The 144,179-nt window shown below is 43.3% G+C and overlaps 1 protein-coding gene across 7 annotated transcripts; it reads right to left on the bottom strand.

Annotated features, from left to right (window-relative positions):
* Nucleotides 1–24,563: 24,563 nt before the first annotated feature.
* TLE1 (TLE family member 1, transcriptional corepressor) lies at nucleotides 24,564–110,256 on the bottom strand. 7 transcript variants are annotated; one of them, XM_087444431.1, is made up of 20 exons: nucleotides 108,864–110,256; nucleotides 107,975–108,075; nucleotides 106,456–106,519; nucleotides 106,300–106,344; nucleotides 82,955–83,017; nucleotides 81,286–81,390; nucleotides 68,233–68,437; nucleotides 67,487–67,503; nucleotides 55,732–55,848; nucleotides 52,403–52,456; nucleotides 51,800–51,958; nucleotides 50,287–50,431; nucleotides 49,069–49,259; nucleotides 47,585–47,661; nucleotides 33,076–33,325; nucleotides 31,125–31,372; nucleotides 27,800–27,947; nucleotides 26,275–26,425; nucleotides 25,311–25,387; nucleotides 24,564–25,170 (listed from the first exon to the last, which is right to left on the bottom strand). In XM_087444431.1, exons 1-20 carry the CDS (start codon nucleotides 108,885–108,887, stop codon nucleotides 25,063–25,065), a joined length of 2,349 nt encoding a protein of 782 aa, XP_087300557.1. In that variant the 5' UTR covers nucleotides 108,888–110,256; the 3' UTR covers nucleotides 24,564–25,062. The 7 variants fall into 7 exon arrangements, with proteins under 7 accessions (XP_087300557.1, XP_087300558.1, XP_087300560.1 ...); XM_087444432.1 differs by having other exon boundaries at nucleotides 68,233–68,434; XM_087444434.1 differs by having other exon boundaries at nucleotides 68,233–68,434; nucleotides 81,316–81,390.
* Between the last annotated feature and the right edge of the window lie 33,923 nt (nucleotides 110,257–144,179).

The raw sequence follows: 144,179 nt of genomic DNA, 5'->3' as shown, positions 1-144,179 counted from the left end.
AACTTCCCTTCGTGACCTTCCTAGCCTGCTAGCTCAATTTCCCCTACCAGGAACTCAGGCCTTTCTGGGAGAAGAGCTTTTGTGCTTTGCAGTTGTAAACTACTGTCTCTTCCTTCTACTAAACGGATGAAACAGGCACCATAGGGGTGGCCTCAACAGAACACTTGATTATTCCATCTCCAAACTATTTGTTCTCTTAATCTCGGACTCATTCCTGGACACAGTGATAAAACAAGAACAAATGTTCAGGAGATGACACACCTTTTTAACTCTCGATTCTGAGAGTCAACAATCCCATATTGGCATACCCATCGATGTGGCTGATGGGTCATCAGCTCATGACCTGGGTCATCTTTGGCCCTTCCACTCTTTCTTTAAACCCACTCCTGCTCCCTTGCCCCAACTTCATGTGCTCAGTGGCTGAAAGCTGCCAGAGGTGGCCCCCTCTGCAGTGAGGCACACCCCTCCTCTAAACCTGAACCTGAACCCTAGCAGTATCCACTGCCTCAAATGTCTGCCTCAAAATGTCCTGCTATCTTCTCACCACCTCAGTAAAACTCCCATATTCTTACTGCTAATGTCAATTAGAGTTTTAGAGGCAAATAACGGGTGTAAAAATTCATACTAATAAGTGAATGACTGGCCCCTTTGACCTAAACTACAAGTCTCCTAATTGACCCTTCCCTCTAGTCCACCTTCATAGAGCTACTAGGGTGATCTGTCTAAAATGAAAACCTGACCAAGTTCTGATGGTTCCCTGTGATCCAAAGAAAATGTTGAAGCCCCCACCCTCACTCCATATGCATCCCCACTCTACCCAAATACTCACTATTTCTGTCCAGGACTGAAATTCTGCTCCTCCCTCTTCCTGCCACAGAACCATACTGAAATATTTATCTTTCCTCTGAACTTTCTTAACTCAACTTATAACACACTTCCTCAATCATAACCATTTAACAAAATCTGAGTCCAAAATCTTAGTTCAAGCATCACCTCCTCTGGAAATTTCCCTGATTCACATCCACCCAGCAAATGTTGTGGCTCACTCCTTGGTGTCTGAATCTTACCTAGTTCATGACAGCAACTCTCAGCAGGATTCACTTGAGTTGTGCAAATTCAACCCTGCCAAAATTGTTCCATTAATCAGCTATAAAATGTGCCTGACATGACACTTGTGTATTAAGTACAGAAAAACAAAATAATCCAGTGTGTGAACCAACATCAAAACATAAGTGTGGTAGAGAAGAGCTAACTCAAGGAGGAGGCTTGTAGCTTGTTCCCATTCCCATAACGAGGGACACCGAGGCAGTGCCCTTTGGTCTCATCCTATAGTTAGATGCAAGGCGAAGGCCTACTGGGGCTGAGGGATGGGGAAGCCACGAAGGTTCCAGAGATGATGTCAGCACTCAAAGCCATTGTGTGAACTGGTGAGGACCGCCTGTCTTCCATTTCTCCCAAATACACTCTCCAAACCCCTCTTACCTACAGAGAAGTCTGTCATAGTCAGCCTAGTTCTCCGTTTTGTGGTGATGCAGAATCCAGAAAATGCACAGCAGGAACAGCATGAGAGAGGCCACAGGAACAGGGATGCTCTCTGCTTGCCATCAGCTCTCAGGGCCTTGTTTCCAGGCGGAGGGAACATGTGGGGCAGGAAGAGAGCTGAACAAGGAGCTGACAGGCGAGCGTGAGAAGGGGGAGAGGAACTGAAAAGGTACATGGGTTGGGTCTAGGAGATTCTTCAGGTTGAGCAAGAGAGAGGCTTTGAGACCATTGAGAGGAGAGAAAAATTCGGCAACAGAGGAAGGCGCTGTTGAGAAGTGTTGCTGTGGATCTCGTGGGAATGTAAAGATGGACTTCACTCAAAATGGTGCTTGCCTTGGGGTGTGGGTATTGACTGAGAAGGGGCACAAAGGAGCTTTCTGTGGTTCTTCGGTGGTTCTGGAAAAATTCCATATCTTGATCTGGGTGGTATGGGCTTGCCAGAGAAAATACAAGACAAACTAATACAAAATATGTATTTGTTATTTATCTGAAATTCAGATTTCACTGGGTGTGTTGTATTTGGATTTGCTAAATATGGCAATCCTAAGGTGATAGTTACACAGGTGTAGACCAGTGTAACCAGCTTCTCAGTTGGGGGTGATTTTGCTCCAGACAACCTTTGGCAACGTTGGGGAACATTTTTAGTTGTCACGACTTGTATGGGCATGCGACTGGCACCTAGAGGGTAGGATGCTGCTAAACATCCTACATTGCACAGAACTGTCACCACAACAAAACATTATCCAGCCCAAATAGTGTCAATAGTGCACATCTATGTAACAATTCAGCAGCTGACACTTGCTAACATTCTTTTTATTGTATGTATATCACAATAAATTTATGAGAAAAAGAAATTCTGAATTAATAACATTATTTACTCTGCAATTTAAAGACCTTAAAATAGGTAAAACTTTAAGTGGGATAATGCATCTCAACAACATCAGGAAAAAAAATGATTTTTAAATTTTGTTGTGTGTGTGAGGAAGATTAGCCCTGAGCTAACATGTGATGCCAATCCTCCTCTTTTTGCAGAGGAAGACTGGCCCTGGGCTAACATCTGTGCCCATCTTCCTCCACTTTATGTGGGATGCCGCCACAGCATGGCTCCGAAAGCAGTGCGTCAGTCCTCACTGGGATCCAAACCTGTGAACTCCACCCAGGCCACCAAAGCGGAGGGCAAGAACTTAATCACTACGCCACCGGGCCAGCCTGATTTTTAAATCAAAATCTGTCAACTTCAACAACTGTCAGACATTGTACGAACTACCAGCTTGAGCTAGTTTCCAGTTTTAACATTAGATCACAAAAATCAACAGAGGACAGGAGATGAGGGGTGGTGGTGTTCAATCTGCTTCCAAAACTTGAGAAGTTGTGAAGTTCCCAACTGGTGCACACATCCATGAGTAAGTGTGGTCATCCAAAAAAACATTTTTTCTTTCAATTAATGTGTATTTGTTTCAATGGCTACTAAGTTTATAGGACACAAGTATTAGTGAGTTGTTTGAACCTAACTACATAATAAGTAGAACTGTTAGATATTTCTTTTGGCCTAGGTTGCCATGAAAACATTACAGGGTGCCATGAACAGAGAAAGTTTGGAAATGTGCGCCTAACAGAACTAAATGATTGTATAAGTTCAGCAGTGTTTATATAACGCACATCACACTATTTTGCAGTTTTTGAAAATAATTGCCTCTCTCCTCCTTAAGGAAAGAGATTTTACCTTTGTCTGTCTAAAGGCAAGGAATATTTGCTAAATGACTATTGTATGAATTGGGGAAGAATGCCTTTTCATTTATTCATTTTATAAAATACTTTTATTAAGGTATGGTTGACACACAAAGAGCTGTACATATTTAATATATACAAGTTAATGAGTTTGGAGATACGTATACATCCATGAAACCATCCTGACCAAAAAAAAAAAAAAAATGGCTTTTTAAAGAGGGAGCTTGTTATTCCCAGAAGAATGTAGCTAACATGTGATTTCAGTCAATGGGATAAAATGTGAAAACCCACAAAAAAAGAGAAGAAAGGCAGGAAGGAATATTTGGGATCAGAAGATTGGAGGAACAGGGTTTTCTTTCACTGTGTCTTGACATGACAACACAGACACAGTGGCTTCCTCTGTTCGTGGGAGTGGCTTGGCCTTAGCTCGAGTACAAAAGGCCCAGATAAAATTCCTTGGGCTGAACTTGAGAGCAGCTGATGTCACCACATCTCTCTCATAATCACCAGTGGAAAACAGCCCATTCCCCCGCAAGTTAGCATAGAATTTTTCAGTTGTGTTCAAAGCCTTGCCACAGACACGCTCATTTCGTCACCTGCTTCTCACTCAGCAAACAGCACGAACATCACTGGGCCCCCAAGCCTGGCCCAGGTTCAAATTCTCTGGCTTTCCAGAAGGCATCCAGGCCCCTCCCCTTGACCTTTTTCAGTTTTCCACCGTGTGTCATATCCAGTCACTCGCAGGCAAGCACAATTAGTTGCACCGCCTAGTGCCAAGGGAGAAAAGCCAAGCTGGTGAGGAAATGAATCAAAATGAATTGGAATTACCTGCAGAGAACTGATGAGGAAGAATCAAGCTGCAGCAAAAATCAATGAGTGAAAAAAAATCGTCTGCCTGAGAAAATCAATGAAACCAAAATGGGCTGCCCATAGAGAAGAGTTCTCTCATATACAGAGGCCAGGGCTGAGCTCGCATGTGCTCAGCAAATCGAGCATTTCCCCAGCTTGCTGAAGAGAACATGGTGTGTCTTTCCTCTGCAAAACTGTTTCTTCAACTTTAATGTGCACATGAGTTATCTGGGGAGCTTTTTAACACGCAGATTCTGATTCAGTGGGTATGAGGTGGGGCCTGAGAATCTACATTTCTAACAAGCTTCCTGAAGATACTGATCCTGCTGGTGTGTCAACCACACTTTGAGTAGCAGGCATCTAAAGGAGTATGGCTTCTCCAAGTGTGTGGTCCCCGGACCAGCATCATCAGCATTATCTGGGAACTTGTTAGAAATATGAATTCTTGGACCCCATTCCAGACCGACTGAATCAGAAACTCTGGGGATAAAGTCTAGAAATCTGAGTTTTAACAAGCTCTGCAGGTGATTCTGATGCACTCTCAAGTTTGAGAACCACAAATATTCTAGACCTAGGCCATGTTTTCATGTAGGTCCACGACCATCTCTACCACAAAACTTCTCTTGGTAAGTAGACTCCAAGATCACTTGCCTTCCTCTGAAATCATCATCCCTTATATTTCTATTTTATGTTGTCAACTATTCACATGCTCTTATCTATCTCCTAAATTATATCAAGAGCTATTGTCTTCCATACTATATCAAGAGCTACCTGAGAGCTTGACTATCCCTTGCTCAGCTCTGCATCTCCAGCTTAGCGGTATATTCCATATAGCATGTGATCAATAAACACTTGCTGATAGGCTAATGAGGTTATGTGGATTCACAATGAAGCCAAATATGGTTAAGTGAGGGGCAGAAATTCAGTTGCTAGTTTGAGCATTCTCTTCAAGTGAATAAAATATAGGTACTTACATTAATTATCTAATACTACATAAAAAAACACCAAAAAAACTAAATGGCTGATAAGGGCAATACTCATTTATTATCTCTAATGGTTTCTGTGGATCAGGAATTTGGGGCTGCCTTGGCAGGGCAGTTCTGGCTTGGCTTGGGGTCTCTGATGAAATTGCAGTCAAATATTGGCAGGCTGAAGTCAACCAAAGGCTTGACTGGGACTGAAGGCTCTGCTTCTAAGATGGCTCACTCATATGGCTGGCAAATTGGTGCCCATTATTAGTAGAGGCCCCAGTTCCTCTCCACAAACCCCCTTGAGTAACCTCACAACATGGCAGCTGGCTTCCCCCAAAGTAAGCAATCCCAGAGCAAGGCAGCAAGTCCCATGCTGTCACTTTCTTAGTATTCTATTGATCACACAGGTCAGCCCTGATTCAGTGTAGGAAGGGAGTACACAAGGTCCTGACTCCCAGGAGGCAAGGATAACTGGAGGCCATCTTGGAGGCTGGCTAACAGAGTGAGTATCTTCAAGTTGCCACAGATACTGAGTTTGCTCTCAAGGAGTTCACAGTCTTGAGAGGAAAAAAAATAATAAATAAGTTCACAAATAAGGATTTAAGATAGAAATATATGCATGAGAAAAAATAAAATAATAATAGAAAGGTGATTTTAGGTTGTGAGGTCAAGGCCTCTCTGAGGTAATGATATTTGAGCTGAATGATGAGAAGGAACCTCCATGTGGCATCCAGGCAGAGGGAATGGTTTGTGCAAAGGCACTCAACAAAACTGAACAACCTTGGCATGTTTCAGAAACAGAAAGAAGGCAAGTGTGGCTGGAGGGTGGTAAAGAAACAGGGAGGGCCAGTGAGGAGAGGCCAGCATCCAAAGGGGCAGGAGGCAACCCGGAAGAGTTTGGTGTCTCCAAAGCCAAGTAAAGAGAGTGTTTCTAGAAGGACACAGTAATCAACTGCTTTAAAAAGCTGCTGAAATGTTGAACAAGAAAAACATAAAGAATTGGCCGGTGGATTTGGCAAGGAGAGCATCCGAGACCTTATCAAATGCAGTTTCTGCGGCATGGTTGGGATTAAAAGCCAGATGAGTGTGTTGAACTGAGGCTGGAGGTGAAGACACGGAGGCAATTGGTATGGAATTATTCTGGAAAGAACTGATGTTATAAGGAGAAGACAAATAGGGCAGTACCTCAGGGGCAAGGAGTTAAGGAAGTTTTTTTAAATTTTGGACTTTGGGTTTGGGGTTTGGGGTTTTGGTTTTAAGATGGGAGATAGGACAGCCTACATGGGCTGAAGTATGCTGAAGGGAATGAGGTAAGATACAGAAGTCTCTGGAACATAGCAGTCACTCAATATATGCAGTTCCCATTCTTACCCTTGTGACTAGATTTTATTTAGACCCAATGAATTCGAGATGGCTAATTTGGCAACTCGGGACATTTTTATTCCTGACTTAATTGGGAATTGTGGTCTTCTGTTAGCTCTTATTTAACCCATGAGTAGCTATTTGGACTTCAGTGTCTAATTTGTAGAGTTTATGGAAGTAATAAAGCCATTTTTGTTTACAATATGCTATTTGAAATCCCCACTGATTTAGCTTGTCTCCTTTCTTGCACTCTCCTGCTTATTCCTACTGCATTTTTGTGACTAAACGTGGCTGGGTGTAGACTCAGTCCCAGCGTGCCCGGCCTACGGTGTCTCCAGTGGTCTCAAGGGGAAGTGAAAATTTTCCTACAGATTATTGAAATAGTCAACTTTTATTTACTTTAATTACATATCTATGCCATGAAGAAGGGCTCTTTTTTTCTTTTTGTTTTTAAACAAATAGCCAGAACCTCCCATTGCTGCCCTGCGGCACGCTGGGGAAACCTCCAGTCTCCTCAGTGGCTGGGATACTCAGCATTGTCTCTTATGAATATTTTCCTTTTCCATATGTGCCACGACCTGAATAAGGTTGGGTAATGCTAATTTAAAATTACTGAGTGGGAGTCAAAAGTCAGAGCAGGCCTTCTTGCTTTCTCCCTGATGCCTCTTAGATAGGTCCCTGGGCATCCTCCCCACCTCCACCGTCAGCCCTGCCCTTCTCCCTTGGAGAGTTCTAGTCTCTTTCAGCTCAGCAGCCTTGTCTAGGACAGTGATATACTTAGGTTTGAGGCTGTTGCCTGGAGAAAGCGGTGAGGGAAGAGACTTCAATAAAATCAGTGATCCACGAGTGCATGTAGGTTCATGTGAGTCTCCCTGGTTGCTGAGAGTTAGCATGAACCCTACTCCAGAATCCCTTCTCTGGGGCAGTTAATTAGAAAGCAAAGAACCCTAATCAGGAGTCCATACTCCAGATTCTGCAAATGCTTCAAATATTATCTAAATCAGCACCAAGCATTCCTTAATTACCACAGGGATGTTAGGTTTACATTTTTCACCGGGAAAATATGTGTTTTCCAGCTATCTGGTTGGCTAGAAAGATTATGCATGAACCACCATCCTGCAGGAACAAAGCAAGAAGGACCCAGGGAGGCCTGCAGCCCAACAACTTCAGAGCATCCCCCAGCTCCAGAATACCACGTGGTCCTCACTGGACCTGTTGCCTGATCCAACTAGAAGACTTGCTGATCCTTCCACACAGGGTGCTGTTCAGAACGCACAAGAACAGAGAACAGGGGCTACACCAAGCCTAGAGGAAAGGTTGTATGATGTTTTTGAACCTGTTTTTTTTTTTTTTTTACAAAAGTTGGTATATTCTGTCTGAGATCAGCTTCCATTTTTGAACAGACCACCTGTTTCAGTTACCTGTTGCTGTGTGGAACCACCCCAAACTTAGTGGCTTGAAGCAATGATTTGTTAATTTTCACAGTTCTGTTGGTTGGCAGTCTGAGTTATTGTTCTTCTGGTCTCATGCAGGTACGGTTGTCTGATGGCTCGACTGGGCTGTCTTCAGTCACATATTTGGCTGTCAGAGCACACACCTCCGTTATCCTCCATGTGAGCACTGACTCCCCGGGAGGCTTGACTTACTTCTTCACAGACGATGATCTCAGGCTTCTGAGAGTGTGAGAGCAGAAGCTAAAAGGCCTCTAGAGAAACTAGCTCCATGTCACTTCCACCGTGTGCTATTAGTGACAGGGAGCCACAAGGTCAGCTCAAGTTCAAGAGGGCAGAAAAATAGAGCCTGACTCTTGATGGGACTGGCAGCAACATCACATTGCAAAGGTGCGTGGCCACAGGGAGGAATAATCCACAGGGGCCATTATTATACTGACCTATCCCTGTATCTGGCAGTGAGGTGGGGGGGGGGGAGACAAAGACCTCCTCGATACCTCTAATCATTTAACAAAGAATCCGACACATTAGGCTGACATGCATCTTTAACCAGAGTGGATGTAAACCCCTTGTTTCAAACAGACTTCTTGATAATTTTGAATTTTTCTTCTGGACAAACTTCTTGTTAGAGCTAACGAAAACTCCATTTTTTTTTTTTTTTTTTACCTTATAATTTATCTGACGAAGAGTTCCAAATATTCCAAGTAGGAAAAGGGTCAGGACTGGCATTTTTGGTTGCTGATGTTTGCATCAACAGAATTATTTTCCATCTCCAACTCCACTGCTGGAAAGTTTTTGAGTCATCTGTTCAATTGGTAAGGGTTAGTCACTTAAAATTAGATACGTTAATACAGAAATCTACTTCACCTGCATCTGGGATCTGCAAGACATCACAGTTTGCTATTGGGACACCATTGTCAACCCCCTCTACTGTCCCTGCCATTCCTTGAGGTACCTGGTGAAGTGAATGAGACGTGTGGCCTGCTGACAAATAGACTCAGTAGGGGTTATATCGCTAAACCTGCTCTTAAATATTAATAAGCCTTATTTTATTATTATAGATTACAAATAAATAAATATATATATATAAATTTAAATATTAATATTTTCTTCCCATGCCTCCAGTGGAGCACCTCTCTTTCACACCTCTCTTTGGAGACACTAATAATTACCTTAGTGGAATGTGTCATTTGTTACCTTATTTTATAATTAGCTGTGTCTGTGACATCTGCCATACTCAGGGCTGGAACTAGGGAGGTGGGAGAGGCACTTACCATAAGCACCAAATTTAAGGGCGTGCCAGAAAACTCTGTAATCAATAGAAATAATAATTTTAAAAAAACAAAATTGATGCAAAAAATCCATGATGAACACAGCATCAAAATTTTAAGTAAAGACAGGATCCAACATGACCAAGATTAGGGTGAGGTGAAGGAGGCATCACTGTGCAAGTACAGGGTTGGATATGCCTTTATTTAAAATACTCATACTGTGTTCATCATAGATTTTTTTAATAGACTTTATTTTTTAGGACAGTTTTTGGTTCCATAAAAATTGAGCAGAAAGTACAGCGAGTTCCCATATGTTGCTCGCCTCCACACAAGCACAGCCTCCCCACTATCTACATCCTGCTCCCACGTGGTACATTTGGTACAACTGATGAACCTACATTGACACATCATTATCACCCAGAGCCCATAGTTTACACTAGGGTTCACTCTTAGTGATGTACATTCTATGGATTTTAACAAGTGTATGATGACACATATCCACCATTTTAGTTTCAGACAGAATAGTTTCTTTCACTGCCTTAAAAATCCTCTGTGCTATGTGTATTCACCCTCCCTCCCTTTTACCCCCTAGCAACCACTGATCTTTTTACTATCTCCATAGTTTCGCCTGTTCTAAATATCATATAGTTGGGATCCTACAGTATGTAGTCTTTTCAGATTGGCTTCTCTCACTTAGTAATATACAGTTAAGGTTCCTCTATGACTTTTCATGGCTTGACAGCTCATTTCTTTTTAGTGCTGAGTAATATTCTTTTGTCTGGATGCACCAGAGTTTATTTATCCACTCTGTTGGTCTGGGTTCTCCAGGGCAACAGACCAATATACATATACATATCACACAGTATTTATATAGCGAGAAAAAGAGAGAGAGAGAAAGAGAGAGATTATATGGAATTGGCTCATGTGGTTATGGAGACTGAGGAGTACCAAGATCTGCAGTCAGCAAGCTGGAGACCCAGGAGAGCCAATGATGTAGTTCCAGACCAAGTCAGAGTCTAGAGACAGGAGAAGACTGTCATAGCTTGAAGACAGGCAGGCAGAGAGAGCGAATTCTCCCTTACTCAGTCTTTCTGTTCTATTAAGGCCTTCAGCTACTGAATGAGGCCCACACACACTGGGAAGAGCAATCTGCTTTACTTGGTCTACCAATTTAAACACTAATCTCATCCAGAAACACCCTCACAGACAAACCAGAACAATGTTTAACCAAATATCTGGGTACCCTGGGGCCCAGTCAAGTTGACACATAAAATTAACCATCATATCCACTCACCTACTGAAGGACATTTGGTTGCTTCCAAGTTTTAACAACTATGAATAAAGCTTCTATAAACAACCATGTGCAGTTTTTGTGTGGATATAAGTTTTCAACTCCTTTGGGGAAATACCAAGGAGCGTGATTGCTGGATCGAATGGTGAAAGAGTATGTTTAGTTTTGTCAGAAGCTGCCAAAGTCTCCCAAAGTGGCTGTAGCATTTGCAATCCCACCAGCAGTGAATGAGAGTTCCTGTTGCTCCACAGCCTCACAGATTTTAGGACTAATTTTCACATTTTAAATATTGCAGTAAAACATTATTTATCTTGATCACTGAGTTTTTCAGCGTCACCTTAAACTTTAAGCCCAAAAACAGTGGCTTCCTCATCTCACCCTAGTCCTGGCTCTGGACTCAGCTCCTTCAGGGCAGAAACCACATCTAATTATTATTTTTAAATGAAATATGGCAAGTGGAGTACTTAGTAAAGTACCTAACATACAGTAAGTGCTCAATAAATGTTAACCATAGTATTATTATTATGTCCCTCAAATAGCACCTACCGGAATTACCTGCACATAGTGAATATTTGTGGAATGAAGTAATAGCTTTTTATACAATTGAAGTGTCCTCATACCTTTCACGTATTTTAAAAGCACATTACTCTCCATTTTGTTAGGCTGAGGAAACTTGGTGTTTGGGGCCTGTCCATATCTTTATATTCACCTCTGATATTCTGCTTTTAAAAAAGTCAAGTCTAGTGCTTTTAGGTAGCAAATGCTTCCACTGAGTCCTGGATGAAGAAAAGAAAAGACTTTCTATTCAGGCTGAAGAAAAAGCTGGTTTCCTGTGCCTTCCTCGTTATGGAGTGCGATGTGGATATGCGTTTGCTCTGGGATTCTACTGGTGATTAAAATAACATTATGATTCAATAAAAAGTTCACCAGGCAGTGTCACTTACTCATGACTACGTCCCTGTGGTTGTTTTCTATTTAAAGTTTAAAAAATAAAGGGTAATTCAGCACTGACTTTAGGGTTTGCTCCAATGTTTTTATCAACTCCAGTTTTATTTGACTGGCACTTACTTTTTCTATGATTTTCTTCACATTCTAGAATCATTGAAATGTTGATTTGAATGACTTAGAAGATTTCAATTACCAACAAATTACAGAATTGTAATTCCTAAAATTGAAATAGCCATAACCAGAGTAGCTCAGAAAACAGACAATGATGACAAGAGAATCTTGTGAAACAGCCTATGGAAACACCAGGAGAAAAATTTCCCATTTGAACAGGATAGTCACTGATATTTTTGTGACTGTGCCAAGAATCTACTCCAAAAGTTCTCACAATTACACAAGGCAAGCCATTTAATAACCTGCTTTTGCACAGCTGTCAATTGGCAACATAAAGAACCACACACTACATACAATTAAATTTCTGTTCAGATCGAATCAAAAGCTTATTTATACACATTTATGTATCTCCTGACCTACATCAAAGAAATCATACTGCATCAAGGACTTCAGTCAAGCCCAGGTGGGATGTCAGCCTCGCCCATTGCCCAATTTGAGGAAAGAGAAGAAGGAGCAGAGACAGTGGTAGGTTTAATGTTTTTCAGCTTGTGAAAATATTAGCTCACTAGTGATTTATCTTAATGTTTCTCTGCCTCCAGGAGGAGGGAGAAAGGCCAGCACCAAAATCCATTTCAGCACTTTTCTTGTGTGAGTCATTCAACCAACCAGCTCTTCATCACCTCACCCTCAGAAAACGTGCTGAGGGCCGGCCCTGTGGCTTGGTGGTTAAGTGCGCGCGCTGCGATGCTGGCGGCCCGGGTTCGGATCCCGGGTGCGCATCGAGGCACCACTTCTCCGTTCATCCTGAGGCCGAGTCCCACATACAGCAACTAGAAGGATGTGCAGCTACGACACACAACTATCCACTGGGGCTTTGGGGGGAAAAAATAAAATAAATAAAATCTTCAAATATCCGTGTAGCTGATGGCATCCACATCTGTGTGTCCCCCCTTGTTTAAAAAAAAAAAAAAAAAAAAAAAAGAAAACGTGCTGAGTTGTGGCTAACGGGAGAGCTTCCCTCGGCTGTGGATGCGAAGAGGAACGCGGCCGACAAGGGCAGCGAGGACTCAGGGCTGAGATTTTCATACATGGTTCTGCTCTATAAATGTGTCTTATCAGACAGGCAGCTTTGTGCTGAAAAATTTAAGAGTTTATATATTTTGTACTACCATTCACAGGTAGCAATTGATATTTACTAAGTGCAAATAATCCATTGAGGTTTAAAACTTAAACAGTGAACATCTATAGTCGATTTAATCTAAATAATGTAAGTCTAATGTTAGTAAAGGAGCCCAGAGTAGATGGCACACTGAGCTGTATTTTTTTTTATTTATTTGTTTTTTGCTGAGGAATATTCGCCCTGAGCTAACATTGTGAATCTCCCTCTATTTTTTTTCTTTTTTATGTGAGCCACTGCCATAGCACGGCCACTAACAGCGGAGTGGTATAGATCTGTGCCTGGGATCTGAACCTGGGCCGCCGAAGCGGAGTGCATGGAACTTAACCACTAGGCCACTGGGGCTGGCCCTGAATTGTACTTTTATTTTAACAAAAGCCAACTGGAAAGGCAAAAATTCATAATGTGAGTGATCCAGCATCTCTACGAGGCAACAGTGAGAGTTAAAATGTCTTTGAAGAACTCTGTTCCTTTTAAGGAGTTCCTTCTGCACTAATTTTTTCACGTTACTGAGAAATAACCATCCCATGTTGAAATTGAATCATGGCCGTGACGAAGTATTTTTAACAGCGTCTTGCTTACCTGTGAGGGATTCAGCTCTAAAGATACTAGGGACCATCTAGAGCATTTCAATTCTTCAGATGTGTATATTATGATTTCCAACTATTTCATCCTGAGAGTCCACATCTTCTGGAAGGCAAAACATCTAAAATGGATATAAATTAATAGATGATGTGGCCAAATGTTTAGGCACTACTGCAGAGATTAAAAACAATGCTAACATTTACATTCTATGTACTGAAGGTGCAGAAAGTCCACACATTCTGATTGTCAAAATATCTGATATAATAAATTACAGCCCCGAGGAGATGGTCATCATGCTGCTAAGTATTAGACTAGAAATTAGACAAACATGGTAGACAAGGAGGTTTGCACATTGACAAAGTGGCTATCATGAAAAGCAATAATAATCACCTGGACCATATTCCTGAAGCATTTGTTTGATAAAAGGTTAGAAGGACAGACACCTTGGCTGGGTGGATTCTATGTTATTCACTCTTCAAATAAAAGAGTCTTTCCAGCCAAATGACATGTCATGGGATCGTACAAATTGGCATTTGCGGATATCAAAAGGATGCCTGCCACCTAGAGAGACACTTGAGTTTACTGTCAGTTGCTGGCTGTCAGAGGCCTTTCTGATCCTGTTTCCATGGAAATTGACATTGGATATGTGGGGGGAGAGGCAGTCATGGGTTGTGTTCTTATTTCATTATTTCAAATAAGATGTTTGAATCTTTTACCTTCTTTGCACCCATCTGAAACTGGTTTCCCTGGTAACAGAATCAGGGATGCCACTCCCCAGGAGTGGAGAGCAGAAACTCTTACTTGGCTGATCTCAGAAGATGGCACTAGAAGGGGAGAGTCAGCAAGGCTATGATTCCTTGGATCCATTCAAGGGGCATAGGGAAGAAAATGAATTGGAAGTGACCTGAAACTTCATGAGGTTTTAAAAAAAATATTACAAGGTTTTCTTTTTTTTTTTTTGGTGAGGAGGATCGGCCCTGAGCTAACATCTGCCAATCCTCCTCTTTTTGTTGAAGAAGACTGGCCCTGGGCTAACATCTGTGCCCATCTTCCTCTACATTATATGGGACGCCGCCACAGCATGGCTTGACAAGCAGTGCGTCGGTGCGCGCCCGGGATCCGAACCTGCAAACTCCGGGCTGCTGCAGCGGAGCACTAGCACTCAACTGCTTGCGCCACTGGGCCGGCCCCTACAAGGTTTTCTTTAATCCAAAATCTAGTCATTCAAGTACAACAAACATACAGGTGGTGATGGTCTGCCAGGGATCTTAAAAACTGCCATCACGTGAGGCGAGCTAAGTACCTAATCCCACTGGTCTACACAGTTCCTCTCCCAGCGGCTCAGACCACCTGCTCATTCCTTTCCTTATACATCACGCTCACTTTTCTTAGAGGGGAAAACAAGAAAAAGGAAAATTCCAGATAAGGGCTCAGCGGGTCATTTTTTCCCATAGATCAATGTTTTCTCACACTGAGTGATTTGCTTTCCAAGGGACTATAGTTGTTTTTTAAAGGATTTTCACTGCAGAGTGTATGCTAAATGGAGAATGTGGTGGCACTAAAATGGCTGTCTGCTTAAAAAAATAATAGTAGACAAGAAACCATAGGGGAAAGAAAAGAGTGGCCATTAAACTAAACTATTAAGAATGGTTGCACTTTCCATTCCAAATGTGGAGTTATGTATCAGGCTATCACAATTGCAGAGTGCTGTGCGGTGGATTCAGTAGAATGGCCATGTAAATTGAAAAGCAAACTAATGTCTGCTCAAGCTCTGGAAACCACAGAAGGAATTTGCTCCCATGTGGAAAACTCTAGGCAATCAACCAATGAATCACTCACCCAAAGAACAAGAGCTTTGTCTTTCTCATCAACTGTCTTCTACGCAGAAGTAGGATATGGGTCACTTCATACAATATCAAAAAGAAAACCAGAAGGGCATAGGTTTCGGCACATAGACCTCACTTGAGCGCTGACGGTTTGTATTATGGAAAGGGAAACAGTGTGTTCTTTTCCTTGATTTTGCCATATAAAACATTCCCAGGAAACGTTACACCCGAAACGCTTGATAAAAATAGAACTCTTGATTGTGATGCTTGTATTAGGTGGAGGTAACAGATTTTACTTTTATGCAAACAAGAAAGCCAACTACAGAAATGAAAAATAGGGTTCTAATACATTCACACCCTATGATCTAACAAGCCCATTCGTGAGATTAGTCCAAGGAAATAGTTCAAAAGAAGAAACAAGTTCTCTATATGAAGATGCTTAATGCAGTAGTAGTTATTAGAGTTAAAATGTGATAAAAATAATCATGCAACATTGCAAAAGCAGTCTAATAAATGATGGCGTGTCATTTGATGGAGCCAATAAAAAGAACTGAAGATTACACAGAAATATGGGGACAAAAAGGACTTGTGATAGCTTAGTGAGAAGAGCAGAACGCAAAATGGAATGAGCACCGTGCTTACATGTGAATGCGTGGAGAAAGAGACTTAAGGGAAATACACCAAAAATAGAAATATTAGCGTCGAGATTTGGATATTTTTATGGCCTTTCCTTCAATATGTATAAAATAAGACAGTAATTTGATTTTTGGACCCTTCCTGCCTCACTTTCACAAGTGGCTTTGCATGTTAGCTGTTGCTTACCACATCTATTTCGTAGCATACAGTAAAGCTGGTCGTTACACCAGTTACTTCTCTAACTAGATGTAGAGTGAGGAAAATAAAGAAATAGTAGCAGGCTCTGCTCACAGCAAGGGCAAGGGATTTGTGCATCAAAAAATTGCTGGCACCTTGATAATTAACGGAACAGGTGGAAATTGTGCAAGCTTTACAGCTCACGCCTTTTGAGCGAAACACGTAGTATAGCCTTTAAAATTGCAAGAGATATATGCCACCCAAACTCTAAGGGATATTGAAACACACATTTTCCTCCTAGAGAGAATGGTCTGAATGATCAGTGTTCTAAGAAATGAAGGGTACCCTCCCAACCTAACCTATTAGGTTAAAATCCATCTACCAACACCACTTGCATCTTTTTCCAGAGCTGAGAGATGCTATGGGGAGTGGACAAACACCAGCTGTCACCTGACAGTGTCAGGACTGAAACATGTCTGCGGCACCCTTACGATCTGAGCATGCTGCAAGGCAGTTCCAAGTTTCTTTAGAAACTGCATTTTCAGAAGGTGACACTTGAGTTTGGTTATTTCCAGGGAAAGATGCCAGTTCAGAGGGTCCTGGAGGCAGAGGCCTGACTTCACAAGATCCACAGATGTGCTTGAACAGACTAAACCGGAGTCGCTGATAGCCCCAGTTACTGATGTGCAAGCTTTTGTGAAAGTCCACACTGGGACCATCTACTCATCGCCCAAGGCATTCACAAGGAAGGAGCAGCTGGGAAGTTCAGTGGTCAGCCAAACTGGGCCTAAAGTGGCAACCTGTCAAAGAAAAGTGTGACCAGCACCATATGGTGTTAAATTCTCAAAATTCTTAAAGTCTCAAGAAATTGCTTGATAGAAATTCTTAAAATTTGTTTAAAAATTCTCAAATGTGTTGAATTCTCAAAAAATAGTATCTCGTTTAATCCCTCAACAGCCCTGTGAGGTAGGTGTTTTTATTCCAATTTTGCAGTTGAGAAAAGATCCTGAGAGGGGCTAAGGAACTTGCCCAAGGCCATAGACAAATGATAAATACATGTCTCACCTGGGGTCTGTGCCTGATCTGGAGCTGATTCCACGCAGCATCCTTCTAACACGCCGCCGTGCCCTGTGGGCTCCTTCCAGTGTGCGTTCTCATTACAAGTAGGATATTACTCATGCAACTGCATAAGAACCTTTTATTTTAAACAACAAAAATAATACAGAGGTCCGTTCTAGTTCCCTACTTTTAACTCATTACTAAGGTTTACCATCATTGGGATTTCTAAATTACCTCTTTGAGGCAGGCAAAGGATTAGGATGGAAAATAATTAACACACAATTTCTAACTGTAGATTCTTAATACTGAAAATAAAGCCCACAAGTTTATACAACAGAAACCTATCTTGAAAAAATTAGACATCCACTTTAAGTATCTAAAAGAAGCTATCAAGGGTCCATGAAAGTTTTTCTAAGAATTTTTTTTTTTTTTGGTGAGGGAGATCAGCCCTGAGCTAACATCCGTGCTAATCCTCCTCTTTTTGCTGAGGAAGACAGGCTCTGAGCTAACACCTATTGCCAATCCTCCTCCTTTTTTTTTTTTTTTTTCTTCCCCATAGCCCCAGTAGATAGTTGTATGTCATAGTTGCACATCCTTCTAGTTGCTATATGTGGGACTCGGCCTCAGCATGGCTGGAGAAATGGTGCGTCGGTGCGCGCCCGGGATCCGAACTCAGGCCGCCAGTAGCGGAGAGCGTGCGCACTTAACCGCTAAGCCATGGGGCCGGCCCTAAGAATTGTTAATAGGACAGACATCTTAAGTATAGGGATAGGATGATTAACCAGCTGACCTCTTCAGGATCCTGTCCAAGAATGAATCTAAGCTAGAGCAAAACTAAATGGGAAAATGAGATATCACTTCTTGCCTATCATTAGCAAATATTTTTTAGAGAAAGAACAATGTGGTTGACCTGAGACAAGCTAGCATTGCCATGCTTTGCTGAGGGTAGTATAAATGAGCCTAACATTTCTAGAAAGCAATTTGGCAGTATATATCAAAGATCTGAAATATCATTCTATCTTTTGAAGCAGTAATTCCATTTCTCGGGATTAATTCTAAGGAAAGGAGCAGAAATAAGGTGAAAAAATTATGTATGACCATTTTGTTTACAAGGATTATAATATCTCAATGTTTGAAATAGCCTACATTCCTAACAAATGAGAAATGGGCAAATTATAGTAAATTCAACATTGTAAATTGTTTGTGAACAAATTTTAATAATGAAGAAAAATAAAGTCAACTCAATAGCAAAATAACCCAATTTTAAAATGGGCAAAGGACCTGAATAGACATTTTTCCAAAGAAAACATACAAACAGCCAACAGGTACATGAAAAGGTGCTCCACATCACTAACCATCAGGGAAATGCAAATCAAAACCACAAGGAGATATCACCTCACACCCGTTAGGATGTCTATTATCAAAGAAACAAGAGATAACAAATGCCAGCGAGGATGTGGAGAAAAGGAAACCCTTGTGCCTTGTTGGTGGGAATGTAAATTGGTGCAGCCACTATGGAAAACACTATGGAGGTCCCTCAAGAAATAAAAAATAGAATTACCATATGATCCAGCAGTGCCACTTCTGCATGTATATCCAAAGGAAACAAAATCATTGTCTCAAAATGTCTCCACTCCCACGTTCACTGCAGCATTATTCACAATAGCCAACGTATGCAAACAACCTAAGTGTCCATCAACAGATGAATGGGATAAAGGAAATGTGATTATACACACACACACACACACACACACACACACATATACAGTCATGCATCTCTTAATGATGTGGTTACGTTCTGAGAAATGTGTCATTGGGCAATTTCGTCATTGTACAAACATCACAGAGTATACTTACACAGACCTAAATGCCATAGCCTACTACGTACTCAGCCTACACGATACTAATATGGGACCATATGGTGCATGTTGTCCACTGTCGACCAAAATGTCATTATGTGGCACACAACTGTCTATGTTTAATGGAATATTATTCAGCCTTTAAAAAGAAGGAAATCCTGCCATTTGTGACAACATGGAATAACCTGGAGGGCATTATGCTAAATGAAATATGCCAGACAGAGAAAGAAAAATACTGCATGGTATCACTAATATGTGGTTTGAAAAAAGAAAGTTGACCTCATAGAAACAGTATAGAATGGTGATTGCCAGGGCCTGGGGGGCTGGGGGAAACAGGGGAAACAGGGAGGGGCTGATAAAAGGGTACAAACTTACAAGATGAATAAGGTCTATTATTCTATTATTATAAGAATAATAATACTGTATTGTATAACTGAAATTCACTGAGAGTAGAACCTGTGTACTCACCGATAAAAAGAAAAAAATGTAAATATGTGAGGTGATGCATGTGTTAATTAATTCCACGGGGGGCATCCTTTCACAATGCATACATATATCAAATCATCATGTTGTACACTTTAAATATCTTACAACTGTATTTGTCAATTATACATCAAGTGGAAAACAAAAAAGAGAGAAGCAGGTTCTCAAACTACGAGGACAAGGAGGTCGAACAGCAGAATTAAGACAACGGGTGCTGGAGTCTGACCACCTGAGTTAAAGCCGACTCCATCAACAATTACCTGTGTGACCTCAAGCTAGTAACGAACCTCTGTGTGCCTCAGTTTCCTCATCTGTTAAACGTGTGTGAAAACAGTAACCACCTCACTGGGCTTTTGTGGAGAGTCAGTGAGATCACACAAATGCTCAACTGTTCTAGCCACACAGTAAAAACACTGTGTAGAACACTAAACAAATGCTTGCTATTATTAATCATCTGTATTCTATTTGACATAATTGGCATAAAATGATAATATATTATTTCGAGGTGGTACAATTATTGTTTTCTTTCCTTCTTTGTACCTTGCCGTATTTTCCAAATTGAAAATCAGAGGTGTATGATGCTTTTATGAATTACAAAAATTATCATGAGAGAACATCTGGAAGCCCTTGGCCCAGCGCTGGCACACGGGAGCTCTTCCAAAGGCTTGCTGGGAGGGCACCACTGGTTGTCCTGGCCAGCTAATGTCAACTTAGTAATTCACATCCAAGATTGTTGAGAGCTGCCCGCCCATCCCTCACTGTTTATGGCAGTGCCTCACCCACATCCCCTCCATCGCTATCAGCAAGCTCTTCCTCAGTCCCACCCCACTGGAATAATTTCACCTTAGTCACCAGCCCACGGGCCACCTTGCCACGTGCTGAGGTCACATCCTCAATAAATGCTGGCTGATTGACTGAATCTGGTAATCTGAAGAATAAACATTCTATAAAGACACCAGCTTATTGTTCTACACACAGCAAGCACTCCAATTTTCGAAGAATGACTTCTACCTTTTAATTATGTGTCACCACTCCAATTAAACACTGTGTACATTCTTGAGGCTTCTATATTAGGTCGTTATGGTTAAGTTTTCCGAGCCTTAGAAGATTCACATAACTCACAGTTAGTTATGGCTACATAAAAAAGCAACTTCAAGAACTCAGTTTTGGGGCCGGCCCCGTGGCTTAGCGGTTAAGTGCGCGCGCTCCGCTACTGGCAACCCTGGTTCGGATCCCGGGTGCTCACTGACGCACTGCTTCTCAGGCCATGCTGAGGCCGCATCCCACATACAGCAACTAGAAGGATGTGCAGCTATGACATACAACTATCTACTGGGGCTTTGGGGAAAAAAAAGGAGGAGGATTGGCAATAGATATTAGCTCAGAGCCGGTCTTCCTCAGCAAAAAAAAAAAAAAAAAAGAGGAGGATTAGCATGGATGTTAGCTCAGGGCTGATCTTCCTCACAAAAAAAAAAAAAGAACTCAGTTTTGGTTTAGACCTACTATAATCTTCAACTTCAAAAGTTAGTTTTGCAGAGACTAACGCAAGAACAGCAACTTCAAAACAGTATGCCTTGCACTTTATCGTCATTTTACTTTTAATCCTCAGCCTCAAAGCCTAAAATATGGGAGTGTTCCAGTCTTAAGAGAAAATGAATATACCCTAATAGTTTTTGAATAAATTGATAGCCCTACTGTAAGGACTATTGCTCTAGATCAGCAGTTTTCAAGGTGTGGTCTTCAAATCAGCAGCCTCAGGATCGACTGGTGACTTGCTTGAGAAATGCAAATTCTTGGGTCCCGCCCTGACCTACTGAATCAAAACTTCTCAAACTGGGGCCCAGAAATCTGCCTTTTAACTGGTCCTCCTGGTGATTCTGACGCAGACTAAAGTTTGAGAACAACTTCTCTAGAAACATGAACCCAATTAAGACCAAATCGTCTAACTGTTGTAAGTGCTAGAACAAAATACATAGCCAAAGAACCTTTGAATGCCCGGAGAGTAAGCTCCCTGGGTCAGAAAACGACCCTCACACAAGCTTCTTCTTGCTCAGGGAAGCCTGCGCAAGCTGACGATTTCATTGCCTAGCGAAGAGTGAAGGGAAGATATCCTTGAAAAGCAGACAATCCAGGGATCTACAGCAGAGTGGAGGGTTTGAAATGCCATCACTGAAGCTCACGCTGACGACAGAGGCAGCCCTCTCTTGATGGAATTTCTCTTGATGGAATTAAACAGTATGCTGAGGTTAAGAATCTGATCCCTCTCTCTGATCTGTTGGAAAACTTTTGGGAAAGTACACTATTGGTGTGCCATTAACAAAGTGCCGTTTTTTAAATCCCTGTTTGAATGCAGCTTTGGAGCCAGCTGCTCCTTTACCCACCACGAAATCTTAAAAGAATTAACCGGTCAAAAATCCCATCTTTCAGCCACTGTGAGGATGATTATAATTTATATCAAACACTTCCCTCTCACCTGGCAAATAACAGAAACTTAAAAAATGTTAATTATCATCCTGATGAAATATTTTGCCCTTATTATTACACAAGTGTTGGACACATCTAGTTATGAAAAAGGCATTACAAAACCAGTCTCACCAGGACTTCAATTTTTACCCAGCGAACTTCAATTCCACGGAAAAGCTACATGGTAGAAACCTACATTCAACGTGTAAGTAAAGACTGTGAGTGATAAAAAACCAAGATTAAACATATATAAGATCGGGGCAAGCCCCGTGGCATAGCGGTTAAGTGAGCGCGCTCCGCTGCTGGCAGCCCGGGTTCGGTTCCGGGGCGTGCACTGAAGCATCGCTTGTCAGGCCATGCTGTGGTGGCGTCCCACATAAAGTGGAGGAAGATGGGCACGGATGTTAGCTCAGGACCAGTCTTCCTCAGCAAAAAAAGGAGGATTGGCATGGATGTTAGCTCAGGGCTGATCTTCCTCACACACACACACAAAAAAATATATATATAAGATAAAACCTATTAAAAAGAATGGGGAAAACAATTATTTGCATAAATTAAGTATAAGTTAGTGAACACAAATCGATTTATATACCTATAGTATTGGACCAGAGTACCTAAGGGAACTGTGCAAGTCATAAATGTTTCAAATGAAATGAAGAGGAAATTTGGATAGCCAGGAAAAATCACAGCCCACTTCATGAGATGTGAAAGAACACAGGCAGGACTCATATAAAACCTGAATTTGGTTCTACCTCCTGTGAGGCCAAAGGGACACAGCTTCCCTGAGACTTGGTGACTTAATTAGGGATAATGATGATCATCTCCTCACATTTTCTATGTGAAACTGTTTCGCACGGCTCTTGGCACATACTGGTGATCAATGTCTACTTGAATCTGAATTTATTGAACCCTAATTTGTAATCCATATTCAAGGCGAGAGGTACACACACATCTGGCTTACCCAAGACCCTGAGAAGGAGGCACAACAATCTTATCGCTCCCATCTTACAAGTGGAAGAAACACTCAATTGTCTAGGCAATTCCCCAAGATTCCAAACCCCTGAGCAGTGATACTTGTTCTAGAATGCCTCTTCCAGAACCAAACTGGTGTCTATCCAAAAGCAAATGAAAGTGGTTTCATCAGACTCAAGACAATTGATGAGTTGCTAAGGTCTAGACCCTCGGCAAATCCCATTAGAGGAAGAATATCACAAGCTTGGGAAACTATAGAGCATGAAGGGAGAAAATGCACTAACAGAAAACAGGGCAATTTCTTTAACCCAGAATCCTTTCAAATGTGCCCCCCTTCTCCATGGGCACAAGGCTTCACAGCAAGAGACCTCGTCTCCCAGTCTCCCATGGGACTAAGTCCCCGCCAGCGGACTGTGAATGGAAGTGATGAACAGATTCCTAGGCAGCTGCTTGAAAGCACATCCCTTTCCTGAACTTCCTCTCTTTCCCACTGCTGGCTGGAAGTGGGGACACTGGAGAAATTGTGGAAGTGCAGGGCTGCACTGCTGGCCTGGGTCTCTGGGGCTTAGGTGGGTGATAAACCAAGCCTGTGGTCTCTAAGTCACTGTATTGTTGGGTGCCGTTCTAGAAACTTCACCTCTATCCTACTATCACAGAAAACAGGGAAGTAAGGCAGGGAGGAGAGAGAACGGAAAAGGTACACACTATGTTAATAAGCCATCGGAGTCTGTAGTATGGAAACCTATTTCATTATACACAGAAGGGATGAGAGAGAAATCAGCTTCAGTAATTAGGGCTTTGCCATTTGCTTAATGAGAAGAGAAAATATTTAACAAACTCTGCACATAAACAAATATTATTCTGGCAAAAAGCAAACAAAATAATGTTGGTGAATATATAAAAACAAGAAGGTCTGGATAACAAATGAAAAATATTAAGACAAACTGCCAAAAACTCGCTAGATCATAAGAAAACAAGAACATTAAAAACTCCGTAGGTGCTATTTTTAAACAGTTAGGAAACTTGGCTTAAAATTATTAGCCATTATTTTCTAAAATATACCACTAAATAATAGGTATATAAAGAACGAGCCATGTAGACTTTTGGGGAGGAAATCTGCATGGTTAACTTATTAAAGGCCCAGGGTTATAGGTTTCATCTAACTAAATTAGTAAAAGCTTGTCCACCAAGATAAAGCTAAAGATAACGACGGAGCAACGGCTGTAGCTGCAGGCAGAAGAAGGGGGCGTGGTGTGGTTGGCTTACGTCAATTAATAGAATAGATCAAATAAGAGTTAACGAGACAAAACCAGCTGACATTCCACCTTTCTTTCACAGGTTAATGAACTCCAAAGCTTTGTGAATATCATCAGTCTTAACACTGACCCCAAGTCACCTACAATTCTTGAAATGCGAAGCTTGTGAGGGGAGAGAAGATATATTTGAAAATGCTGGGCTTTCCTGGAGAAAGGAATATTCTGTCTCCCAATTAATCACCAAGAAAAAGCAGAGCTTTAATTTGTGACCTCAAATCACAAAAGTATTTTAACAGAAGAATGAATCTTGAACTTATTTTAGCTTCCCAACATCAATAAACCTTCAATTACTCACTACCCCTAGTCTTCCCATAACTCAGGAGTGTCGATTAGGTTCCGGTGCAGCGGAAGGCCAGGACCAAATATATTTATAAAATAAGAAGTGCATTTTAAAACTTCCTCTAATGTTTGGAATTTGCTTATCAAGCCCACATCAAGGATCCCCAAGTGTTGACGAAAATAATAAAGGAGGAAAAGGAAAACCACTTATTGGTACTAAAGCCTTTACTGTAATAAACCAAATATATTTACAATTTATACAAATGTTTAACCTTCAACAAAAATACAAAAAAACATTTCACAAGATGCAAAACCAGGAAACAAGTTCATTGGAGACACCACTGCTCTACCAAGGACGGATGTTGAGGGGAACCTCGAGGAACAGAAAGGTAATCTCGGCAGATCACACGGAAAGAAAAGCACGGGCTCTGCCCGGGGCAGCAGGCTCCCTCTGTTCCTCAAACCTACCGCCCCTGGCCCCTCTGTCCACCTGGCCTCGGTGCTCCGCTTGGTCTAGGTAGATAGCTGACCTTCTGTTGATGGACTCATCGCCTCCTCTTTGTAGACTCAAAGTAGTTTTGTGTCAAGGTTTGGAAACAGGTTTTCATGTTTGATTTTTTTTTTCTTTCAAAGTTACAACTTTTCTATTTCTACAAATTCAAAATATTTTGGCCCAATTCAACTATAACTGTTAAACCACATGTTTTCAGTAGATGACTTCGTAGACTGTAGCCTTCTTGTCCCCTGAGCCAGTGACTATGTACTTATCATCCACAGAGATGTCACAGCTGAGCACAGACGAGGACTCTTTGGACTGGAAGAGAAAATAACGGGCACGTGTTCAACGTGGAACAGATACTCAGGGGCCCTGCTCCCTCCAAGGCACCCTCATTTCTGGTGTCATTGGGAACACCATGGACAAACCGTCATTCTAGGTAGGGAGCACTGACCTACCTGGAATATACTAGCTCCATAGGGGGTCCGCCAAGCGTTGAGGAGGTTATCTTTTCCAGTACTCACAAACCACTTACCTAGAATTAGCAAAGGAACATGTAGTTTAACAAGATTTAAATTCCTACCATACTATTAGCTACTTGGACTTAATCAAACTCAGGGCATTTTAAATCACAAACTACCATTCCTAAGGGGTTGTTCTATGATATGAGAGGAAAGAGTAGGTTTTAAATCTGGATTCCACTGTGAACCATCTGTGATCTGGGTTTCATCAAAGCGGTGGCAGGGCCCGTGTCAGCCCCATTAGCCACTAGCTACACCACAGGCCACAGGTAGCATCACACTCAGCACACAGTGGGTCCCCTCAAACAGTGAATCAATGAAGTTGCCGAATGGGACTAGGAAGGATTGAACAACGAACTTAAGTAAAACGCCAGACACAATCTATGGCACAGAGAACGCGCTCAATGACTGATGGCTCCTCATCCCTCCATCAGTCTCATGAACAAATATCCGACGCCACACGAACTTCTTCCCTCTACTTCTCGTTGCAGTGTGACAGTCTGGGCGCAGCTAAATATTCCCTTCTCTGACCGTGGGTTCCTCATCCTGGTCCGTCCATACCAACTTCCTCTGCTCCTGCCCCATTCTTCTATAAATTCCCCTCCACCTCTCTTCAGAGTGGACTAACTGTCCCCCACCCCAGACTCTCCCCACTAAAAACAAAGACGTGTCAAAACCTTGCATTAGGCAATTCACTGCCTCCTGACTTTTCTCAAATTAAGAAAACAGACTGAAACAGACATCACTATGCTCTGAGGGACATATTCAGACAATAGAATTATTGCATCCAGCTGCTCAGAGAACAACATTTTTTTCCAGATATGATCTCTACTCTATTTTTTCCAAAGTATTTTCCATTTGAACCCTTCATACCCTCCCGTGTCCCTTCAGCTGGACTCACCACAGTAAGCGAATTTGAGGGACAGCACGCAGCTCTCGTGGAGATGTAGCTGGTACTTGTCGGGCTTGTTCACGTGGAGAACTTCCACGTTGCTGCTCTCCATGCCCACGGCCAGCCACTCCCCAGTGGGGCAGTATCCCAGGGAGAAGATCTACGAGAGGGAGGACAGGCTCACTGATTATTCTGCCCCAGAAAGTTAGGAAGCGAAAAGACAGCAAGGAAGAGGGGAAAACAGCAAGAAAATGGGAATGTAATTAGCAAACTCCAGACAGTGGTAAAGTCTACAGGACAAGCGACACCGGCCAGATGAGCCAAGTGCCAAAATCCTTTATGAAGCAAATGGAAAAACTGCGACACACACATCACGTGATGAAATTAAGAAATTATTCTTAATAATAATGGTATTCAGGTGTGCCTGTGTTTTAAAGGGGTCTTTGTTTTTTGCAGATACTAACTGAACTACTTATGGATGATGTCTGGGATTTACTCTAAAGTAATCCAGTGTTTAGGGGCGGGGATGACAGATGAGACAAGACTGTTCATGTGCTCATAACTGTTAAAGCTGGCTGATGGGCATATGGGGTTTACTGTATAATTCTCTGTACTTTCATATACCCTGTAACACTCTCTGTACTGTGATCTGTATTTGAAAATTTCCATAAGAAGTTTAAAAAAAAAAGGCAGACCAAAAATAGTATGCTACTCATATTGGGAAAAGGGCTGGAAAAGGGAAGACTGTAAGAAACTCAACAAAATTTTAACAGGGATATGAAATTTAGTAGTATGTATAGTTGTTTTCCATTTTTGTCCTATTTTTCTGAGTGGAATTATTTTTATTATTAAGAAAAAAAGAAAGTAAACAAGTAATGATGAAAAGAACAATTCTACCATCAGAGAGCACTTAAAATGGCAGGCACGGTCTTTCCCACAACACATCTAGATTCAGACACTCAACATGTAAATAATCTTCACAATTCACAAAGTTGCCATTTTTATATCATTTCAAAACTCTGTAAATCTAATCAGCCATAAGTCCATTCTCTAAGGGATGAGTAATAAAATGGGTATCCACTGAGGTACTACTGCATCTTCTTAAGCTCTCTGACAGAGGGAAATGAATGAACTTTCAGAGCTCTTGTGACTTTTCTCTACTCCTTGTGATATCCCCGCATAGTTTTCCAGCTCTATTTATATGTGAATCATGTAATCATCTCTCACCCCCACATTAGACGGTAAGAATATATACAACAGATCAAACACTGTATATTCTTCACAGCACTAACTCCTTAAACGAACTCATGTATAAATAAAACAACAAGTCTGAACCTACAGCATTTTAGAAGCCGTTCTAAGCATTTCAGGGTGGTTTTTGTGTTTGTTTGTCTGTTTGTGTTTTTTTTAAACCGGTGCCTCAAATTTAAGCCTGGTCTGTTTGTCTAGCTCCGACTCTCCCAGGGTAGGAGGGGAGGGGGAGGACGCCACACACAGCCCAGCTCCCAGACGCCGCATCGGGAGAGCCCATCACCTGCGAGGTGAAGTCGTGCTGCTGCAGCTGTCGCCCTTCGCGCAGGTCCCAGGACCGGACCGTGTTGTCCAGGCCACCCGTCCAGAGCTTGGTGCCATCGTTAGAAATGTCAATACAGCTGGCCCCGTCTGTGTGGCCCTGGAATTGCCTGATAAAACAAACCAGATTGAATAATGATTTCCTGCCAGAGCTCAAGGTAAACACTGTTGTGTTGTTAGTTTTGGACTCAGTGTGTGTGTGTCATCTCTTCAGTGTCTGCTGATGTGAAAATCAAACTAACCTTCCCCTGAGGAGGAGAGGAAACAGCACCTGCAGATTTTCTTTTTCTTTTTTCACGATCCGAGTGCCAAAGAAATGGAATGCCATTTTAGGTCACTACACAGAAGAAGTTAAATACGCTCCTACAGCTATTCTTACAAATCCGTCTGGAAGGTAAAATTCCTCCCAGGTCTAGAAAAGTGTTTAAGCATTAAAACAGAAACAACGGACAAACATACAAAATCCCCAGTGTATTCCTTAAAGCAAGATGAAGGCCTGCCCTTTCATCACCGGGTCTGCATCACTACATTACACGCTCGGGGTCCAGGAGCACTCCCACGTTCATGAGTGAATCAACACAGTGACACCCTTCATGCCAACAACGAATGAGCTCACATATTTACTCAGCCTTGCTTTCTGTATTAGAAAGAGCCCTGTATTAGGAAATCTGGACTCCCAGAGACAAAGGGTCATGCAGGCCTCCTGACTCAGAGGCGCTGAGCAGAGCCAGAGCTAATTGCTGAAGCCGACCCACGGGTACCTCAGCAAAACCCTGCCTCAAAGCTGAGCACAAGGCTGTCTTCTTAAAGGGGAACCTCGAGCTTCAGTCAAACAATACCACCAAGAACAATCAACCAACAGCGATTTGCTGAGCACAGATGCTCTGCCAGGCACCAGGCGGGGCTTACTGAGGGGGTCAATGTAAGCCATGACAGGACTGGTGGGTGGTGGGTCCTGGACTTGGTTCTGCGGGTCAAGAGGGAGCTGGAAGGAGAGGGACCAGAACAGGTGAGAGATGTTCAGAGGTTGAGCCACTATAGTGAACCACACAGGATCCATCAGAGAACTGCTTGGGAATTTCAACACCAAGCGGAGAGTTTCCATGCCTGTCCTTCCTCTAGGCCCCCTCACCTGTTGTTCCCAAGACAGCCAAACTTTTAAGCTAAGCTTAGAATTAAAGAGCATGGAAGAGAAGAAAAAAGCACCACTGTTGCCCTGAATTCTGAGACAAGATATAAACCATCACTTCAAAAATCTTTGGGCCAGCCCCTGGCCTAGTGGTTAAGTTCAGCACACTCCGCTTCAGCGGCCCAAGTTCGGTGCCCGGGCACACACCTACACCACTCATCAGCGGCCATGCTTTGGCGGCAACCCACATACAAAATAGGGGAAGATTGGCACAGATGTTAGCTCAGGGTGAATGTTCCTCCGAAAAAAAAAAAAAAACTTTCCTGCACAAGCTGTTCTGTACTTCTGTCTTAGTCTTCTCCCCGCAAGCACCCCAAGACCACCCCGAGTGTCACCATGCAGGGTGCCTCAACCGTCCCTGCCTATCCCCAAGACATCCCCACGGTCACCAGGCCTAGAGCAGTCCCTGCTTCACCCTTTCAAAGTGCTGCTTTGCTCTCCTTCACTAAATTCTGAAAGCCAGTGACCTCCCTTCACTTCACCCTGACTTCTTTTTCCCTCTAGAACTCATGGAATACTTCTACTCCTTGACTACAAGTGTCTTTCTTGGCTGCCTCTCAGTGCTTGCTGGGTGCTCCTCCTCCCTCCAGCCCCTGAGTGCTACTCTCGGGCTCCTAGAGAGCACGTGCTAGGACCGTTCAGGACGGCTGGGTCACAGTGGATACAGAGAGAGTCCGTAGACTCTAGACAGCCCTGTCGCACAGAGTAGCCACGAGCCACATGTGGCAAGTCCAAACTGAGAAAGAGATTTGTAAAGCACAACCCCGTTACAGAAACATATATCCCACAGGTCCTGACTCCCCGGGGGCCAGCACAGAGCAGGGGTTCAGAGCACGGACAGAGAGCAGGATGCCTGGGCCCCATCACAGCTCCATCACACCCGACTATGTGACCAAGCAAAGTAAACTATACCTCTCTGTGCCTCAGGCTCCTCATCTATAAAATCAGGATAACAGCAGTGCAGACGTCATCAGGGTTAAATGGATTAATATTTGAAAAGAGCTCAAAACTATTTTGAAAGTGCTATTGATTAAGTTTTTTTAAAAAAAAGAAAAGAAAAAGCAATGACCGCTTGCTAGGCCTAGGCTCTGGCTCCATTTGTCCATGTGGCTCATTCTGAGCTGCCCACTGAGTGACAATGGGAAATAACTGCCACACTGTCGCCCACACGCAGGACAGAGCCTGGCGTGGTGACGCGTACTGGATTTCTACAGGGGAGGTCTGAGGGGAGAGTGGGCGGCTGCAAGGACTTCCACAGTCCGTCCCCTCTCTCGGATACCTGGGCCCGAAAGGCATCAGCCCGCTAACTAATCCATCAGCCTCAAACTGCACCATAAACAGAGCGTTCCAGAGCAAAGATGCACCGTGAAACAAAAGGGGGAGACGCACGCCAGTTTTATCCTAGATGTTTAATCAGCGCTTTCTTCTTTAAAGACGTTCCTGTCTCTGGTGTGAGCACCAACTGCAGCGAGGGAACGAGCTGGCCGGAGCCAAGGAAAGACAGAAAGAGGGCAGAACCACAGCCGTCGCTACGGTTCGGAGGGCAGATTCCAGGAAGCCGGGCTCATTCCGGATGGAAGGTCCCCTGGAAGCGGCTTATTTAGTTATTGAGAAACACAGATACTTTAAAACCATTTTGTGGGTGAAATTCGTGGACTCTCCTCTTCAAATGTCCTTTTGTTGATTTTCTGTTATCCGTTATCAGTTGGTTCCTGTTTGCACAAACAAGGTTCCAGCCAAAGCCAAAAACATCTAGTACCGAGGACCCTTCGTACCGCCACGTAGTCCATGGTATGCCGCCCCAGAAATATTTTTTAAACAAGTGTGGCATCTCTACGAGGGGACGGATGGGAACAGTAGGGAGGTAACTGAAAGTCTGGTGACATTCAAGCACGGCAGCATGACCACAAGCCCCTCAAAGGCAGCGACCCAGTTTTGTCTTTGCACTCCCAACACCAAGTCCCATGCCTGGCATACAGCAGGCTCTTAATGTGTGCGCTGAGAGCCTGGGGGCAACCAGAGAAGCAGGGGTGAGAGGAGGCCTTCTGGCTCAGGTACTCAAGGAGGGAACCCCCCTTAGAAAACCACCTGTGCTCACCTCACCAGCGTCTGGTTGTGCAGGTCCCACACAGCGATGTTGCCGTCGCTGCAGCACGAGAAGCAGACCTTGGAGTCGGGGCTGATGGCCAGGGCGTAGCAGGCGGGGGCCGAGGACGTCAGCTCTGCCTTGATGCGCGGGGTAGGGGCCGCCAGGTCCCAAATAGACAGAGTACTGGCTTCCCCTCCCACTATGAGAGTGCAGCCATCAGGGAGCAATTTGCAGGAACGGATGTAGTTATCTCTATTCTGTGAAATAAACATAATTCAATTGCTATAATGCATTATCAAGCAGTAACAATGCCATGTTCTCTAACTGCTATCTTGGATTTTGACTTAAAAAGTGGCATCTCATGGACACAAACAAAGCAAGAATTCTGTAGTAAAGATCGGGATCTGATTGTTCTGTAAACAAAACAAACTCATAGGGTTGCTCAGGCACGTGTGGACACTTTATATAAGTGTTCCTGATGTCCAATCTCCTGTTGAGTAGACGGAACCGAAATGATCAGTAGATGTGAGGTAGGTGTACACGTACTTCTCTATGAAGAAACCACTTTTCAAAGCTACTTTATGAATTTTTGATCTCATCACCCTCCATTATTTACAATTTGGAAACTCAGACCTGCTGCCTATGTTTTAGTTTTCATTACTCTTAACTCTTTTCGTAAAGCTTGTCTTCATTCACCCGATGAATCCCTGTCTAAGAATTTCACAGGGCTGCTTTCTCAAGTTGTAACAACACTGTTGTCATATTCAAGCCTCTCAATCCAAAGGCCAAAAAAATTCATAACAGAGGGCATCTCTCCATCAAAACCAACACATATTAAAAAGAGAGGTGGGACCTGAAACGGTAGGACCTAAAATGACCCTCCTCCCTCGAAAGAAATAACTGCTCTCCTTCAACCCAAACACATACAGCCCAAGTTTTTACAATGCTTTAACCGCGGTCTATCTTTCAAAGATTAGGAAAACTTTAAGCCTGTAATTTCAAAAAAGGTGATGAGTGTGACGAAATACTCCTATTACTACAGAACACGGGGCTATGTGTAAGTTTGTTTAACTACGTTTAAGTTTCATTCATGGAGATATTTTTAAATTATTTGATTAAAGAAATGAACCAATCAGTACCCCAAAAAAGCCTCTACGTCTCAAAAATACCGCCACTGTTTTTGGGAACACTCCCTCCGGAGTCCTCACCACCTGCCTGGCGCACCACTTGCGATAGCAAAGTGCAGGCGGACACCACACCAGGAGCCCAGCAGCCCGGAGTCTGCTTACAGCCAACAGTATGTGGTCTGCAAACCCTGGGGTTAGAGGTCAGAGATCGGAACATGTCCCGACGTGTTCTACGTCCTGAAAAATGCAAAATGGCACTCTCACATCGTGGGCGAGGGTGGATTAGGTGCCTTGGGAGAGCACTCTCGTCACCCCTGTGTTGTTGCCCTGTAATCTATTAACCCTTTCCTGTCGTTAAGGTAATAAAACCCAACCAGCTCTCCCACGTCTCCCTGAAAACACAGACCCTGTTCACAACGGTTTTAATGCCACATTATCAAATGTTTACTATTCAATATTTATCTGAAGGCTGTAGGGAAATTAAAAGTTGAGTGGATGGCAGGGCTCAGAGTCCAGGGCTGGCTGCACTTTCATCCATTAAATGGGAAACCCCCTGTTGAATACACACTCAAACAAGGACAGCTTCTGTAAACTACTGTAAAATAGTTTTTAAAAGAAATCCTTCAACTCTGGGATTTAACCACTGAAATAGCAATAAATGAAACCTTCACATTTCAGGGAGATGGGTGGGGGGAGCTGAATAGCTAACACACAGGAAACGGAATGGCCTTCCATTTCCTCATAATGGGCATAAAACCCAGGCCCGGACAGCTATTTCCTTATTGAGTCTCCAGGGAGAAATTACCCTTGTGCTCTGGTTCCTGTTCACTCACCAGACAGTCGAGCTGCGAGACGGGGCTCTTATTGCCGGGGTGGCTGATGTCCCAGACCTTGACGCAGCCCTTCCCGCCCGTGTACACGTGCCTCGTGGGGTTGCTGATGGTCACCGCGCACACCACCTCCCCGTGGTTCAGGGTGTTGATCTGGCGAGCGTGTCGGGGGATCCCGGGTCCAATGAGGGCGTCGGGGGGGAAAGGGACAGGCTGCATCTGACCGTCTGCAGTAACGTGGAAGGAGTATGCACTTTCGGAGACGGGATGATCCGAGAGAACAGAGAAGGATAGGAGAGAAGACAGAAAAACATTTGTCATAAAGCAATTAGTCAGTACTTCAGCACTCTGCTATGAGAAAGACGAAAAATAGGGAAGTGTCTCTTGTTAGGGTTTCCTTTTAAAATCAATATAATTTGAAGTATTTACTGATGGAACAAATTTAAAATAAATATAGGCACAAGTCTAGAGTATACCAAAAGACACTACATTGAACTATATTTTCTAAATTTTTAAAGATTTTTAAATTGTGCTTATCCATTCCATAAAGCATTCCTTCAAATCTCATTATAAAATACTAAACATGCTTATAAATTAACACAAAATACCTCCTTCCATGTACCTTGTATAATTGTATGATTTCTTAGTAGAATTTAAAATGATTATTATTATTTTTTTTGTGTGTGAGGAGATCAGCCCTGAGCTAACATCTGCCAATTCTTCTCTTTTTGCTGAGGAAGACTGGCCCTGGGCTAACATCCGTGCCCATCTTCCTCTACTTTATTTGGGACGCCGCCACAGCATGGCCTGCCAAGCAGTGCGTCGGTGCGCGCCCAGGATCTGAACTGGAGAACCGCGGGCCGCCACAGCGGAGCACGCGCACTTAACCGCTTGCGCCACCAGGCTGGCCCCCAAAATGATTATTTTTGATGCTTAAGATGAAGCCCTTAAGAACTTGTAATAATTACATACAGTAAACAGTATATTTCAACACTAACAAATAAATCAGCTTTCTAAATGGATCAGTTTAAGGCTTGGACTTAAACACTGTTTTGCATAACCAAGAAAAAATAATAGAAAAGATCCTCTTACATCAGACAGCTTTGTGACAGAGATTTCAAGTTCCTCTTCAACAATCTCCTGTCTGCCTTGCCCACAAAGCCCAGTTTTACGTAAAGCAGCAAAGCCCCCGCTAGAAGACAACTCTGCCCAGCTCCCTTTAGCCAGGTGTGTCCACGTTCTGACCAACGACATGCAGCAGAAGCTGATGGGCGGCACTTAGAGCAAGTTCTTAACTTAAAAGAAAGGGGATCCTAGGGGATACGGAAATTCTCTGTACTTTCTACTCCATTTTGCTGTGAACCTAAAACTGCTCTAAAAATAAGTTGATTAATTAAGGAAGAAAAAGAATTAAAAAGGGGGAGGGGAGACGTGTCTGCCCTCTTCTCTTCCTCCTTCCTGAACTATGAGCAAGATGACTGGAGCTCCAGCAGCACTCTGGGCCACAAAGTGACTGTAAAGATGGAAATCTATTGCTGAGGGGGGGGGACAGAAAGATAGGATGCAGAGGCCCTGGTGACACTATAGGAGAGAGAAACAGACTTACTGTGTTACTTAAGCTATTGTTTTCTTCCCATTACATACAAACAAACCTAATTCTAGTGTACACTTCTCTTTCTACACCAAAATCTTAAAGCATGTTTTTTCTCTAATGATTAATTATTTAAGCTCCAAGCATTAATGTGTTACAGATATTATAAAACACACACAAAGAAAAGACACTTGTGAGGATGGAAGGAACAGAAGTGCTAATATTTCTGCCCTACATCCAAACTGATGGAATTATGTACACGCCACCTGAAGACCACTACTTTCACCTTTTTCTTATCTGAAGCATCACTAGGTGATCTAGAAGCTCAACATTAAATCTTTTCTACACGTCCACATACATAAACAATAAGTGAATTATGCAGAGTTTCCTCGTTCCCATAACCCTCTGGGATAAGCCTGGGCCCTTTCTGGAACTTGTCATTGGCACCTGAACTCCCTTTACAGATCTAAAGACCATGGGTATTAATACAGAACTTAAATTTTCATTTTAATGGTAACCCAAATTTTGTAAAATAACTTAGGAAGCACAAAACTGAAAACTGATACAAGATATCAGGTTTCTTCTAGCCTGCACATAAAACCCACTTACTTCCTTAAGCTTGAAAACAGAATATATACTATTATTTTCCCTCTATAAAAGCAAAATATCAAATACATGAAGACTTTTAAAAGAACTTCCCCTTCCCCCAACCAAAGGACACAATCTTAGATATCTGTTATCTCCTGGCAAACTGGTTCCACGAACTAATATTAAATGGCTGTTTGGCCCAAATCCTTAATGTTACTCTTAATTCGAATAATTGAGCACACATAATGGGAGCCACACAGAATGTCCTGGGAAATAAATATGCATATAAAACAACCATAGCTCACAGCCCTTACATCATCCAACCACTAAATCTCCTATTTTTTTATCCAACAGTATCCTTTGGTGTCCTTAGTAATGTATCCAGTCCACATGATACTTCAATACATGCACATGACAGTTAACTGAACCTATGCTATTGATTATAGGAAATCTGGAGGTGGAATCAAATAGCATTTCATTGCCCTTGAAGATAAGACCACAGAACTGGTCTATTCAGATTCTAGGAGAATTCTTCATGGTCCAGTAGCAAGTTATATGGCCCAGGTATCAGACACCATGACTTGGGTCTGAAAATAAAGAACACATAACCAGGTGAAGCTGGAGAAATGACCAGTGAGTTTTCATAAAATAAAACAATCGAATTGAATATATTCTGTAAGAACAGTAGTTGACGTGGGGAGAGAACTGCCTCTCAAAGCTTTCTGTGCTCTGAGAATAATGGCACTTGTGAAGACTGGTTTCTCTCAGTTTGCCATAAATCAAGGTGGGCAAAGTTTCCACTGGGCCCCCTTTTAGCAATTCCAGATTTTTCCGGGGAAGGAAATTTTATCTTGCTGCAGTTGGAACCCTGCTTATTCTAGAGTTAAATGTTCCAGATTAAAATAGATGCACAAAATACAGGCAGAGAGCTGTAGGCACGTCTTTGGAAGACACCCACCTCTCTCCCAGGTGTCCTCTTCTCTAAACCACACAGGAGGTCTGTGATCATCGTACTGAGGCAATTTAAAATTGATTCACTGTGCAGCAAACTGCTGCCAGAAGCTGTGAACATTCGTCCGTCCCAGGGGAAACCCGTATGGATGTTAACACGTCAGTCACAGGGGGCCTGGAGGAAGCTGGTGCTGCCCGCTGTGCTGGAGAGCCTAATGAAATGAACAAAGCAGAGCGGCGCAAAGGGCTGACGCGTCCCAAAGAGGGCTCAACCGGAGGGAAAACCAGTGGAGCAAACGAGAGTCTGGATTTAGTCATTTACCTACATGAAGTAGAGGAACGTCGTTGAGAAAAGGCCACAGTGATGGCGCATCACGATGAAGTCACAGAGAACTCAGAAGGAAATGTGCCTCCTCTCCTGACTGAGGAACCAGGACAAGTAACATCAACCAGGAAGACGAGTTCACAAACAGAGAGTGAGCACTCACAACTCTCTCAAGTCTGAATTCAGAGACAGGCCACCCATGAAAGAACGCATATGGAATGAATGGATTTATAGAAGTTCAAACACAGGCAGAATTCATCTTTGGCATTAAAAGTGGGAGTGGCGGTTACCCTCGCAAACTGGAAGGGATACAACCGGGCTTCGTGGGCACTCTTGGTGAAAGCCATTGGGGTATACACGTGATTCGTGCACTTTTCCATATGTATGCATCAATTTTAAAAGCTTAAATTTATTTGTTTATTCAAGATAAGGTTGAGAGGAGGGGTCCTGACCAAAGAACACAGGAGTCTGGGGCCACAGCCAGGTTGAGAGCCCAGACTCTGGCGTTAAGGGACCTGAGACACAGAGGCCCCCTCACCGGCCTCACTGACTGGTCTTTCTCACTGGTCTAGCTCCCCATGGCCTAGGGTGTGTCTGTCTCCTGAGCCACAGGATAGAAATAATAATAAAATATTAGGGTCGCAGGGGGAGTTGTAAGGATTAAAAGAGATAAAGCTGCAAAACCCTTAACACCGAGCTCAACATGTGCAGGGGCCTTCAGGAAACAACAGCATCAACATTAAATAGCCACGACTTAAAAAGAGGAAAGTGAGGATCTGCTGAATCAAGGGCCCTTATCTCAAGCAGGGGACAAGCGTGAAGGCCAGGAAAGCGGAAAGGGAGGAAGGTGCAGGGTGGCAGTCAGGAAACCATGGTGTCAGGAGCAGGCAAGGAAAATCAGGAAATCCACAAATCCTAACAGGTGATGGTGGGGAGACAGCACTGGGCAAAGGCGAGAGGAGGACATCTGGATAGGACCATGGGCACACTGCAGGGCAGAAAGAACCAGTCCCTGGAGCCCTCAGGGGCCACACTGCTGGCCCCCACTCCAACCAAGGAAGCCTCCGAGAACTGAGCCCCAGCCCCCACCCAGCTTTCTCAATCAGGCACCTGCAGAGCAGGATCTAATTCTTAACTCGGGTTGTAGAATTGAAAAGAATAAAACCCACTGGACATCACAGACTTAAAAACTGAAGGAAATCAAACATTTGAGCAGGGGACTCCTCATTTCTTGGGCACACGGCAGAGTGAAGAACTCAAAGGAAAGAGTCCCCGCCGGGACCTCGGACTAGAAAACAAGACTGCGTCCCGGGGAAGCAGGTTGTTTTTCCCGAGCAGACTGGCTCCTGTTAATAAAACTATGCTGTGTCCTGCGGCCAAAGGAAAACAGGTGTTTACAGAGTTGTTGGTTTACTGGAAATAGACAGGAACGGCAGTGGCAGGATCCAGTAAACAGTAATGAAGAACCACGGACCCTGGAGACAATGGCTGCGGCCAAGACCCCGCTGCCTGCAGACTCGGCACTCTTGATGTAGAACTTCTTGCTGTATTAACAGGTATCCAAAAATATCTGATCTTGTCAAAACCTTCACTTGCTCTTCAAGCTCTTTAGGGCTCCCAAGCGCTTCACAATCTAGTGTCGATGAGCCTCACTTCATGTCACCTTCCCATATCCTAAACTCCCAGCCACAGGAACAACAGGCCAGTCCCCTAAAATATCACAGGCTGTCACATCTCCAAGTTGTGCACAAACTGCTCCCTCCCGCCTAGGACAGCACCGCCCCCTCCTAAGCTTGGTCACTTCCTCCCTCCCTGGGCCTGCCACAACCTCCCCAGGCAGGGTGATTCTTTTCCAGGATCCTGCTCATCCTGTACATCTCCACTCTGGCATGTATCACACTGTGGGCTACTGCACACATCTGCATTTCTGTCTGTCTCATTCCAGAGTTCAAGGCCAGGAGGGAAGACTTCTCCAGCTAGCATACACACTATTCAGCATACTGAATACTCTGGCCTTCAGTAAATGAGCTGAACACCCCAAGTCATTTATTGCTGCCTAATCACTTATAAATTGAGGCATGAAAGGTTGCCCCGGCGAGGAAAGTCAGCTACAAGAAGGTGGAGAGTCCGCTGACCCCAGGGTTATGCCAGCCAACTTTTCCCAAAGAATTTCCGGCAGTACCAAACATCGGTTAAGAGATGGAATCCACTTTCCCAAGGCGGGGAAGCAGGAGCTACAGAGCTGATGTGGACCAAAACAAAAGGCAAGGAAAGCAACTACAGTAAAGGATGGATACCCACAGTCCTTCCCTACGCCCGCAACCCCCGTGGATGCGGGGCCCTCCAGAGCGAGCTGTAGCAGAAGCAGCCACAGGTCACAGGCGACAAGCCCGATCCTGTGTCTGGCCAATGAAGAGCAGCAAGTCAAGTAAAAGAAGTGAGGAGACACAGGTCGGAGTTTCAGTTTAGTCACCAGTAAGATGTGGGGACCACATGTAACTCTTTTGGGCCTCGCTGCCCTACTTTTACAATGTGCCCTATACACGACTGCTGAGGTAAATGAAGTGACGTGGGAAAGTACTTCCAGAAAAGTAGGAAGCACAGTATAGATTCAACCTTGGGTTCCCATGTCACAGGGGGAAGCTCACACGCCCTCACTGTGTATTTAGGGAGGAGGGGAAGCTGTGCAGAAGAGATAACTGGCCCCACCCAGGATTCAAGGCCAGTTCAGGCCAACTACCAAAGTAGGGCTCTAACCTTTACCTTAGCTTCCACATCGACACTACCTTTGACATTCTCTCCCCAAGAGGGAGGATGTGGGCTCATCAGGATGGAGACGCCTGCCCTACACAAAAGAGAACACCAGGCATGTCGACATCCTCTGTGTGCTTCGTTATGGAGCCCTGGGCACAGGAGGCTTTGAGGGCTGGGGCATCTGGCTCATTCTAAGAGAGATGAGAGTACTGTTAGCTATGATTCTGGAAGATGCTCTTAGCCTCAAGAACTAGTATAGTGAAGGTGGTGGCTGGGGGCGGGGGGGTGGTGTGATGTGGGATCATAATAAAATCAGAGCCATTATTATTCTAAGATTTCAGGGAAAAAATAGGTCCTCAAGTATATAATACATCTACTTAGGGTAAAATCTCCTTCTTTGCCAATATAACAAGATTTACCTTTAATATTTTTCAAGGTCTGGCACATCTAACCCATAACATCTATAAAATCCTTTACTTCTTTCACAGGATTTTTAGTCTGCTATCCTGGCATCCTCCCAAATAGCAAATTTGCAGGTCAGGGTGCAATCTCCACCCTGCCTGAAGACAGAATTTCTACATGGACGGAGGGCTTTAGTAACAATTAAATCACAAGTTGGGGACTTCAAAGCATTAAGATGGGAAACTTTTTGTTTGTTTCCTTATTCAGTTGAATACACTGCTATCCTTATTTTTTTAAAAGGCAAATGCACAACTTCTTAAAATGGGTATGAAAAAGAACATGACTAGACAGAGAAAACAAGAAGAGATGGCCTAGTTGATAAACTAGGAGGTTCTCTCTGGCCCAAGTCAGCATTTATGATTTTGAGTTCTGGCCCTACTCCCTCATCAATTCAACATTTCCAAATTTGTAAATGCACTGGGGCAGCACCAAGGCTCCTCCTATTCAGGACAGATACAAACCAAGAGACTCCTGGACGAAAAGTAAGACAAAGAGAAGGTTAAAAAACAGCCATTTCACACCTCAATTAAAAAATCCCAGCAAAGGAACCAACCACTGTAGGCAAACAAGAATATTATCCGAGCAAGAAATATACAAACTACACCTGTACCTGACACGCCGAGAGCCACGTCTGAAGAGGTGAAGAGAGGGGGACAACTGTCCAGTGGCTGAACATAATTCACATCACAAGAAGGGGCCTCACACCTCAATATAATCGCAAGAAATCAGCTACAGATCATTAAAGGGTAGAAAAACAGAAGTTAAACGCACAGGGTGACGATAAGGCAGAAAACCAGCATGTTTCTTTTAGCATTTAATAGACAAAAAACACCCAAATATCATAGCAAGTAAAAAGAGGACTAAATTAATTTTCAAAATTAATTCCACTAAATAAGCTGGCTGCTGAATCTAGATATGGTCAACAGAAGGACCAGAAGCAAGACCAGAAACGGGAAAAGTGGGTGGTAGGAGGCGGCAGGGGGGTAGCTCTGTCCACTGACATGTCTTCTTGGCTAGAAGCCAGGATGGCCTCTATTCACTGCTGCAACACATGTTTTCCTAAGAGGCAATTTTACCCCAAATGTAGGTAAGATTTTCTTTTCCCTTTAGGCTCCAACTCCTAAAAGGTACTTTAAAGATTTATTTAAACACTAAACAAGTGGGTGGAAGATGTCTCAATTACATGTCTAGCATTAAAACACAGGGTGAAGAAATCTGGAACTAAGCTGGAACCTTATGCCAAACTATTATTAGTCTGAGTTATTACTGACCTGTAGGCACGACTGGACGAGGCAGGTAGAGCACAGCCCCCGAGTATTTATGGGGAGAGAAGCAGCGCTACAGGGCCAGAAACACATCTCGGGGGGAGGGGCGTGAAGCATGACAAAGAGATGCCAGCCTGACTAAAGTTCAGCAGTTCTCTTACCAGTGATCTCCACAGAGCTCAGGGGAATAAATTTCCTAAAACTAAACAGGAGTTCAAGTTAAGCTGACCAAACAATACCAATTAAATCTGGCCTTGAGGGTTTGGAAACACAGTCAAGGTGACCGTTTATAAACCAGCACTACTTAACTCTCAAATGCGAAATGCGACTCTCCTTTGGAAAGGATGAATCACAGGGTCTTACGAAATCCTGGGCGCTCGATCCCCTCCCAGTCAACGCAGCAAACATTTGTTTACTGGGTAGCTGTGCTCAAGGGGACAAGGGGACTTCAGAAGCTTCAGTTCTAGTGGGGAAGAAGCAGGTAGAAATATGACATGTACACACGACTGTAACTCAAGGCCAAAGTGTGAAAATTGTCACAAGACATTATAAGGTGCCACTGGAGAGAGATCACGATGGGAAGGCATCAGCAAAGGCTTCACGAAGAAGGGAGCAACTGAAGTGGTCTTTGAAGGACAGAAAAGACTTCCACAGGAAGAGATGAAAACTCATGAGAAGGAAGATTGGTCCAGGTAGGAGGAGGAGGGGGAATCTTCAGGGAACAGGGGGTGATCCCATTTGGCCAGAGCACAAGACACAAAGAACACAGGACCTGAGGCTGGAAAAGCAGGCTGGGGTGATGTTCCCAGCCCGCCCTGAATGCCACATTAGGAGCTTACATGCTACTTTTGAATATCTCCGAGTAAGAAACGGACCAGATCAGAGAAATACTTTAAAAAGGGGAAAACTCATCTAGCATCTTATTGACAAAAGAGAATATAAAATAAGTGAGGATTTTAACAAAGAAGAAGACTAGGTAAAAATGGGAGTTAAACAAGAAGAATCAAAGGCTAACGTTGGGGTTCAGATGTCAGAGAGAATGGGGACAACGCCTTTAACAAAGACAGACAGGTTAGAAGAGACTGGTGTGGGAGAGAGGGAAAATGACCTGGCTGGTTGGGAAACCCTACTGCAATCTTAGATCACTTTAACACCAAAAACAAGTACAGAATAGTGGCAATGTGAGTCATCCTGCTCTAGTCCACTTTGATAAAAACCACTTAAGGCCACAGGGCCTTTCCATATGCTGGTTCCTCCACCTAGAGGTTTATGCTCTGCCCCTAAGGGTTAATGCAGCTCAGAAAACACTTCTGAGAATCCTTCCTTGATCATCCCAGATGGGATCAGCCCATCACATGCTTTCACTGAAGTGTTCCTCTCTACCATAGCTCTTATCTCAATTATAATTATACATTTATTTTTGTGATTACTTGATTAATGTTGTCTCTCTATCACTAGGCTGTGAGCTCCCACAGGGTCCCCTATGGCTATGCAGCAGGTCTGGATGAAATCTGTGGAAGAGAGGACAGGAGGGAGGTGACTGTCTAGATTGTAGTGAGCAGATGGTGGGGGCACCTGAAATCACATCCCACAAGACAGGGCTGAAGCAATGGACCTAGTCAGCCAGAAGAGAGGCCTCGTGGCAAGATGGTGGTCTGCAGCATCTGCAGGGCTGTCATGAGGATGATAGATTAGCAGCACACTGTGTGGTCTCAGGGGGTAGGAAAGAAGCAGGATTGATGGGTGAAAGTCTCAGGGAGACAGATTTCAGCTCAAAGGCTGGAAGGGTTTTCACACAGCCAGGGAAATGGATTGCTCGGGGCAGCAGTGAGTCCCTGTCACTAACACGCTCAGTCAGAGGCGCACGGCCATGTGGCGAGGCTATCGCAGGAGACTTGAGCCACAGATGAGCATTTATATACTAGAGACACTTTTTTTTTCTTTTTTTTTTTTTTGTGAGGAAGATCAGCCCTGAGCTAACATCCATGCCAATCCTCCTCTTTTTGCTGAGGCAGACCAGCCCTGAGCTAACATCTATTGCCAATCCTCCTCCTTTTTTTTCCCTTTTTCTCCCCAAAGCCCCAGTAAATAGTTGTAGGTCATAGCTGCACATCCCTCTAGCTGCTGTATGTGGGACACGGCCTCAGCATGGCTGGACAAGCGGTGTGTCGGTGCGTGCCCGGGATCCGAACCCGGGCCGCCAGTAGCAGAGTGCGCGCTTAACCGCTAAGCCACGGGGCCGGTCCCTAGAGGCACTTTTAAGGTCCCTCCAGCCTCTACTGAACTCTTCTGGCTGCCCCACTCTTAGGAGGCACTCATCCATTTGCACATGAATCCCTCAAGTCCCCTCTCTATGCACGCTGTCCCCTCTGTCCCCTCTACCTGCAACGGCCCACCCTTTCTGCCCCCTCCGCCCTGTGGGCTTACTCCTTCCTGCACGTGCTCCGGCTGTCAGTGTATCTGCCTCACTCAAAGGAAGCCCTTTCCGTCCTGATTCTGGTCAGTCCACACGGTGGCCTATGACCCACTGCTCTGCCTTCACAGTAACAAGCACTTACATAAATTTAACTCCAGGATTACTGTTCCTTCAACGTTTCCACCACATCAGTAGGCCTCCCAAAGCAGGGAAGACGAGCACTCTCTTTCCTGGAGCATGCCCATCACCTACCACAAAGCCTGACACACTTCTCGCTCAGAAACATCCAGGAGTCCCATCCAATCACCCTACCCAAATATCATTTTGACTGGCATTTCTCAGAGAATGATACTTGCAAAACCTTTACCACCTTGTCCACCCTACCCTGGACATCCTGGTTTGTCACCATTCCTTTCCGTGCCTCAGACCGACGCTGTCCACGCGGGCTACAAAGGCTCGCAGCTGTCCGCAGCGAGAGGACCACGCCTCGACAGTGAGTGCAGAGAAACTCGCACACAGCAGCTTCAGAGTCAGTTCACGACTGCTGACTCTCGTAAAAAAAACACTGGGACTTGTATTTTGTATCTTTTTCCCCCCATTCATCTGTGTTGTATGTAACAAGAGGACTAATCTTTGTCACACTGGGGAAAAAACTAGTCTGTCGTCATAGATGGTTTGAGAAGCACTGCCTGAGGCAGTGTTACCTCACTAAACGATACGGACAGGAAGTCCTCTCATACTAATTAACAGAGTAGTACGGGGAGTAAGACTGTAGCCCAGACCCTGGCGACAACGGGGAAGTTCATTTTACCCTCTGACATTAATTAATTCCATCTTCCTCACACAATATGGCGCACCTCAAACTTGAAAGAGAATCCTAAAAAATATATTTTAACTGTTTTAGACAGCAGTGACCACTCCGACCCAGAAGCCAACAGCCCTTATGACCAAGGGGAGAAAAGCACCTCATATGTGAGTCTCTCCTTTGCCTCTGTGCCCAGTGTCCTTGTCCCCGGGCACAGCGTATCCTGGTTAACACAGCTGTAAACACAAATCCAAGGTGCTCGCAAGCCAAGGACATGAACATTTTAGCTCTAATGGGCATGACACCAGTACTTTGTGGCTAATCACATTATTAACATACACAACACATACAAACACACATGCAACGGCAATTGTAAGGAACTGGGTCTGCATTAACTGTCCCTCGAGACCAGCGCTGTAGCTCATCGCTCTGCCCACCTTCCCCCCATCTGCTTCACAGCCCATATTCAAGGTGGGGTCTTGGCAGCGGGGCACACCCCGGTACCTCTGACACTTGAAACTGGCTTTCCCTAATGGTCAGGTGAACTCAGCCTTCTTTGCCTATTATTTCCCCAAAGATTCACCAGTTACTATCAATTATTGCCTTTTATCACAACACTTCTCGTTTGCCCTTTATCCACTGATCGGTCAGGAGAACACACAACAGCTACACTGCCAGTAACCACATATAAGAAAAACCCTGAAGTGCCCTGGGGCATTCCAGACGGGAAGCAGGGGGCACGCCCAAGAAAACACACAAGATAAATGGATTAAAGACTTGCATGTAAGACCTGAAACTGTAAAACTTCTAGAAGAAAACATAGGCAGTACGCTCTTCGACATCAGTCTTAGCAACATCTTTTCAAACACCACGTCTGACCGACCGGGCAAGAGAAGCAATAGAAAAAATAAACAAATGGGACTACATCAAACTAAAAAGCTTCTGCACAGCAAAGGAAACCATCAAGAAAACGAAAAGACAACCTAACAATTGGGAGAAGATATTTGCAAACCATGCTTCTGATAAGGGCTTAATCTCCAAAATATATAAAGAACTCATGCATCTTACCAACAAAAAAACTACCAACCCAATTAAAAAATGGGCAAAAGACCTGAACAGACATTTCTCCAAAGATGATATACAGATGGCCAACAGACACATGAAAAGATGTTCAAAATCACTAACTATCAGGGAAATGCAAATCAAAACTACAATGAGATATCACCTGACGCCCGTCAGAATGGCTATAATTAACAAGACAGGAAACAACATGTGTTGGAGAGGATGTGGAGAGAAGGGAACTCTCATACACTGCTGGTGGGAGTGCAAACTGGTGCAGCCACTATGGAAAACAGTATGGAGATTCCTCAAAAAATCAAGGCTAGAACTACCATATGATCCAGCTATCCCACTGCTGGGTATTTATCCAAAGAACTTGAAAACACCAATTTGTAAAGGTACATGCACCCATGTGTTCATTGCAGCGTTATTCACAATAGCCAAGACTTGGAAGCAACCTAAGCGCCCATCAAGCGACGAATGGATAAAGAAGATGTGGTATATATACACAATGGAATACTACTCAGCCATAAGAAACGATGAAATCCAGCCATTTGTGACATCATGGATGGGCATTGAGGGTATAATGCAAAGTGAAATAAGTCAGAGGGAGAAGGTCAAATACCGTATGATTTCCTTCATTAAGTAGTAGATAATAACAACAATAAACAAACACATAGGGACAGAGATTGGATTGGTGGTTACCAGAGGGGAAGGGGGGAGGGAGGAGGGTGAAAGGGATAATTCGGTACATGTGTGTGGTGATGGGCTGTAATTAGTATTTTGGTGGTGAACATGATGTAATCTATGCAGAAATAGATGTACAATGATGTACACCTGAAATTTTTACAATGTTATAAACCAATGTTACTGCAATAAACAAAAAATTTAAATAAATAAATTAATTAATTAATTAAAAAAAAAAAAAAAAGAAAAACCCTGAAGTGCCCTGGGGCATTCCAGATGGGAAGCAGGGGGCAAGCCCAAGAAAACACACAAGATAACAATTCATGGGTATTTAACCAGCTAAGTAAGCTTTGCAACACTCCCAAATCCTGCTCTTCCCTGGGCCTATATGTCACCTTAAATCCTTAACATCTCTACTAGTTCCTAGTGTAGACAGAGGCTTCATTTCATCATGAATCAAATTATGGTACAACAGACATTATAGTGCATGAAAAGTGGAGCGATGGGAATCTGCTTTCCTAAAAGCAGATGATGGGGTAAAGAGTTCCATGTTTCCTCATGCTACTGGTTTATTTGAAACAAGGCTCCAATCAAAAACCACACAAGGATGACCGGGTACTTGAGTGGACACTCAAAATAATGCAACAACACAATACGCAACGGGCGTATAAATAAAAGTTGAAAGCAATCACATGAAGGTAGAGGGTAGAACAGAATAAATGGAAGGCCTATGACCCATACCTCCATTTAGAAAAGTCAAAATTGGAAAAGGCTTTCTGCCATCTTCTATCCCACAGGCAGAGTACTTGCTGAGAAGTTGACAGACCCTCATATTTCAATTTTGCTTTATACAAAAATTAAGAACTTTAGGAATTCTTTGAAAGCATGTTTCTGATTACTAACATTATGGAAAGTAAGTGATTTTAAGTGACCCTGGAAGATTTTAAGTGACCCTGGAAAACCAACAGGCTTTGTCAAATTCTGAAGGCTCTTTTGCCCTTTAAAGTATCTCTCTTGCTTCCCCACAAAGTCACTTTGTGTTTTGTAATTCTGGACCTCTCTGAGTAAGGCACTCATCTAAACTTCACTTGGGGATGGACCTCGGAAGCTGGTATCCAACAGAGCCTACCCCCACACAAGCCTCGTTTCCACCAAAATAAGGAACAGGTGGCACTGAGCTGGGTAAAGAGACAACACATTTCAAATTTCGGAGAATTCACGAGTCCAGGACAGCTTGCCGTCCACAGCACAGTCCTGGTGAAAAACTCCAGCAGCTACCCTCTACCCAAAAGGCAAAGCAGAGCAGCTTTCGGAAGAAGGGTCAAGTGAGAGGGCCAACCACCCCCGGTTCTGGCCTTCCTTCTCATCCCCGTCTCCAACAGCTTCTCTCCAGAAATAACTAAACGCATGAAATCATCCACAGCGAGAAGACAGAGGCATGACACCTACAAGGTGCCTATTTATAGAAAGTGTTAACACACCTCAGGAAAAGACACTAGAAATCTCCTTGGAAACCCCAAGCCTGTGCTCCCTTTGGAATTCTAGTCTGCTAACACCCATGACTAAGTAACCGCCTTTAAAACAAAACCAAAGAGTCACAGGTACTTACGGTTTCCCCCCAGGGATTCCTGCCAGGTTTGGAGGGATCGTAGGTACTCTCATGTGAGGAGGAGGATCAAACCCAACCTGGAAACAAAACAAGGCATCGCAGACTCCGTGTACGCAGGGCAGGCACTTTGAGAACATCTCTAAAGACTCGTCACTGGAAACTCACAGATCCCCAAAGCAACAGAAACAGTCATACGCGCTGGCATTATTCAAAAGAAAAATTATAATGCAAGAAGTAACAGAACCACCTCTAAATACCACAAAACATACTTCTTGTTAGGGGAGGTGAGGTGAAGTATGATCTATCTGTGCACTGAGAACCAGCTTTCCACAGTAAACACGGCCCGTGGACTCGGGATGTTCTGCCTTGCCCAAACACGGACAGAGGCGGTATGCTGACTGAGGCAGCATTTCTCACCCTCGGCACTGTCAAGGTTCCGGGCCAGACAGCTCTTTGTTGGGGGCTGTCCTGGGCATGGCAGACATTCAGCAGCATTTCTGGCCTCTACCCTCTAAGTGACAATAGCACCCTCCAGTTGTGACAATCAAAGTGTCTCCAGGTATTACCAAAGATCCCAGGGGCAAAATCGCCCCCAGTGACACACCACTGGTCTAAGTTAATGCTTAAGGATTCATACACAATTGTGTGTACCCTAATGATGGCATCTAGGCCCTCAGCTGCCCACTTTGCTGTCAACTATCTTGCCCTCCACTGCACAGCCTTTCCTACCAGTGCAACATAAGGCAAGAACAGTGAACTGTAGTATCACCCCAAGTTACTGGAGACAATGCTATTCGAAGAGGGGAGAGGAGAGAAATGCATGTGACACACTGCAAACAGCCAAGAAAAACGAGTAACAAATTTTTCTTTGCTATGGCTTATAATCTATCCCGTTTTCCTGATGCAATCACGGGTTCCAGTCAATTTTACCCTTCACATGCAGTTTTGCATCTTCCCGGTCAAAAATGAGGCCATTTACAGAGTGGGGGAAGGCATGGCAGGAAGTCGGAGAGCCTGCCCTGTGGTTCCAGTCCCTCTGTGTTCTGCCTCTGCCCTGGGACCACTTCCTACACCTAAGCCATGCTACTGGCTTTGAGGAATAATATAGGCGGGGAAAGAGAGAGTTATGGCTTCTCCAGTATTTTTTCCTAAGAATTAAAGAGAGGAAAAAAAAACCAACCACCTCAAGAAAACGAATGAAGAGGCTTCTCTGAGCTTTTTGAGTCATTTCACCGCCTTCCAAAAAACAAAATCTACTTTGGTGGGAGAAAACCAGATGTCCCCCGACCCGCTGAAGTGGCTCCTAACACTGCCTCTCTCCACCCACGGAAACAGTCAGACAAAAGGCGGCTGGCCCTGACCTAGTGCAGCGGCGCGTGGATGGAGACGGCGGGCGGGGACCCGGGGTCTCTGCTCCGAGGCGTGGGGGCCGCCCCCCGCCCCCGCGTCCCCAGCCCGCCCGCGTCCCCAGCGCGCGCCCCTACCATCGGGGAGCGCCCGTAGGCCACCACGGCGGCGGCGGCGGCGGCCGCGCTCATCTGCGGGGACATGTTGTGGAGGCTGGCGTAGGCGGCGCCGGGGCTGGTCAGCTCGCCGTTCATGCCGGCGTGGGGCACCATCCCGAAGGGCGCGGGGTACGGGCCTGGCACCGCCAGGGGCGTCCTCAGGCCTGCCGCTGCAAGGAAGCACAAGCCGCACGTGACTCGACTAGCCGCTCAGGTCCACTCTGACCGCCGTTCCAGGGTCATCTTTAGTACCATTCATTGGGGGAAGGAGAAAAAGGGGAGGCTTGGAGGAGGGGGGTGGGATCACCTCCAGTTCACACACAGGATCCCTTCTTCCCCAGAGGTGATTTCACCTCAGAAAGAACAGACCCCAGGGGGGCACTGCCCACACACTTCTTCCTTGTACACTTGGCAGCACTGGGAAACCAGGGGGAATCAAGGAGCATTACTGTACCAACTCAAAGAAGGCAAACCAAGGCACGGACACCACCTGTTTACTTGACTTAATGTCAAAAGGTTTTCTTGATAAAATCCCAGATTCCTCCTTCAGTCCGAACTTTCCATTCTCTGGGACCAAATCCAAATGAAAACCCGAGCCTGGGTTTACTAAACTAAAGCACCGGTTTAGGAGGAATAATCTGAGGCCTCTTTTCCTCTGGGCCCTGGGTGTTACTTTTTTCCTTTCCCAAGGAAGAGGATAAAGTTAAAAGTTCTGAGTTTCTTCTAGGGCTGGAGTCTCAGTGAAACTCTCCCAATTTCTACTGAAGGAGAGACACCGATTCCTGAGGGACGCACAGGCAGAAACCCAGCCAAATCAAGGAAGCAAGAGGCACACTCAGGCTGGCCAGACCAGCCGTGTCAGTCAATATTAGTGAACCCAGACACACAACGATAGCGCGGTAAGGAGCTTACATGCAGAATAATTATCAGAAACTTTATTGAAGTCCCTAGGATTTGGATTATTTGGAAATAAAAGAAAAGCCAAATGTAAATAGTTGGAGACCCGACAGGGTGCAGCTGTTCAAACCCAAGGACAAACATCTGTTTCTTATCATGGCTGCTCAGCGATGGGAAGGAGGGAGGCAGGCAATAGTGCATTTCACATTCACGGGAAAACTGCATCACGAGACGGACAGCTGACGAATCCAGCCGGGAAAGGGAAAAACAAACAAAGCACAACAAGAGGCAAGTCTCTACCCGCTTGGTTAACGAGGGGGTCCATGGCTGGAGGCTTGCCGAGGCCTGGACGCAGTCCTGGAGTGGCGCTGGTGCCCGGCGTTGGCATGTCGCTCCGAGGCGTCGGTGTGCTGGATTTCAGAACAGGCGTGCTGGCTTTTTCATGCTGGTATCATTAAACAAATTAAATGAGTATTATTTTTAATCCAAGTCATATTACACAATTTATCACAACAGCAGCTGGGACACTGGGCACCTTCTAGCTACTCCCTCAGCCAATTTTCATAAATCCACACAATGTTGACAGCATTAACTTGTGAGCGAGCAATGTTGACCTTTCCTCTTCCTGCCAGAATTAAAACTCGAGCTAGAGACACAGAACATGATCACACTTCTTCCTCCGCAGATTTTATTTTAAAAAGTGTTTTTCCATCAGGCTTGTGGACTTGGGATCTAGGCCAAGTTAGAATGATGACCACCCAGAGAAAAGTTCCCGGTCATCAGAAATGAATGTCCCAGTTACCAAGAATGTCAGAGGGAGGACCCCTTTTCTAATCTTGCCTTTTAGTGGCGGTGGGATTGAGACTCATGGTGAGACAGCTGGGCCATAGATTTGATGAGAAACAAACCTGCATCTCAGAGGCAAAAGCCCTCAACTAGTCCTCTCATTTTGAAAGATGTGCCTAAAAAAATAACCCTGTGGAGGTGTCACCACCCACCTGCCTACATAACCAGTGAGGACCCACCCGTGCAGGGGCCTTCAGGAGCCAAGACAATAACAGGGTTACAGGGCATCTTCTTCTGCCTCTTGACCTTGCCTGTTCTTGAATCAGTGTGAGAAGTGCTATGGTGTCACAAAGAGCATGCGCTGGAGAGAGACCCCAGCTCCCTCTCCCCTTGGGTCTGATGGGCTGTGTAAACGTGGCAAGAACCTCAAGTTTTCCTCCCCATCAGTGAAATGGAACAATGCCTGAGGACTGTGTAAGGACGAACTGTAGGTTGTCAGGGCTCTGTTACTGGGAGTTAAGAGATGACATATTCCACAATGTTTGTTGAATGACTGAAAGCATGAATAGGCTCTCACGTACCCCCCTCCCTCCACCAGTTCCAGGCTTCCCCGGTGCCACCATTCTGACGAGCAACCCAACCACAACCTGCCCCGATAGGAGGGGTTGGTCTACAACCAGGTGAACGGGCAGCTTAGAAAATGAGGACTTCTCAGGGCCTCAGAGGTTAACTGTTTGCCAACTGGGACATTTCAGAGAGACCGTGCCAGGAACACAGTCCCCAAATAAGAAGGCAACGGACACAGAGGCTTATTCTCTCCCTCCAATCACGGCCCCAAACAGACGACCGAGGGGAAAAGTAAACACTGTGTGGGGAACAAAGAGCAGAAGGATGAGTTTCACTTTTAAATACTTAAAAATACAACTTTCAATCAGTAAAACCCCCACATTTCAAATACGTTAGGGTCCTCTGGTCCACAAAGAAAAATAAACTGCTAAACAGGCAAGTGACTGTTCTTATCACCTACCAAGCTCATCTCTTTGGATTTCAAAGAAGTGGAACTTCCCGAGGAGGCCGTGGATGCTGGGCTGCTGGAAGCATCCTTCTTCAGCAGGCGGTTTTTGTCAATTCCGTTTTCCCGGGGTGAATGGGTGGGGCTTGCTCGTGGAGAAGAAGGGTCCTCAACATGCATAAGCAAAGTTTTCAGCGTTTCACTTATAATGTATATAAAGGGACCTCTCCCCATTACAAACTCTACTTCCACGCTAATTCTCTAAATTGAAGGAGAATGCTGAAAGCCTTTCAGATTTGGGGGACTTAGGGTGTACACCCTGACTAACAACACTGTTATAATTAACAGGATGGTGTTCACAGACACACGCACGAAGACACGATAAAGAGAAAAACCTACAAGCAATTGTATCCCTCCTGGTGCTCAAATACTTTGCTAAGAGGGCACTGTAAGGAAAGGATTAGGGGAACAGCATTTTTTGGGGGTCAGTTAGACCATTATTGCTGCGTCCATGAACAACCATTAAGTTCTTAACGTGTGAATTGCAAGAGACCACAACACCGTGGCTTCATTTCCTTTTTCTCACAAGTCACTGTGAAAATAAAGTTTGATAGTTACCTCATTAGACACATCCACAACTAAGTTGTCATCGCTTTTGTCACCATCACTGTCCTGGAAAAAAGAAATTTTAATGCCATTTTTTAAAGGGTTTGAGGCCCAGTTAAATTTCTTTCTCTAGTTCTTGGTAGCAGGCAGGCTAAAAAAATGACCTGGGACGGCCTGTGGGCTCTCTTCCAGATTGCCTGCCCTGGAATTAATTCCACCATCTCCCTTTCTCATCTGACCTGGGGCCACACAAAGCCTGGGGCAGGAATTCTGTTGCAGTAACATATCAGCTATATGATCACAACTTGCGTACAGGTGACGTCAAGTTGCAAAACACTTGGCACGTAGTAAGGACTCAATGAAAGTCTGCAACAGCTCTATCTCTCTTATGATCTGAAAGCTGCAGGTCCATCCAGCAGAGCTCCTTTCCCGTTGGATTTCAAATGAAGTACACAATTTCAAGTCATTGCTTTTATGTGTATCACCCTGAAGACCGCCAACCAATCTAGTGTTCATAGATAATCCGTAATTATAGGGACAAACTTAAACCATGTTCCCAGGGCGTTACTAATTACTGCAAAAAATAAAACAAAGCAAACAAAACACTAAACAAAAAAGCTAGCTACCGGCTGGAATAAGGTACCAAGATCTAACCTCATGTTAAGAATAAACCTCTTTGGGAATCAGCTTGGAACCTTTTTGGAGAGCCGGAAGGAAGACAGGATGGCGATATCTGGAGGGCTCTGGTATCCTACAGCAGGGCTTCTACTGTCTCTTCATAAAGCCATAAAATTTGTTAATCAGAGAAATCTCCAAGGTTGCACCAAATGTGAAAAGGTTCAGAAACGCGATTTACTTTAATGATGTGATCACTCCTGCATCGAGTTTCAGGGCAGGCTGAACAAGTGTAATTTCTTAGCCAAAAGGCTTAGTGTCCTTCAGGGCAGAGTAATACAACGGGCAGATGGAAAAAGCAGGACATCCCAATGGGCCCTAATTCTCCAAAAGGAGCAGGCCCCTAGTTTATGATCTAAACAATCCTTTTCCTGATGTCACTGTCAATTATGAATACACAAATAATGTTTGGGAAATATTAGTACAAGTGCAAATACTCCCTGTTGGCTTTCTGTGGCCCCCAAGTCCAGCTAGAAAGTTACCCTCAACTTTAAATTCATGTCTTAAATGTTTTTTCTAACTGTACCTAAAGCATCACATGTGGGAGACACAATTTACTTTCTTCAGTAATGTGTTACTAGATGGACTTTAGTCATTGTTATAAAGGCACCATGCAATTAACTAGTAACATAAAATGACAACCAATGAGGAAGCCTGGGTAATTTAAAATAACAATCTATTGAAAGAAATATTTTCATGCAATAAAAGAAAAAAATAATACTAAAGAAAATTTGTTTTCTCTTAGTAAAGCCCACAGAAAAGCAAAAATGTTTCCAAGTGTTAAGAACTCAAAGGTGGTGGTGGTGAAAAATATATAAGCTAAAAGGGTTTCCCTTTTAGGAAAAAAAAAGTTTTAATGGTTAACATAATGTGTTAACCAAACTGGCAAAATGTAGCAAACAATTTATTACAATGGAACTATGAAGTGAGTCCTTAAGTATTCTCTAATTTAAACCTTAGCTTTGTATTGGACCCTCCTGCAAATATAAACCTGCACAGAACAGTATATACCTGTCATCAAAGATCTAAGGTCTGAGGCCTTTGTTCCCGATTCTCCAACATCGTCTCAATACACCACCTTCAACCCCTTTACAACTAGACATACCTAGTACAAGCAGGTTACAAAACAGTCACGCAGAGCTACGGATTCTGTATCACTCACTACTACATAACTTATCTACACAAGCCTGAGGCTGAACAACTCAGAATTGTATTATCAGCAAATGTCCAAATTTCTGCATGTCATGACCTTCTGAGCAGCTTATTAACAGTGGATACCATCCATAGATAACAGCACCTGCATGGCAAGTTGGCTCTGGGCGAAAGATAAGGGGCAAACGTCATGTGCTAAAAAGGCTTGGACTGGGGTGGGGAGAACCAACAACCGGTTCTTAGGATGTTATTATAGTGCAAAGCGTGGACCAGTTTGAGGACTTCTGGCAAACTATCCAATCCTAGGCCCTCGGTTGGGGAATCCGAGCATAGTGATTACAAGCACGAGTCATCGTAGCCTGCCACCAGGCTCTGCCACGAACGCTGACGGTGGGCAAATCACTTAGAAGCTCTGTGCTTTGGCTTCTTTATCTACAAAGTGGAGGTGACGGTACCAAAACGCCCCGGGCTGTTCTAAGAGTTAAATGAAACAATCCACGCAAAAGCACAGGGCACCTGGCACTAATCTGAGGTGTTGCTCAACAGGTGTTACCATTGTCAGCTGTAGGTCTAAGCCAGCCAGCAGGAGGCAGAGAGGCCTATGTTGAAACTTCCACACAGCCCGTACACCAGCCAGCCAGAGGCAGACACTCCTTCCTTCAGGAGCGACAGGAAGTGGCCTAATTCAGCATTCTACTCGCATACTGTTCCTGAGAACGCATCCATCCTGAAACAGACTCCCCGGGACACACAAGGAAACTCCAAGTCATCTGTCAGCTGCAATGTTTATGGCCCTGAGACCACAGCCACTGGCCATTTGGCTGGGTTTGCTCTCCTCGTGAATGTGGTTTTCTCGAGATCTGAGTCAAGTCCTCACTCCATCAACCAGTCGTGCGATCTCATCTGCAGGGTTTGAAGTAGATGCCTCCAACTTTTCTTCCATTTTTACCACAGACTCACATCACTGAACTGCTCACTATGGAAGAGGATGAACTCTGCCTTAAGACCTAATACGAGTCTGAATGTATTATCAGAATAGCATCCAAAAAGATATTGTATGACACCAAAATTCTTACCCTGATTATTTTAGCAAGACAGGCTACCAAACTGGCAAGGCCCAGGACAAAATGAAAACGTAGGCCCTTGTTCAAAAACTGAGAATGTGAAGAATGGTTGAGAGCACAGCATTAAACCAAGGGTGACGCACGATCCTTTTAAGAGTAGGGCCTGTGCAACTGTACATACTGTGTGCCCACAAAGCCAGCCCTGCATTTTTGTACCCCTCTTATGAAGACCTAAGGCAGAAAGCCTAAAATTTAATACTGAGCTTGGCAGAAGCATAATTTACAGCTCTAGAGGGAAATAATACCCTACAATGTAAGAATCTATCCTCTTTATAGCATTCTTTTAAAGGATGTGGAATTATCACTAAGATCTCAGAGTACGCTTGTATACTCACTCAGAAGGTGAGAAGTAAGCAAGCAAATATTATTTCAAGTCCTTTATTTACTTACATAGTGGCTGGAGTCCTTATCATCCACCTTTCTTTTTTTGATGTCATTGGAAAATTCAGGCCCATTTCTGCGTTTATCTGTGCCTCTTAGATTGTCTGGGACCAAGAGGGAATTACTCTGCAAGACAAAAAAAAATTAATCAAAGATTTCTTCCCAAGTCTCTCTGTATACATGAAAACCCAACTTGGATGTGAAAGCTGTTTTAAAAAGGTGATACCCACACAGCCTTTCATTTCATTTAATTGTCTCATCTGAAGACTTTGATGGCAAACATTTAGAGAGGTTTAAGCACTTAAAAGGGAGACCCTCACTATGCAATCAAACTGTCCAAAGCTTGGTAGATCCTTCAGGCTCTACTTACTTGAAAATATTTGTCTGTTCTATTTACTGTTAGAGAAATGGGAGCTTGCTGTTTATATGTGGATGTGCTTTTATTCTTTCCCACTGCGACTTCCTGGTCAGGAATCTGAACGGCCTATGAGCAAAACCTGAGATCACTCTGTTAGACGTGTGCTGTGACTGTAAGAGTCAGTGTGTGCCACTCTAAAAATTTTAGACACAAAGAGAGTGAGTGGGATTAACTTTTCCTAAAAGGCAAATCACATTTTCCACCCCAACAATGAAGGAACTCTTGAATTCTTTTAATTTATTGTTGAAAATAAGATTTGGTGTTCCTCGCCAAAAGCACTGAAATTTAAGACCCAAAGCGGGAATTTCAGCCAGTGAATCTTCAACAGCCAGGACAGTTCCCACGCACAAGAGCAGGAACAAGGACGAGTTTTTTGCAAACCACACAGGATACTTTCATGCGCATGTGCTGAGTAGAACTGTTGACCCAAAGAAAACAGGCATTTTAGATATGTGGGGATCACATCGCCATGCGATCGGCCCTCCATTCCCATCTCCCTTGGGCTGAAGCATCAGAACATGTTACAATGAGTTCTTTTAGGTGCTGGATTAGCATGTGCAAGGGGCCAATTTGTTCATTGATGTGTTACTGCCTTGAACAATGCTGAACGAGCTGTGCACAAACCTTTCACAAAGCCCAGAAAAACCAATTTCTGAAAGATGTTGGGGAACTAAGAGGGAGTGTCCAGAGCCAGCAGACAATGATGTTACCTTTCCCTGCCACAATTTAAGGGGAAAGGAAGGGGCTGGGGGAAACCTTTCAGTCACACCACCTCTAATGCAATGGTATGTATCAGGAGCCAATGTTTTACAGCACATTTTTAAACGCCATGGGTCTTCGTTCCCAACCAGCCTGAGGTAATCAGCCAGGTGGCTGGCTCTCAAAGCTCCCCCCTGAAAACACGGTAGCGTTCCCAGCTCAACCACATGCAAGGGGACATCAAACCTGGGGACCCAAAGGTAATCTGAAGCCTCTTTGCCCACTTCAGGGACTGACTGAAGAGAGCTGAGCTTTCGTTCATGACCATTCAAGCTACACAAATGCCAGGAGGCTTCCATAAAAGCAGGGCAGAAGGACCAACGCGATTCAATACAGAGCAGCTCAGAGGAACGTCTTTAGCACAGTGTGTGGGGCTGAAAGGTGAGCTGGCTGGATCCCTGAACTAATTACCTCGGTAAATGTCTGCTAAAAACCAACCCTCTGACCCAGACCCACTGCGTGACAGGATGCAGGAGACTTAACAAAACTCCTGCAAAGTGCTAACAGACACTTGGAAAAGCTGAGCCAGGGAGGGGAGAGCAGCTTGCACTCAAGTGTAAAAAGCGTCCAAATACATCGGTCTGTGTGATAGATTCTATCAGCCCCACGTCTCCTCCCCCAGAGGCCTTAAGGGCAGGGTTAAGGTAAGGCAGGGCTGCATCGGACTCAACTGGACATCTGCCCAGGTGCCCAGCAGAAAGAACACGGCACAGAGTCAGGGTCCATGGGCAATTTTAAAGGGCAAGTCTCTCTCCACAGGGTCACCTTCGTAGCCCTCCTCTGTAACCAGCGCTGGGCAACCAGACCACTCAGCCATTCAAAGACTTATTTTGTTAATGATGTCAAGTGGTACTGTGAACATAGAAGTAAACTAAGCAACTTCTGCTAGGAACAGTAACATTTGCACGGCTGGACCTGGAAGCCTGTCAAGCTTTGAGACCTCTGCGTCAAGGTGTCAGGGGTTACTCCTGTAATTCCCACTTGAGCAGCTTAAATGAGGCCTATAATCTGAATGGGTTTTGAAAAGCTCTGAAAGTTCTTTTAAATTCGGACAGGGCTACTAATTAGCACCCCTGCTTATCTGAAAATTGGCCCCATTCAAATGGCAGACTTAGACAAGTTATGAAACAAAATGTCTCATCATACCTTTGATGCTGTGAAACAGACTCAAAACAAGGCAGCAAAGAGTACAGGGCTGGAAAAGCCTGGGAGAGCCACCCTCAGGAGCCAGGGGGTGGGGGGTGCTGCTGGCTCAGGCTGCAGCCCCACCTAAAATAGACCACTTCCTTTTATCCTGTTCCCATGGACCCAGTGTGCTGTGTGCAGTGGCCCCCGACATCTTCCAGCCCTAACACTGCCTTCATTGTTCTTGATCTAAGCTAAGAGTTCCAGCCCAATGAACTTCACCATCGGCAACAACCAGCATTTTGGTTAACTACTGCCTAGGTGACCCTCATTTTCATGGTTCCCTCATGTGCTCCTGATATCTCAGATACCAGAAGTCTTTTCCCTCGTGCTCTGTATTTTCCTCACGCACCCTCTTATGTTCCTCACGGCTCAGGGGTGGAATACATTCATCTTGATGGTCACTATGAGCCATTTTACACATATTTGAAAAATGAAGAGATTATATCTGGGTACTGACTGAATATCGTTGGGGTTCTTCAAAATTTAGGATTCTATCTTGATTTGTTAGATTTGGACTAGGATATGATAGAATCATACTTAACATTAACATTTAATCAACATTTAAGAAGAAGCCATTGCCAAAAAAATGAAACTGAGGTTGTTTCGCTTTTAAGTTATTGAAAAAGTTCTGCCTTCTAAACACAGAAGATAATTAGAACCAAACCTTTGAAGAGGTCAAAGCAACTTTAAAAGACAGATTTCCCCTTCATTTTATCTGGAGGATGTCCAGAGAGGGGAGGCGATGTACCCAAAGTCAAGAAGCTCTTCCCATTAAGTCAAAGTGCCTCCACTCCCAGAAGAGTGATTTGTAAACTCAGTTTATGTACATTGAAGATTTGTACCCAAACACTTGGCCCCCAAACGCTTATCACTTACAAGTCACACTGGCCCCTGTTGAGCTCAGCATTCTAATGTGACATAATAACGCCTAATGTGTGCTGCCTGTTTTCTCTGATCCCTCGCCAACCACAGTCACACACACACACACACACACACACACACCTACCTTGATTTACTTGGTTCTATGTCCACCGTTCCAAAATAGAGAACATTTAAAAAAAAAAAAATTTTACAGCCTACTCTAAAATGATCTGAAAGCAGTCCCAAATTCCTGCCTTTCCACTCATGAATCCTGCGATTTATAACCCAAGATTCACACTAAAAAAGAGCTCAACAGAGAGCAACCAAGTGGACCAGGTCCCTACAGCACCAGCTTCCCCCAATGTCCATCACTGCAGACCTATTTGCCACCACAGACTTTTCTTCCCAGAGTCCATATTTTGAAAGATTTTCAATCTACCAAACAGCATTCATCAAGTAAAATTCATTTTTCAAATGTTTATTTGCCAAATAAATATTTAATTGTGAATCCATTTTTTGATCAGCATGAGAACTGTGTTAGCACACTAATACACTCTAATTCTAGCCAAGAAAATGTTTTATTTCACCTTGCAGCTGGTAAAATTTAACTATCTGCCAGAATTTTTCAAACACTGTAATTATTGGGCAGACTCCTATTACGAATGTCCTGGGGACTAGGATTTCCAGACTGTATATAAGTTTTCCTTTGTTTTGAAATTTTGTTAAGAACTAAACAAAATCATCTTATTTACCTTGTGTCGTCTACAAGAACTCAAAATAGGAGCTTTATACAGCCCGTAGGGTATATTACAAATCTGAGCAAAGCAAGATCTGAAAACACATTATGTTTTCAAAACCTCCTAGAATTCTAAAACCACGATGATTTTCTGCACTTATGTGTTGCACACACTTGCAGGTGTAGAGCCAAGTAAAACAATCAAGGGAGAGGCATATCCAGCGAGTGTCTAAGGAAAAGAAGATCCCCCTGGAAGGTTCAGTACCAGAGACGGAGCATCTAAAGGACCTGTTAACCCAAGTGGCATGCCTTCCTCTCCATTTACATGTAGAAACTACACATGGAATGACTGGATGACGTCCAAGAACAGAGAAAACATGCTCCACACGAAGGGACCTCTTCCTCTTAAGAAATCCAAGAAAATCTGGATTTCTTTGAGAACATAAAATCTCAGTGGGCATCTTCACTGACAACAGGTGAATTGCTCGCTACGATTAATATACGCTTCCTGAGGGTCGCTTCTTGCACTAACAGTGACGTCATGGTTAAGAACACTCATGAGAGTGAGCAAGAGCTGGTCAAAAGAGAAAAGAAAAACTAGCAGATCTTCCAGTATTACAACCGGTGTGCACTCCGTGAGCGGTCAGATCCAGAGCACAATTTCCTAACTGGGTGAACCGTGTTTCATAAAAACACGTAACAGGACCGTTCCCTGCTGTAGTTCAACTGCAGGTGCAACTAGCGAGTTGGCAGTGTTTGAACTTAGCAGGTAGAAGTGGACAGTATATTCTCTTAAACCAAAAATAAACTTCCAAATGCCATTATTAAACCACACCTTCATATAAGAACTTACAATGTAAGGGGAAGAGTCTGTTGAACCTCAGCGAGTATTCAGTTGAATCAAAAGAAAATGTCAAGATTTGGACTGCGTATTACCTTTATTCTGCCCATTCAGGACAGTCATGTTTCTTTTCATGCTCTGAATACCCACTCAGGATTGATGTAGAGAGACCCAGTTGCTTCAATATGGATAAAAACCAGTCTTCATAGCCTTGTTCCAAGAATTTTACTTCTCTTTAGCAATCTAACAGTAATGGTTGTTCATGTATACTGAGATATTTTGGAAGGTAAACTCCAGAAAATATGAAAGAAAGCAAGTTTAATGAAATGTTACAGTGTCAGTGCTACCAGAATTCTTGTTACGGAGCCTTCACGTATCCTTCATCTATTCTGAGACCTCAAAGCAATTCTTCTGCCAACCACGTTTAAACTTTGAAGCCACCAGCAGCAAACCTGAAAGGAAAACCCACTCATGGAGACAGCAAAAGCTAGACAGGTTTCCCTAATGCGAAAATAATGCACATTATTCAAATGGATTTCTTTAGCCACCAGGCTGATTCCCCTCGGGAGCTTTCTCCTCCCCGCAGGAAAAGTGTTTGTGTCAGAGGTACAGATTGGAAACTCATGACACCTCATTTATCCTCAGTTACACTACGGCAGTGGGAACCTAATTTGCTAGCACACTCTACACTGACAATTAACTTCTCGGTGAACATTAAAACAATTAGGTAACGATGTACCCCGTCACATCTGTGTGCCGGCTCCGTCTGCACCTGGTTCCAATTAAGCCATCACCCTGCGTTGTACTTTTTGCTGCAGTCCAACTGGTCATTCACACATTCTGCCTGACATTTCGACAAATGCATTTTTAACCCATAAAACTAACAGGATCCCCACTTGTCAACGGCGAAAAGTGGAAGAAAGTGGAGATGTGCAGAAATGTGTCCACTTGGCAACAACATCACATCTCAGAGCCCTGGCTGTGAAGCGGGTCTGAAGGGAACACATCTATTTTTCATACAGTTTAAATAAGAAATCTAAGAACCAGCGTGTTCTTGCACCTCGACCTAGGAACTCAGCACTGTCGGATGCAGATGAGTGACTCAGTCAGAACTCCTGGAGAGGAACAGAACCATGTAGGAGACATACAGACAGTGAATATTTGGGCTGGAAGAAGCATTAAACCACAAGATGCCTTCGGCGTCACTCGCTGAATCCCCGGCTTGCCCTTCCACACACCTTCTCCAGGTAAAGCAAAAGAAAACACACACACACTTTGGAGCTGACAATAAATGTAATTATTTTAAAATAATTTTTAAATGACCTCATGACACCTTCATTCCTCTAATCAGGACCTTGGTCATAGCAAAAGTCAAATCTGTATTTCGAACCGTTTTAAAAGCATGTTTTCGAAGAGCTACTTAGCTGTTACTGTCTCTCTTCGTTCTCCAGCCCCTGAGATACTTCCTAATGCAGGAAACGGCCCTGAAACTAGAGAGGTCGGGTCAGGCCTTGACTGTGAGGTATTACATCCACCTCTCCTCACCAGAATGATGGAGACAGACTTTGTTGCGTACTAAGTTTCAAAGGGAATAATAAAAATAATTATGGGGCCAAAAGGAAAATAAAATTTTAAAAAACCTGTTCTAAATGATGGGCATTAAGCATTCTAATCACAGAACACAAACTGAAATCTGCAAAGGATTTTGGTGGGAGAAAATATTCTCTACCTGCTTTTTGTTTTTTTTAGAGTAAAAGTGCCCTATTTTCACTGTAATCACAGGGAGATAAAACCTGAACATTTCTCCAGTTACACACAAGCCCCGACAGCCGCCTGCTGAGTTACAGCAGCCACAAGAAACAGACGCCTCCACCTGGGACAGGTGCACACCACTCCCAACAATCTAGAAACACAAGGGTCCACCCATCTCACGGCAGTTGACGCCCATTTTCCCAGAGAATCTAGTTTTTTAAGCACACGGTTTTAAATTCTGCCAAGAGGGAAATTTGCTGAGGCAACTGCATAAGAAACTTAGTGTTTTCCACTGTGCCTAAATACGGAAATTTTAGGTGACTCATCTCAGTTTTATCCTTCATTTTCAGGCAATTCCTTGACATACATCAGGTCAAGATAAAGTTATAAACAGGTGAAAATACCTCCTCCTAGTTTTGGTTTACTTTTGCCAAATTTGATTACCATGAGACTGACAGAGTTCCTAACATGTGCCACCCTGTCACATGGACCCTCATCTCCACAACTGCCTCACATTTTAATCAGGAAAGGAAACCACTAGTAACCACCCTGAGCATGACTAATAATGCATTTATTGTTGTCTCTCTGCAGGTGGAGATGGGGAGCACATTCCTAAGGCTTGCTATGCTATGTCTGATGACTTCCTGGTTGTAGTCCCTGAACCCTCACCTGTGAGGCACCCACTATCCCCATTTTATAGATGAGACTAGGGGAAGGTTCCAAAGGATGAGAAACCTTGCCCATGTAGCCAGAATTCACTGAGGTCTGTCGTTGTCCAAAACCGGTATTCCTTCTATCAGCCCCATGTTGCCATGGTCCTAAAGCGCCACTGGGAGATAATGTGATATTCAAAAAAATAAAATTTCAGAAAAAGACCAACACTAAAGTATTCTCCAAGCCAAGACTCATGTCTTATATCCTCCTTGCGCTCTATAATACCGTGAAATTTTGAGACAAAATGATGGGTGGTCCTTAACTAGGATCTGGTCCTACCTCTGCCAATTAACTAGTTAAGCAGAACAGCTAGAGAAGAAAAACAAAAGACACACAGCACCTTATATCAAATAAAGTGATAGTTGTCATAACCACCTTTAAATAAGTTCTACAACTGAACCCCTGGTAATTTTAGAAGTTATGGGAGTGACAACATTGTCCCTCAGAAAGACATGATCTAAATCTTGACCACCATTAACCAAGTAACTATATGACCAGAGGCACCCAACCTCCCTGAGCTTGGGGTCTTGTTGATAAAATGATGGTGTTGCACCACTATGACTTCTAAAATGGATGAACAGTGCTTAGGCTTTTCTGGACCAGGAACCCCTTTTGAGAATTTGATGAAAGTTATGATCTCTCCCCAGAATTATGCAAAAGAACACTGACTCACAACACTCTCATACCTTCTGCTCTGGGGTCTCTCCCAGGCACCCCCGCCCCCAAGTCTCCTCCCTTTTCTGAATGTTCCAAATAGTAATTACATGGGTTAGGTGTTCCAGTGATTTTCATTCAAGAAATATCTGCTTGTGACAATAAAAGACATCACTGCAAAATGGCAGCCAGTCTATACAGTGCCTCAGACAGCAGGTGGCACACAGTAAGTGCCCAATAAATATTTGTTAAATAGATAATTTAAAGGCACATTCTACCATATTTTCTTAAAAGCCATACAACTCTGTCAATTCTCTAAATCCAGGTCCTTCAAGCAGACTTATTTAAATGGCATTCCCTTCACCCAAAATGTAATGCAATTCATCTTTAAATTAATCGCAATATCTAAAGTTTTTATTATCACAAAAGAAATAAAGGGCTTTGTTAGGTCATTTCATATATCTTTGCTTAACAGTGGCACTCAGATAAGGAGGCTTATGTTAAAAAAAAAAATGAATTTTGCAAATTAGAAAAACAGTAGTTAATTCTTAATTTAAAACCAACATCCAAACAGCAAAACAAACCTTTTACAAGTTACTAGTTTTATCATTCATCCCCTTCAGAATCAAGGAACTTGAAACTAGTGTCATATTTTCACTCTGTTCTTAGTACTCTCATTTCCTGGGTTTTACATTAAATGGGTCACATTAAGGCTCATGTGTTTTTCTACCATAAAACCTTAAACTAACAAATGGAATCATTTTGTCACTAAAAATAAATAAATACAAACTTCCCACCATCCACTTTTAGACTCACAGATAAAAATTCATACATACCCACATTCCCTCTGGATCTACATAAGTCCCTGATTTTTGCACATGATATAAACAATATGTTTGTTTAACATAGAGAGAAGAGCAGGGAAAAATAAAAGTATACCAGCCTGGAATTTTTCAGAACTCCTTAGTCTTATATATGGAAAAGGTTCTCAGAGTTTGGTCCAAGGACCTGGACCCCTGAGGTTCCCAGAGACCCTTACAGATCTCTATGTGGGCAGATTTTTCTTCCTACTCTTCAACCAAAACCATGCATTGCAACAGACAGAATGCAGGAGCTGATGAGAATCCAGCTATCCTCTTTTAAGCCACGTATTAAAAGTCATTTGCAAACATGCAAAACAAAGCCACTCTTCCCACTACTAGTTTTTGAAAAATAGTTATTTTTCATTAATAATGTTACAAGTTAACACAAATTAAGTAGCACTTTATCTGTTTTAAGTGATTTTAAAATTTTTTTTCTTGCTAATCCAGAAAAATTTGAAAATATATAACCCATATAACCAAAAGTTCTTTGGGGTCATCAACAATTTTAATTTAAGGTATAAAGATCCTGAGACCATTAGGTTTGAAAACCACTGCCCTGTGGCAACAGCCCTTAATAACCCTTCATCGGGTGAAAAAAACAGCAGCAGCAGAGCCATCAGTTGACTTTACCTGCCAAGTAAAATGTGACTTTGTAATTCAAACCACTTTACTAAATGGATACGTAATATAATATTTTAGGCACTGACAGTACACATCATCTCATTACCCACTGCTTCTCAGATTCAATTTTACACAAAGTTTGAAGAGCGACTTAATTCCGTATAACTGCAGTAAAATCCCATTTATATGGACAGTGAATAATTTAATTCTTCTCTACGGACTGAATTAAATGTTTAGGTTACAAACTGGTGTAGTTTTCTCATTTTATATCACCATCACCAAGACTTTTCTGTAATAATTAGGCAGGAAACACAGTATATATACTTACTCTGAAAATATCCACTGAAATGAGCACTAAGACTTGTCAAAAATTTGATGTGAAAAAGCAGGCATGCGAATTAACACATTCAGTAACCATTTAGTTTGTATGATTTTATAGACTGGTTTAGGCAATGTATCCACTGCGTTCTGACTGGAAAGTTCACTGACTGCGAACTCAACAGGTGGACTTAAAAACAATCCACAGTGGCCCAAGAACTACTTTGTACTTCTTTAAGGTACAGCTCATCATCCTTCCTCCACTCCACCCTCATTTTCCCAAGGAATTAAGTTCTTGCTTACATTTTTCACCAAAAATACAAATAGGAAGTTATTAGACACTCAGAAATACACACACAGAGGTATGAAAAAACGCTTTCAGTAGCTTAAGCATGCAAACCTCTACTCACACCTGTCACTGGCACTTCAGAGAGGGACACACCACGGCCTCCCTTCCACAACTGTCTAGAACTTTGGTCGTCTTTCCTTGGTTCTCTGAGGAAGGGCTTATGAGATGTGTGCCTACGTCTCCCTAACTGTAGGTGTATTTCCTACGCTGCCTTACATATAGTAAGTACTCAACAAATACATAGTCATTTAAGGTAGTACTGAGAAGAAAAAGTTCAAGTCCCAAACGCAGAATAAGTTCAGTAAACGAAAACATGCAGCTAAGTAACAGACACGGGCTTTCCCAACACCTTCTGCCATCTCTGTTCTCTGGTCAGGACTGGGGTTTTTAATTTGACACTCTACTAAATGAACATGGGAGAAAAGATGACAACCTACAGGGACACTGAAACAGCAAAACATAAAGGCCATCCGCATAAATCAAAGTCGGTTTACTTAGGTTTGTACTTTGGGAGTAGGATCTTTTATTCCCTAGCTATAATTTCTTCTCCCCTCTCTTCCCCTCCCAACATCTTCCAGAGAGAACTTATAGTACAAGAATTTTAAAACTAGCCACCCCATCCTTCACCATTACACATCCGATTCCCCGCAACACAGCCTGATACAAAGTACACCAAGATCTGTCTCAAAAAGAATTTTAAAACTATTCTACACAGAAGAGAGGGGAAAAAAACCCTAAACTTTCCAAGCAGAAAAGATTTACACACCTTCCCCCAAACTCATAACAAAAGAGTATCAGAATGATTTACAAGTTCAGTGTCCGATTTTTTTTACTATATTTAGATTTAAGATGGTCAAAAAAATGTCATGTTCCGAAAGAAAGGAAAACAAGAGAGGAGGGAAGGAGACATAAACTGTGGGTTATCCTAGCTGAAGAGGGGCCAATTTCTCATTCTATTAGCTCCACAACATCTGAGACATGCATTTTAGACACAGATCTTCCCACAGCCAACCGGCAGACACACGTACAGATCAAACATGCATTATGTAAAATGGGTAAGATTTAGGCTGGTGAAAAGATGAACTCTGTAAGCACAGAACCCCCGGCCACTAAATTTTCTTTTCTTAAGAGCTTACTTACATGCTCAGTTCTTTGGTCTACAATAAATTTAAGTTCAACTTCATGCTCCAAGGACAATTATGAAAAGAAAACTGGATATGGAAACCTAGCAACTAAGATGCATTTGCAGAGGATAATGAATGGTTTAGGTAGAAGTAACACATTACTAACCAATTTCACATACCGACTGTGACCTCTTGCCTATAAAACTGATTTAAGATAAAAATGAATCCTCTTTTAAACTACAGGCAATCTGGACTTGAAATGCGACGATAAACATATTTTCAAAGTGGGTCTGGGGCATATTCAGATCAAAGTGTATTTCTGGGTGAGTAATCATAGCAAACAGGTCTGCCCCAAATCATGTCCCTCTTATCTAACGGAAATTTTATAAAAAAAAACAAGAGGGGGTGAAATAGTCATATTTTAGAAAAAAGGAAAAGAAAAAACCAAGTGACTGAGAGAGACAGGAGAGGATCTGCATGTCTGAGCCTGTGTCTACAGAGGGCAGCATGGGGGGCAAGGCAGGAAGGGGGGTGTGTGTATGTACAGCAGGCGTTCCAGTACTTACTGTGCCCGGTTCTCTGTCTGCTCCGAGGTTACCAAGAAACGCACAGACATGCCCGTTCAGACACAGAGGCAAGAACAGAAATAAAAAAAAGGGGGGAATAATTAGAACACAAGCCCCAAACAGTTTTAAAAATGGCTTTTATTTATATAAGTCATTGCACATTCCTAATACAGTGATTTCCTGAAAATTACAGTATTTTGTAAACATAAGATTTACAGTTTAACCATACACAAAGCCTATTTTTTTATTTCTTGACAGAATAAATTACTTTTCTTCAAAAAATTAGTCAAGTGCAATTTTGCCCAATATTTAATGCATACTAGAATTAAAGCCTATGAAACTACGTAGTAACAGATGCAATTATCAAACTTTTCATTTGAACACATTCACTTTCAAATTTAACTTCTTATTTCGCCCCATTTAACAACATTACTTTCTTTGAAAATTACCCAATTAAGCAGTTAACAGTTTTCCATAACATGTACAGGCCACTGGCATTAACTAGGCAGTTGCCAAGATGTCAAGATACCTGCAATCTAAGGAGATTGAGAAATCGACAGATGCCCACGTTCAACCCTGAAAGCTTCCAGGGTGAACTGTTTCAGTGGCCCAGCTTTGCGACAGTTCCTCTTAGCTCAGTGTCTGCTCTCTGTATGGGTTGGGGCTTTCCTTAGCGGTGCACACAACTTTGCAGCACTGTATGAGTGTTAGGACAAAGTCCTAATCTGGCTTGCCCGGCCTCTCACCTCTGTGGTGCTCTGCATCGTGGTGCTTCTTGTCATCTTTTATTGCCAAGTGAGACTGCCCACTCAGAGCACTAGACAGCGCCAGAAGGCCAGCACTGCCGCCGAGGGGCGGGATTCCAGGAGGCTGCAGTCCCGAAGGGTGAGGCGTTAGGGGGACTGGAGGTCCATGGCCATGAGAAAGATGCTGAGCTTGCAACTGTTGCTGCTGTTGGCAGTGGTGGTGAGAGGAGAAGGAGGGGGGGGAGGAGGAGGGGGAGGTGGTGGCGGCAGCATCCGGGGAAAAGTAGACATGACATGAAAGGATGGAGGAAACACAACAGGAGGTTCGACATACACATGAAAAGAGCGGAGAGAGAGACAGAGGGAAGAAAGGGGGAAAAAACATGATTAGCACTTTCAGTTCATTAGAAGCTTTCACCTACTCAGTTACCTGATATAATCTTCCTAAAGTATAATCCTCAGATCTACAATGTCGCTTTCTGGCATAACTTGCCCCCTGAGAGTGTAGCTGTTTCTTGTTAGTAAGCCTGGCTAAGTTAGTAAGCAACTCACATGTTAGTCAGTTCCATCTCTAAGTGCCTCCAGGGATGAAACACAGTATGCCATCGACCCTAAGGTGCCATAGATTTAAGACTCATCCTGATTTCAGAAAGGTTACAACAGGGGGAGGCACAGACATGCATCCTACATACAGTAACTATATTCTCGACTAGTCACCAGTCACGAGGTGACTCCATTTCACCCAGATATTCTTGTGTTAACTTACCACAACGGTATGATGAGACAAAACCAAAATATTACCTTTCATTAACAGAACTCAGACAGCAGGAAGAACCAGCCTCGCTTAAGCACCCCGGCCCTCAGGCACTTGTGTCCTTATTTCGTCAAATCCTCACAGAACTGTGAGGAAGCACTGATTCTCCCATTTCACAGAAGGAACCAAGGCTTACAGCGCTGAGTAAATTGCCGAGGCTCTCCCAGCAGGCAGGAGGGGAGGGAGTCAATGCAGGAACGAGCCTTCTGGCTGTGCCCAGTACCACCACCCAGGGAGGCCGCGGGGAGCCGTGCGTGTACGATAGAGGAAGAGACCTTAGAGGCAAAGCTCTGTTTATCCCTCTCTTTCTCCTGAGCCACACGCCCCAAACCCACCTCTTCAGTGTCACAGAGGAAAACCCCGAGACCAGAGAGGCCAAGAACCTTGATGGGGAAAACAGCCACCAGTCCTGTGGGACTCCAACCATACTGACCCAAGTCCTCATTCCCAAACACCTTTCCTCTATCATTTAACCCATGCCAGAAGTTATAAGTCTGTTCCCACTATAAGGGTATCATTGCTCTCATATATTATATTTAAAAGCAAGTTGTAGGAAATGAAAAAGTATCCAAGAAATGGCCCCTACACCATAAATCGGGCCACATTCCAGCTGTCCAACATAAAACTCGTTTTTGATGAGACAGTAAAAACGATTAAAGCTCGATTTCTAAGGTGTAATATTAGAATATTCTTAAGATTCTGATTTGTGCTCACTTCCCTGGGACTCAATTACTCTTTTTATTTATTACACCCTTGCGCATACTAAATACATTAAATCTTCACACCAGATCTTCAGTAATTTCCACCCAGACCAATGATCTTTAATTGAATCCTTCCCACCCTCAAGAGCAAGAGAAAACAGCATCTTAAAAGCAGAAATTGGTGTCTATAGTCATTTTATAGTAAATTTTCAACTACTCCTAGCATCTTTTAAAAAATCTTTAGGAGCCAACCTTTTCTTTAAACTTCCATTCCTTCCAAAGAGAGCACAGTTCTCATTAGAGAGAAATTGGAAAAGGGGGCAAGGTCAGAGGAGGCAGCATTAATAGTATTCTTGGAAAGTATTTATCAACTACTCATTCGCCATTGGAGATCATAATAACAATTTCTTTATGCATAAAATCACCTTCCTGTCATCCCAAAGACACTAATTCTTGCTCTGTCACCTTTTAAGAGCTCGGCAATAGCAAGACATAAAACTGAAGAAGCTGGCAGCACCAGCACGGTCCACTAGGCATGCTCATTAGCACTTAATTAGGAACTAGACACCTGCCATAAGAAATGTGCAGGGAGAAGGACGAGGAACAGGTCTGCCCTACCAGCAATTACTATCATTACGTGGAGAGTAAGAGCTATGTCCGGCTTCTGGGGGGGAAATGCAATGATGCATACACAAGCAAGTGCAGTGGGTAATTACCCACAGCACTGATTAAAAGAAGATGAGAGAGGCTAAGCAGAGGGGAAGGAATTTAACTACAGGGTGGAGGACACCACCCTATCACTCCTGCCTGCACCCCCCCACTTCCCAAAAATTCGAGAATGGAGTCACCAAAAGATGACTTCAGAGGTGGGATTTTGTGTCAGAGCAAAGGCATACTCAGGTGATGTTTGAATACGAAAGGAGGAAATAGATTTTCTGCCAAACCAAAGCTGGTTTTTAGAAAGAGGAACTGGAAAGCATTCTCTGACATATTATTGAAAAGAAAGGCTAGTTTATATTAAAAAAAAAAAGGGGGAGGCTTTGCCACAGCTGTGAAGTGGACCTGCACGGTTAAACCCAACATTTACACTAATAACGATCAACAGGGTCTCCAACAGCCTAACTTTAGGTCAGGGGTAACTCCCACCCCTACCCTGCTCCAGCTTTCCAGGCCCCCTGAAGAAACAGCTCACTGTCCATTATTAGAGGCAATTAGGTTCCTCCATCCTTAGCTTGGCCATCTTGAAAGCTGCTTCTCTTTCTACAGCAAAATCCTATCAAAATGGAAGGAGTAGTAGGAAGCAACAGGATGGATCACAACCATTGAAGATGCTGTAGACCCAGGAAACGTGGAAAACACTGCCTCACATTCCACTTCTCTATCTTGTCACACAGCGCTCCTAGAAAATAGTTCCATATCCACTATCTGGCCTCACCTCAGAACACACCGAAGGCAGGGAAGGTGGGCATCACAGGTCCCATTTCACGGAGAGCGACTTGCCATGGGACTCATAGCTAGAACGATGACTGCAAACCTTTTGTTCCCTACAACAGCATCTCTCCTGTGACCCCAGCAGCCCAGTCATGTTCATAAGGAGTTACAGACCAAGGGTTCCCAAGCCTGGGGAAGGAGGAGGGCAATCTCCTTCTCCACCCAAGACCTCACGTTGCTCTCCCTTCTCAGGTAACGAGATGCTTTTGAGGGCATGCAATACCGCATACCCAGAGACAATCCACCTTCACCACGCGACTTTATTGGCAGTGACAGAGGGGAATCTGTTCTTAGATTTACAACTCATGGGTCCCATCTCTCCAGTCCCCACTTCCCAATACCCCATCCCTACATCTGAAAAAGGAGGATATCTTTAGCTTCATACTTCTTGATAAAGAAGAATCAAGCCTAAACAGAGATGGCTCTGGTTTCTCTCAGAAGAAGATGCTTAACAAATAAGTGTCATTTCTAAGATAAAACATTTATTGAAATGAATAGGGGGCCCACATCCAGAAGAGTAAAACAATTTACTCCAAAGGGCAGCCCACCTGCCCATGTGTCCTTGGAAGAATACTATTTCTCAAAAAGCTTATCTGAGACAGATAATCTCGTAGCTACCACCTTCACCAAAAGAAAAAAACGAGATTGCTAGTTTAAAATATATTTCAGGATAAAAGAGATACTGACATTACTATATAGCCAGCAAAACCTCCCAAAACCCAATGGCTCTGCCAATTAGGAGAATTTCCATGCATCTGTCCTCTGTAGACCCAAACCTGCACATATCATCAGGGAAACTATAAAATGTTTTGTAACATGACAGCAAGGGTGGGAAAATCCAACCATCCACCCATTCATGAGCTTACTCTAATTAGCAAACTTTTCCTTTTTTTTTTTTGCTGAGGAAGATTCGCCCTGAGCTAACATCTGTTGCCAATCTTCCTCTATTTTGCATGTGGGTCACCACCACAGCATGGACACCGACGAGTGGTGTAGGTCTGCACCCGGGGAACTGAACCTGGGTAGCTGAAGCAGAGTGTGCTGAACTTAACCACTAGGCCATGGAGCGGGACCCAGCAAACTTTTTTTAAAGTTAATGCTTGTAGATTGATACAGCATGGAACACACAAGCAAAACAGCTTACAAATCTATCAGAAAAAGGCAATTTTTGATGAGCAATGGTAGTTTTTAGCAATATAGTTGGTTTCTCAGGCTATCAATCTAGACCAGTGGTTCTCATACAGAGCAATTTTGACATTCTACTTTCCCTACCCCAGGAACATGTGGCAACGTCTAGAGACATTTATGGTTGTCACACCTAGCGGGTAGGGGGGTGCTGTTAAGCATCATACAACGCACAGGACAGCACCTTCACACAGAAAATTAATGAGCCCAAAATGTCAACAGTACCGAGGCTGAGAAATTTCAGTCTAGATCTAAGCTGGAATTCTGTCCCATTATATTAGAATTCATGTTCTTATATGCCAAATGACTTGCCAAATTGTTACTTAAAAAATAAAAACACTTTTCAACATTCTACTGTGCACCACCCCTTCATCACCACTGGGTACCTTGTTACAACTCAAAAAAAAATGAGCATGTGCTTCCTAGGGCTGACTCCACTGAAATTTCAAAATCAAACAAAAACTTCATATTTTACAAAACAATTTGGGAAAGAGCTACACTGGGAACTACGTATTGCCTCAAAGGTGATCCCAGAAGGGTTGAGGCTCCGGGAGAAGGAGATTAACATACTTGCTCTTACCCAGACAATGTGAACAGCAAGGGAGTGAGAGAAGTCAAACACACACCAAACCCTGAGTTAATGATACAGAAAACCCACAAGGAATAAAGCAACCTCATCCATGTCAAACAACAGCCATGCATTTAGAACGTTACTTCACATTTTACCTGGCGAAGCCTGGGTCAGTTACGTTACTATAATGAAATTGACTTTGCTGTTTACATTCAGAGCTTTAACTTGAGAGTATACCAGTTTCCACAGTTTTGTTTCTAAAACAGGAGAAGCACAAGGTTTATCACCCTGGAGCTGCCTAGGCAACTGCAAAGGACATCCAGAATAAAAATGAAGGTCGATGCCCACCTTATCCTAGGGTGCTGAGGTCTTTATCACAAACCACTGAATCAACCTAAATTTCTGAAATTTAACCCACTTTATAACCTATGTCACACAGATCACAAACTGAACTCAACCAGAACTAAAACATGCCACAAAATAGTATCTCTAAAACTAAAAGCGTGACAGTAAGTGGCATTCATAGCACTTGATATTTAAAGACTTTTAAAGGGAAAAAAAATAAGCAAAGTTTGTTGACAGTTCTCTCCAAATCACTCTTCCTTGACTTCTGCTATTTCTCTGTTCTTTAAAACACTCAGTTCTTATCATGGGAGAGTGCAGAAAAGAAAGTGGCATGCTACAATAAACAAGCAGGAAAAGCAGCAAAGTGCCGTGTGGCAGCAGAAACATCGAGGACGCCACTCTGGGAGTTATCTGAAGCCGCCCATTCTGTGAATGGCCTCTCCTGTGAAGAGGGACAAGGGGGATCAACAGGCAGAAGCTGCTTACCAGGGCCAAGAATTCTCAAGCCACTTGAAGACAATTAAAAACAAAAATCCATTCACAGGCCCCACCTCAATGCAGAAATGCACAGAAAAGGACACACAGGGGCAAAACCGATGGCCTGTATGTAGGCAGGCACCAGGATGAAGGCCAAAAATTCTGAAAAGGATCTGAACTCATCTTTACTCTTTCTGCATTTCAGATAATCCACACAGGCCAACTCACTCTGCGTCACCACTCTGACTTGCTCGTCCCACCTGCCCTGGATGACAGTTTTAGTTGTGACAACAATCAGAGCCCTGGAACTTAATGGCCTGAATTCAGAATAAGTTTTTTTGTGTGTGTGTTTGTGAGGAAGATCAGCGCTGAGCTAACATCGGTGCTAATCCTCCTCTTTTTTTTTTTGCTGAGGAAGACCGGCTCTGAGCTAACATCTATTGCCAATCCTCCTCCTTTTTTTTTTCCCTGAAGCCCCAGTAGATAGTTGTATGTCGTAGCTGCACATCCTTCTAGTTGCTGTATGTGGGACACGGCCTCAGCATGGCCGGAGACACGGTGCGTCGGTGCGCGCCCGAGATCCGAACCCGGGCCGCCAGCAGCGGAGCGCGCGCACTTACTTAACTGCTAAGCCACGGGGCCGGCCCCTAGAATAAGTTTTAAAGAGCCCTGTTTACTTACGTAGATCCACTTCTAAAACCACATAAGGTTTTGATGAAAAGATGCTCAACGTCATTAACCATAAGGGAAATGCAAATCAAAACCACAAATGAGACGCCACTTCACACTCACTAGGATGGCTAGAATCAAAAAAATGGACAGGAATGAGTGTTGGAGAAGAAGAAGAGAAATCGGAATTCTCATCCACTGCTAGGGGGAACACAAAATGGTACACCCACTTTGGAAAACAGTCTGGCAGCTGCTCAAAAAGTTAAACATGGTTACCATATGACCCAGCGACTGAATAAACAAGTGTGGTATACTAACGCAACAGAAGATTCTTCATCAATAAAAAGGACCAAAGTACATGCTACAACATGAATAAACCTTGAAAATGTTATGCTGAGTGAAATAAACTGGACACAAAAGGCCACATATTTTATGATGCCATTTAGGAGATGTTCCAAATCCATAGAGACAGGAAAACTGGTGATTGCCAGGGGCTGGGGGAACTGACTGCTAATGGATATGGGTTTCTTTCTGGGATGATAAAAATGTTCTAGAATTAGATAGTGGTGATGGTTGCACAAGTTTGTGAATATAAAATATCATTGAGTTGTGTGCTTTAACAGGGTGAATTTTATGGTATGTAAATTATATACCAATTTAAAAAAACATAGATGTTAACTCCTAAAACGAGGTGCTCTACTTTCTACTCTGAAGATTTTTCCTCCCTCTGAAAAGAGGGAACATACTATAATGCCCTTTTCCAAGGAATCAAGTACAAATCGTGGGAAAATTAAAAAGCATACAATGCTTCAGCAAGCTTTTTAATAACTAAAAAGCACACTGACTATTCAGAAGAACCGAGATATTGAAGCCCCACCGTGTGTCTGGCAGAGGATACCTAGTTGTATTCTCAGCAAAAAACTAACTCAAACGAAGGAGAAGTAAGATGCATAAAACACTTCTCTGCAGTGCTACTCCATCCCTTTGGAAAATTAATAAAAGGGTGGACTCCTGGAATTTAAGTGGAGGGTATATCACTAAATAGAAGGCAGTGGAGCTAGAAGATCCACGTTTGCTGTGGCCATTTCGTTTTCTCCTCTTGGTAGCAGGCTTTGCATTATTCTCCTAGGGTGAATTTGTTTTATAAAGAAACTTACAGCTGGGTTATTGATGGGCTTCCCAGGGATTAACTGCACACTCCTAAGAATAAGAGGCTAACCTCATCCTCTTAAACTTCAGACACACAATCCTATAGATAGCTGACAGCTACAGCCGGAGGAGAAAAATAATCCAACATTTTGCTAATCCTTAAATCAATCATCTCATGCAACAATGGGGACCCCTTTCGGGCTACAACTCAATCTCTTTAAGGACCGAAAGGCTCCTTCTATAGACACATCAGGAGTTTGTCTTCACAGCCATCCTCTACACAAACACACATAGGTAGACATCACAAAAGACCCCAGACTTCTTTCATTTCATACTAATTGTTTTAAAATATAGAGAATTATAAATTTGCCTTTGAAGCAGTAGTGTACAAATCTGACCGATAACTGGAACCCAATACTGAGCCCCACAAACCCTGACAGAAGTTACATTGACGAAAAATAAGCCAGACTATGTCCAAATAAATAAGAAAGGAAAAACAAGGTTGCCTACATTAACCCCGAATTTCTTGAGTTCCTGAAGTCCACAAGCATTGCTATGGGAAACTGCTCAAATTTTCTTACATCAAACAGTCAGCACTGAGGCAGCTGTCAGAAATCTGGCATTTTGTGATATGGGAAGGACAACCCCCACCGGTCATCTGGCCATCTCTCCCAACTCTGCTCTCTCCTCCAGTTCTATCACAATGATCCTGCCACCTCTCGGAGCCAGCAGAGGCCTGGTTCCCCTTCCTATTTACATTGAGGAAGGAAGCTAATGATGCCTTGTCCTCACATTGTTGCTTCTCAATTCTCTTTCCATCTCTCTCTCAATTCCCAAAACTTAACTTTATACCCTTGGTTTTTAACTCTAAGTTTGTTCATCAGAAGTTAAATGGCAGGGCCGGCCCCGTGGCTTGGCGGTTAAGTGCGCACGCTCTGCTGCTGGTGGCCCAGGTTCGGATCTCAGGCGCGCACTGAGGCACCGCTTCTCCGGCCATGCTGAGGCCGCGTCCCACATACAGCAACTAGAAGGATGTGCAACTATGACATACAACTATCTACTGGGGCTTTGGGAGGAAATAAATAAATAAATAAAATCTAAAAAAAAAGAAGTTAAATGGCAGTGCTTTTGCACTGCTGTGTCCCTGTTAAAAGTCATTCACGCACAACAACTTAACGGCGGGAGCCGAGCATGTGGCTGGGTCTAGTCTCAAACACCGACATGCACGTAACCACCAGAAAAGACAAAGGAGGAGATGACCCGCTGCTCGGAGCAATCGTCTCACAGGGACTTGGCCAACTGGACCCAGAGATCTGCTACAGACACAGAGAAAGCAGGCAGACAGAACTGCAGTTCACAGAGCCAGGACCAGGTGCTGGGGAAGGCTGCCAGAAAAGGTCTTATCCCCACAAAAGCGGCACAAGGTAGATGGTATAATCCGTCTACAGAGGGGGACACTGATTGTGTAAGGTCAAGAAGCTACAAAGTGGCGACACCAAGCGTTCTACTCAAGTCCATCTGACCCTAGGCCCACGCTCTGCCCAAGGTTACACAACACAACGCTCTTAGAAAGATGAACACAAAACACCGTGAAGTCGAGCAGCAAGTACTTGGTTAGAAACAGATATACAACTACGCAATTGTTTTCTTTTTTAAAAGAGAAAATTACAGGGGTCGGCCCGGTGGCGCAAGCGGTTAAGTGCGTGAGCTCCGCTGCGGCGGCCCAGGGTTTGCAGGTTCGGATCCCGGGCACGCACTGACGCACCGCTTGTCACGCCATGCTGTGGCGGCGTCCCATATAAAGTGGTGGAAGATGGGCATGGATGTTAGCCCAGGGCGTCTTCCTCAGCAAAAAGAGGAGGATTGGCAGATGTTAGCTCAGGGCCGATCCACCTCACAAAAAAAAAAAAGAAAATTACACTCAGCTATTTTTTACTTTTTAATCAAAAAACAACCATCTTTCTTCAGGGGCTGGGGAAAAAGGCTGAGAAGGACAAGGGAACTTCCCAGGGGTGATGGAAAGAATCTGCACCCTGAGAGGAGTGTGGGTGACAGGGTGTGTGCGTGTGCCCAGAATGATCCAACTGTACATTTACGATCTGTGCCTGTCACTATAGAGAAATCATACCTCAACTAAAAAAATCCATGTGTGTACAGATGTGTATGTATCTAAATCGATATCTATATGATATATATTAATTATATGTGATATAAACCTGATTAAAAGATTAACACTTGTTATTTGGAATCCCAATCTCAACTAAAATCAATTATTTAGTGTCAGTGCAGATAGAAGAGGGCCCTTAGTTCCAAACTCCCCAAATAACACAGTGGGGGTGATCCCGAAGAGTCCTTCAGTCAATTTTCCCTGCCTCCAGGTAACCATTAGCTATCCCACAAATGAAGTGTTATATCATTTAATAATCTATTTTGTTTTGAGCATTTTAACAGAATTCCAAATTTAAAAAAAAAATCTTTAAGAAATGCTGCTTAAATTGTGAAGACTATCTGATGTAAATGAAAAAACAAATCAAGGTCTCAAATGAGTAAGTCACCTTCACACAATGAACTTGTTTCCTAAAGCACGAGGGCTGTGTGGCAGCCCAAACATCTCTGTGCCTATTAAGATCTCTGCATTATTAAATACTCTTTCTATGGTTTCAAGAACATAGCATGTTTAACAGCAAAAGAGCTTATGAAACGCAAAACTCAAAAAGGAGGGTTGCAGCTATTATTCTGCCAATTATCAAAACTGCCATCAGTCAAAGCTATTAAAAAATAGTATAACAAAAATATTTCAACAATTTCTCCAAATATCAAATATTTAAGAAACTTGTTTTTCTAAATACCAGTAAGCTACGTAAGTTCAAGGCAGATGCTGCAGTGGAAAAGATTTAAAATTCAGTATTTTCTGTCACATATGAGAACTAAGCTTTCTATGCTGGTGGGAAATGGGCACCATGAATTCACTCTGCAAGGAAGGAAATAAATGTAACCTCTCTCTCCAACCTAAATAAGCACCCACAGCCCCAGGACACAAGCTGGGCTCACCCAAGAGCTCCGTGCCCTTGAGAAGATTCAACTTTTCCCCGGTTTGCTGAAGAGAAATATCTTCAGCCCTGCCAAGCAAGCAGTAAGCTCCCTGATGGTACCTTAAAGGGAATGAGAATGTTTCAGCTCATTTGCATTTTAAAGGGTACTCTTTCATGATCTTTCACACTTGTAATAGATGTCTAAACCGTTAAATTACTATTTCTTTTCTTAGCCTGAAAGTCGACGCAGACCAAGAGCGTGGCCTCGCCCATTGTTCTTTACCCTAAGTCGGTCCCTGAACAGTCCTGACAGCTGCTATCAAACCGGGCAGCATTTACTCTGTGCACAGCTGCTGCTTGTAGGAACAGACAGCCTCCCGGAGCCTCCTCCCCTCTGGCGAGACAGGTTGACACACTGCATGTTCAATGAAGGGGTGCAAAGGTCCACTGAATTGTCAACCCAATTTTATGCTACTTCGATTTTCCAGGACGAGCACAATCCCTTTCAGGCAAAAATCAAGCATATGCTAGAGCGTGAAACTTACACTGTGGGATAATTATCGATCACTACAAACTTTAAAAGAGCCTCCTGATGTAAATTAATACACTGATCCAAAAACTACTATTACACAAACCGCACATGCCAGTATGCTGAAGACATGCAATTGGCGGTAAGTCTTGCGCTGGGCCTGATTCACGGATGTGGGTTATTGTTGCTAGCTCTGAGAGCTAATCTGCCTTTATAATCTCAACAACATGTTTCCTGGACTAAAGCCATTCATAAAATTAGTGATTCATCTGCCCTTCTAAAACAACCTGCTATTTTTATTTTCTGATTCAACTCAAGATGAGTATTACCTATAAACATCTGCTTAACACAATTTCCTCCTTTCTGATGTGTAGGACTGGGCAGTGCCTTTGAAAATCTAAAAGTACAAGTTTCACCATCAAGAAATGATATGTAAAAATTTAGAGCCTAGCAGAAAACAAACATGTTCCACCAAGTTTAACTGGGTCCTTGAGAACTGCTTTGCATATGTTTCCTTTTAATCAAAACAGGTTTTTCCATCCTCATTCATTTGGGTTAAAAAATTCTGTGCTCGAGCTACAAGTACAATTTGCTATTAGTCCTTGCTAATCAAACATGGTACATGCAAAAGTACCAGTGAATATTTGATTTGATCTCTGAAATAAAGCAATTCATTACACAAGAAAAGGGTACAGAAGGCAGCAGACAAATGCAGATGTAATTGTGTTTTTTGTTGAATGTGATTAGAGAGCCTACTAAGTAACAGTCAAAAATCTGATCCTAAAGGGGGAGAGATGCAGAATCTGGATCTGGGGGAAGGGGGAGGAGGGGAGAATTGTTTATGCAGAGCTAAGCTGTCAAGTGTAATAAAGCAGCTTGAATAAAATTTAAGCTGAAAATCCACTGAAGCTCCCCATTTCAGGGAGGAAAAAGCTATTAAAAGGAAATGAAGGTCACCCTCCCAGTTTATTTCACCTAATTGACTGCCAATAGCTTACCACAGGCAACCCAACTGCGGATCTGCAATTGAGAAACTGATGAAAGGAGAGTTTTCAAGCTGAGGCTCATTCTTTAATCCTCCTTGGCTCTTACATTTTTTCTCCATCTCCAGTTGGGATGTAATTTTAAACCCTGATGGATTAACTGGTTCCATTGTCTGTGGCTGTCATTGGACTATTGCACTCTTACTCTGTACAGCAGCATGTCTAATTATCATTACAAAGTGTCTGAGGGAACTATAAAGACCAGCAGGGCATCTTCTCACAAGCAATTAACATAAATTGATAAATGAGTGATTTGAATCCGCTCAAGGCACTCACATACGCATAAAATCAGAAAGGATGGTCCCTTGTTTCAGCTACTTCTTTTGCTCAGTCTGGAAGGGCAGAAAACAAGAGAACCATCCCGGCCCCTGCAGTGGGGGGATGAACTCACGCAGGGGATGGACCGCACGGTTCAACAGGCTCATTAATGCAGAGCAAATGACTTGTGATTGACAACCAGTCGCCAGCAAGGAGCACTAACTGAACTCAACACAGGAGGGCGGAAACCTGGTGAAAGGCTGGAGGGGGCAGTAGGGCAGACAACCATCACTCCTTCAAAGGCAAGAGAGCGTGCTTTTCATTGGTGTGTTGCTTAAAAATTCATGCAAGAGGCATAAGAAAGAGAAAGAGCAGTCATATAGGTTCTAATACTCTAGAAAGCAAAAGGCAAAAGCAAAGAGAACTGAATGCAATGATCATTCTGAGACCTGCCTTGACCTTGCTGTGATCTAAAGTTATAAGACGCCAAGTAGGGAAGGTATTTAAAACTCTAACCTAAAGCTTTTACCTGACTAATGGAGCAAGAGTAGTTTAAGCATCAGATAAATGACATTTATTTTCCCATTAAAAAGTAAATTTTTCTTCCCCTCTTAAAAATGTTTCCTCCTATCATCTTCTTTATGCTAATCTCTCTTCCCCTAAACACCTCAGCATACCTGAAACCCCCTCCCCACCCTTATCAAATAGGTCAGTGTGAAACTACACAACATTATATAGAGAGAGATTAAGTCATCAAATTAATAAGAAATGAAAGCTGGTTATACACACTGTAGGAGGCAGACCCGGTAGGCCACGTACCCCGATGATGGCATTCAACTCTGCCATGGTCACCTGTTTGGCACGTTCGACAGCCTGGGCTACCTGCTGTTGATGCTTTGGAAACAAGGAAAAGAAACAAGTGTTAGCAAAGGGGCCAAGAACGTCGCTGTACCTTCCAACAACAGAAAGACAAATGCCACGCGCAATGCAGACTGAAGTATAACATGGATTTAAACGTGAAGCTTCCCAAGCACAGGTTATTTCACAGAACACATATGACAGGAAAAGGAAAACAGAGAGTGGTGCTTCCCTTATTTCTAATCAAGACCAGCCACCACTTAACTACTAATGGGAAATTTTGGCTCAGAATGGTAGCAAGCCAAAAGGACACGAAAAATGGTAACCTGGGGCCTTAGAAAATAAACAGTATTGGATTCGGAAGGTCACTCTGGTTCACAGAAGGGGTTTGCTGCGATGAGTTTGAGAGCAGGTAGTTTATAGCCACTGTAAAACCCCCATTTCGATACTTAAACATTAAATCTGCAATAACCTCTCTGGTCAAGAGATCTCAACCCACCAGCAGTTTTTGGAATCTCTGTGAATTCCTCTACTTCTTCAGCTGTTAGATTTTTTACCCTTCACAGGGGAAAGGAAGGAACCCCCACACACACACTCCTAGTTTGAAGACTGTAAACACCCTGCACCCCTCCCAATTCCAACCACAACAAAAACAAAACCACACCTTTGCTCTGGGAGTCATGAGACTATAGCAGAGACTAGGATTACTGAAGTCTAACAAACAACACAACTCAAAAGGCCAACAAATCTAAATTGTAAATCAAGTAAATGTTATGCTGGAAAAGGCTGCTGTAATAAAGGTCAAGATGGTGCTCCCCAGCACGGAGCAGTAGGTGCCAACCAGAACAGACACCCAGTATTTCAGCTCCCAGGCCAATATGAGCTTCTCACGCTGCCTCAAGACATATGCATCCTGTACATCCTTAAAACATAGCTGAGGACTGATTAGCTCAAATCCAAAAGTAAGGTAAACTTTAAGGCAAGGCTAAAATACACTGGATTTGAGCCAATTTCATAGATTACTCAAATAAAGAGCTTTTCCCTCTCAAAATATTAAGGTTAAACCTATATGATTTTGTAACCTAGTAAATCATATACGTATATGACTCCCTAAGTTAAGGCAACACGAACACTTATTTCATCTGTAAGAGTCATTAGTATCCACTCCCTCCAAGGACAGCATTAAGTCAACCTGACTTGATGGACAAGAACAAATGAATACCCACTGCCATGGTCAAGTCAACCCTGATGGAACCGTTTTTAAAACGTAGAGTAAGAAAAGCTCTCTGGAGAAAGGACGCTTGAATCGTCAGCAACTATCAGGCCTATACTACTCCTCAAAGAAAAGAAAAGCTTTATGCCTGATAGTCATTTTGCAGTTTTCCACAGAAAAAAAATAATTTGAGGTTGAGCTTTGTCACCACTTCTACAGCGTGCCATCGGATCTGTTAGAGGGAATCGCGGGGGGTTTACACACTTCAGCTGTAACAGATGTTCTTCACACTTGTTCCTTGTGATAAAATTAACATCTTAAAACTAGCTAATTTGCAAACAGAGAAGCAACATAATTGCACTTTAACAGCTGAACAGTTTTACTTACTTCCTGAGACAGAAATGGGATGACTTGTGCACAAATCGTATTCAATCTCTTGGCGATTTCAGTCTATAAAGACAAAGCCACATAAATGTTTAGTATACTTCATAATCAGTTCAGAAAGATAAAACTTCATACCCAACACTTTAGCCCTCCACTGCCTCACTCTTGAGGGCATAAAAGCACTTTCCCAAGCTATGTTACTAATATTTATCTTGAGATAAACAGTAGGTGTTAATCCCATTTGCAAAGTAACACATAATCACATGCTTTATTGGTCATTTAAATTAAGAGATAATGGGTAATTTAACTGAGTCGGAAAATCTACGTGGGGTAAGGCTATATGATCATTTAACCTGGTGACTGCAAACCCCTTCATATATTTATTCAATTATGGCGTTCCATGGCCCATGTATGCAGTTACAGCAAGTTCATTCACACTGGTGTCAGAAACCAGTGGAGCAGTCTAGCTTCAAGAGAAGATCTACAGTGAGAGCAGAAGAAAGGAGCCACAGACCTCCTTCCCATGTGTGTCAATGCTTACAAATTCAAACAGGACTCGAATGTTAGTAGCCCCCACTAAGTCTCAAAATCTCAAACAAGCCAAGAAAACACTGCTGAAAAAGAACCTAAGTCGAGGGAAGGTCAAGTGGAGATGTTCTGGGTATTGGCAAAGTTGCACCACAATTCAGCGTCAAATGGGAAGACCTTACTGAAGACTCAGCTGGACACAAGTGTCCTGAGTGTCTGTGTCACGGGCTGCTCTCAAGAAAGGAGGCCAAGTCCCTGCTCAGCTCCAGATCCACAGCAGTCCCTCCGCCACAAGGCGCAAACTGGTAACAGAGGGAATAAAGGGTGCTCTGCTTCCGGCCTCGGGTAGGAGCCACCTGTCCAGCCAACCTCCAACACCCTCCAGCAATGCAAAGCAGCTCTGCTTCCCACCAATGCTGAAGAACCAGTTCTGCTTTAAAAAAAAAAGTCATCTGAAACGAGTCCCAGCGTTGACCTTACTTATTTCATCATTTTCTGTCAATGCTTACTAATCCCGCCTCTATTACTGAATTAGTCAAAAGGATCATGAGAAGAAAATTATGAAGCACACAGCCCATGCCCTTGAGAAATAGGGAACAGGATAAGTAAGATGAAGTAGAAACTTCAGGAACTGTATAAACAAGTACATAAAAAAGAGCTGCCTTTTGTCCTCCGAGATGACTCCAGTTAACTGAGCAACCAGGCCCTTGGTTTTATGGGATTGGATTTAGGCCAACCCAACTCGATTCTCCCTGACCACCCATGAGATAGATAGGGTTACTGCAGTGCCTTGGAAGAAATGTGCTGGAGTAGAAGGGGAAATGACTGGTATAGAGAGCAAACCCATGACCTTGCTTTACCAGCAGGGCAAGCAGATATATGCAAAAAGGGTGCAGCTGTACCAGGTGCAAAACCAGAACTGGGTCAGTCCCACCCAGTGCATTTGCTCACAGCCACCCACTCAAGCTAACTCAAGGTCACGGCTCTCCTCGAAAGCATGGGCAGGCTTCCCTTTCCTTTGCAACAGGGATCCGCATTACATATTTGGGTACATGTAAAAGAGTAGGGATGCCCTTCATGGACTCGTCGGTCCTTGCTCCCCACTCTCTACCCCCCATACATTCCAACAGCATTCTGTCCTTTCCTCTTCTCCAAAATGCATACAAAGTTTTTCACTTTTAAAAATATATGCTCCCTTTCAGCACATACACAGAAGTATATATAGAAATATAAAAGCAAGTTAAAATAACCCTAAGTCCATCATTCAGGGATAACCATGAGTAACACCTTAGTGATTCTGGGAAGCATCATTCCAGGCTCTCGTTATGTACGTATGCAGAAGCCCAGAGCGGAGAGAGACACTTTAATACCAAGGGGTCCCATTATATATACTGCTTTTCCTATAATTTATTTCCACTCAAAAAAGTGTCATGGGCACCTTCCCACTCAATAAACAGGTATGAAAAAGCACATCATCAATATATTCCACTACACAGGCATATTGGTGATTAAGCACTCCTGATATCAGTGGATATTTATGTTTCACCCAATTTTCCACAATAACAAACTCTGTGTCGAATAACCCTCTACATAGATCTCTAAAACGAATCCCTAGAAGTGAAATTGCTAGGTCAAAATATATGCGTATTTTAAATTGTAATGCTTGCTGATAAACCGCCCAGCAGAGCAGCTCACCAATTTACATTATCACCAGTTTATGAGGGTGCCTGCTCTCCCACCCAGTGTCAGTATTGGGTTTTGTTGACCTTTTTTTTAATCTTTATCCATCTCATGGATTAAAAAATGACTGTATTTGCACTACTTAGATTCTTCCTGAAGGTAAACACCTTTTCATATATTTACTGGCCCACTGTATTTTTCCTTTCTCTATTTTTCTTTTGGCATTTATTCATCATTGTCTTTTTGTAGTAGTTCTTTCCATACGACAAATATTGATTCTTTTCCATAGTTCTTCCAGCTTGCCACCTGTCTTTCAATCTTGCTTACTATGGACTTTTTTGCTGTGTGTTAACCTTTACGGTTTTATGTGGTCAAACTAAAGAATATTCTTCCTATGTTTCTGTCCTTCGGGTCAGAATTAGAACACCCCAAAATTATAGAAGCCACTCTTAATTTTCTTCTAGTGCTGCTATGGCTGTACTTTCTATACTTAATTCCTTGACCTAGATGGAATTTATTTTGGTTTAAGAAGAAAAGACGATCTCCTCTTTAATTAATAATAATAACTGTATGTGTTATTACATAGAGTGGCTTCAAGGTAGAACTGAACTGAACTGTCAGGGGGCGGTTAAGACCCAGTCTGAATGGAATGAACTCGTAAACCTTTAATAATATTAAAGTTATTAAAAAAAATAAAATAGAAGTACAAACTAAAGCAGAGACAACATAGATCAGGTTAGAGCAGGTAAGAGTGAAACAGGAGAAGAAGGTTACAGCTCAGGCTGATGAAGCAGCATCAAGAGCCCCTCCTCTTGTCCTGGGAATTCTAAATCACTGGTCTGAAGCAATGGAAGTAAGGACAACAGAGGAGGATCTTGTCCCACGGTCGCCTACCTCTTCCAGGTCTCTAAACTCCAATCTTAAACTATCCTTTGACAAGTGAACTTGATTTTGGGCCAGGAAGCCTAAATTCAAGTCTCACCTCTGGTTTACCTTGAAATTCTCCAGGCTGCTCTGGCTTCTCCATAACACGAGTGCCTACCTCCTGGTAGCGTGAGGATGCAACTGGTTTCCCCGACAGAGCTGTATGAGTTCCAAAACATCACCACCACCCACCCCAAGAGGGTTTCAAAAACATCCCCAGACCTTAAAATAGCCTGGATGGCAGCATAAAAACCCACAATCATTCTTTAGTATTATCTCTTGCTTCAACGCAAGGGTACTCTGATAAGACCTTTCATTTTGAACAAATTAACAAGTAGTAGTGTTTTCTACTTCTGCTTCTATTCCTGACCACAGAGTTTACAAGCAGGTTAAACTGGATATTTGACCCTGCTTAAGCAGGTATTAAGAAAGTTCCATAAGCTTTTCAGACTGCCTTCTACCTCTTCTGAAGGCTAGACAACTCCAATAAAAAAAACTGTAGGCTCACTGTATTTCCTGCTTACAAATCATCATCCTGCCCAAAATGAAGACATATTTGGTACCTGCTAATAGCCATAATGTTTATAAATAAACTTTCCCCGTGCCTGTATTTTGACACCATAGAAGGCAACCACATTAAGTGAGCGTTCAAGAGCCGTCCCCAAACCAGATTAGCATGGAACCTTCATGCCAGAAACTTAACCAGCTGGGTAAAGGCCCCAGCATCAAGCCTTACTTCATGGATAGCCACCACCCACTGAGGGAGCAGGAAGTAGGAGTCCAAATTATCTGTCCAGAACCATCTTTTTATTCTCCTTGTCAATGCCAGCTCCCCTCACTGATTTGCTTATGACAACAGAGTTGGCGCTCATAATCCAAAACTTGGGTTTGCATCTCAGCAAACTAGTACGAGGGGTCCTTAGTTAAGTCACTTCAACTGCCGGGGCCCAGGTCTCTTACCACCAATCAACTTTGGTGTTTGATCACATTCAAGTAAGCTAATACATAAACTACAGCTACACTATTACAAAGTGCCATACTCTCATCCCAATCCTTCAAGGCCTACCTCAAATCCACTTAGAAGCTGCCTCTCCCCGTAACACCAATAAACAAACTCTTCCGCAGACCCTTCAAGATCCTCTCAGAAGCATTTCCCGTCATTTGGTAAACTAAGCCTATACATTTAAAATCACATCTTACATAAAGCTTCTGCACAGTTTCCTAACAGCTTCCAACATAAATGTCTTCTCAACACAACAAGCAGGAAGTGCGAGAACCAGACTCCCGCTAACCCTTGCATACAGCTCCTCGCCGACTAAACTGACCTCCCCTGCTAAAAGTGACCACAGGGCACACAGTCAACACATTTCTCCAAGGAACGCTTCCCTGAACTAAAACGGAAACTCGGCACACCCTCAACTCGAGGACCAAGATGCAACCCAATAAACTGTTACTAAACAGGGTTAGAATAAGGCTCTGTTTACAGTAAGAAATCATATCTCAGTAGGTATAAGACTCATGTACACATATATTTTAACCAAGTTAAATATGGTCTAATACCTCAAAGGCCAGCAATGAACCAAACCCTGGTGTATCTTGCAGGGCTCTTGAGCTGAAGACATGTTCTTCTGGGCATCAGAACTTAAGTTTCAGGATTTCATGATTCTTAAAAGCTCGGCTCCCCACCTTTTCACACTTCTTACACCTTGTCTAATTACTAGACTGAACAGCCCACTCCCCAGTGTCGGCCCACTTCTCCACTACATACACTGTAATATGTAATGAGTGCTGTTTGAAGCTCAAAACAGGGCGAGGATGGCTTAAGAGTAATTGCCCATGGTCTCAAAGCAATCCAATGGCACTTTGCCCAAAATCGGCTTAGGGAGGGGAATCTCCACCACCATTAAATTGCAAATTGATGGATCATAAAAAATGCTGCTTATGCTGAGGGCTGGCAAACTCATCTTTTGGTTTCCTTGAACCACGCCGGAAGCCAAGAGAAAAACACAGTGGAGTGCTGGTAAGAAGTATCTGGCAACAGATAAACGGGCAAGAACATGAAAACAAAGCACACAAAAGGAAATAAATAGATAATCGCTAAATCCCTTCTGACTTGGTTTCTGAGTCTATGAAATGACAGCCTTAAATACAGAAAAAATGTTCAACCTCACCAGCAACCAAATAAAACGCAAATTTTGCTGTAAGTAAGGTGGATCATTCTGCACCAGTTAAGTTAGTTTATAAAAAAAAAAATTAATAAAATCTAACGACCAGTCTTCTGGGAAACTGGAACAACCATATGTTACTGATGGCAGAGTAAATTGGTACAGTCGTCTTGGAAAGCAACCGGGCAACGTGTTTCAAGAGCATGAAATTATTCAAACCCTTTGGTAAGGCTTCCCACAGCTAAGAATTTATCCTAAGGAAATAGTTCAAATGAAAAGCATGCCATGCATGAAGCTGTTCACTGCAGCACTAGTTTCAAAGCAAAAAAGAAACAGCCAGGTAAAGACAGAAAAGCAGTTCAACCCATCACAACCATCCGCAGTGTTTGAAAAACTTAACATTTGCCCTCCTGATAAATCAGTTGTCTGATACTAGCAGAACGGTTAAATACACTCCATCTACCCAAAGGCATGGCAAGTCAACATTAAAGTCGTATTTATGATAACGATGCTTACATGGCCAACACATTCACTAGATGCGGCAGAAGGGGAAGAACAAAGATGTGGTGTTAGTGTGGCTCTGCTTTTTTATAACACATGCATGTGGCCAAGCACTGTAATTTGATACCCAAAATAAAAACAGTGATTATGCTGGGTGGCAAGGTTATCGGTAACTTTTTTTTTCCCCTTCAGAGGCCTTGTGAATACAGCCTGTGATTTACTGTTTAAATGTATGATTAAACTGGGAAGGGAGAAAAGAGTGGCCAGGCCCACCACGCCTGTGATAGATCGACAGCGGCACTGAGTCACAACAATGCTGACAGACCCTAAAACCCTTTGGGTGCCCGGCCCTCTTACAAGCCTCATATCACACGTGGAGAAAGCAATGCCTAAAGGAAGTGATTTGCTAGGATCCTAAAGCAATTTTAGAAGCCACATTCTTTACCTAGTCCTTTCTCCAGGAAGAAGTGGGAAATTGGAACATACTCAAGACCAGAAACAAAGCTGATCAAGTCAGCCTTGTTTGCAAAGCAATCCAGCCCAAACAGGACTGCAGCAGCACAAAGCCAAGGCCATGGCATCCCTCAGCCAACAACAGCACCACAAGTGGCCCCAGTCTGTCATTGACAGAGTCATTGCAGAGAATTAATGCATCAGCCCTACCACCAGATAATCTGGCTCACTAGTAGAGCAAAATCCACAAAAACACATCCACAAAATACATCTCTATTTCCTGAAGATGACATCTGATATACTTAAAGAAAATGCAAGAAGTCTGAATAAAAATTGTGTACCCAAAATGATATATGCAAAACCCTGCAAATAATCTTCCAACGTTACCCTCTCCTTTAATACCAGGGGGAAGGTTCCTTGGCCTAGAGACCTCCTTCAGAACATCGGTCATTCACCAGACTATCTCCCATCACAGCACTTTGCTTCACCAGTATACTCATGAAAAGGAAATTTTATCTTGTTGTGATGCATCAGAGTAACTTTCTGTTTGAAATAAATTTACATTGATAAACAACTTACCACATTTTGGGGAAACCCAAATGAAAAGGACTTGGGGTCTCTACATTGAGGTTATAATGGTTAATAAGGTTATCAGTGGTTTTCAAACTTAGAGGGTGTCGGGATCACCTGGAAGTCTTGTTAAAACACAGAGGACTGGGCCCCCCTCCCAGAGTTTCTGATTCATGAGGTCTAGGGCCCAAGCATTTGCATTTCTCACAAGTTCCCAGGTGATCTGCGGCTGTGGTCCAGGGCCCATACTTTGAGAACCACTGCCGTTGATTCAGCGGCAGCAGCTCTGCTTAGCACACGCCAGGTCCTCTTAGATCTAGTTCTGACCTTCAATCAGCGCAGGTCCCCTCTGAGAATGGGCTGAAGGTTACAGTAACTTGCCCAGAGTCAGAAACAAGCAGGCGAGAAGTCAGGCCTGCCTCTCTCCAGAGTCATATGCCACAACGCAATGGCCGCGTGCTCCACTCATTTTCACAAAACAAGACCAAAGCAAGAGCACAAACCGGGGGTGTAGGAACACATCGCCTACTGTGGAAAACCTCGACAATGTTCATTCAAATGATTCCACCCATGGCAATATAATCTCACCCCTTCTTAAACCCTATGATTAAAACAAAACAGAGTGTACCAGATGACAGAACCCTTTAGTGGCTCAATTAATCAGAACGTAAGTCACCAATTACTGGCAGATCATAACTTTGGTGTTCCATCTCCCCCTCATCTGGCAGCTCCTACAGCATTCTAAATCTGAGCCCTTTCCAACCGCGCACAGACTCTATCCTTTCACTGCTCATCTTTCACAGTCGCGGCTTCTCTGAAAACACGGAGGGGTTCAAAGAAAGGAGGAACAAACCTGCTGAAGGCTGCCGGGGCGGAGAGAGCAACACTAACTGCTCCCATTCTCTGGCTCCTCGTGAAGCAGATTGCAGGGGCCTGGATCTCCGGAGAAAGCTCTCGTGTCTTTGAGGCAGCTCTCAGCAGAGCAACTCAAGTGCCCTTAATTGTTTATGTTCTTAATGCAGAGCCTCTTGAATGCATTCATTTTTAATAGCAGGCTTGAGTGTGGGGCCCATCAAAGAATGACAAAGCAACTCTATTCACTGGTTCTCCGGTCCTGCAATGATGGTCTTTTGATTTATTTGCAAATGATGAGCTTGGCAGGCCCTACTTGAGGACTGCCCTCATTTTTCTTTTTTAAGAATTCGGTTGCATTTTCCAAGACGAAGTTGAGTCTGCAACGCTGTGTATTTGTGTAAAATTTTCCCCCTTCAGTTCCTTCTAATTAATGACTTAAATGTTTTGACCCAACTGTTGCCAAGCAGAGCATTTGGGCTTTAATTTGTCATTTTGGTAAAGATGCATCCTTGACAAAAGCATCACAGCTATTTCAGTGCCTAAACAGCACATTTCCATTATTCAGAAACCCTTGTTGTGGAGTTTAGAAAGTGCTGTTCACATGAAAATGTACTGACTTGTCCCATGATAGAAAAACACAGCTTTTGGTGGCCTTAAAGGGAAGTGCACTGTGTTAAGCCACAGAAGGTTTTCCAGCCAAACTCTATAGGGTGAATCCTAGCACACCACCATAAATCATCACCCATTGTTCTGGGACTGGAAAGAGCAAGCCTACACCTTTTGCCCCCTTCAGAGGTCTTAGTCAACAGGCAGCTCAGGAGAGCTTAGGTAATATCATACAATAGCGAGATTCGTGGGAGGAAAAGCCAACTATGTCATCATGGCATGAAGACTAAAATTACAATTATAAAAATAAAGTATGCCTCTGTAAAGACTGCATAGGAATATGCAAAAGTCAAGTGACTTCTGGAAACCAGGTTTATGAGAACGTTCTTTTTCCAAAATTTGTAATATCATTCTCCTTGCAATAAAATTTAAAACATTTCTTTTTAATTATGGCTACCTGTTAGGCCTGTGTAACATGTCTTTGGTTGGTACTGACTTCCAGCAGTCTCTGATCACTATCTCTGCGCCTTCCATCACGACAAGGCAAACATCCAGGGCACATGACTACAAAGCACTATCCATCATCAGCTTTCCCACTTCCCAGGGGCCCCTCCCCACATCTTGTTCGGAGATCACTGGATAAGCAGTTTGGTGTGAATGTTTCCCTAACAGGTTGGAATCTTTAGCCAATCCAGATAATGGGAGAGGAATTTCCTGCCTGAGGAGAGCACAGAAGAGTGGTTCCCTAACTTTAAAAGTATGCCACAACGGAATGACCCACACACAGTAGTGACAGCTGCCACTCTTCTTCTAGAGTGACTTCTTAGAGAAAGCAGCCATTCTGCCAGAAGAACTATGCCATCAATGCTACATGGCACGGCAGGAGAATGGCTGCAAGTTACCTATACAGTCTCTCTCCTGGGCCTTACTTACTCCTCCAGGCTGAGCTGCTGGAGAGTGGTCCTTTGGGAAGGAAGACAAGGTTCCTGGCCTTCCCAGTTGGAACCTGGGATTCTCTTTTCAATCAACATCATGTAGCCAAGAAACTTGCAAAGCTCCAGAATGCAATTTACCCTCAGAGTGGCCAGAAGATGGATTTTTCAAAAGGGAGGGAGCTCTACTGCAAATTGGTATGGCAGTCTGCCTCTGCCTTAGGAACAGCAGTGGGCATCAAGGGTTGGGAGCCACTGAAACAGAAAAAGAACTTGTGCACAGTGAAGTCAACAATCAAGAAAAAACTATTTTGGGGCTGGCCTGGTGGCGCAAGCGGTTAAGTGCACGCTCTCCACTGCAGCGGCCCAGGGTTCGCAGGTTCGGACCCCGGGCGCGCACTGATACACTGCTTGTCAAGCCATGCCGTGGCGGCGTCCCATATAAAGTGGAGGAAGATGGGCATATATGTTAGCCCAGGGCCAGTCTTCCTCAGCAAAAAGAGGAGGATTGGCAGATGTTAGCTCAGGGCCAATCTTCCTCACAAAAAAAAAAAAGAAGAAGAAGAAGAAGAAAAGAAAAGAAAAAAAACTATTTCCTCAAAAGCATTTTAAATCATGATTAAAATGAAATCTGGGATGCTGGCAAAAATTTTCAAAGCATAACCTTTTGGAAAAGCTTTTAAGTATTTAGAAGATAGTAAGTACAAGGATCTTAGATGACAGACTTCACTGGTGTATTAAATATTCAGACAATATTAACTCAGCTATGCAGGTGGAGGCAAACAAGAACATCATTTTAAATGCAAATTATTTTTAAAAAAACACAAAACCTGATCACTGCATCACAATACAATTCACAGAGAAATCTAAGCAAGAGACAATAGCCATTTCTCCAAGACAACAATCATCAAACTATTTTCAGGAAAATAAAAGAGTGTTGTATGAGAGAGCATCTATCCACGGTTACATGAATTGACCAACAACATACATAACTAAAAGTATGTCAAAGAAAAGCCCCAAGTGCCCTTATGCCCAGTCATGTCAACTGGTAATTTTAAAATGATGCAGTGTTACAATGTGACTGTGTTGTCTAAGATATACCGGGGGAAGCATTAAATAAGATGAGGAGCACAACCGAGGGTCATGGAAGTGAGAACAATTTATAAACCAGGGGCCACCAGAAGTTACCACTCCTATAATTCACCAGTCATTTTACAAGTGGACAAATCAATTTATGTGCTCACGTGTGTTTTTAGAAAGTATCCTAGATATTCTTCCATTAATTATGTGGGTTCAGGACATGTCAATTCTTGTTTCCCAGAGCACCAGAAACCAGATTTACCCCACGTATTGTTACACTGGTCTGCACTCGCATGGTTCCCACAGGGCTGGGCTGGTTCAATAATGCTGAGCTCCTTCTGGAAGAAGAGAATAGACTTCCTGCCATTTGGACTGTGAAACACAGTAATCCACCAGGGAATAAAGGTCAATGTTGCACTTTTGGTCATTACTGAATCATTTGAGATGATCTGTGGTGAGGATGAGAGGAAAATCGAAGGCTGCGAGAACATGGCAAATGGCTTGACCTCGGACCAATTTTCATCTCCATCTGTCTAATAGACATGTGGATAAAAAGCCCTCCCTCCTCCTGGGCCACTCGGCTGTTTTCAAATCCGCAGCACAAGCCAGGAACCAGTTAAACAATACATTAATAAGGGGAAAGAATCTCCTAAGCTCCAGACTGACGCTTGCTCAGGTTTAAAGTCATCAGCTAAAGTTGGGAATGCAGTTTTCCCGTCTGTAGGCAGTATTGCAAAGTCGAAATTTTAACAAACATGTAGAATCATCCGCAGTGCAGGGGCATGTGCCAAAATTTCCTTATTTGTACATGCAAATATATGCATACTGACACCTCCTCCCCCACCAAAAGACATCCACACGATTTCTATTACATCTGCTAACACACACACAAAGAGCAACAGCAGTTCCAAAAGCTGTATGCTGCTGCGAAATAAGTCTTTTTTTTTCCAAGTGTCCAATTAATGCTGCTTAATCATTATTAAGGCATTTCAATCCTTAAATACAAAATATTCCTGGGAACCCAGAGCCTAATTATCATTTAAGCCATAGAATAAACGTTAATATCCCGACCTTATCCTAAAGCTCTTTACTGGTTTGGCACAGCTACTTCTGTAAGGTAATGTTGTGCCATATATGAGTTTAGGCCTCCACAGTATATCAATGTCAAACAACATCGTGTCAAGCTCAGATTCAATTCAGGTAAGTGCCACTGCCAAATTTTCTTGTTCCCAGACGGGCTTTAAGATTATTTTATTGCTTAAAATTTAATTTGTTCCAACTCGTGTCTCCATGACAACGTTGGCTAACCCTGCAAATCATTTGGGTAATTGGATATCTTATCTTTCTATTGCTCTCAAATCGAATGATTCTGCTAGAATTGTAACAGCCAATCAAATTTACAGTCCTCCTGAGTAATAGACTTGGAAAAGCAGCCACATTCATCTCCTCTTCACAGCCATATTAACCAGTATGCGACTAACAGCAGAATCTGGTCTTCAAACTATACTCCAAATTACAAATAGTGTCGACACCAATATCCTCACAGTGCAAAGTCTACTCAAAAGCCCCTTCTCTTCTGTATTGTTTTAATTTGAGAGCAACAATTGGTGCTCATTCCAGATAGATCATGAGCAATTTCAGTACTTTGCGGGAAACCGACAAGTAATTCCACAAACTAATCAGAAAAATAAAATAAAAATCGCAGTTTTTGGGCATTTGACTTTGTGATAAAATAACGACCAAAACAATGGCTGCACAAGATTATCATAGTGCGCTGACCCTGATTTCTCTGGGGCTCTTTAGGTGGGTAAGCCATATTTGATGCATTAGTCAAGAAATATGAATGAACATAGATTTAACAACCAGTTCAAAAATCTCTGTACCCTCAGAGAAATCCATGTAGTCAAAATGTGACACCTCCTTCTACTTCATTTAATTCACGAATATCACAGCATCCAGGGTAGTCCATTATGAAATACAGATTTCTTATAAGATTCAAAAGTCAGCAGTTCCCCTCTTGAGTTAGTGGTATGATTTTGGCCTCTGGTCAGCTAAAAAGTACAGAAGTTGGATACATTTCAATGGTCCAATTCCAATCTTCTCAGTAGCTGTGCAAGGAGATTGGCTCTGTGGGAGCTCATGGCCCAGGCACTGTAAAAGCGCCAGCTGGCTTACAAATGGAAAAGGCTCCAGAACCCAGGCCAACTGGCGGGCTGAGGGGGTTGTCAAGAACCTGGTGCTTCCCTACAGATACTCAGGAATTCGGGACCACTTCTCAAGCTAAACACAGAGTCAGCAACGTGGAGCTTCTCAGCACACCGATGTCAACAGGCTGCCAAGCTCTGAAGCAAGTGTAAGAGCAGGTACTGGCACAATTTTAACACAGTTTGTCTGAGCTATGCTCTCCTTTACCCCAAATACTTACAAAGACACCCAGGAAGTTTCTACTGCACCATGCTTGGCAAAAAGAATCAACAGCCTAAACTTCCAGTATGGACAATCCCAATGGCCCTTTTCTCCCTTGTGTGATTCTTTTTCTTTTTCTGCTTCCTCAAATATTAGCACATATGCAGCAGCTGTGAATGTGACAGTCCACAAAAATCTCAAGCCCATAGAGCACTTGGAGAATATAACACAATTATCTACTCAAACTTCTGCATTGCACTTCACAAGTTTTCATAGCAAAAAAAAAACAAAACTGTATGTATGTGTATACCTCATCAAGGCTGGTGATTCTTTCTTTCTCTAACCAAACAACAACTTGACCTTGTAATTCTGCACCCCCACCTTTTTTTCCAGGATGACAAATTCTCTCCTCAAATTAAGAGTTGGATTTTCCACATTACATTAAAAAGGAAAAAAAAAAAAAAAAATGGAAAATGCACTTCCAATCCTTTATTTTGCCAAAACTCACTTCAATAAAATGAACCACATCCTCTTTGTTGTTCATCCATCCCCTTAAATAAAAAAACAATACAACTTGATTCTCACTGGTAGTTGTATTAACTACTTAAGGCCACTGCCTTCCAAGGGCACATTTTGCTGTTTGTCCTAAATAAAGCATTTTAATTCCTCCAGATTCCTTAGACAACAGAGGCTGCCAATGGGGGATTTAAAACAAGACCAAAAAATAAGGTTTCCTTTTGAGTCTAAAGATAAATGCTTCTGATCATAGAAGAAAACAAATAAAAAGCTTTGTAATTGAGGAGAAATCATGAAAAGTGAATAATTCAGATATAGGGAAAAACGAAGCTGGGCTTGGAAAACAAGATGGGGGGGACTGGCCTAGAATTCCAATAGCAGCATACAGTTTTAAAGGGATCAATAACAGATTTAGATAACAGATTTCGAGAACAGCTATCCCTCAGAATGCCCAAGTGCCAGGCACCAATGTAACTGTTCCTCTATATGGAAACTGACTTAATCCAGGTAACTACCCTACGGGGTAGGTGCTACTGTAGTCCCCTAACCTACTGACCTGTTTTCTCTTTTGTAAGAAGAAACAATTAATATCCACACAAAGGGAGGCTGCAAGGATTTACAGAGAGCTCCCACAGCACAATTCCTAGGGCACGTGGGAACTCAATGGATGGGGTCTTTGACTATTCACTCCAATGTCCCGAATGAGTTTACTCTGCAATAATAAACCCAAGAAACTGACTTTTGAAAGCCAAAGAGCTGAAAAAGACAACTGTCGGGAACTGAGCAGACACCTGTCGCTGCAGGCTGCACGGGGACCCAACACCCTTCCTAGATCCAGGCGGCCCACCCTTTATTCTCTCCAGACCAGACCAAGATGCAGATTCATGTTAAGACTCCCTTTCCCAAACCAAAAGCGACCTTTTTATTTTCACTCACTAATCCATAGAAGCCTTTCAAATGGCACAAATAAAGGCGGCTGCATTTTGTTCTCTAAATCAATTTTCTCCCCAGCCATCAACTAGATGTTCCCGCACAGAGAAAGAACAGCCCTTCCCCTCTAATTCAAAAATCCATACTGTCATTGCCCTTGCAAACTGCTAAACAAGCAGTATCGGCAAGTCACTTGTGTTCTGTAATATATTTACTGCAAATCCCAATGGCTCGCCTCCTAATGCAGTTTTCTATTGTGTCTCTGCGTGTCAATACACTGGCTGGTCACCTTACTTGTAAGAGGCTCTGACCGGCTGTTTGCTCAAGGCATCAAGAGAGTGCTGAGGAGGGACAAAGGCTGTGCTCCTGGAGGCCCCAGCCCTGGAGAGCCTCGTCCACACACTGGGGTCCTCAAAGAGGTTTTGTTTTCTGGCACTTCACACCCCTGTACCACCACCGCCTCTGAGGCCAACTTAAATTCTCCATCAGGACAGCCTCCAGACACATGAAGTTCAAAATCAGAGTCCTTTTGCACAACTATTTCCTGGGTTTCTACCTACCAACACTAAAGCTATGTCCCCCAGCAAATATGCTGATGGCATCTTAAAGGGGCATTATAAAGGGCCAAAAGGTAGGCAGGAGGCTTGGGAAGGGGAGTGTGGCTTTTCTGCTTAAGTACAGATCTCGGCTTTCAGGTGACAGATGAAAAAGAAAGCACGCTAACACCATATAATGCTGGATCACCTAACACAACCATGCCAAAACCACAAAGGGCAAGACTAGAAGGAAAACGTTATGCTATAAGCACCTGCTAAGACAGAATTCTTAAAATGTACTTGGAGAAAACTCCTCCTTCACATGTCAGTCTAAAACGGGGTTGGTAGCTAAAGAAAGGCCTGGCTCTCTAACAAGCCCTTCCAAGTTTTCCAGAATTATTTCTTATTTATCTATTGGAGAGAGGGGCATGAAAGTTCTATATAAGATAGGTGACAGGCAGATATTACAAAATGTTAATTCATAGACTCCTTGTATCATATAGGTGGGTATAAAATAGGTGTTCACTGTATTATTTCTTTCTCCTTTTCTGTATATTTGAAATTCTTCATAATAAAATGTTTGGAGGGTGCAGGGACTATGTAAAGACTATAAGTAAATAATCAATAGGTATACATCTAAGTCAAGTTTAATGCCTTGGGAGAAGCTTGTAACGCAATTTATCCACAACTCTGTTAGTGGCTATGGTGGTCCTCAGGAGATAAGCGGTGGTTCCGGGGGCAGAGATGTGTGCACAAGTCACACAGGCCTCAGCAACACGCTACTTCTGTTTTCTCTCTCTGTTTTTTTTAGTACAAACCCAAATATATATATATATATATATATATATATATATACATATATGTACTACCCATTAGGAAGCCTCAGAGGATATTCTGACCATAAATCACTTTTCCAAAAGCGAAACAACTGAGCAAAAGTGATTAGATGAGATTATTAGAATTGAGGTCCTGTAAAACATCTAGTGAAATCAAACGATTTTCTTCTTAATTTTAGCATAAGGACTCATCCTGGTGCTCTCGACTTAAGTTTTTAATCTGGGTTCCATGGACTTGCTGAAGAATCCTAACATGTCCACCAACAGCCAAAATTGTTGGGCAGAGCTATCTTGTGTATAAAAATGCATACGACTTCTTGCCAAATAGCTTTCACCTGATTTTCAGATGAGTTCAGGATCCCAAATGGTTACAGCCACCACTCTACATAAGCAGCAGATTAAACATGCTAGTTAACAAGAGCCCACTCATTGGGAAGGGCAGATGTGAGTCTCAAACTCACTCTAGAGGCAAAATGCAACCTAGCTGGAGTAACAACAGAGGACCGTGAAAAAACACTATTACAGAAACAGAGCAGAAGTAACTGGTGTGACAGCTCTGGGTGCAGCAGTCATGGAAGGCCTTGAAGTAAACAGGCAGTGTTGTTATTTGAACTGGACCTTGAAGAATACTGAGAAAGGCCACGTGAAGTTTGACAAAAAGGCCTGGACTTTTTATAAAGAAAAGAGAAAAACACAAAAACATATTTTAAGCACGAAGAGGAGATCCATTTGGCTGGAATAAAGGACCTGGAGGGAAGAGGAAGGACGTGGCCAAGTAAGACTGGAGGGGACAGTAACCAGGGGCCAAGGCTGAAGGCTGTGAGTGACAGCCAAGAAGCAGTGAGGGAGTGGGAAGTCAAAATTAGAGAGAACAGATTTACCGAGGAGACCAAAAGACACAAGGCCCCAAAAGTGTTTTACATGCACTATCTTGAAGAAGCAAATGCTTTCCAGGGCTCGAGTTCCAAGTGTTTGAAATGCAGGGTGGTGGTCTCTAAAGTAGAGTGGGCATCCCCTGCGGGACACACAAGGCAAGCCAATGGGGTACACTGAGAATATGAGAACTTTTATTCTAATTCCTCCTTTTAAAACTTCCATTGATTATAAATGTAATCAATATATTAGTACCATATAACTTACAGATTTATAAGTAAACAAGTTATGTTTTCAAACTTTTTACTGACAGGTTGCACAAAATACTGTAGACTAACAATCTAGTTAGATCAGCAACGGCACTAACATGAAACCCAGCCTAGTATTGCGTGTAGCTCAGCAGTTTACCAAGTTGCGTGATCTGGACAGGCAAGTTCAAATGCACCTACATTCTCAAAAACAACTGATTCCACTTCATCAAGTGAAAAACGAATATCTAATGAATATCTCCCAGTACACCGGGAAGAGCTGTATATACAACTCTCCCCCTTCCGGCACGCACGGTCATGTACATCCAACACACTTAACAGCAGTTTTTCTCTAGTTGGCAGATAAAAAAATTAATTCAATCGACAGAATTCTGTTTGTTTTTTCCTCCCAGTTTTTTCCTTATACCCAAAACGACCCTTACCCTACCCTTTTGCAGCTAACATATTTTGCAGTCAAAGAATGACTAAGTAGCAAATAACACTACAAGAAAAACTTAAAAAATCTGTTTGTTATACCTAGTTTGAGAACGCGTGGGGGAAAGGCGGAAACAATGTGCTCACGGTTAGGATTTCAAGATGCTCCAAAGCAGGCAAATAGAATTACTAAGTTTATTAATAATTATTAAAAATTTAAATGTAAAATAAAATATGGATTTGTGCAAAATCACAGGCTACTTGATAAAACTTTGTGTCAACATTTCTTGGAGTTTCATAAAAACCATTACGGCGACTGGGTGGTCTCCAAACTGAGCAATTCCGTCATCAACCTAGTTTTACAAACAATTTCAGAAACCATTTTTTCTTTAAAAGTGAATGGCAATACATGCAAATCTTAATTTACGTTAGAATTTTAACATAAATTTTTTCCATTTTTCAGATCAAACCATGCCTCAGAAAATAATTAGAAAAATCTCTCCCACACCTGTGTGCTCACACCTACCTACTTACCTACCTACACACACACACACACACACACACACACAAGCTCTACTTGAAACACCAGACCGTACTCTTGGAACAACTCTAGGGCACATTTCCTATTACAGAACTCACCAATAGTCCATTAGTGAGGACTATTTTAAAGGCATAAATGCCTAATCTTGTCAAATAAGCCAAACAATAAAAACAGTTGTTTAAAATTTAATTAAAAACCATCATACCAAGCATTCCACATTAAAGATACTAGTTCTGAGAATTTCAAATTTAAAAAATCTGAAGCAACAGTAAGCAATGGGGGGGAGGAGGCAACTGAGTCAATCACAGCCTTAAAGAGAGCCTAGTCAATTTCTTAGCTTCCTCCAATTTAATCCACTTCTGAAGACCACAAAAGTTTCAATAATATAAGAGCAAAGACTCAGATCTATCGAAACTTAAAATGGTCCAATGAGCCAGTAACTGAATTCATGTCTTCAGTTTAACACAAGATGCTTTATTTAAATATCTGCTAAAAGAATAGATTTTCTTTCTGTGTTTCCTAATAAACACTATTTGGAGGAACATCTTTGGCCCTCTAGCCAAAGACTCTGCTCAACTGACAAACCCGAGGTGCTGGGTTCCAAACACCAGCAGGGGTAGTGCGGGTAGTGCGTGGAGGAGTGACTCCCCTATCGTAAGATGAACCAGACTTGACAACCTGCCCAGTCTAACCCCTCATTTTACAGAGAGGAAAACTGAGGCACAGGTAACTTGTTAATGACTTGCCTAGTCACTAATCAAAGTCCCTAATTAAGGGACCTCAATGAACTATCTTCCACCAAGGCAGATCCTACAGATCACAGCAGCTCCCAATGGGACATTCGACCTCTTCTCTGCTCTCTGATCCCACACGTGCCTCCCTCACCTCACCCTACTCCCCACCCTGTCAAATCGTGACTTTATAAAAAATTTTGGTATTTTGTTCCTCTTGGAGTTTTTTGGAATTTTGAATTTTAAAAATATTGTTTACCTTGAGGACTACGTTTTTTGACATCCCCCTTAAATTCTATGCCCGAGGCAAGTGCCTCACCAGCCTCACCCTAGTCCAGGTCCTGGACAACAACCAGCAACTAGCCCAACTGTTGAAGCAGTTGGATAAGTGCCAGTTAAGCAGTAAGGACTCCACCCTGCTTGCCGATAAAAACAAAGGCTAATCTTGCATCTCGGAATCTGGGCTCTAAATACACAAGGAGCTTTATCTCTTTTAACTTAGGCTTGTAAAGGACAGGCCTGGCTAATGAAAATGAAGTCAGGGACCACTCCAACCCTGATGACAGCTCCTCTCTTTGTATTACAAGGTTATTAACACCTGGTGGAGCTTAACTCTAAGTGCCCATACTCCTGCTGGTCATTTCCTATCCTGAGACGCTGACTTAGAAAAAGAATCTCAAAGTCAGCAACTGTGGACAGAAAACATACATGGTTAAAAAAAAGGAAGCAAGGTAAAAACCTGGAGACAAAAAGAGTCCCATCTGAGGAATTAACCCAAAAGTGAATCCCTAACAGTTCCACCTAAACACTTTTAAAACACTACTAAGGGGCCAGTCCCGGTGGCCTAGTGGTCAAGTTTGGTGCGCTCTGCTTCGGTGGCACGGGTTTGGTTCCCAGGTGCGGACCTACACCACTTGTCTGTCGGTGGCCATGCTACGGCAACAGCTCACATACAAAAAGAGGAAGACTGGCAGCAGATGTAGGCTCAGGGTAAATCTTCCTCAGGAAAAAAAAACATTACTAAGGAACAATTTATTTTTTTAAGAGAAACTCTAAAGCACACATCAAAATTGTGAATGCGGTTTTACTCCACAATTTACATGGTCTGAGACACTGTTTGTTCAAACAGTGCATGGAACTCAGAAAATGTTAAACTCTCATCTGGTTTTTTCTTTCTCCTCTCCTTCTCCATCCCACAACCAGGACTGCAGAATACATCTTTCCTGCCAGAGCTAGTCCTTTCATTTATTTTTAAATTCTTCACAGCCCTGGAGAGCCCCAGGTGCTCCCTCTGCCTGCTCCTCAGAAGAATAGAGGCACAGAGGGACAAAGTGACAGATCAACCCACTGCATCACTGGCTCTCAACCAGGAGTCTTGACAACATGCTTTAAATTTTCTTTTTTTCTTAGATGTATTTTAACCTACAGGAGTATTGCTTGGTTGGTTACAACTTTCTACCTACCCATGGCTGTGGTCCCCACAGACCAGTCAGTTCTGCTGATTTTCGTAACTTTTAGAACATGCACCTAGCCCTGACATGTCTTGTAAATCACAAAGTTGGTCAGCATAGACGAAGGAAAAGAACAGGAGAGACATGGAGCTAGGCAGACTGGGGTCACTACACAGAGGCCCAAGGGTGATTCCACCGCTGGCGTCACCCTCCAATGGCAGCAGGTTGGGTACAGGGAAGAAACTAACTAGATGCTCAGCTTTGATAAGTCCCAGACTCTGAACACATACCCACAGCTGTAAGCAGAGGAAAACAACTCCCCAGTCTCCTTCACAGGATGAGGCAAATCACGTTTGAAAACTAAGTGCTGTACAAATTCAAGCCACTAATGACAACTTATGGCATGGCTTCATCAACATGCTGAAAAGACACACAAGTGAGATAAATAAGCCCTATGTATGTATTTACAGTGCATCTTGTTCCCAAAAATATCAAATGAGGTCATACTCTGCCACATGATCAAAAAAAAAATTTAAAGATCACACTGCCAAACACAGTAGGCACAGACCTCAAAACAAGACTCACATTAACTTGCTATTTTTTATTGCACCCTAACACTTCGGTGGTATCAGAACTGCCTCAATTTTTCATAAGAAGTCTTCGCCTCTGTTGTATAAAGACATCTAGAATTTAAGATCTACCCACAGAGAGATGGACAGGCAAAGATCTATAGGAGGCTCAAAGGGGAAAAAAAAGTGTCTTAATGCTACAATAAAAGATGCCAGCATCCATGACACCCCTGCTCCCCAGACTTTTCGGTAACCAGCTCCAACTGTGAGCAGAGAAAGTCAGGGGAAGGCTTATCAGGAAGTGTTGACACAACATAAACACGGACTGCGGGCACCACACCAAGTAAGGAAACCACAATTATACCATTCTCGATTTGGACGCACTTCCACTTTAACAGTTCCCGACGGAAGAGGCAGTGGTGAGATTTGACAAGAAAGCTCTCAAACTCCCTCCTCTGACAAAGCCGCTGAAAGGTGGAAGGGAGAGCAGTCGTCACACTGGAGAGGAATCTTAACAACATTAAAGCTCCCTCCGCAGAAAAGTTTCCCCATCACTGCATTTTTTTCAGTAACAAAGATGTTGTCAGAAATGACAATTTTTTGTGTCCCCTGATGATGCCTTGCTAGCATTTGGTTATAAGCCATAAAGCAGGACTAATTTCAGCCTGTCAGGAGTCTCGATAATGCCCAGTTTCCCCCTAGAGAGAATTTCTGTCAAATCTAATGAGAGCTCCAAAGGCCCTCTCTACAATATAATGAGCACTTAGGCTGCGCTGGTGATCAGGCGGCCAAAAGCATCAATTTGAGCCTGGCTACACCCTGGGGGCCATACGTCACCAGTTTTAATAAGAATTATGATTACTAGCTGCACCAAAAGCCTCCTCAGAACTTATTATTAATGTGTGACATTCAGAAGGATGTTTTCAAATGTAAGGCCACTTTAAACTGAATTATAGCACTGTTTTCCATACCACTTTAGTTAAGGGTCTGTCAGCATTTACAATATAAACTAAATTTCAGGGGGCTTAATACCCTCCTATGAAAAATATGGCATCTCTCAGCTTTTCACATTTTTTAAATTACTGAGCCAATTACATACAGCATATTATTAATAAATACTGGCTCACGGACGGACAGTATGGATCCACAAATGCCCGATGAAACACAGAAACTCATTAGAAAACTATTTTCACACCATGGGATTCCTGACCATTTTCACCCCTGCTTCCTAGACGATAAAGAAGAGGTCACTCCACCATGTAACCCACAGGAACCCAGAAGAATTACACACCTCCTTAGGTCCCCCAATAAATCCAGCATCAGCATCCAACATCACACAGACGTGGCATTCCCTTGTAAAATGGTCGGTGAAGTTATTAAATCCTTTTTGAGTTTATGAGTTTAAGAAAAGGCTCAGTCTCCTCTTACTCTTCCAGAATATTTGTTAGCAGGGAAAAAAAAAAAATGTGCCTTTAGGATTAGCTTAAAAAAAAAGTGGCAGGTTAGAACTCCTTGACCAAGTTTATTTGCATAATTCATTCAAATAACCATAGATCTTCTGACCAATCACTATCAACAAGTTACCAATTGCCTCAATCAGGCACTAGCCATTTAAACACACAAAAACAAAGGCACAAACTCAACATAAACTAGGCTACCAGCTTTGCAAATCAGAATAAAATCAGCATTTTAAAAGGCCCAATTATATTATTAATGAAAGGCCCCGAACTCACTATCTCTTTCCAAACACAAATCTGAGAACAGATCTAATGTACACAACGATAACTTAACATTATGAAATCTATGATGAATTAAAAATCAAAGACTGCAGAGTTACAAAAGCAGAATTCAACTCTGAAACACACTTGCTTAATGAAAGTCTTTGAATATAAGGAAGATCTGAAGGCTGAACTAATCAATTTCTCCACTGTGCCCCAGCCAGTCAGCCATGCTCTTTAATTTAATGAAACAAGGGTCTGAAATGAAATAGCACATATACATCAAGTAAGAATTGTATTGTTGCACTTTGAAATGTGTCCAACTGTGCAACTTCATCTGATGATAATTTTTTAAGAGGCAATCGATTTCTAAAAGACTTATTGTACCAGCGTCTTGATGAAAAAGTGAATGTCAGCATATCTCCAGAATACTTACACCCTGCCATTAATGCTTTCTTTGGCAGACAATGACTACTCAATCGAGGGTCCTCTGGGCTGAGCAATCATTTAGCTTTTCTTCTCTTATGAGGTCCTTAGTGCCTTGTTCCAGCTCAATACTCTTTTTATACACCATTATAGTAGCCATAAGTGTGAATTTTATGGGAACCTGCAAACTCATAGTCATAGCTAGAGGTTTCCAGTCACTAATCTTTTCATGCTTTTAAAACCACTAGGACTGAAGCAACTCCTGACATATGCCGGGGCCATAAAAGAACGCTTTTTTCACTTCCAAACCTGCATCAACTGAGAAATCTTTTAAGACTATGTTTGCTAATAGGCCACTAATCCTGAATGTCACTTTATGCAGCCCCAAAGCATAAAGAAAACTCCATAGTTAGTCATATACCTCGTTTAACCTGATTTAAAGACAATCCCAAATACCCCTCTTTCCCCCATAGGTCCACATTTCTTTCCAAACCAGAACAAAAACATTAGCTATTCTGAACTTCAGCAACTCTACAGGATACGCAGATCTTTCAAGAGGAGAATAAATCTATCCAGGTGGAAAAGTAAACTCAGAGTCTCAATTCCTATCTGCCTGTAAACAGGCTAGTTTACATTTCCAAAGCACCTCTCAGTCATTTAAACATTCTGTAATTGTCAAGAAGCAACCCTTGTTGCAGGATACTACCACCAATTCATAGGAAGAGAAACCAAGGCCAGAAAATGGCGTACAAACCCCCCACTACTGAAGACAAAGCCAGTATTATAAAATCTTAATGACTGATTTCTCGTTTCAGCTTGAGATTTAACTAAAGCTTACCTGTTTATGCATTTCTATGTTTAATCCATATGACATTTCATAATACTGTAAAGAGAAAAGAATCAGGCATTTCATTAACTCATGTTTTGTAACGCTAAGAACGTACATTTGCTAATATTACATGAAAAGGGAAAAAGTCTAATCTTTGATACCTACCATCACATAGTGCCTCTGCATTTCTGTCTTTTCACTTGCCAGTTTCTCACATTCCAATTTAAGGCTACGAAAACAAAACAGGCAACTTAATGTAAACATTATGTCACTTGTTTTAACATCTGCCTCACATATTTGCACTTCAAGTAAAAACACGGACCAATTTGGAAAAGCCATAAACTGTCTAGGTAAACACCCAAAAGCTTTGTCCTTGCATTTAAGAGGGAAAAGGAATAAGGTGAACAGTGCAAGGTATCCATTCAGCTCCTCTTCTTTTTCTTCTTGGTGCATACCTGGGCGGATGCCAAGAATGAGAAATCTGTCAAAACCTCTGATGTTCCCAGAAGACTGACTCCTCCTCAGGGTCATCTGCTCACTCCTACTTCTCTGCATAGAAGTTTGCTTCTCTGGACTCCACTAAAACCTGGCCTTTGCACAATCTTCAGGCTCAGACATAGGCTAGTCTACCTTTGCCAACTCAGTCTCTGGGTTTGAAAATTGTTCCTGTGAAGTTACTTCTACAATTGTTAGTCCTTTTTAAAACCTTTTAAATTGTCGGTTTTTAAATCCCTGCCAAAATATGGCAAGTAGCTACTGCAATTAAGTGGGTTGAAGTCCTCCCTGCTTGTAAATGGTGTGGGCAGGTACGCCTCAAGCTCTAGAGAGTATTATCTTCAAGTAGACAAAAGGTTAATAATCAGAAAGCCTCCGCCAAAATAAGAAAATTCACACTCAAATATCTGTGCTTTTTCTTAAGCATGACAAAAATAAAAACTGTCATTACACAGTTATTTCTTAGCTCTAATAAGCTAAGATTTCAAAGGAGCAAAGGAAGAAACTAACGTTTCGCAAAGTCCACTAGACAGACAGGGTACTTTACTCATAGTTTTCATTTATAAATCTTTTTAAGTAGGTGTTATTAGATGAAGAAACTAAAGCTGAGATGAATGTAAATGTGACTCCAATCCCTTGTCCTACCCAAACCAGTCCAGAATGACACCAAAGCAGGTAGCTTTCCCCTACACACTATCACTCCCCTCATCACCACCAATGAAGGGGACAGCGAAAAGCATCTAGCCCTCCATAAAGGACTTTGCCTCAGACAACCCAATTCTCTAGTATGGCAAACAGCGATTTCAACACTGGCTTTGCCTCCCTGAACCCGCACTCCAGTGCTGGGGCATCGCTGGAACGAAGGTTTCAGCTCAGCCTGTTGCAAAATAAATAAATGAAGTGCAAATATTGACGATTCTCATGCAACTCCTAAATAGACGAAAATAGACTCCCTGGAACAGCAGCAAACGCGCAAAAGGGAAACAATGGGAGGAGGTGGAGACAAGAGAAGAGGCGGCCCGGGAAGAGCCAGGAAAGGGGGTAGCGTGAATGACACGTCTTAACTGCGACTCCACACGCCACCGCCTGGACGCAAGCACTAAGTACAGCCGCCGCCGCCACCAGGCTGGGCGCAGAGCGCCACGGGGCTGCCCGTGCGACCACTCGCCCCGCGCGGCCGGACACGCACCTGTGATACTGCGCCTGAAGGAACTGGAATTCCTCTTTAATCCGGTCCAGGGACTCCGGGATAGTAAACTTGAAGGGCTGGCCTGCAGCCTGGTGCGGCGTCTGGGGGCGACCAGCGAGGGGGACGAGGGACGGGATGCGGGCGGATGGATAAAGCAGTAAGCCAGCGGGCAGTGGAGTGGGTGGGACATAAACAAAAAATAAAGTTAGAAGTGGAGGAAAACGCAGTCGGGAACTCGAGTTTGCGCTTCACTTTGGGGAGCGGGAAAGTGGACCCTCCCCCGACCCCCGGCTCCTAAAGGTGGCTCGGAGCCTCTTCTAGCATCCACAGCGGGTCGCGGTGAGTGCGCCCGGGTCACCTGGCTGGAGGGAAAGGGGCTCCCGGGCGGCCGCGGAGAACGAGGCGAGACTGTCTTCGTCGTCGCCGCCCCTTCCCCCCACGGGGACGATAATGACCCCGGGGACTAGAAAAGAAAAACAACTCCCTTACGTTCCCCGTTCCCAGAGTCACCGGGGCCACCTCCAGGCGCGTCGGAACGGGGGCCGCATTGACATGCAAATAAGCGAGACGAGAAACAAAGGGGGGGCGCCCTACTCGCCTCAGGGAAGGGGGAGGATGTGGCTGCGGGAGAGAAACCCCAGCCTCCCCGGACGCACCCTCCCGCCCTGTCTAGACGTCAAGTGGGAAGAAGCCCAGAGAAAAGGATGGAAATTGAGGGCTTCAGCCCACTCCCCACCCCAGGAGGGAAGGGCCCGGGACCTCCGCAGCCTTGCACTCCTGGGGGACAGGGTCTGCCAGAATGTAGCAGCCACCCGTTTACACACGTCAAAAAACCAGCGCCCCCCCCATCACTACCCTGCCCCCCATGAGCCCCTCGGCCGCGCCTCACCGGGTGCCGGCTCTGCGGGAACATCGCTCTGGCGGCGGCCGCAGCTCTGTTCCCGGGCAACTCAATTCTCCGCTCAATTTCCAACTTTAATCCCGCCGAGGAAAATTAAGCCGGGAAGCCAGGCAGAAACGGGGAGCGCGGGGGACGCGCTGGCCACGCACGCAGGCGCGCTCGGCGGGGCGCACCGGCCACTCGGCGCCCGGCTGCTCCTGCTCCCGCCGGTGCGGGCTCCCGCGCTCAGGGCCACATCGCGGGGCGCCCCGGGCACCAGACTCGGCGCGGCGACGCCGGCGCCCAGGAAGACGGCGCGGGGGCTGCGCTCCAAGCCGCGGCCTCGGCCGCCCGGGCGGGGAGGTGGGGGTGACTCCGGCCGCGCTCCCCTCCGAGATCCGCGTGCGCGTCGCCGTCCCGAGCAAACAGATCCAAGCGGGCCGCCTTCCTTCGCTTTTCTCCCGATCCGCCTCCTCCGAGTTTTCCCCGCGGCGCCGGCCGCGGGCGAGGTGCAGGTGGCGCGACGCCCACGGCTAACCCACAAAAACAAACCTGACGCCGTTCGAGGCCGACCCCTGAGGGGCCGGGCAGCGCCTTGGGCCGAGCGCTCGCGGGGCCCCGGGAGGCGGCGAGAGCGTGGTCCGGGCCGCGATGGAGGCTCCGCGCCCGGCGCTCCGCAGCCTCAGCGGGAGCCGAGGAGCGCGGGATGACGCCGAGGCGAGGAAAGTGCGGAGGGCGCGCCGGGAGGCGGCTCGGCACGCCCCGCGCCACCGGTACTCGGTGTTCTCGGCGCTTGCACAAACCTTCCTGGCCCGACGGGGCTAATCGGCGGAGGGCAGTCCCGTAGCCGCACGCCGCTCCTCCAGCCCGGGGCGCATCCGGGCGCCGCGCCCCGCGCGCACTCGCCCCGCACGACCGCCCCGGCCGCCTTGGACCCTTCCTCCGAGCCCCTTCCTCGGTCCTCTTTCTTTCCTCCCCTTCGTCTGCCTCTCCGCGAAGGGCGCTCCAGCCCGCTGCAAAGTTCTCTCACGACCCGGGGGACGACATCCACGAGATGGTGGGGAGAGGAGCAAGAGTGCACTCCGCCGCTCGGCCTCCCTCCCCGGCGGGCAAACTCCGCGGGCGAGTCCGGAATAGTCGCGGCGGCGGCGGCCGGCGGGGTTTAAGTCGCCGCGGGCCGACAGAGGTCCGGGCTGGTGGCGCGGGTCCCGCCCGGCCGTGAGAGGGTGGGGTGGCGCAATCGGCTGCCTCGGGGACGCGGGGCACAGGGTATCCGCTGCTGCTGCTGCTCCTGCAGCCGCCGCTCCCGCCGCCGCCACCCGCGCCTCTCGCGCCGGTTACATTAACACGCGGTTTCACACTCCAGAGCTAACCAGCGCGGGCCCCGCCCAGCCCGACGCGGGCGGGGGGCGCGAGTGCGGAGCCGGCGGGGGCCGTGGGCCGAGGCGCGCGGGGGGGGGGGGGCACGGGGAGGCCCGCGTCAGCCAATCGCGTGCGCTGCGCCCAACGTGGGGTGTTGACGTGACGCCTCCCCGGAGCCTATGGCAGCGCAGCACCGGACGGGCCGTTTCCCCCCCTCCTCTCCCACCCCACTCGCTTCCATCTCCGCTGTCTCCCCCGTCTCGCCTCCCACCCCACCCCCACCACTCCTCCGCCAGCCGCGTCCTCCCGGGCTCGGTGAGGCACTGTTCCTGGAGGAGCCGCGGGACGCCGAAACCAGCCAATGGGAAGCGGCGTGCCGCGGAGATTGGCACCGTGGATGGGAAGGTCGGTGGGAAGGAGAGCGGCGGGCCCGGGCTGTCAATCAAAGTAACGTGGGGCTGGCGAGGGAGCGCGCGGATGCGCGCGGGCGGGAGGGACCGACCGGCGAGCGTGCAGTCGCGGAAGGTGGGGGCTCGAGTTTGCAAAATCCTGCCACTTGTTCACTTTTCCCTTTCATGAAAATTCTCAGATCTCAGTGAAACTAACTCATAGACTAACAGAGTAGTTTCTTAAAGGGGGGAGGGGGCTTTTTTGGTAGTTCGAGCCGAATGCTTCTTTCGGTGCTGACCCCTTGTTTGATGCTACCCCTGAAAGTGAGGTCCCATTCAAAAATTTCTCTGAGGTTTGTTTTCCCTTGAGCTGCCTTTTCGCGGATGCACAAGAAGGAGTGGACTGTGCTCTTGGTGGAAAATGCATAAGTGGGCAACGTATTGGCTGGTGTACGTACGCCAGCCGCGTAAGACTAGGCTTTTAATGCCTACACCCCCTCTGCACCCAAGGTGGTAGGATTTGGGTTTTATTGAAGGATTTCAACCCACTTTGCAATAAGTTCGGCCTGCCTTCGTTTGGCGGGAAGGATACCCAAGGTGCTGCCAGGGTCAGGCACGCGTGCCCCAGTCGCAGATGCGATGCTTTGCCCGCGGCGCGAAATTTCAGGTCCTTGTCTTAAAAGTCTGGATTTCGCTGTGTAGGGGGGTAGAGGGCTGCTGAGAGCCTTAGGGGCCTCTGAGCAGCATGACCGCGAGTCTGTTTCCAATTCCTGGAAACAAAGGGAGACAATGGGATAAACCAGCATTGAGACCTGAAAAACCTGTCCTGCCCACCCCACCCCCATAGTTTGGGTGGTACCTCAGGCAGAGCTGCGTAAGGAGCTAGATGGGAAGCGTTGGGTAAATGACATGGCTAACATTCTTATGGGTCGGACCTTGACTTAAAAGACATTTTGAGATCTTAAATAAACGGGGCATACTGTGTAAGTCTTCAGTTTCTGTTTCTCTAAATACACCACACAGCAGAAAGCCTTCAATATTGCCGCTTTTATACTTTTGTTTAAACAACAGTTCAGTTGAGCTGTTTCCACATGATTGGTGAATGACTAATGCTCTTTTAGGCGAATGGTGGTGAATTCTTCCATGAGAGGACACATCTTTGACAAGCGTTCATCTTATATTGGCAGCTACTTAACAAGTTTTTGGTATTAACCTCCACTTTTCCCATTATTTTACTTTCAAGAGACTTACGGAGAGGCACTTATTTAAACAGAAATATATGCTATTTGAAGATTTGCTTTTACAGAGATCTTTTTCTTGAAATATTAAAAGAATCATTTTAGATAATGTATTTCACTGTGGGAGTCTGTTAAATATGTATGATATTGATTTGTCTATAATTGCATCAATCCCAAATATCAATTATAAATGAAAAATTAAAGGGGTGATTTTAGTCAGTCTGTACAAGGCGATAGTAATTTCTTAAACAAGTTCGGCATTGTGGCTTTGCAGTGTTCTCATTAAGTAGGATGGGGAAAGGCTTATATTAGTCATTATGCTATCACAGAGAATGAAAAGGAAGGAAGCACTGACCCTCTTTCCTTGGTTAAGTTTGGTCACGACAAGAGCAGGCTTGCTCCTCCGCGTACGGGACTGTTTTGAAATTACGTGATCCATGGGCAACTCAGCTTTGTCCTCTGGCAGCCTCTGTTCCTTGAAATCTTCATCTAGTAATTGGGCCACGTATGCCAGTCTGTGGTCAGTTCATCCCATAATCAACTCCAGGACTGTGTAGAAAGTGCTTGGATGCCACAAATGATGCCCGGGGGTGCCAGGACAAGTGGGGCCACTGAGACTTCTCCCTGGGTTACCCAAGCTTTACTTTGATTTACGGGCACACGTGGGTAATTAAGTTTAAACTGAGAAATTAAAACGGTATATGTCGAGACAGGAGCTAAAGTGTTGCTACTTCTCCTCTTCTCTCCCCTCCCTATCCTCTTCAAAATCAGTTCTAACACATTGTCTTTAAATGTTCTCTAATACAACTTTTCACAGCCAACATCTACTCACCGTATTTCCCATTTGCCATGGATAAAAACTGGAAATACTCTTAACTAGTGCTTTCTTCCCAGCAGAGTTTGAAACACTAGGCCTTCTGATTTCCCTATAATGTAGTATCTGGAGCAAAGACAGAATGATGATTTTAAAATTGCAAGGCCTTTAATTGTGTGCATAAAGACAGTTGGTTTTCAATGGTTTCTTTCTCATACAGCGCATCCTCCTTGAGAGAGGGAGAAGGCTGGGTCCCTTTTCAAGGTCATATTTTCTCTATGATTGTCATGCTGTAATAATTATACTACAAAACTCTCATCAAACTGCATTACAAATGATGGTGTTTAAACAATCAAGTAGCTTTAATCTTATGTTTTAAATAAATATATGTGCAGATTGCCTACAGCCTGTTTAAAAGAAAATAGTCCTACTCATGAAATCTATAATTTTGGTCTTCTATTTAAAGTCTGTTAACCATAATCTTCTTTACCTTTAAGATATTCATATGTTAATGATGTTTTTACATGAAATAATATTAAGTACTCTGCTTCTATAGGAAATTGTCTCTGAAAAAAGTTCCCTTTTTATCTTCTGCAAAAGAAAGGAAAAGATTGCCAGATTGTTTATTTTATCATTGATGCATATGTGGGTATATTTCCATTCATGTGTTGTTGACTATCAAATTTTCAATCAGCAATAGCAGAAGTAATTACAAAAACTAGATGTCACATATAATATAGGTACTAGACACAATCAGAAAAATAATGGATGCTGGTCATGGAAATTATGCATCTTTTAAATCTATTTTTTATTTGAAATAATAATGTTAATTTTTAAAAGATCACTTTAGTCATTTTCTTTTGCTTTTAGCTGTGAGTTATTGCTTATGCATTTCCTCACTGGACTTTTTTAACCTGGGAATTTTCTTAAACCTAAGAATGTAGGGTCCAGAAGAAATTTTCCTAGCATTGCTTTATAACCTTTTCCCCCCATCCCTTTACCAAAGAAAAGGGCAGGATAGGTGTGGGGAGTGAAAGGGAGAAAGCAGAGAAGGAAAAAAAAAAAATCGGTAGCAGATCCATGCAGCAGTAAAACCTCAAATAAAATCACATCCAAAGAATCTCTTGTGGTTTCACACAATATGGTAAAATTAGAGATTGCAGGAAACCAACTAAATTAAACTGGGAGCATTTGAAGAGAAACGAGCAGACTTTATGAAAATGACACATTGACCGACCGGTATGCTTTTTTATCAACAATTTCTTTGTTAAGATGCAGATCAAAGGAACCTGCATATGTTTTCATTTTGTTCTAACTAGAAAATTACATCCAGATGTTTAATAGGCATTTGGTTGGTTTTCCAGCATTGATTAGATATGTTGGTTCTGTTTGCTTACAAGTGTAGCCGGATCATTAGCTAATGCAAAGAAATGTTTGCTGTGAGTTGCTAATTAGGGCTTTTGGAAACCCTCCATGCTCAAGAACAATTTGTACAGTGGCCCGAAGAACTTGTGGGAGTGGGGAAGTTGTTTTCCCTTCTCCTTGGGGTGGAGAGAAGCAGACAGTCCCACTCCCTAATCCCCCTTTGCTTGTGGGGATTTCGATGCTATCCCTGAGGACTGGAGTGCAAATAAATTAGGCAGAGACCACACAGGCGCTCCCAAACACGGAGATAAATGTGCTCTTTCTGGAACCACCACCACGCTGTCTTTGGGGGAGAGGGGAGCGAACATCTAAAGCGCTGAACATTAACATGTGGGAAGATGCTTGATGCTAATGTTATCAAATACACAGCCTTTTTAAGTATACTTTAGAGACAGATGGGAAAGCCCTTTATGATAAACGAGTGTACTTGAATTCATTACTGTAGTACTTATAATTAAAAATGTCTCCTTTGCAATTTCAGTACTTTTACAGGGTACAGGAGACCAAGCTTGCGAAGGGAAAGGCTGGGACTAGTGAGAGGAGTGAGGGAGCTGAATTTTGGAAAGGAGGATGAGCCTGGGAGGAAATGCAGTGTTTACTTTCACAGCCTGCCCATTTGTTTACCTTGTTAAAGCCCCAAAACTTGTAGGAGATTAGCCATTCACACGATATTCAAATAAACTGTTTGAGAATTTGAGGCACCAGGCGGATAAACTTCTTAGCTGGCCAATCACATTTTAAAAAACACTCAGCCTGCAGAAGAACACCACCTCAGCCGGGGCTAACTTTTGTTTATTTAAGTCTGTATTTCTAGAGAGGTCTCAGTCCAAAATAGCCTGTGTTTATAAGCCGTCACAGAAGTGCAGACACAAATGCCATTGTAGCATGTTCTTCTGCACATGCATGCCTCTTCTAGGCCTGTTTCCATCTTGTGCACATGTATGGCACACTCCTATGTGTTAATGGAGGCTGATGCATTTGGGATTTTCACACCAATAGAATAGATTCATGATTAGTTTTTCTTGAAATAGTTCAAGAGAGAGCCTTTCTGTGAGAAGTTTCCAAGTCCACTAGGAGGATGCCCTTGAAAAGCAAGGACAGTATTTGGGGGCAAGATCAGATACTTCCGGGAGCTCAGACCATAATAATGGGTCTCAGTGAAGTTAGCCACCTCCACCCCCCGCTTTTTAGCCCAGACTTTTAATCAGACTTTCTCAAGTCTGATAAAAGTTGGGATAATTCACTTTTTTATTCTTTCAGTTTAGCATTTAGCTCAACAGAAGCTGAAGGGCATTTGGTAGACAAAAGAAAAAAGTAGTTAAAGGAAGCACCTTTGATGCCCCTTCGTACATGTTGGAATAACAAGAGCAGAGCCACCTTGCTGCAGGCCCTGAGCTTGCTAGGAAATCAACATTAAACCAGACACCTTTCCTTTGACCTTAAAAGCTTATGCTTTGGCAGTATCGTTTAAATAACTTTTCCTCCCGAAGCTAGCAATTTCTTTGGAGGGTTAAGGCTTGAGTTGAGCTAATCTCTGATCTCTGTGTGTTCTTCATAGTTGAAGGCAGGTGAGCTCGGGGATGGGAAAGAGGCTAGAAGGGAAGTGTATATTCCAGATACCTTCAGGCGCCCTGGAATGGAAATCTAGGCCTAGATGAACACGTTAAGTGACACAGATACAGAATGTTGGGACATTCTATAGAGCTGGCCTGGGCTCTTTAAAAAGTCAGTGTCATGAGAGGGGAAAAAACATGAGGACTATTCCCTAAAAACAAAGAACGATGCAAATCTTTATGGGCTTCTGGTTCAAAAAAACCCAGCAACTATGAAAGATGTTCCTGGGCAGTTTTCATGGGGACTGGATGTAGGTAATATGGAATTAGGGTTAATTTTTTTGATGTAGGACTATTGTGGTTGTATAGGAGGATGTTCCTCTGAGAAGAGGCCTGGTGAAGCATGCACCTTCAGACAATGTCTGCAGCTGCGAATAAAAAGCCTGTGGGGAGAAAGAGAAAGCAAATTTGGCAAAAAGTCTACAGTTGTAGAATTTAGGGATAGAGTTTGCAGCTATGCATTTTACTATAAAGTTCACTCACAACTTTTCTGTATGTTTGAAATTTTTCGTGATAAAAAATCTGGGAAAACAATTTTAGGTTCATTGTCTACATCTTTTTCTTCAGATGTTAAATGGAAATTCTCTTCATAGTTAAAAGATTGGCTTATGATGTTTCTAGTTTTAAAACCACGAAAAAAGTGGTGATCTTATTTTTTTTCTTATCACAGAAAAGCTGTTGTACTGATAACTCAAGTATTACCCACTGTTTTTGCTCTGGATCTTTTACTTCTTATTCTATTATTTATGCTGTTTTATTTTTGTTTGTTCTGCAGTCTCAAACATCCCTTAGCTATAATTAGTATAAAATGGAAATCTGTAAATAAATTAGGGCGTTACATTAGCAATCCTCTAATGGGTCGTTTTTGTGGACCGTCAAGCTCAGAATCACCAGAAAATCTACTATAGATATATAGCAATAAAGAAGAAAACTTTATAGATTAAGAGTAAGATAGTAGCAAATAAATTTTATTTTAATTTCTTAATTCCCATTATAAATAGTTGTTCTGCTGGCCTTTTCATCACTGGAGCCTAGCAGTGAAATTTATAAACTGTTAGTTTGATTTTGAAATTTCCTTGATATTTTGAAATATAATGCTGAAGCAGATGATTGCTCTGTGCACTGAGCTTTAAATATTAATCTTGAAAATAGCAGTAAATCTTGGACGCTGACGCAATGCTCATCTAGAATCACAGGCACATATTTATGATGTGCTAATAAATAAATAGTTTTCCAGAAAAGTCGTGAGAAATGACAAGGCATAATCTGAGAGTTGACAGTTGGAATGCCCCATCCATCATTTTTTTTCTTTAATGGTAGCTATTTGGCGTGATTTTTTTTTTCCTATCACCATTATGTTTATTGAAAGGAAAAATTTCTGTGACAGTGGTAAGCAGACTCTGGGTTATGTGTGAACAGATTAAACCCACAACTTCCAGTGAAAAACTTCAATGCCTCAAGGGGAGGCAAATGCAAAAATACCAGGAAACCAGGACTTCTCACACACAGTGACTAAACAGTCCATCCAGTATTTCTAGCCACCATCCACATAAGCAATGATTATGTAAAATGAAAATGATTAAAAGAAGAACTGCTTCACCTTGACAGAAAAAGCCTCGAGGGGACAGAGTTACTGGTCTGGTTTCCCCCATTCACAGCCTCCACACTTCAGAAGAACTGGCAAGCTACAATCGGCACTTGAAAAAGTGTTACAAAACACTAACAAGTGTTAGAGAAAGGTTGATTAATGTAAACAGCCTGCCTCAAGGAATAACACCTTTCTTAAGAAAACTAGTTTTCCGATTAGCATTTCTATGGAGACAAGTATCTTCAGGTAACTCCAGGGAGTGTTTCAAGAAATTATTTGCCTTTGCTGGAAAGGAGGGGTGTTATCATATCTACATCTTTAATTTCTGAAAATTTGAAAAGGAAAATTTGATAGGTTAAAAAGTCAGTAGCCTTAAAAAGGGAGGAAATCCTGATATATGCTGTAACACGGACAAACCTGGAGGACATTATGCTAAGTGAAATAAGCCAGACACGAACAGACAAATAGTGTATGATTCCATTTATGTGAAGTACCTAGAGGAAGCAAATTCATAAAGATTTGAGGTTATCAGGGGTTGGGGAGAGGAAAGAGTGGGGCATTATTGCTTAATAGGTACAAGGTCGCAGTTTTGCAAGATGGAAAGAGTGCTATGAATGGATGGTGGTGAAGGCACCACAACAGTGTGATTGTACTTAATGACACTGAACTGTGCATTTAAAAATAGTTAAGATGAGGGCCAGCCCAGTGGCTTATCCGTTAAGTTCTCTCGCTCCACTTTGGTGGCGTCCTGGGGTTCGCAGGTTCAGATCCCCGGTGCGGACCGACGCATTGCTTATTAAGCCATGCTGCGGCCATGTCCGGTGTAAAGTAGAGGAAGATGGGCACGGATGTTAGCCCAGGGCCAATCTTCCTCAGCAAAAAGAGGAGGATTGGCAACGGATGTTAGCTCAGGACTAGTCCTCCTCAAAAAAAAAAAATGGTTAAGATGATAAATTTTATGTTATGTGTATGTTACCAGTGGGTTTTTTTTTTACGTCAATAGGATTCTTTTTTTTTTTTGGTCTTGCACCAGTTTTGTTACCGAGCCCTAAAGTACGGGTGATCCACAAGTGTGTCCTTTTGCCGGGAACTGCTTGAGGCAATAGAATAACAGAGCAGAAACTTGATTCATTGATCAAGGAATGGAGGAGACAGAGCTCGGCTCTAAAACACGTTCTCCTCAAAGGCAAGGTGAGCAGGTTCTTATGGGATGTGAAGGGGGAGGGGTCTCCACGTGATCGCTCAGGGTGGGGGCATTTGGGGCCCGCGCAGATCTTCCCTTCTTGTACGCAAGTTTTGCCACGTTTCTTTTTGCGCAGGGCACCCCATCGCCATCTTGGACCTTTCTGGTTTGGACTGGTTCTGAGTTTTGGCCATCTGGCAATGTTCTCCCTTGATTCCTATAAAGAAGTACAACTTAAAAACGTTGGCGGCCGGCCTGGTTGCATAGTGGTTAAGTTTGCATGCTCCGCTTCGTTGGCCGTGGTTCACAGGTTCGAATCCTGGGCATGGACCAGCGCACCACTCATCAAGCCACGCTGTGGCAGCGCACCATGTACAAAACAGGGGAAGATGGGCACAGATGTTAGCTCAGGGCAGTCTTCCTCACCAAAAAAAACAAAAGAACAAAGCATTAGACGTGGAAAATGTTTTAGGGACTTCTGGGTGACATTTTTACAGTGGATTCTTATCTATTCATTTCCTAAATTTGTGCTTACCATTGTTTGTTTATTGAGCACTTACTCTGTGTCAGACACTGTTCTGAGTGCTTTACTTGTTTGTATTACCTCATTTGACTCTCACATCATTTCTATTAGGCAAGTACTATTATCTTCCCTCGTTTTCTGACAAGAAACCTGAGGCCCAGTACTTTCCCAACGTCACACTCGGGAGAGCTGTGTTTTGAGCCCTGGCACTCCAGAGAGCTCACCAGCAGCCACTAGCCCCTGCTGAGTACTTAGTTACTGTTCAGGGTGCTGTTTCTCACTGCTGTTACTAGATCACATCCCTCATTGATCTGATAAAAAACATTTATATGTATTTTGCCCACAAGAAGGGTAGAATTTCTTTTGGTACTTTTGAGGTGAGATGATACTTGAAGAATTTATATTCCTGCAAACAGAGCTAACAGCTGCCCCAGGGCTCTGGAATTGTGTCCGCCAGCAGAGAAATGCAGCCACCTTGAGTTGTGTGCTTTCTGGTAGTGGGCCAATCCATACCCGGAATTGCAGTTCAGCAAATAAAGGTGGGCTCAGTAGCCAGCTGCAGCAGAAGAATGAGGGAGACTGCAAGTCTTCATTTCAACTAGGGCAGCAAAGCAGCTGTCCTTATTTACCACTTTGCAGATGATGAAGTTAAATAAATAAATAAATAAATAAATAAATAAATAAATAAATAAATAAATAAATAAATCAGTCCTGTGATTACTAATGGTTTGGGATGTCCTGATGACAGTAGACGTGTAGTCTGGGTGCTGATAACATGTTTGGAAACGTTTGACCTGTTGAGTGTAAATGGATTTGTTTCTATCCTCCAAAGCCCTCTTAAAATCAATGGCTTTCAAATATCTTTGACCATGAACCATACTAAGAAATACATTTTTTAAATCTCAGTCCAGCTCTCTCTCTTCCTCGTACACACACAGGTCACATACACAGATTGCAACACACAATTTAAAAACACTGCTTTAAGTTATGCTATTGTATTAGTCAGGGTTCTCCAGAGAAACTGAACCAATCTGTCTTAAAGTTATGAAGTAGACTTGTGTTGCCATTTTTCATGAATATGGTTTTGGGGTTAATAACTTTCAATAAGCCTATCTCCAATAGGAGATACATGGAGAGAGACACTTATTATAGGAATTGGCTCACGAGGTCATGGAGGCCACAGAGGCTCACAGTTTGCCATCTGCAAGCTGGAGAACCAGGAAAGCCCATTGTGTAATTCAGTCCAAGTCCGAAGGCCTGAGAACCAAGGAGCTTGACATCCCAGCTGGAGAAGAGAGGAGAATTCACCCCTCTTCCTCCTTTTTGTTCTGTTTGGGGGGGCCCCAACAGATTGGATGATGCCCACAGCATTGGTAAGGGAGATCTTGACTCAGTCTCCTGACTCAAATGCTAATCTCTGGAAACACACCCACAGACACGCCCAGAAATAATGTTTTACCAGCTATCTGAGCATCCCTTAGCCCAATCAAGTTGACACATAAAATGAACTATCATAGCTATAGAATTTTTCAATTCGATTATTAATACCTCTGGCTTATTGAAAGTTATTAACCCCAAAACCATATTCATGAAAAATGGCAACACAAGTCTACTTCATAACTTTAAGACAGATTGTTCTTTCCTTTACACTTTTTTCAGTGATAAATCATAATGCCTACCTTAAAGGAAGTTACAGTCTAAGTTCCAAATCAGTAGGATTCAAAGCTCCTCCAAGAATTTCCTGCATAATTCTTTTGTCACTCCCTTGTCTGCTGGCCCTTTTCTGCCTCCAGTTTCCATCTTCCCTCTCAGGATCCCCATCCCATCCCCCACATCCCGTGGCATCCCTCATCAGCCTCCCTCCCACACACAGACCCCGGCTTAGATTGGAGTAACAAAAAAAGTACCAGGCTCAGAGACAGATGGTCCAGAGATGGAATTCCTATCTGTCTCTTACTATATGACCTTTGGCAACCCACTTCCCCTTTGTGGGCATCAGTTTCCTCACCTATAATATTAGGATAATAGCACAGGTCTCTCAAGGTGGTTGTTGAATGGAAAGAGATGAGCTGAGATAACATAGTGTAGTACTTAACACAGTGGCTGGCCCTGACAACCTTGTTCCCTTTCCTTTTTTTGCCTGGGGCTTGATGAAGGCCCTACCCTAGGTCACCAGGAGCTGGGGAAGGACCACCCCTGCTGCTCTGCATCTGGAAAATCAAATGGCAGCGTGGATTCGGAAAGTATTTTCTATGGAACTCTAGTCCAATCATGGCTCAGTCCTCTGGGGCTCAAGACGTACATCGTGGTGTTCTCAGGGACAGGATAAATGGATCTCCAGAAGAGGCAGGAGCCACTGACCTGGAATGCCCTTCACCCCCCACCCACTCATAGGCTGTTTCACACTCAGGAAAGAAACAACACTAGTACACATATCTTTTTGGAAGTAAAAATGCAATTTGGGGTGGGAGAGTATGAAAACAAATAATGAAGAACATACAACAGCTATCTTTGGTGGCTAAATGCCCTGAGTTACCCATTTAGATAATATAATAAGAAAAAAAGGTGGCTAACCAGCGAGAGGTTAATGGAATTAGGTCTCGAATATGCTCTTCTTGAATGTCATGCCATCTCACCCAATGAGTATGAAGCTGTGCATTGGAAAGACCTTGAGAAACACATACAGAAATTAGATAGTCAATTAGATATTAACTGAACTCTTTTTAGGAATGTGATCCGGTCTAGGATTGTTTTTCAACTGGGAACTTCCAGGTTCCTTCCCGTGACTTTCCTTTTGCATCATCTATTTTATCAGCTATGGCCAAGGTCTCTCAAATCTGTGAATAAGGTTTAGTGAGAATTGATGTGCCCTGGCAAAATCAGAATCCTCATGGCTGTGGGTTGCTGTTCTGAGGTAGAAGTCAAACTCAATTATCTTTAAACTCAACAATTCTCTGTCTACCGAGAGACTCTTTAGGACCTCTTCTGTGTGTCTTTTTTCATTTGAAATCGTTTGTTTGAAATCAGGCCTACTTTAAAAAGACGAAAAAAATTGAAATACAAAACCTCCATTGATGAGGGAGAGAAAAAGAGAAGGGATTTTTCTCTCTAGATTTGGCTTTTTCCAGTAAGGAAAAATTAGACCATCAGGTAAACAATCTTGGCTACTCAGAACAGGCTTTAAAAAAAAAAACTCATGATTTATAAAACATAGTATGCTTAGCGTTGCTGTATACATAGACCAGTTCTGTCAGCTTTTACATTGTGTTAGTCCCCTCCCCCACTACAGCCATTTAAGGAAAAGTTCTATTTGGGAAGATAGAACAAAGCCTGTCTTTATGCTGTGACCAGAGCCCAGCCCCCAGGGTTGGAGTAGGGAAGAGGAAGGAATAGTGAACAAGGAGGAGAAGGTGGTACTTAGTTCTTCTTAAATGTCACTCGATAAGAATTCCTTCAGTGTCGAATGGGGAGGCATATCTAGAATTTGCAGTCTGTCAACTGTTATCCAAAGTCTTCAAACAAATCCTTGGAAACACACCCCTCTATTTCAATAAGCATGTTTGCATAATAATACATTAGCAGGCGTTAGAACCAACTTGGACTAGAAGGTCCACAATTGCACTGGGCTAGAATTAGGAGATTCTTTTCTAGGAATGAAGTATTCTCATTTCCATCATCCTTTTGGGTTGAGTATAGAAGCCAAGATGGTTTGGGGGAAAGGTTGGGTAGGGGGGTGTTGGTTGTGTTTAGAAGAGACGTTAATGTTGGGAATTTTTATTTCCAGTGCAAATGTTCTTTCTGTGAATCTCAATGATTCACATTTCTTGAAAAACGTTCTGATAGGATACAGCATAATTCTACAGTCTCAACACGACACCCAGTAAGAATCTCAAGCTGGATTTAGTTTCACTGAGTTTAGCTCAGTGGTCTGTGCAGAAACAAAAGCAACAGTTCTTCCATATGTAAAAGGAATCAATAGGGAAACAGCCTCTTCAAATATTGACTTTAGGACCCAGAAAATGACAAATCGTTTGCAATTTGCTAGTGGTGGCCTCCAGCACGCCTTTAAATTGCATGGAATTTCTTTGGTGAAGCGGGTTTTTTTCCAGCCACAACAACTCTTTTAGGGCTAACGCCTGACTCATGAAGCTATAGCTGTAGACCTGACACTCTCTGTCTAGAATGCATTCATTCACCTGAGCTGTTGGTCCTTAGTAGGTGGACATTTTCTTTTTCTTTTTTTCTTTTTTTCGTTATTTATTTATTTATTTATTTATTTATTTATTTATTTATTTATTTATTTGTGAGGAAGATCAGCCCTGAGCTAACACCTGCCAATCCTCTTCGTTTTTTTTTTTTTTTTTTTTTTTGCTGAGGAAGACTGGCCCTGGGCTAACATCTGTGCCCATCTTCCTCCACTTTATATGGGACGCCACTGCAGCATGGCTTGACAAACGGTGCATCGGTGCACGCCGGGATCTGAACCGGCAAACCCCGGGCACTTAACCACTTGCGTAGGTGGACATTTTCTAATCCCTTACTCATTAAGACTTAGCTGCTCCATGTCTCATTTTGGGGCTGGTTAATAGAGCTTAAAAGTTTTGAGGTGGGCCGGCCCCGTGGCTTAGCGGTTAAGTGCGTGCGCTCCGCTACTGGTGGCCTGAGTTCGGATCCTGGGCGCACACAGTCGCACCGCTTGTCCGGCCATGCTGAGGCGGCGTCCCACATACAGCAACTGGCAGGATGTGCAACTATAACATACAGCTATCTACTGGGGCTTTTGGGAGAAAAAGGGGAAAAAAAATAAAAAAGAAAAGAAAAATAAAAGAAAATTGTTTCAAATAATTAAAAAAAAAAAAAAGTTTTGAGGCGTAATCCATTCCAGATAACAAGTTATTAACTAATGTGTTTATCTGCATATACCAAAAATATAGTTCTCTTCTAGGCATTGAGAACATCAGGAACTATATAAAAGTTAATTCATCTTTCGGAGAGCATGCAGTATAACCAGGAAATCAAAATTTATACTTTAAGTCATGAGTAATAGTAAAAAAACTCTAAGACAGTACATGCTAACATCAAATGTGTGTTACATTCAAGGAGCCCTGTAAGAATTAGTGGAGCCGTGTGCCTAGAGATGGCGTCATGAAGGCCTTCAAGACTTCACCAAGGGACTCGGATTCGTTCAGGTGGCACTGAGCCTTGATGCTATGCTTTTGGTAGGGCAAAACCAAATGCTGACATATTTCATTCACTCATACAAATAAAGACTAATTTTACCCACAGAAAATGGCTCTTATATCTATGCAGTCTAAAATATCATGAATACATCTTCATGAAAATTAATCTGGCCATTAAGTTAGGCCTGGACAACTGTTTCTGAGCTTTTCCAATAATATTTGTTTTCTGCTCATTAATTCCTTCCAAATACTCATTAGCACTGAAGGTGTAAAAACTTACGGGATAAAAATTTAAATTTAAGAAATCTGTCCATTACCTTAATTTGATCTGCAGTTAGTGGAGAACGGGGGCAGGGAAGGCTGTCATTGTTCAATTTTAACAATAAATTACTTTGGCCCAGCTCCTGAAACACATCCCCTGAAGCATAGTTTGGGGATCATTTTCAAACTATAGGAGTGGTCAGAGGGGGAATTTCAGGTACTGTTCAGGCAGATTGAAGGAAGATGCCTTTTGGCACCTTGATAGTCATTGTCGTCGTCGTCATCATCATCATTATTTTCTAACCATTGTTCCTGAGTTCACTGCTCTTAGTACTTTACGTATGGATTCATTTATTCCTCACAATGACTTTGAAGTCAGTACTAGTATCACTTCTGTTGATGGTTCACTTTTTGTTTGTTTATTGCGGTAACATTGGGTTATAACATTGTATAAATGTCAGGTGTACATCATTATACTTGTGTTTTTGCGTGGTTTACATTATGTTCTCATGTTCACCACCCAAATACTAATTACAATCCGTCACCACACACATGTGCCTAATTATCCTCATTTTATGTGTCAACTTGACATGGCCCAGAGATGCCCAGATAGCTGGTAAAATGTTATTTCTAGGTGTGTCGTTTGCAGTGCGCGTGCGTGTGTGTGTGTGTGTGTGTGTGTGTGTGTGGCAGGGGGTGGGGTGGTGTCAGGAGGGAATTAGCATTTGAATCAGTAGACTGTGTAAAGAAGTAAAGAAGACTACCCTCACCAGTGCAGGTGGGCATCATCCAATCCACTAAGGGCTGGAATAGAACAAAAAGGTAGAGGAAGGGCGGATTGGCTCTCTTGCTTGAGCTGAGACATCCATCTTCTGCTCCCCCTGACAGCGCCCCTGCTTCTTGGGCCTTCAGACTGGGACTGGGATTTGCACCGTGGCCTCGCCTACTTGCTTCTTGGGTCTTCGGCTTCAGAAGTTATGCCATCAGCTTCCCTGGTTCTCAGGCCTTTGGACTCAGACTGAACTACACCCTGGCTTTCCTGGGCCTCCAGCTTGCAGACGGAAGATCATGGGACTTCTCAGCCTTAATCACATGATCTATATATCATTCCTGTAGGTCTCCTCATATATATATGTACGTCTTACTGGTTCTGTTTCTCTAGAGACCCCCAACTAATACGCCTCCATTTCACATGTGGCAAAACTGAGGCACAGAGAGTTACTGGCTTGCCCCAGTTCTCACAGCTGGTGAGTGGCAGAGCCGCTCTGCGGTCAGCGTTCTTACCCAGGATGCCTGCTGCCTCTTCGGTAGATTACTGATCACCCCTCTGAGCTAAGGCCTGCCTAACCTCTGAGTTTAACTGAAGGAGCTGGACTTAGAGAAGTCCAGTTGGGAGATGGCTGGAGTTCCTGTGACCCAAGAGCATCAGAAAAGCCCTCAAAGAAGAGATCCCTCTTGAGCTTACAGACAGTAGCGGCGACACAGTAGCGTCATGTTTTTGGACAGGTACAAGATTTGTCAAGACAAATAATGTCTGCTCTGATTCTTGGCTGGCGTCTTTTTCTTCACTTCTAGCCCTTAAGGAATTGGAAACAACTTGTAGAAGGCTCGTTCTTTCCCCGGGCCTCTCGGTCTCGTGTGGATTAGTTTGGGTGGGCATTGTAGGCTCTACTGCAGGGAAGGGAGCATAGACGTGGTTGGAGGGTGAGCCTGGTAGCGCTTCTAGGAGAGGGAATTTCAACTCCCTCTCATCACAGATTCGCTCTAGGAGAGTCCTTTTTGCGCTCACACTTCTGCTGCCTTCCTACCTTCCTCTTGGCCACCTACCTCTCCATCCTCCATTCCCCCAGTATGCTCATCGGGGCCACATTTTTGGTGGGTATCGTCCTTGTTCATTAAAGTTCAGAAACCATGTCCCATCTTTCTCTTTTTCACTTCCTGCCATCCTGAAGGGCCGGGCTAGCCTTCCTGGTACATTCTGAGGATGCTTAGATGAGGTAAACAGAAGTGGGAGGCCTTGCTTCGGAGTTCTGGCCTTGGCTCCATCTTCCTCTACAAATGAACCAGAGATGCAGTGATTTGGCGAGGGAATGGGAGTGGGAACTGGCTATGGACTTGCCCAGGTAATGCTTTCTTCCCTATTTGGCTCTTGTTCAGAGTGTGTCTGTTCTCTGCATCAGCAAAGATCCCTGGAGGACTAGAGAGGGGAGCGACAGGAGCTGTACGTCAGAACTCTTCCCTGAACTTCTAATGTCAGGAGGAGAATGTTGGGTAATACTGCTTTAATATTAGCAACTGACACTAGCCGGGGGAGGAGAGGCAAAGGTATCGAGTCCCTGCAGAGCCCACGAATGGACTGGTTGTACCTTTGTCAATATTGAATCAAGATCCATAAAATATTTCATCTCCTCTAATCCAGTAATCCTGCTGCTGGAACTGTGTCCTGAGGAAACAGTTCACAGTTAAGACAAGATAATTATAAGTATACCTGGTGCTCAGATCTTAGTTTCTAAATACCATTATCCACTAAAAGGTACCAGAGAGCCTGGAGAAATGGCTGATTCAGGTCCGGGGCAGGGAACCTCTCGTTGTCAGAAAGTAAAATGGTGCTGAGAGGAAGAAGAGTTTTGAATGAAGAGGTAGTGAATTCTGCTTTGGATTGAGTTTGAGGCACCTGGCAGATCCACAGCTGGAGATGTTCAGCAGTACTACACAGACGCGGGTGTGGATGTAGATCTGTGTACGTACAGATATAGAGAGACGTGGTGCAGATGGGTAATAGGGCCGAATCGTTCCTTGCAGCACTTTGCACAAAAATTCTCTCAGATGCTTGGTGAAAATGCTTATTTCTGGGTCCCACCTGACGGGACAGGACAACTGCATTTTTAAGCACCTGTCAGTCTAAGAGGTATTTATTTAAAGGATTGTGGGGCTGGCCCGTGGCTTAGCGGTTAAGTGCACGCGCTCTGCTACTGGCGGCCTGGGTTCAGACCCCGGGCGCGCACCGACACACCGCTTGTCCAGCCATGCTGAGGCCACGTCCCACATACAGCAACTAGAAGGATGTGCAGCTATGACATACAACTATCTACTGGGGCTTTGGGGAAAAAAAAAGGAGGAGGATTGGCAATAGATGTTAGCTCAGAGCCGGTCTTCCTCAGCAAAGAAAGAGGAGGATTGGCATGGATGATAGCTCAGGGCTGATCTTCCTCACACACCAAAAAAATAATAAAAATAAAGGATTGTGATTTATTTAAAGGATTGTGAAAATGCAAGGGGCCATTATGGGAAATTGAGGACAGGTAGAGCAGTAAGCGGTGACCCGGGAGAGTACTGTACCCCACACAGCCAAGAAACGAGCGTGAGTACGGAGCCCTGGCAGTGCTGCTGAGAGGGCAGGAGAGATCCTCACAGCGTGTATGTAAAGAGGGGAGGCCAGAAAAGAACAGAGGAAAACAGAGGGAAAATTTTATCTGATTATAAGATAGAGAACTTTGTAAGCAGAAAAGCGAAGAGAGAAAACAAAGTATTGCCAGGTTTGACCACATCAATGTTAAATACTTCAGCATGTCAAGGGGCCGGCCTGGTGGCACAAGCGGTTAAGCTCGCGCTCTGCTCTGCTGCGGCCCGGGGTTTGCCAGTTCAGATCCCGGGCGCGCACCGACACACCGCTTGTCAGGCCGTGCTGTGGTGGCGTCCCATATAAGGTGGAGGAAGATGGTCATGCATGTTAGCCCAGGGCCAGTCTTCCTCAGCAAAAAAGAGGAGGATTGGCAGATGTTAGCTCAGGGCCAATATTCCTCACAAAAAAGAAAAAAAAAAATACTTCAGCATGTCAAAAAAGTCACCAAAAAAATTAAAATGAGAAATTGGGAAATCCTGTAGCATATGTGGTCAAGTAAAGTAATATCGTTAGTATATGAAACTTTTATAATCCATTCAGAAAACTATGAATATTCTAGTAGAAAAATGAGCAAACACATGAATAGGCAATTCCCAAAGGAAATACAATTGTCAATATATATGAAAAATGAATATGAAATACATATTAAAACAAAAATGAAAAGCCTTTTTTTTGGGTTTCACATGTAAGTGAGATCATATAGTATTTATCTTTCGCTGGCTGATTTATTTCGCTTAGCATAATGCCTGAAATGCCTTTTTTTTTTTAATTTTATTTATTTATTTTTTCCCCCAAAGCCCCAGTAGATTGTTGTATGTCATAGCTGCACATCCTTCTAGTTGCTTTATGTGGGACGTGGCCTCAGCATGGCAGGAGAAGCGGTGTGTCGGTGCGCACCCGGGATCCGAACCCGGGCCGCCAGCAGCGGAGCGCACGCACTTAACCGCCAAGCCACGGGCCCGGCCCCGAAATGCCATTTTTAACTCCTCAAATTGGCAAATACTTTTACCAAAAAGTATAGTAATGCTCTGTCTGCCATAGAGAATCAGGGCAATAAGCAAAGTCATCCACTGTCAGTAGAAATGTATTTGGTGCAACTTTTCTGAAAGGCATTTGGAAGTATATATCAAAAATATAAAGATATTCCTACCCTTCGAAAACAATGCTACTTCTAGGAACGTAACTTTCACATTTATGTAAAAAAGATGTTCCTTCCAGTATTATTGGTAATATCAACAAACTGGAAACAACTTAAATGTCCAACAGTAGTGATTTGATTCAATAAATTATGGAAATCAGATAATGCTATACTTTCTAAAGTCTTTACAAAACATGCTTTAGTAAAAGGATCCCAAACCTGGGTTCTAAGCAGTAATAGAAACAAGTGAAGTAGTCTGAAAGTAGAGACATGGAGAAAAGAAGAATTATTTCCCTTTCTCTTAATTCTACCGTTAAAAAATAATAAAAAAGAGTGCAAGTGAAATTATAAATAGCAACTGATAATCTCAGATGGAGGACAATAAGGAATGGTGGGGACTGCGGTGAAGTGGAGAGCACAGACCCTGTTTCACCGAATCAGCTTATTCTTTAGCTCCAAGCAGTTGAACACTGTGTGAACCAATCAAACCTATTTGTTGGTTACCAATTTACAACCTTTGCTTTAAAATTTTTATTAGCAAGAAAATGTTTATAATTATTAAGTGAAAAAAATAGGTTATGTAATTGTATGTGATTGTAGTATGTCATAATATGATATTGAGTTGGTTAATATTTGTGTATATTTGTGTGTGTGCACATCTTAATATATGCACAGGAAAAAAGCCTGAAAGGAAGTAAACCAAAATGTGGCTTTATGTAGGTCTTATGATCACAGGCTATTTTAATTTTTTTCTTCAATATTCTCTGCATTTTTAATATTTTCCATAACAAGTGGAAAATACATACATACTCCTTTTAAAAGCAACCAAACAAATCACAAAAGTTTATTTTGAAAACACCTAGGCTCAATTTTCACCCAGGAAGAATGTTCCTGAAAACCAGATGGAGTCCACTCTAGCAGGAACATTGTCAGCTTTTAACGTGGAGCCAAGTCTGGTAGCCTGGTTATTTTTATTATTTTTAAATTTATTATTGTGTTGTTTTTTAAATGCTTACTGGCTTTTGGCAACCTTGTGCTCATCACCATTGCCACGAAGTTTATGGAAGTGTAAGCCAGTGAGAGTTTACCAGTTCTAAGTTTTGAAAAAGTTCCACTTTATAGTTATAGATACATACTTTAATAAAGACAACTATATAAATAAATATATAATATCGATTCAAGACCTGGCAGCACTGTGAGTTTAAATAGCCCAAATCCACGCGCTATACTTCAGTTGTTCAAACGTCCTTATAAAAACAGTTATGGAAAGGTTGCTGTTCACACAGGTATCTTAAACGTGGATAAGTTGGCTGTTTTCCCCTGAGCTTGAGAACAGCGGCCGATTCATACTTTGGAAGTCAGGCCAACAAATCTAGAGAATGCAAATAGAGCATTGGAAACCTGTGAACGCCTTTATTCCTTTCTCAGACCTATATCGCCAAATAGATTGCTTTGCAATTGTGAAGGGGGTACAAGAATAGGGAAGAAAAGAAGAAAAGAATGTGTTGGCTTTGTCTGCCAGTGGTTTGCGTAGAGGGTGGTTTTTTTTTTCTTTTTTGGATGAAAAGTGGGATCTTAATGGGGGCTTGTAGTCAGCTTAGGCAGCCTCTGAAAGCGCCTCTTGTCAGCACCCTAGAGAGAAAGACCCATTGTTTTCTAAATCTGAAGTTATCACTCTTCCTTTTATCCTTTCTTTAGGATCTTTTAGTGTTTGCTTTATCAGAATATTTTAATCCCTACTGTGGTGACTTGGTGTAATTTATCTCATTAAGCCTCTCCTATTTTCTTCTGTTTACATGACTAATATTATTGTGTTTTATAGAGCTTATACCAACAAGCCACTCCTTTGTCCCATTGTTTCAGCTCTAGGCCCAAAATCAACAAATAAAGTTTTATCTTTCCAATCTTGGACCTCACCTACTTGTCATTCGATTTGTATAGATTGCATGAAGAGCATGTTCCTTTGAAAACAAAGCAAAGATTCATTTTTACGACCTAAAAACAAACAATTACCTTTCTTGAAAGGTCCTGGTCATCTCTTTTTATGAGTATAGACTGGGAAAGACTCACCTTACCAGGGCAAAAAAAGCCTATACTTCCTTGTGGGTTGAAAGCCCAAAGTCCCCTAGCAATAATGGCCCACTCCCTAACTTACATTTCTTTCATAGTATATAGAATATCCTAGAAGCGGAGAACCTGAGCACTGGAAGGCACCTAGTGAGGTTATCTCCAAACCCCTAACCTTCGGCAGGACCACACCCAAGCCAGACTGAGCCAGACAGAGGAGAAGTAGGCCTGTTTTTCAAGGCATACAAAGGAGAGCCTTCTCTGAACCAGTCATATATTTGAAAAACCATGTCAGAAAATTCCTTTTTAAAAATCCAGCCTATAAAAGCTTTAATTGTCATTTCCTCAATTACTTTTTCTTTTCCAGATTGAAAATAACCGGCTACCCTCCTCAGGGAATCAACAATTTAATGAGCAGTAACTTCCTGTAAGGCAGTGGTTCTCAAACTTGAGTGCACATCACAATCACCTGGGGCTTATTAAAAACACAGATTGCTGGACCCCAACCCCCCAGAGTTTCTGATTACAGAGATGGAGAAAGGCTTGAGAATTTGCATTTCTAGCAAGTTATCAGGCGATACTGTTCCTGTTGGACCAGGGACCCCATTTTTGAGAACTGCTGATATGATGCCCAGGGCTAGGAACTCTAAAAGAGAAATATAAGGATAATTAAGAGGCAGAAACAAGTAGATTCACAAGTTAAACAAGTTAACCTCCATATGGAAAGGGGAGTTAACTGAGCTAACCTCCACTTAGAAGATGCTAAGTGCCTATCAGAGAGGTTCCTTGCTGTCACAGAGCTCACAAGCTCAGAGTCCCGTGGGAGGCAGACCACACACAGAAGCTTAGGTTGTTAGCCGTTAACACAGAGAACTGTGAGCACAGAAGAGGAAAACAGTGTTCAGGCTAGGTGGCGAAGAGGCCCAGTAGGCTTCCTGCAGAACTGGAAGCCTGAGGAGTAATTCCTGAGTTGGTTCTTTTTTTTTTTTTTTAAGATTTTTATTTTATTTATTTTTTCCCCCCAAAGCCCCAGTAGATAGTTGTATGTCATAGCTGCACATCCTTCTAGTTGCTGTACGTGGGACGTGGCCTCAGCATAGCCGGAGAAGCTGTGCGTCGGTGGGCGCCCGGGATCTGAACCCTGGGCCGCTAGCAGCAGAGCGCGTGCACTTAACCGCTAAGCCACGGGGCCGGGCCGGCCCCCTGAGTTGGTTCTTAAAGAAGGGAAGATATCCAGGCAGAGGGGCAGCGCTCTTCCAGCAGAGCGAACTGTGTGGCATTAAAGAGGAGATGTGGGGCCGGCCCCGTGGCTTAGCGGTTAAGTGCACGCGCTCCGCTGCTGGCGGCCTGGGTTCGGATCCCGGGCGCGCACCGATGCACCGCTTCTCTGGCCATGCTGAGGCCACGTCCCACATACAGCAACTAGAAGGATGTGCAACTATGACATACAACTATCTACTGGGGCTTTGGGGGAAAATAAATAAATAAATAAAATCTTTAAAAAAAAAAAAAAAAAAAAAAAGAGGAGATGTGGAGTTGTCATGGAACAGCAAGTCATCCAATTTTCCCAAAGGGGAAAGTGGCAAAGGAGGTGGTGATGACAGAGCTGCAGAGGTAGGCAGGGGCTAGATAAGAAGGAATGCCAGAGCAGGTTTAAGGAGTTCGGCCATTTTCTGAAGATTGTTATTTGACATGAGGTATAAAGAACAATTTAATAAGGCTCCATGTAAGGGGACATCAGAGATGGAATGAGAATAGAGAACACAGCTATTCCCAATCCTTGTCCTTCCTTCTCTGTACCTAGGCGTCCTCTACTGGGTTGCCTCTGGTTTCCAGCTGTTGTCAGGGCCTTATGAGCCTTCTAGTCTAGGTGTGGACAAAATTCTCTTTCATTTTAGGTTAGTTGAGAGATTTTGGAATTTCATAAAGGGAAATTTGTGAAGACACTAGGCAAACACAAAACCAAAGTGAACAAAGAGAGTACAGAAGTTGGGTCTGGAAGTAAACAGACTAGGCCTCTAGCTCCATCTTTTACTATCTATACAGCCTTGAGCATGTTACTTAACTTCTTGGGCCATAGTTTCTGTATTTAAATAGAGACCTAATTCCCTAACAAGATCCACAAGAGTTTACATGGTCTGGTCCCTACCTGCCTTTTCAGCCTCATCTTATATCCACCGATCCTCACTCTTTTGCTCCATCTATAGAAACCTTTCAATCTTGTGTCTGTCATGCTCCTTTCTACCACAGGGCCATTACATGTGCTGATTCTTCTGTCTGGAATACTCTTGCCTCCCTCTTCAGTAATTATTACAGTTAGATCTAAGGCCCACTCCCTCTAGGAAATCTCTCATCTCCCTGAATAGGTAAAATCCCTCCTATTAAAGGCTTTCTTAGTATCAGGAACTTTTGCTTGTTAGCATTTCATAGTTGTTATTTGTGTCATTATTTTCTTAATGTTTGTCTCTTCTACTACACCAGGGGTCAGCAAACTATAGCCAGCTTTGGCCTGCAGCCTGTCTTTGTGAATAAAGTGTTATTGAACACAGCCAATCCCACTTATCTGCACGTTATCTATGGCCCCTTTTGTACGAAGGTGGCAGAGTTGAGCAGTTACAGCAGAGACTTTGTGGCCCACAAAACCTAAAGTATTTCATATCTCGCCCTTTACAGAAAAAATTTGCCAACTCCTGTACCAGACTACAGTCTCTATGAGAGCAGGTACAAGGTCTGTTTTTGCTTACTCGCCTATCTTCAGCATCTAGCACAGTGTCTGCTACACAGAAGATGCACGGTGAATATTTGTTTTTTTTAAATAAATGGAAGGACATTTTTTAAATGCCTATTTTACCAAAGTGTTGAAAGGGTTAAATAATATGTGTAAAGAACCCAGCAGTGTAATGCCAGGAACATAGCAGATGGTTAATAAATGTTAGTGGTTTTTATTATTTCGGTTGGTCCTTAGTGCAGTTTAGTCTCCTCTCTGGGTCTGGACCTAAACTGTCCCCTGGCACGGGGCTGAGTGGCGTTCCTGTCCTTCACCTGTCCTCCCGTCCCTTGTCCTCTGGCCTTGGCCTCCTGGGTGAGAAAGGCATTTATTTCCATTTTGGGCTCTAGGATTCCTTCCTTGGACTCAGATTCTTGGCAGTCTTCACCCTTCCTAGAGATTTCCTTCTAGGATCTTCAGTCTATTTGAAGCATATTATTCTCAAACCGTGTCACAGCCTTAGGGTGACACTCCTTTAACCTGTCCCTGGGGCTTAGCTTCACCAGGGTCATCTAAATGGTGGAAGTTCCATCCTATTTTATGGCCACCTCCTTCGGGACAGTAGAAAACTTTTCTTCTGGTTCAGCAAGAGAAGCTGTAAGATCGGAGGAGAGCTCCTAATGAGAGAGCAGTGAGCAGAGGCTCAAGGAACTGAACCTGCGTGGTTTTATAGGCGAGAGGAAGGAGGGATCAAAGCCCAGCCCGAAGGCTGTGCAGCCAGGACGCCGGCCTCGCTGGTGCAGAATCCAAAAGGAGGGAGGGTTTAGTAAAACCAGGGGTCCACAAACGGTGACCTATGGGCCAAATCCAGCTTGCCTCCTGTTTTTCTGTGCCTCTCACAGGAAGAATGGTTTTTACCTTTTTAAATGGTTGGGGGAAAAAATCAAAAGAGGAATAATTTGTGACGTGTAAAAATTATATGGAATTCAAGTTTGTGTTCAGAAATCAGGTGTTATTGGAGCACAGCCATGCTCATTCGTTACGTCTTTGCTGCTTTCCTGTTATAACAGCGGAGTTCAGTAGTGGGCATCACAGATGATATGGTCCATAAAGCTGAAAATATTTACTGTCTTGCCCTTTAGAAAAAAAATTTGCCAACCCCCAAGTTACACTAGGAGCCTCAGCTGTGACTGACTTTGACCTGAGCCCATCAGAGCAGCTTCTGGGTTCAGTGTTGCAGGACCTCTGCAAACCAGGCCCCGACTCAGGGTGCAGCAGGGAGAGAAGGCGTTAATTGGATGACTTAATTAGAGGAATCATTCCTCATTTGTTGAGGAGGCGGAAGGGGATGAGACAACATGACAGTCTTGTTCAAATGCTAGTTTCACCACTTATAGCAGTGGGACCTCGAGCTAATGTCTAAACTTCTCTCAGCCGCATTTCTCATATTTTAAAATCTGAATAATTATACTGTGAAATATATTGTGGTGTTGTAAGGATGGAATGAGCTAATGCACGCAACAATGCCTGGCATAGAGTAGACACTCAATAAATATTCACTACTATGACTACGATTGGATGGAGTATACCAGTAGAAGAGTAGGCTTTGGAGAGGAGAAAGTCATTTCACTTAGTGTAGTGTGTGGAGTAGAGTAAAAAACAACAGACACTGGAGATAAACAGACTCGGGTTCAATTCTGTCTCTGAAAGTGATGCATGTATGCATCACTGCTGTGTGATCTTAGTAAAGTTGATTAACTTTTCTGAGCCTCAGTGTCATCCCCCCTTCACTTATGTAACTCATATGTCAAGTGCGGCCTTCCTACTCTTTGATTTAGGAAACATTTCCTTATGGTACTACTTGTCACCATCTCAGGTGAAACATATGGGGCTTCTGTTTCACCCTAGGCCAACAAACCCATTCAGAAAATTCTCTTTCAGCAAGCATTTCACAAGTTTAATAAATTTATTGGAGAAGTGAATAGTTAAACACTTTTGGGGGGGAAGCATATTGTGCCCCACACAGTCTTTTTCCAAACCTCCTCTCTCCTGTTGCCTCTACCTCTCTTCTTAGCGAGGAGCCCACAGTCCCCCTCCCTCTCTACACACATTTCCCCATATCCCCCCCCTTACAGCCCAAAGAGGCTGGTCAATGCATTTTCCCACAAAGATGGTTCTGTCTCCAAGAGGAATTCTCCTACCAGCTGCTAAAAGAATAAATTTCCTCTATCCCCTAACAAGCAAAATAGGGATAATTAAGCCTACCTCACAAGGTGTTTGTGGAAATTAAATGAGGTAATGCGTCCACCAGCTCCTGGCATGTGGAAGACATTCAATCAAGGTTGCTTCCCTCCCCTGCTTGATTCTTCCTTTGAGATTTGAAGGAACAACGAGTGAAGCTGAGAGATATTTTGAGGTGGGGATGAGGGTAGATAATGCAGCCAGGCGGGTCATCTCCTTGACCATCGCCCTCCAGTAAAGTAGAAGAGATTATTTGCCAAGAGAAACTGGAAGCAGTGGAGGGGCCCAGGGCGGAAGCCAGACAAGTCTGGTTTATCTTGGAGTCCATCCAAAAGGGTTTAGTTACTAAAACAGCAGTTCCTCTACATAAATCCTTCAGGTTCTTGAAAAATATTATTAAATCACTCCAGCATCATAAATAATCCTAATTTTATTAATCTTGCCTTTCAGGCCAAGGCGCAGCTCCTGCAAACCTCCCTCTCCCGAGCACGAAGCTGAAGGGGGAGGTCCCCAGGTGGAGGGCAGCACTGGAGCCGGGGCCTGAATGGTATTAGGTGGCCTGCAGTTTAAACTGGCATTCCCTGCTGTTTTCCAGACCCTTTCAGATCTGGGCTCTTTTTAGTAATCCTTCCTCAGGGTAGGACTCAGCGGGAGGTCGTTGGCCGGCGGGAATTCTGTGACTTGTCTACTTGCGCTTGTCTGATGGCCTGTTTGCCTTAGTATTCTTTTCCTTTTTTTTTAACCACAGAATGTTTTTTTTAACTTCTTCCCAAAGAGCTGATAGATGGCTCTCTTCCATTTTGCTGTGGGCCAAGGATGTTTCTCCCCAATGTTGTGAAAACATGGTTGTGATTAGTCAGTGCCAAATTGTATCCTGATACCTTCAGAGGCCCCTGCTATCCTCCCCAACTGCCCCCACCCATATCACTCTCTATTTTTTTTTTAATCGAGGGATTTCTCATAGCTTTTCTTTCCAAAGCAAAGATGAATTGAAGAGTGGTAACACCTGTCTCTGTTATGTGGCATTTACTGGGGCTAAAAAAAACTAGGAGTTTAGGAAACATAGCTTTAGTTCCTGTTAGTCTCCTGTGTGTCTTCTGAAAGATTCTTCATTAAATGTTTTGGTTTTATGACTTATTGTTTTCCCCAAATATAAAAATAATTTGTGACACCAAAAAATATAAAGAAATGTAAACAAAAACCATGCATGAAGTCCTTCCTTCCTCAGAAACCCTGCAGTTAACATCTTGATGCATTTCCCTTGAGTTTTGTGTTCTCTGCAAATGTACATACATAGTTACCAAATGTGAGCCTATTGTACACATAGTTTTGAAGCCTGCTTTTCTACTTTCGTTTATTTCATGAGCATTTCCTAGTTATTAAAAATTCTTCGGAAGCACCCCTCTTAGTGGCTGCATAATATTTGTGGTATCGCTGTGCCTGAACCAGCTTAATCATTCTCAGATTGTTCCACACACTCGGCTGTGTCCAGTTTTTCACCATCTAAATAGTGCTACAGTAAGCTTCTTTGTACCTTATTCTTGCATATCTGAAAATTCCCATAGAAGGTATTCCTAGAAGGAGGATTACTGGCAAAATAGATTCCTGGAACCTCATTTTAGTCTTTACTGACTTTAGTCAGCCCAATGTGTTTCATCTTGTATCTCATAAAGTGTTTAGTAACTAAAATAGCAAAAGGCTTGGCTAATTTTTGCCTATACAGTGGTTTTCGTGGTATGCAGCTGGAGGACAATATAATATAATGATGTTGCATTGTAATTATGATTTGGTGATATCCCGAGGTGATAATAATAATAATAATACCTAACATTATTGGGTGGTTAATATGTGCGTGGCCGTGTTTTAAGGTGTTTTGCAGATATTAACTCACTTAATCTCACCACAACTCCAGGAGGTAGATGCTATTATCGTCCCCATTTTACAGACGGGAGAGCTGAGGGCATAGAGGGGTGAAACTGAAAGGTAAGTGGCTGAGCCGGGATTCAAGCCCACGCATTTTGGCCAGGAGCCCATGCCCTTACCCGCTGGATGACCCCGCCTGGAAATAACCAGGTGGGTAAGATTCCTCACCCCGCACGCAGAGGCTGCAGGGCGTGGGGCTGCCTGCGCTGGAAGGCCACTCCTCTGCTGGGTTACGGCTCTCCTTTCCCCCAGTCCTTCCCTCTCCCCTCGCTCGCTGTGTGCTGCCTGGCTGAGGACAGGAGAGAAACCAGACTCCTGCAAAGCACCCAGTTCTGTATCTGAAAGGGAAGAGGAATATATAGCAGGGTGGTCTCAGCAATTTGCTTATTCAGGAAGGGCAGGAGGGGAAGAAATGAAAAAACACTGCTTTGGGGATTTGTTTTTCTGTTTTGTTTTTATTTTTGTTTTTGACAATGGTTAGAGCGTTAGGCTTGCCTCATTAGAAGCAGTGTTTCCCTTCCATCCTCCACCAATTCCAATGTCAGCGGGTTCCCAGCCCATCCCTTGGTGCCGTGCCAGGAGTTCCCGGAGACCGTGAATTCTGAAGGAGATAACTAATCATTTTTGCTCCTGTCCACTGCAGATCGCCTTGGTTACAAATGACCTCCAAACAGCTGCTCAACTTGGATGGTTCTGAAGGCACCTCGTCATGGAGAGCGCTACTCAGGACCCAAGTTCTGATGAATAGCCATTTTCTTTTGTCCCACCTCCTTAGGTTTCCTTAAAATAATACTGGTGTTACAAAAGACTACACAAGGTGATTCTGTTTAGGTAAAGTCACCTGGTGCTGGGGTGAAACAAAACACAACCACTACAGCAAAAAACAAATAACGGCAGCGAATCCATCCTGCGTCACCTTCCTACCCTGCCAGGTTCCTCTTAGGGAAACCCTGCCAGAGGATGTGCCTTTGTTCACACTGGCTCAGCAGTGAAATGTGTACAACTTCAAACAGCACCAGCGGTGAACTAGGGAAGAAATGAACCACAGAACCTTTCAGGGAATGCTGCCAGCACAGAAATCCTCCCAGGGGTTTAGGTCTCTGCAGTGGGGGGCTCTAAACAGCCAGAAATATGCTTTTAAGTATCTGCTCTGCCTGTACCTGGCACATAGAGGCGTTCAAGCAACGTATGCTGAATTGCAGTGGGTTCTGTTGAGTTGGAGTGGGTGGAATAGTAGGTAGAAATAGATGCTTTCTCCTTTTATTTTGAGATAGTCTAATGATAATAATTAACCTTAAGTGTTTACTGTGGGCCAGGCCCTGTCCTAAGCACTTTTCTTCCATTATTTCTTTTAATTCTCACAACATTCCCATGAGGTAGATTTTTTTTTTAAAGGACTTGATTCTTTTTAGAGCAGTTTTAGGTTCACAGCAAAATTGGGAGGAAGATACAGAGATTTCCCAAATACCCTTCAGTCCCCACATGTGCATAGCCTTCCCCATCAGCAAGATCCCCCACCAGAGTGGTACATTTGTTCTAATTGATGCATCATTATAACCCAGAATCCATAGTTTACTGTAGGGTTCACTGTTGGTGTTGTACGTTCTGTGGGTCTGGACAAATGTCTAATGACATATGTCTATCACGGTATCATACAGAGTGTTTTCACAACCCTAAGAATCCTCTGTTCACCACCTATTTATATCCCCCAAGGTAGGTATTTTTAATATTTCCATTTTATAGATAAGGAAGCTGAGGTTGAATAACTTTCCCAAGGTGATAAAGCTAGCATGTGAGAGAACTGGAACCTACACAGTCTGACTCTCGAGCCATTTACCACTCCACTCCCTCTGAAATTGAATATTTTAGGAGCCTAATTTTCTATGAGAGGTGTATCTATGTAGCATCCTGAAGAAATGTTACAATGGAGTTTTCACCCTAACAGACATATATATTATATTTTATAGATTATATTTCATATATTCTATATATTATAATATATATTTTTATTACAAAGGATATTCTGTCATTAAATCATATATAATTGCATATATTTCTACAGATTGATCAGCAACATATAATGAGGCTAGTTTGAACAATGTCTTATAATTAGTGAAGTATTTTTAAACATTTTCAAGGTAACATACATGCAAAAAAATGTACATATCATATGTGTACAGCTTCATGAACTTTAACAAACTGAAAACTCATGAATCCACCTCTCAGAACAAGAACCAAAACATTACCAGCTCCCAAGAGATGCTATCCAATCTCTCTGTCCCCTAGGGGTAACCTCTGTCCTGAGTTCTAACACCATAGATTAGTTAGCAAAGGGAAATTGTTCATAGTGGGAAAATTATCAAAGTTTGTAAGGGGCCGGCCCCATGGCGTAGCAGTTAAGAGCGCGCGTTCCGCTGCTGGTGGCCCGGGTTCGGATCCCGGGCACGCACCAACGCAGCGCTTATCAGGCCACGCTGTGGTGGCGTCCCACATAAAGTGGAGGAAGATGGGCAGGGATGTTAGCTCAGAGCCAGTCTTAGCAAAAATAGGAGGATTGGCATGGATGTTAGCTCAGGGCTGATCTTCCTCACAAAATAATAAAATAAAATATTAAAAAAAAAAAAAGTTCATCAAGAATCCTCAGTTTCCCTGAGGGCATCTGTGATCTCTAGTTGGCCCAGTTGCTCAGAGGCTCTAAACAGCTAAGAGATAATAAAGTAAGGAGTCAAGTTCACATCAGAAGATAGACTTCAAAAAAAGTAAAAAGGTGAATCATTGAGTTCAGTCTCCTTGAGCTCACGTCAATCCAGATCCACTTCCTTTGCTGTTGTAGAGATTCAGAAGCACCCTTTCAAATAATAAAATAAAATGAGAATGGGATGGGAGTGGGAAGGAGGTTGGTATGCACCTATCTAAGCAGATTTGTAAACAAAACGACAAGCCAATTACAGTAGTCCCCCCACCCAAGATTTTGCTTTCCACGGTTTCAGTTATGCATGGTCAACTGTGGTCTGAAAATAGTACATGAAAAATTCCAGAAATAAACAATTCTTAAGTTTTAAATTGCGCACTGTTCTGAGTAGTGTGATGAAATCTTGCACCGTCCTGCTTCTTCCCTTCTGGGATGTGAATCATCCTTTGTCCAGCACGTCCACTCTGTATACACTGCCCGCCTGTGAGTCACTTAGTAGCTGTCTTGGTTATCAGATCGACTGTTACGGTATTGCAGTATTTGTGTTCAAGTAACCCTTATTTTACTTAATAGTGGCCCCAAAGTTCAAGAGTAGTGATGAGGCAATTTGGATATGCCAAAGAGAAGCCGAAAAGTGACTCACTTAAGTGAAAAGATGAAAGTTCTCAACTTAATAAGGAAAGAAAAAAAACGTATGCTGAGGTTGCAAAGATCTACAGTAACTTTTATTACAGTATATTATGATAATTTTCCTGTTGATTATTATTGTTATTAATCTCTTACTGTGCTTAATTTATAAATTAAACTTTATCATATGTATGTATATATAGGAAAAAGCACAGTATATATAGGGTTCAGTACTATCCAACATTTTAGGCAACTACTGGGGGTCTTGGAACAAAGCCCCATGGATAAGGGGGCACTATTGTAAAGGAGAGTCTATAGTACAGTTTTATGTGCAGATAAAAATATCCAAAATACCTTCTAACATTGACAAATTAGATACGTTGTCATGTTTGGAAGACTCTGAGCCCCTTTTCTAAGAATTCTCCAGGAAGTTGGGGGGTGGGAGTGGCAGCCATGTTGGCCCTTCCTCGTGTTAACTGATTGGACCAGAAGCAGACGTCTGACCCATGGCCAGCCAATTAGATCCTCTCTCCCAGGAATGTATCACTGGAATGAAAGGGTGCTAGTTAGTGTGGTCTGGTCTCTTAAACCAGGGCATACAAACTCTGTGACTGTAGAGAGAAGGAAGTAGATGTGCTGAAAGACAGAGATGAGGGCCATGAAGCAAGAGACTGGAGAAGAAGACAGAAGGAGAAAAAGAGGTGATGCTGGAGCAAAGTAGCTGACTGGCTGCTGTGGGTTTTCTGACTTAGTTCCTCTTCAACCCATCATGAGACCTAGCTGTGCCTCTCCTCCTGGAGCTCCATTAGATACTCTTAAATCTTTATACTATAACCTTCTCCACTATTTTGATAATGCTAACTTGAAGGGCTTCTGTTACATGCTGTTCCAGCTACAGTGGCTATGTAACAAATCACCCCAAAATTTAGTAGTTTAAAACAACATTTATTTTGTTTACAGATCTGCAATCTGAGCAGGACTTGTGGTCACCTTGTTTCTACTCCAACATGGTTTCACCTGTGGCAATTTGAAGACCAGGGGCTAAAATTGTCTGAACTCTTATGTATGCCTGGTACTTGAGCTGGAAAGACTCAGACAGCTGGTGGCTGGAAGAGTTGGGCAGCATGGAAATCTCTCTGTCTCTCTGTGGTGTCTTCATCCTGGTGGCTTCAAGGTAGATGGGCTTTCACTTGGAGGCTCAAGGCTCCATAGGCACAGGTCCCAAGGAGACAGGGCCATGTGGAAGCCATATGACCTTTTATGACCTAGCCTCAGAAGTCATGCAGTGTTATTTCCACCTCATCCTATTTAGGGAGGCAGTTACAAAGATCTATGCGGGTTCACAGGGACCCTACCTCTTGATGAAGGAATGTCACCATCACATTGTGAGAAGAGCATGTGGCCAGAATGTTTACTAGTGTGGACATCTTTAGAAAATAGAATCAGTCATACTTGTAAACAAAAGAACCTTGTTAACACTTGCAATAATCCCTAAAACTCAGAAAGGTGTTAGGGTTCCCAGAAAATTATCAATGTTGTGATAGAAAATGCGTTGGTTCGTGGGTATGATGAGAATTCTTTATTTTTCTTCCCTCTCTGAATTAATGAACATCAGATTTATTCATAGGTGGCTCACTGAGTTCTACCCAGGAAGCAGCATTTTAAAGATGACTTGTCTCCTTGATTCCAGAACTGTCTTAGACTTCATTTTACCATATAATTAGCCACGGATCAAGTTCAAATCCCTTGTTGTTTGTTGCAAAAGGTTTCTGGTCATCTTATTTTTAAATGTCATTTGTAAGCATATCCTTTCTTGCTTGGTGAATGCGGTTTTCCCTCCAACTGGACCCTACTCAAGCTTTTAATAAATAATGATCCAGGTTTTCAGAGTCTAAAATACTCCTGAGCTGTAAAGTAGGCACTGCCGAAAGATGTATTAACTCCTTCAGGCCTCCAAGGTGCTATTTAAAGTGTTATTGCTTCATATCCCATAATAGAAGCTTGAACCTTATTGATGGCTTTTCTCTTGATTGTGCATGTGTGTTGGGGTGAAGGCTGGGAGAGGAAGAGTTGGTGAACTCGAACAGGAAGCTGAGTGAACTCTTTCAGCAAGGCTTAAAAGAGAAGATTTTAGTCTTATAAACTCTAAAGCCCAAAAGATACTGAAGCTTTCAGAATAAATCAGTAGCTAAGGTAGTGTTATTAGATGTAATAATTACTGGATGGATAAAATCCTTGTCAATGCTGCCTGAAAATAGTGTGTTCTATGCTTACTGTATAGCAATGTTTCTAATACTGTATTAAAGTGAAGTTAACTATTAAAATATGCACCTTCTGATTACACATAGAAAATTTCAAATTGTCATCTTTTTATTATTAATAAAAGGTTACTCAGGTTTATGCAGACATCTTCAATTCATAAGTTCAGCCTGTTATTTGAAATATGGAATAGAAAGATAAGACCATTGATGGCGAGTTTTTAAAATCCTACCTATAATAAAGGAAAATGCGTGGATATAGGGACTGCCTGAATAATAGGTATATTTTGAATCCTGTACAAATAGTGGTCAGGTAAATGTTTAACAACCAGCTCTCCAGCGGGGGAAAAGCTCTCACTTAAAGCATTTGCCAATTTCTGTGGTGTAAATATTTCCACTATAGTTAATTTCACATATCCAACCTGGCGTCACAGAATGTAGAATTGAGGGGAGATATGCTCAGTTGGCTCTTGTGAGCTTTATGAACCAGTCCTTCACTCTACTGTTGACGATTTTTGGAAAGCTAGTTGGATGATTCCTGGATAAACCTTGTTATAATACCAGGGGAAAACAAGACAAATTTTAGGTGGCAAGTTCTGTGGCAGAGACATTTAGTGTTCCTTGAATCTTCATTCACTCCCCTACATTTCTCATTGGCCAATGGACTGGGAGGAGAGATGGAAACATTTAAAA

Source organism: Ceratotherium simum, chromosome 20 (assembly GCF_057802395.1).
Source record: "Ceratotherium simum simum isolate JZ-2026a chromosome 20, ASM5780239v1, whole genome shotgun sequence".
NCBI lineage: Eukaryota > Metazoa > Chordata > Mammalia > Perissodactyla > Rhinocerotidae > Ceratotherium > Ceratotherium simum.
The sequence above is the reverse complement of the archived record's forward strand: the minus strand, read 5'-3'. Positions and strand labels throughout refer to the sequence as shown.

What these genes read in the sequence shown, in the direction of transcription:
- TLE1 (XM_087444431.1), bottom strand. Translation starts at nt 108,887, where the DNA reads ATGTTCCCGCAGAGCCGGCACCCG. An exon ending in TTGTGGATGTGTCTAATGAG is followed by an intron (nt 51,959 to 52,402) that starts GTAACTATCAAA and finishes TTGCTTATGCAT; the next exon opens with GTTGAGGACCCTTCTTCTCC. An exon ending in CCTACGGGCGCTCCCCGATG is followed by an intron (nt 47,662 to 49,068) that starts GTAGGGGCGCGC and finishes TTTTGTTTCCAG; the next exon opens with GTTGGGTTTGATCCTCCTCC.